Genomic DNA, 144,179 nt, shown 5'->3' with positions numbered 1-144,179 from the left:
GAGATATTCCATCGATGCAATGGTAGCCTTCAAGTATGATGCCCGACAGGCTCTCTGAGAGGCCACCAGATAGAAAAGCCGACGGACCAAATGAAGATGCTCAAGCTGTGGAGTTTCTGGAACGCATCTAAAGCATACAGTGAGACGCAAGGGCTGGTTAATGCACTTAGGATATGCTGCTGTGGGTGCAAGGACCACACTGCCCCATTCCTGTGTCACGCAGTGTTCCTATGTCCTGTCTCTCTCGCTGCTATGTCAGTTCCCATAAACTTTCCCTGTTGATGGGCCTCTATTTCCATATAGCCAGCAGGCCCTTCAATGAGTTATACGCAACAGGGACCCATTCTCTTCCTGTTCCCGTGGTTACATCTACTTCCTCATTCCCACCTGTTGCCTGGATGATTTTTGTGAAAAGGACAGAAGTGGAAGGTCATTCATCACATTGCAGAACTGTCTTTGGCACCTTTCCATCGTATGACTTCTGGGGAAAAAGATAATCTTTGGCACCTTTCCATCGTATGGCATCTGGGGAAAAAAATAAATCTCCAATATGGAGCCTGGTGTGGTGGTTGATGCCTGTAATCTCAGCTACTCAGGAGGCTGAGGCAGGAGGATTGAGTGAGCTCAGGAGTTGGAGGCTGCAGTGAGCTATGATTGCATTATTGCACTCCAGCCTGGGCAGTAGAGCAAGACCCTGTCTATAAGTAAAAAACAAATCTCAAATGTGTGTCCTAGCCTTTTGTTTTCTTTTTTTTTTTTCCATGTAAAAAGGACAAAGTGAATTAAATGTTGAGTTCCTAAATTGTCATTGGTTGAATAGTTTTAAGCAACATCAGGAATGAGACACATCATCTGGCCTTGAGAGCCAGACTTAAGTTGGGATCACTGAGAGGGCGGGGAGGTAACATCCCCTGCCTCACCCGAGCAGCACACATGCCTTTTCTTGTTAGGAAGGCTCTTCCTTGGCAGGCTCCCTCAGCCCTGCTGCTGCCTCTGCAGGTGCCACTATCCTGGTGGACATTGCCATTCATTGAGTCAGGCCAGCTGCCTTCTGCATTTATGGGACTCCCCAGCTGATTCCAATAGAAGGGGACTCCCCACACTGGGGTCGAGATTCTGTGCCTCTGCAGCTGCAATTCCAACAGCTTATGGGGTCAACACCTCCGTCACTCTGTCCTCCTGAGAATTATCTCTACTGTGTCCTCACTCAGGCCTGGTTATCTCGATATCCCCGCACCGCCCCCCCCGCGCCCCCCGGCCCAGTTTCCTCTTTCTCTCCATCAGGGCAAAAATGAGGTCAGTATGTCAGGATCAGATCATTCAGGGTTTGGACCTTATGCACAAATCAAAGGTATGTGCCTCATGTCTGATATTTCTAGCCTGACATCACCTTCTTGTGAGGATAAGAGGAAACAAAACTACGTACAAGAAAGTTCACCATGAAGCATCTGGCACACAGTAGATGCGTGGCCAGTGGTAGCTATTGTTAATTTAAGCCTTGGATTTAACACATCCTGTCATAGACTCCTTGCTAGGTTTATGACGATATTCTACAAAATTAGGACTGGAGGAGTAAGATGGGAAGGGTCATTTGCAAATGATTTTGAAAGTTCAGGAAAGGCATTTGCAACTAGGCCTTTCCACCATGCTCAGCATTAGGCCAGCCACCAGGTGTTGTGTGACATTTGGAGTCCCTGGGGCTCGTACCCCTCTTTGCAATACATTCTCTATAGCTCAAGGATAACATTCAACAACCTGGAGCTAAGATAGTGGAACTATAGCCCACAGTAACGTGAAAAGGAGCGTTTAGGGTCTTTCCCTGAGTCCTGAGATCTATTCACTCAGTAGCCACTTATTCCCAGGAAACACTGGCCTGTGAACTCTGATCTAATAGAAACACAGCCTGTTGGCCGCTGTCATCCCTGATGCCCTTGTGACTATAGTATTACTCAGACAGGTTCACAGCACATAGGATGCATTCAGAAAATCTTCAATGAATAAATGAATAAATGCTCTCAAATGGCATAAAAATAAGTGAGCTTGGCTTATGGAGCAGATAGGGCAGGCATCTAAGTGTAGGCTCCTACCAGCAACCACATAATGTCTATAAAATGTCTACCTCTAAAATTGTAGCACATCCCTCATGCCAGATGCTATGCCAAGCGCTGTGTGTGTGTCACACTTAGGAAGAGAAATTTCCCAGCCACACCTGCCAGGGTGAAGCACTTTCACCCATTCCCTCTACCCCTTTACTCCTGGCCAAGCACCTCCTGCACCCTCCTCCTTCCTACCACTGCAGGGTGGAAGTTGGCCAAGGACGGCAAGGATGTAGACAAAGGCTTCAGGGTGTCTTTGCAGCACACCCAGCTGTTAGGGGAGGCTGGCTGGGAAATGGCTGCCCAGCCTGCCAAGAGGCGAGACGGAGGCATACTGGAATGGAAGGAAAGCCAATGCAAATCCTGCCCGTCTGAGGCTGCTTGAAGGTGATTTGCGAGGCCAACTGCGCTGGAGCTGAAGACTACGTGTGTGTGTGTGTGTGTGTGTGTGTGTGTGTGTGCAAGAATCCTGCCTATACAAACACAGCAACCAGCCAGAGGCAGGCGGATGTGCTGTTGATACAGTAAAGAACGTGGGAATCCACGGCTGTCATGCTGGGTTCACAGCCCAGCTCTGCTCATCCTGTGGCCTTGGGAAACCTACTGTTTCTCTCAGAGCTCAGTCTTGTCATCTGTATACTACGGTTCAAATGTATAACTTGAGATACTGCAGTAATGGTTGTATTTTAGACACTGGCCTCTGGGCAACCTTCCTGAGTCTGAAGTTGCAACTTCCTTTAATTTTTTTTTTTTTTTTTTTTTTTTTGAGATGGAATCTCACTCTGTCGCCCAGGCTGGAGTGCAGTGGCACGATCTTGGCTCACTGCAACCTCCACCTCCTGGGTTCAAGCGATTCTCCTGCCTGAGCTTCCTGAGTAGCTAGGACTACAGGCACATACCACCACGCCTGGCTAATTTTTGTATTTTTAGTAGAGACGGGGTTTCACCATATTGACCAGGCTGGTCTCGAACTCCTGACCTTGTGATCCGCCCGCCTCTGCCTCCCAAAGTGTTGGGATTGCAGGCATGAGCCACAGCCCCCAGACTAATTTTTTAATACTTTTAAAAAACAACAATAACAAAAAATTAGAATAGATTGAGATTTACAGGACAATTACAAAGACAGTACAGAGCATTCCCACGGACTCCACAGCCGGTTTCTCCTATTAGTAGTATATTACCTTACTTAGTATGGCACAATTTTCACAACCAAGGGGCTGACATTGATACTTTATTAGTAATTAATGCTTCTACTTTATTCAAATTTCTTTAGTTTTTATCTAATGTCCTTTTTCTCTTCCAGGATCTCATTTAGAGACACCACATTACATTGAATCATCCGTCTCCTTAGGCTTTTCTCGGCCATGGTAGTTTCTCCGACTTTCCTCATTTGTGGTGATCTTGACAGCTTTCAGGAGTACTGGTCAGGTATTTTGCAGAATGTCACTTGATTGGGATTTAGCTGATGTTTTCTCATTGTTAAAGTTACATTGTGAGTTTTGGGGAAGTCCATGGAAGTGAAGTGCCATTTTCATCACATCATATCAGGGGCATACACTAGCAACATGATTTATCACTGTGGATGTTGACCTTGATCATCTGGCCGAGGTGCTATTTGTCAAGTTTCTCAATGGTGGAGTCGCCTCCCGTCCTTCCTCCCCTTCTGTACCACAGTCTTTGGAAGGAAGTCGCTGTGGCGCTGACGCTGAAGGAGTGAGAGTTATACCCCACTTCCTTGAGAGTAGATTATCGGTCTTCTCATCTATAACCTCCCACTCAATAGTGAGAAACCTACCATCATTCACCATCCCTTTACTTAATTGTCCAATTTAGGTATACGTGTAAAGTGGCTTCAGAACTGTCAACCTGTACCTCCATGGGAAACAATTTATTAACTAGAGTACAGCACTTATGTGCAGTTCCTTTTGCCATTCGTTTTACAGATTCCACTCATTTCTGAAGTTACATAAATCAGCGCCTTTATTTCTCCACCCTCTTCAGTGAGATTGTTTCATACATTTAAAATGCAGTTAGATTCTGTTGTCACAATCTGCATTCCATCCTGGGATTGTCAAACCTCCTAAATGATTTTTTTTTAAACTTACATGCATTAAGGTTCATTGTTTCTGTTACAAAGTTTCCTTCCTTCCTTCCTTCTTTTCTTTCTTTCTTTCCTCCTTTCTTTCTTTCTTTGCTTTTCTTTTCTTTCTCTCTTTCTTTCTTTCTTTTTTGAGATGGAGCTTCGCTCTTGTTGCCCAGGCTAGAGTGCAATGGAAACAGTCTCGGCTCACTGCAACCTCTGCCTCCCGGGTTCAAGCGATTCTCCTGCCTCAGCCTCCCGAGTAGCTGGGATTACAGGCATACACCACCACACCTGGCTAATTTTGTATTTTTAGTAGAGATGGGGTTTCTCCATGTTGGTCAGGCTGGTCTCGAACTCCTGATCTTATTGATCCACTGGACTCGGCTTCCCAAAGTGCTGAGATGATAGGCGTGAGCCACCGCACCCGGCTGAAGGTTTTGACAAATGCACAGTATGATGTGTCCATCCTTGAAGTGCTATATAGAACAGTTTCACCACTCTAAAAAGTCTCCCATGCTTCATCTATTCAATCCTCTCCCAAACGCCCGAACAACTGATCTGCTTATCATTTCTATAGTTTCTCTTTTCTACAATGTTTATAAATGGAATCATATAGTATGTAGCCTTTTTAGTTTTTTTTAACTAAACAATATATCTTTAAGAGTCATCCATGTCTTTGCATAACTTAATAGTTAATTCCTGTTCATTGCTGAATAGTATCCCATTGCATGGGTGTACCACAGTTTGCTTATCCATTCACCTATTGATGGACACCTTGATTGCTGCCAGAATTTGGTAATGATTACAGAAGTTGCTTTAAACATATGTGTTCAGGTTTTGGTTAAGTTTTCAAATCAGTTGGGTAAACAGCTGGAAGGAGGATTGCTGGATCTTATGTGCTGTAGTTACTTTTAATCTCTTTTCCCTGACATAACATTTAAATGAATGAAACATTTCTTTTTCCCCATCTCTAATTTAATGGAATCTGCACAGAAGCCCTTGTGAGGTAGGTGAATCCAGTACAGTTCTTGGCTCAGATACCAGAAACTGATACTTATGAATTCAATGAATTCAAGCAGACAAGGAAATGGAGTGATATTCAGAGCTCACAACATCAATGGTAAGACTGGACAGCCTGGCATGGAAAAGGAGGGACTATAGGAAACTAGCAGTGGCAGGACCTCACAAAGTTTTTATATGAACAGCCTGGTTAAGACGCTGCTGCCACAGGCCACTAAATGGCACTGATGATGTTGCCAGAATTGGTCTTAATTAGTCCAGTATCTTCAGGTCACACTCCCTTAAAAGTCAAAATCCTAGGCAGGGACATCTGATTGACCAAACCTGGACTCCAAGAACTGACATTAAATATGAGAAGAGCAATTACACACTATTCATGCTTCTACTCACCCTGGTAGAAGGATATGGAGCCACAAAGTGAAAGTAGTTTAATTCCCCAAAGATCATGTAGAGGAGAGTCAGTTGCTCCACCCCATACATATCAGCAAGGAAATTTCTACAGTGATGAACCATTATGTGTTAAAGTCTATTTGTTACAGCAGCTCTGCCTACCCTTACTATTCAAGAAGCCAGATTGCAGAGGGCACAGAAGACTTGAAACCAGGATTAGGGGCATGCACTCCATGCAGGATCCAGAGGAGTGTCTTAAGATGGGAAGTTCAAACTGCAGGCTTGAAATGAAGCTGAGGTGGGTGGATTGCCTGAGATCAGGAGTTCGAGACCAGCCTGGCCAACATGACAAAATCCCGTCTCTACTAAATATACAAAAATTAGCTGGGTGTGGTGGAGGGCACCTATAATCCCAGCTACTCAGGAGGCTGAGGCAGGAGAATCACTTGAGCCCAGGAGGCTGAGGTTGCAGTAAACCAAGATCGTGCCACTGCACTCCAGCCTGGGCCACAAGAGCAAAACTCCATCTCAGAAAGAAAAAAAAAAAGAAAAAGAAAAGAGAAGAAAGAAAAAGAAAAAAAGAAAAGAAATGTGAGCAGAAATACCTGACTGGGACTTGGTCTTGAGAGAAAAGGCTAAAGCTCAGGTACTAAGTCTGGGGTCTAAAATCTGAGAAAGAGCAAGAGTCAGACTGACCCACTATTTCAGAATTTCTTATAATTTACCTTTCTAAGATGAGACATAACCTTTCAGTGGCTATTGAGTTGCTCAGCTAAAAAGTTTTTTCGGAATAGGGATATAAAGCCTAGTGTGGAAGGCTGAAAAGTAGCCCCCTAAACACATCAGGTCCTAATCCCTGGAACCTATAAATGTTACCTTATAGGGAAATAGAGGATCTTTGAGGATATGATTAACTTAAAGATTTTGAGATGGTGAGATTATCCAGATGGGCTCTAAAAGCAATCTCAAGTGTCCTTCTAAGAGAGAGGAAGAGGTGGATGACACACACAGAGGAAGCCATGTGACAATAGAGGCAAAGATGGGAGTGCTGCAGCCACAAGCCAAGGAATGCTGGCAGCTACAGAAGCTGGAAGAGGTGAGGAATGGATTCACCCCTAGGGCCTTTGGAAGCTCTTGACTTCAGCCTAGTGATACTGATTTTGGACTTCAGGGCTCCATAACTACAAGAGAATACATTTCTATTGTTTTAAGCCATCTTGTTTGTAGTAATATGTTACAGAAACCATAAGAAATTAAAACAACCAGGAAATTACAGTAGGGAAGGCTAAAATGGATATAGTAGAAAGAGTGGGTGCTTTGGATAAAAGTAGAACTCAAATCAAATCCCTCCTGGTATGACCTTGGGCAATAATAGTAAACCAGCATGGGAAATACATATGCAGCCACTCGCCCTCTCATGCCAAAGCAAATGTGGCTCATCAATACCAGCATTTTTTCCCAGATATGAGCTCAGAATATATTTCAGCACAGGTCTCTTGACAACCATAAGAAATGACATGTGATATTAAACTCAGTGACTATTCCTGTAATTACACTAACCATGATTCATTGGTACCTACTATATGCCAGGTATTTTAAATAAAAATATACTTAATTGTCCCAACAAATTGAGGAGACAGTTTTCTTCTTTACCTTGGTTTACAGACAAGATAATCATATATCAGAGTTGAAGTGGCATTTCCTGAGGCACAAAGCTATAAAGAAACAGGATGGGCATTCAAAGCCAGGTCTCCCTGACTCCAAATCCCATTCCACTACCAGACACAACCAGACACTTGGATTTTCTGAGCCACAGTTTCCTCGTCTGTAAAATGGGGCTGCTGATCTCCACCTGGAAAAGCACATTTGAGGGTTGAGTGAGATCATTAAAAAAGACAGCGACCCCAGCAGACTGTTGTCTGGCACAATGCTGCACGGGCTAATGTTAGCAATCCAGGCCTCTTTACTGCAGTGCAACGGAGACAGGTCGGGCCTCAGTCGGTGTAGCATAAAGCCCTGACCTGGCGGCTGTTGGAAACTCAGCCCATTCCTTGACACACCTCAATCCCACAGCTTGGTCTTTTTTCTCTGGAGGGACCACACCTAGAGCCAGGGAGCAACAGGGTCACAGTGACCTGGGCCAGAATACTCTATAAGGTCAACATGAGCCAGGACAAGGAATTAGAATTACAAAACCAACAGTCTTTTAACCAGGATCTAACTAAGGACCAGTCACAGGGAGGACGTCAACAGTGTGGAAGTGAACAGCATTTTGATCTGTTCTCCCTGGACTCTCTGGGGGCTCTTCTCCCATTGTGGGGAGGCAGATTGAATCAGAGGAAACAGCAGGGTGGCAGCACCAAAGATCCCTGGGTTCAAATCCTGGCCTTCCTTACCTACTGGCTGAGTTGTCTTGGATGCACTTTTTTACCTCCCCAAGCTTCGGTTTCCTTACCTGTAAGATGGGGGTACGAATCCCATCATGCCATGTGGATCAAATGGATTAGTGCAGGCAACGGAGTAGATGCTCAATCAGTGTCAATTCCCCTTATTTTACCCGTTCCCCCAAGTCCATGCCTGAGCCTGCCTGCAGAGCACCCTCCTTCCTGGAAACTCTCCAGCTAGATTCCAGCAGCAAGTCTAGGGTCCACTGGGAAGGGCAGTAACATCCTGGGCAGGCAGGTGCTGTCCTGGGAGGAAGGAACCATGGAGATGGCAGGGCCTCCTAACAAGTTCTAGTCCCGAGAGGCTCACTCACAGCTCTCTCTCTGTAGAACGGGGGTGGGAGGGAAAGGAGTTAGGCACAGCCCTGCAAACCTAGTCTCAAGCAGATAAAATATAAATTGCATCTTCTAAGGAAAAAGAGTGCAGTCACCTTTGTATTTTGGTATCAACAATGTATGAACAGCAGGCTCTGGGCACAACAGGAAACCTACACCCACGCTACTCCTTTATCGCAGTTCTTCTCTTGGCAAATAATTACTCTCCCTGCAGGCACCCGCGTGCGAGCCTTCTAATTATACCATTGTTCACTTTCATGTCAGCTGAACAATAAATCAAATGTGGACCAAGATGTCTGATCAAAATGTGCTGGGGAGTAAACGGTGGGAAGCACATGACATTAGTGACGGTACTGGGAATGGGGGCATCATCTTTCTTCCTAAGCTTTGTCTTGAGACAGGCTTCCTTTTTCTCTGTTAATCCTGTTAACGTTGAGACTGTAACCTGGACCCCGAGTGACCCAGATCACCCTACGTCTGAAATGGACAGAACTGCGTTCACTATCATTTCCCATCAAGGGACTGTGAGAGGGTTTGATTAATGAATGACTATAAAATGCTAGCAAATATATAGCAAAAAGAAATACTAGCAAATATATATATTTATAGCAAATATATATAGTAAAATACTAGCAAATATAGCAAATCTATAATGAATAATTTCTCAACAACTTTTTCCTTAGTGGCATTTGGCTTTCTTCTCTGAATTTTTGCTCCCATCAAAAGCCAAGTTCCTCATCAGGGAAAGAAAGAGGGCAGTGTTTATTTTAATATTTTATTTTAATATTTTGATTTATTTTATATTTAACAGTTTTTAAGGTTTAATTAACAAAAGTTATATATGTTTAATGTGTACAAACTGATGTTTATATATATATATATACACACACACACACACAGGGAAATAATCACCACAATCACCACAATTAACACACCCATCACCTCACTAATTCCCTTTTTCTTTTTTCCTTTCTTCCTCCCTTCCTCCCTTCCCTCCCTTCCCTCTCTTCCCTTCCTTCCCTTCCTTCTTTCCTTCCTTCCTTCTTTCCCTCCTTCCTTCCTTCCTTCTTTCCCTGCTTTAAGGTGAGGATACGTAAGATTGACCCTCTTAGCAAATTTCAAGTATACAGTATGGTATTGCTAACTATAGTCACCACACTGTACATTAGATCTCCAGAACTTATTTATCCTGCAGAACTGAAACTACACTTTGACCAACATCTCCCCGGCCTTTCAGCCCCTGGCAAGCACCATTTGACTCTCTGTTCCTATGAGTTTCACTTTTTTGGATTCCACATTTAAGTGGGATCATGTCATATTTGTCTTTCTGTGTCTGGCTTACTTCATTTCGCATAATGTTCTCTAAGTTCATCCATGTTGTCACAAGTGGCAAAATTTCCTTCTTTTTAAAGGCTAAATAATATCCCATAGTAGAAATATACCACAATATTTTTTATCCATTCATCCATCCAGGGGCATTTGGGTGTTTCCATATCTTGGTGATCGTGAACAATGCTGCAATGAGCACAGAAGTGCATGCTTCTCTGAGATCCTGATTTTATTTTTTTTGGATGTATACCCAGAAGTGGGATCATATGGTAGTTTTACTGCTAACTTTTGGTGAAAACTCCATACTGTTTTTTATAATGGTTGTACCACTTTAAATCCCTATAAAAAATGTACAAGGGTTCTCTTTTCTCCACATCCTCACCAACACTTTTGTCTTTTTTGATAGTAGAACCATCCTTGCAGGTGTGAGGTGATATGTCATTGTGTTTTGATTTGCATTTTCCTGATGTTGAGCACATTTTCATTTCCATGCTGACCATTTGTATGCCTTCTTTTGAGACATACAAATACACCACATCATACACAAAAATAAACTCAAAATGAAGTTTTGACCTGAAACTATAAAACTACTGAAGAAAGTATAGAAAAAAGCCTTCTTGACATTGCTGATGGCAATGATTTTTTGGATATGACACCAACAGAACAGGAAACAAAAGCAAAAATAAACAAATGGGAAATATCTATTCAGATCTTTTGCTCATTTTCAAATTGGGTTATTTGTTTTCTTGCACTGAGTTGTATGAGTTCCCTATGTATTTTGCATATTAACTCCTTATCAGATATATGATTTGCAAATATTTTCTCCCATTTCATAGGTTGCCTTTCCACTTTGTTGATTCTTTTCTTTCTTTCTTTTTTTTTTTTTTTTTTTGAGGTTTGAACAAATTTATTGAAACCTACAGGGTATAAGCAGAGAAATCATTCATGGTATGTTACATTTTGCCACTACCTTGAATGTATAATTACAAAATTATAAATACATTTTCCACAACTAAGCCTTTGTCCAAAAAAAGTCACTTAGCACATTTTTAAAGGTCAGTAAGAAATGGATTTTGGACATTAAAGAGATCAAGTCACTGAATTTAACAGCAGCAGCCCTCACTAATCTAGAATCCCATAGTGCCGAAGGTGTAGGTGTCTGTGCAGAGCTAGTCATTTATTACAGCAATCAGAAGAGACAGGGGCAGGCACATCTATCGGAGGTGGTGGCAGAGCTGGCAGGAGAGGATGGCTGGGCTGGTCAGGTGAGCATGTCCCAGAGACAGCAGCAACAGAAAGCAGTCCAGCAGGCTGTGAGGCAGGTGGATGGTTCCAACTCATGTCTTCTTTGGTCTTCTACCACATACACTGTGGTTTTAGGAGGCTCCCGAGGTCTGTCCTGCCAGCTGTACTGTGGGTATCTTTGTATCCTTGATAGGTGTATCCTTGAAGAGGTGGGTAGGGCCCCCTCCCATAGGTCCTGGGCCCATGTGTTTTTGTGGATAAGGTGGGTATGGGGCTGATGGACCAGGGCCTGGATGTGGTGGAGGGTTCTCTTGTTCATCAGGGACCTGTAAAGTGCACCTCTCCTCTCCATGAACTGGCCGGGTAGTGGTTGGGTCGGAACCTGAGGAGCCCAGACCAGCCCAGAGTAGACTCACTGCACCTGCCTCGAAGCAAGTAATGAGCCACCATGTGACAGAAGCTTTTTAGTTTGATACAATCCCATTTGTTTATTTTTGGGTTTGTTTCCTCTTCTGTTGGTGTTATGTCCAAAAAATTGTTGCCATCACCAATGTCAAGAAGCATTTTTTCTGTTCTTTCTTCTAGTAGTTTTACAGTTTCATGTCTTCATGTCAAAGTCTTTAATCTATTTTGAGTTTATTTTTGTATGTGATGTGAGATAAGGGTCTAATTTTATTCTGTGTATGACTATCCAGTTTTTCTAACGACATTTATTGAAGATACTATCCTTTCCCCATTGTGTCCTCTTGGCATCCTTGTCAAAGATCAGTTAGCTGTAAATATATGGATTTATTTCTGGTCTCTTTGTTTTGTTACATTGGTCTACATGTCTGTTTTTATGCCAGTACCATATTGTTTTGATTGCTATAGCTTTGTAATGTATTTTGAAATGAGGAAGTGTGATGCCTCTGGCGTTTTTTTTTTGTTGTTGTTGTTGTGTTTTTTTGTCCCTCAAGATTGCTTTGGATATGGGTAGTCTTTTGTGGTTCCATTTGAATTTTATGATAGCTTTTTTTTATTAATGTAAAAATGCCATTGGGGTTTTGATAGAGATTGAATTAAATCTGTATGTTTCTTTGGGCACTATGGGCATTTTAAAGATTTTAATTCTTCCAATCCATGAACATGGGATGTCTATCCATCTCTATGTCTCCCTTAGTTTCTTTCATCAATGGTTTACAACTTTCAGTGTACAAGTCTTTCACCTCTTTAGTTAACTTTATCCTAAGTATTTTATTCTTTTTGTTGCTATTGCAAATAGAATTGTTTTCCTAATTTCATTTTTGCATAGTTTGTTATTAGCATATAGAAATGCCACTGATTTTTGCAATTTGACTTTTTATACTGCAGAGTTACTGAATTTGTTTATTAGTTTTAATAATTTTTCTGTATAGAGTCTTTAGGATTCTCTACATATATGATCATGTCACCTTTAAGAGGAGACAATTTTACTTATTTCTTTTCAATTTGGATAGCTTTTATTTCTTTTTCTTGTCTGATTGTTCTGGCTAGAACTTCCAGTATTATGTTGAATAGAAGTGGTAAGGTTGATCATCCTTGCTTTGCTTCATATCTGAGAGAAAATGCTTTCAAATTTTCCCCATCCATTATTATGTTAGCTGTGGGGTTTTCATATATGGTCTTTATTGTGTTGAGGTAAGTTTCTTCTATACCTATTTTTTTGAGAGTTTTAAATAATAAATGGATGTTAAATTTTCTAAAAAAAATCTGAATATTTTGGGATAATCATGTGGTTTTACCTTTCATTGTGTTAATGTGGTATATTACACTGATTGATTTGATATGTTGAACCATCCTTCCATCTCAGGGATAAATCCTACTTGGTCATGGTGTATGAGCCTTTCAACATGCTTTTGAATTTCGTTTGTTAGTATTTTATTAGGGATTTTTTTGTTTATGTTAATTAGAGATATTGCCCTGTAGTTTTTTTTTTTCTTGTGGTATTTTTGCTAAGCTTTGACATCAGGGTGATCCTGGCCTCATAACATGAGTTTAGAAGTGCTTTCTCTTATTCAATTATTTGAAAAAGTTTTAAGAATTGGTATTAATTCTTTTTTTTTTTTTTTTTTTTTTTTTTTGGGGATGCCCTCTCTCACCACTCCTATTCAACATAGTGTTGGAAGTTCTGGCCAGGGCAATTAGGCAGGAGAAGGAAATAAAGGGTATTCAATTAGGAAAAGAGGAAGTCAAATTGTCCCTGTTTGCAGACGACATGATTGTATATCTAGAAAACCCCATTGTCTCAGCCCAAAATCTCCTTAAGCTGATAAGCAACTTCAGCAAAGTCTCAGGATACAAAATCAATGTACAAAAATCACAAGCATTCTTATACACCAACAACAGACAAACAGAGAGCCAAATCATGAGTGAACTCCCATTCACAATTGCTTCAAAGAGAATAAAATACCTAGGAATCCAACTTACAAGGGATGTGAAGGACCTCTTCAAGGAGAACTACAAACCACTGCTCAAGGAAATAAAAGAGGATACAAACAAATGGAAGAACATTCCATGCTCATGGGTAGGAAAAATCAATATCCTGAAAATGGCCATACTGCCCAAGGTAATTTACAGATTCAATGCCATCCCCATCAAGCTACCAATGACTTTCTTCACAGAATTGGAAAAAACTACTTTAAAGTTCATATGGAACCAAAAAAGAGCCCACATCACCAAGTCAATCCTAAGCCAAAAGAACAAAGCTGGAGGCATCACACTACCTGACTTCAAACTATACTACAAGGCTACAGTAACCAAAACAGCATGGTACTGGTACCAAAACAGAGATATAGATCAATGGAACAGAACAGAGCCCTCAGAAATAACGCCGCATATCTACAACTATCTGATCTTTGACAAACCTGAGAAAAACAAGCAATGGGGAAAGGATTCCCTATTTAACAAATGGTGCTGGGAAAACTGGCTAGCCATATGTAGAAAGCTGGAACTGGATCCCTTCCTTACACCTTATACAAAAATCAATTCGAGATGGATTAAAGACTTAAATGTTAGACCTAAAACCATAAAAACCCTAGAAGAAAACCTAGGCTTTACCATTCAGGACATAGGCATGGGCAAGGACTTCATGTCTAAAACACCAAAAGCAATGGCAACAAAAGCCAAAATTGACAAATGGGATCTAATTAAACTAAAGAGCTTCTGCACAGCAAAAGAAACTACCATCAGAGTGAACAGACAACCTACAAAATGGGAGAAAATTTTCACAACCTACTCATCTGACAAAGGGCTAATATCCAGAATCTACAATGAACTCAAACAAATTTACAAGAAAAAAACAAACAACCCCATCAAAAAGTGGGCAAAGGACATGAACAGACACTTGTCAAAAGAAGACATTTATGCAGCCAAAAAACACATGAAAAAATGCTCACTATCACTGGCCATCAGAGAAATGCAAATCAAAACCACAATGAGATACTATCTCACACCAGTTAGAATGGCAATCATTAAAAAGTCAGGAAACAACAGGTGCTGGAGAGGATGTGGAGAAATAGGAACACTTTGACACTGTTGGTGGGACTGTAAACTAGTTCAACCATTGTGGAAGTCAGTGTGGCGATTCCTCAGGGATCTAGAACTAGAAATACCATTTGACTCAGCCATCCCATTACTGGGTATATACCCAAAGGACTATAAATCACGCTGCTATAAAGACACATGCACACGTATGTTTATTGCGGCATTATTCACAATAGCAAAGACTTGGAACCAACCCAAATGTCCAACAATGATAGACTGGATTAAGAAAATGTGGCACATATACACCATGGAATACTATGCAGCCATAAAAAATGATGAGTTCATGTCCTTTGTAGGGACATGGATGAAATTGGAAATCATCATTCTCAGTAAACTATCACAAGAACAAAAAACACCAAACACCGTGTATTCTCACTCATAGGTGGGAACTGAACAATGAGAACACATGGACACAGGAAGGGGAACATCACACTCTGGGTACTGTTGTGGGGTAGGGGGAGGGGAGAGGGATAGCATTGGGAGATATGCCTAATGCTAAATGACGAGTTAGTGGGTGCAGCGCACCAGCATGGCACATGTATACATATGTAACTAACCTGCACATTGTGCACATGTACCCTAAAACTTAAAGTATAATAATAAAATAAAATAAAATAAAAAATTAATTAATTAATAAAAAAAGAATTGGTATTAATTCTTCTTTAAATATTTGGTAGAATTCACCCTTTAAGCCATCTAATCCTGGGCTTTTCTTTGTTGGGAAGGTTTTAATTACTGATTCAATTTCATTGTTAAAATTTGTTCTTCTTAATTCAGTCTTGGTAGGTTGCATATGTCTAGGAATTTATCTATTTCTTCCAAGTTATCCAATTTGTTGATGAATAATTGTTCATAATGATCATTTATGATCCTTTTTATTTCTGACTCATCTGCTGTAGTGTCTCTCATTTCTGATTTTATTTACTTGAGACTTCTTTCTTTTTTTCCAAGTTAGTTTAGTGATGGAGTTTGCCAAATTTGTTTGTCTTTTCAAGAAACCAAGTCTTGTTTCCTCAATTTCTTTTCTACTGTTTTTTATTCTCTCTTTTATTTATTTCTACTCTTATTGTTATCATTTCCTTCCTTCTGCAAATATGGGGGTTGGTTTGTTCTTTTTCTGGTTCCTGGAGGTGTAAAATTAGGTTATTTGCAATCTTTCTTCTTTTTTTAATGTAGGCATTTGTCACTATGAATGTCCCTTTACTACTGCTTTTACTGTATCCCATAAGTTTTGGTATGCTATTCCTTCAGTTTTGTTTGTCTCTGCGTATTTTAATGTTCCTTTTGTATTTTTTTGACCCAATTGTTGTTCAAGTGGTTTGTTCAGTTTCAATGTATTTGCAAATTTTCCCAGTTTCTTATTGTTATTGATTTTTAGTTTTATTTCATTGTGATCAGAAAAGATACTTGGTATAATTTTCATCTTCTTATATTTGTTAAGAGTTATTTTGTGACCTAAGATATGATCTATCCTAGAGAACATTTGTGTGCACTTGAGAAGAAGATGCATTCTTTGCTTTTTGATGGAAAGCTTTGTATATGTCTGTTATATCCATTTGATCTATAAAGTTGTTCAAGTCAGTTTCTTTATTGATTTTATATCTGGTTGTTCTAGCTGTTATTGCAAGTTATGTAGGGAAGTCTCCTACTATTATTGTATTGCTGTCAATTTCTTCCTTCAGATATATCAATATTTCCATTACATATTTTAGCGCTCTGGTGTTGGGTGCACATCTATTTATAATTGTTATTTCTTCCTGGTTGATTGACCCTTTTATTATTATATAGTGTCCCCTTTTGTCTCTTGTGACAGTTTTTGACTTGAAGTCTATTTTTTCTCACGGAAATATGGTCACCCTTGCTTTCTTTTTGGCTACCATTTGCATGGATACATTTTTTCATCCCTTCACTTTCAGGCTGTGGGTGACCTTAAATCTAAACTGAGTCTCTTATATACAGCATATTGCTAGATCTCATGTGTGTGTGTGAGTGTGTCTATATGTGTTAAATCCACTCAGCAACTCTGTGTCTTTCCAATGGGGAGTTTAATCCATTTACATTTAATGTTATTAATAAAGACTTACCGTTGCCAATTTGCGAATTGTTTTTTGTCTTTTTAAAATTGTTTTATTCCTCTTTTCTGCCTTACTGTCTTCCTTTGTTATTTTTTGCAGTGATTTGCTTTTTCTTTACCTTTTGTGTATCTATATAGTTGTTTCTTTGTGATAGCACAAGGCTTGTATTAACTAAATTGTAGTTATAGCCATCTACTTTAAGTTGATAATATTTTAATTTCAATCATATACAAAAACTTTACACTTTTACTCCTCCCCACAAATATTTTGTATTCTTAAAGCCAGCATTTACTTCTTTTTTTTTTTTCTTTTTTTTTTTTGAGACGGAGTTTTGCTGTGTCACCCAGGCTGGAGTGCAGTGGCATGACCCCGGCTCACTGCAACCTTCGGCTCCCAGGTTCAAGCGATTCTCCTGCCTCAGCCTCCCGAGTAGCTGGGATTACAGGCACCCGCTACCATGCCCGGCTAAGTTTTGTATTTTTTTTTTTAGTAGAGACGGGGTTTCACCATGTTGGCCAGGCTGGTCTTGAACTCCTGACCTCAGGTGATCCGCCCGCCTCGGCCTCCCAAAGTGCTGGGATTACAGGCATGAGCCACTGCGCCCAGCCAGCATTTATTTCTTTTAATGTTATGAATCCACTAACAAATTTTTGCAGTTATGCTTATTCTAAATATTTTTTACTTTTATATTAGCCGACTATAATTTATGCACCACCATTAAAGTGTTATATTATTATGCATTCCTCTGTATATTTACTTTTTTTTTTTTTTTTTTTTGAGACGGCGTCTTGCTCTGTCTCCCAGGCTGGAGTGCAGTGGCATGATCTCGGCTCACTGCAAGCTCCTCCTCCCAGGTTCATGCCATTCTCCTGCCTCAGCCTCCCGAGTAGCTGGGACTACAGGCGCCCACCACCACGCCTGGCTAATTTTTTGTATTTTTTAGTAGAGACGGGGTTTCACCGTGTTAGCCAGGATGGTCTCCATTTCCTGACCTCGTGATCTGCCCGTCTTGGCCTCCCAAAGTGCTGGGATTACAGGCGTGAGCGCCCGGCCAGTATATTTACTTTTACTGGTTAGATTTATGCTTTCGAATGCTTTGGGGCCGGGTGCAGTGGCTTACGCCTGTAATCCCAGCACTTTGACAGGCTGAGGCAGGAGGATCACCTGAGGTCAGGAGTTCGAGATCAGCCTGGCTAACATGGTGAAACCCTGTCTCTACTAAAAATGCAAAAATTAGCGGGGTGTGGTGTTGGGCGCCTGTAATCCCAGCTACTCGGGAAGTTGAGGCAGGAGAATTACTTGAACCCAGGAGGCGAAGGTTGCAGTGAGCCAAGATCATGCCACTGCACTCCAGCCTGGGCAACAGAGTGAGACTCCATCTTAAAAATAAAAAAATTAGTTAAATGATTTGGTATTGTTGTTTGGTGTGTTTTCCTTCCAATTTGAAGAATCCCCTTAAGCAGGTCTTTTTGTAAGACAGATCTAGCAGTGACCAACTTCCTTAGTTTTTGTTTTCCTAGGAAAGACTTTATCTCTCCTTCATTTTTAAAGAGTAGTTTTTCTGGGTATAGTACTCTTGGTTGTTAGTTTTTTTCTTTTTCTTTTAATACTTTAAGTATATCATCTCGCTGTCTCGAACTGCAAGGTTTCCAGTGAGAAATTTACTGACAATCATTTAGGGGTTCCCTTATATGTGATGAGTCACTTTTCTCTTGAGGCTTTAAAAGTTCTGACTGTCTTTGATTTTTGAAAATTTAATTATAATGTGTCTTGGTATAAAATATTTATGTTCAATCTATTTATGGTCCTCTAGGCTTCTTGAATGTATATGTCTATTTCTTTCCTCAGATTTAGAAATTTTTTAGTCATCTTTTTTCCTTTGTTAAATAAATTAACTTTTAATTTCAAAGACACACTGATGCAAAACCAACATTTGGGCCCTTGTGTCAGATTAACAAGGTTTTCTTGGAGCATTAACCCACTCCTTAATAAATAATGATAACGATTATAAAAAGATTTATGAAAATTATCTTATGACCAAGATGATTAAAATTTAATAGATTTTGTTTATAAAATTTTGAGAGACAGATTTAATTGGCCTTATGCTATCTTTATTATTAGGGCTTATTGTTTGGGAAATTAAGTCTCCTCTCTCAAAGAATGAAAATTTTTGCCTTTTTTTGAAATCTTTGAGTTATCACTTTGACTAAATGAATGACTTATTTTACAATAACCTGTGATTCTATTTTGTGATATCAAGTGTTTTAAGCTTTTTATATTTGACTAACTTTCCAAAATCAAACTCTAACTTCGGTCCTCATTAATTTTTGATATTAGGTAAACTTGAAGTCCAAAAAAGACACATTTGGCTTGTTTGATATAATAAAATCGTTGTCAAATAAAATCATTTTATTATAACAAAGGTGAATATGTCTCTTTTGGACTTCAGGCTAATAGTATTGTCAAATATGAATGGGGTTTAACCTTATTTGGATTATATTCATACAAATGTGTTATTAGTGTGTATTCCAGGATTGCATGAGATTCCTGTGATTCTAATATGTCTTAGCATACACTTTTAGTAGTAATTATGATCATTATGTAAAATTGTTGTATGCCACAGAAGTAAGCAAATTTCCTTGTGAATTGTGTTTTTAACCATTACTGTTCTAAGACTCTTGTAATCCACAGTTGTTTTACTTTTATCTTTTTCAATAATTTTTAAAAATTATTATACTTTAAGTTCTAGGGTACATGTGCACAATGTGCAGGTTTGTTACATAGGTATAGATGTGCCATGTTGGTTTGCTGCACCCATCAACTTGTCATTAACTTTAGGTATTTCTCCTAAGGCTATCCCTGCCCCAGCACCCCATCCCCCAACAGGCCTCGGTGTGTAATGCTCCCCTCCCTGTGTCCAGGTGTTCTTGTTGAATTCCCACTTATGAGTGAGAACATGCAGTGTTTGGTTTTCTGTCCTTGTGATATTTTGCTGAGAACGATGGTTTCCAGCTTCATCCATGTCCTTGCAAAGGACATGAACTCATCCTTTTTTATGGCTGCATAGTATTCCATGGTGTATATGTGCCACATTTTCTTTATCCAGTCTATTATTGATGGACATTTGGGTTGGTTCCAAGTCTTTGCTATTGTGAATAGTGCCACAACAAACATACGTGTGCATGTGTCTTTATAGTGGCATGATTTATAATCCTTTGGGTATATACTCACTAATGGGATTGCTGGGTCCAGTGATATTTCTAGTTCTAGATCCTTGAGGAATTGCCACATTGTCTTCCACAATGGTTGAACTAATTTAAACCCCCACCAACAGTGTAAAAGCGTTCCTGTTTCTCCACATTCTCTCCAGCATTTGTTGTTTCCTGACTTTTTAATGATCATCATTCTAACTGGTGTGAGATGGTATCTCATTGTGCTTTTGATTTGCATTTCTCTGATGACCAGTGATGATGAGCATTTTTTCATATGTTTGCTGGCTGCATAAATGTCTTCTTTTGAGAAGTGTCTGTTCATATCCTTTGCCCACTTTTTGATGGGGCTGTTTGTTTTTTTCTTGTAAATTTGTTTAAGTTATTTGTAGATTCTGAATATTAGCCCTTTGTCAGATGGATAGATTGCAAAAATTTTCTCCCATTCTGTAGGTTGCCTGTTCACGCTGATGATAATTTCTTTTGCTGTGCAGAAGCTCTTTAGTTTAATTAGATCCCATTTGTCAATTTTGGCTTTTGTTGCCATTGCTTTTGGTGTTTCAATCATGAAGTCTTTGCTCATGCCTATGTCCTGAATGGTATTGCCTAGGTTTTCTTCTAGGGTTTTTATGTTTTTATGTCTTACATTTGTCTTTAATACATCTTAAGTTAATTTTTGTATAAGGTATAAGGAAAGGATCCAGTTTCAGCTTTCTGCATATGGCTGGCCAGTTTTCCTGGCACCATTTATTGAATAGGGAGTCCTTTCCCCATTGTTTGTTTTTGCCAGGTTTGTCAAAGATCAGATGGTTGTAGATGTGTGGTTTTATTTCTGAGGCCTCTGTTCTGTTCCATTGGTCTATGTATCTGTTTTGGTACCAGTACCATGCTGTTTTGGTTACTGTAACCTTGTAGTATAGTTTGAAGTCAGGCAGCGTGATGCCTCCAGCTTTATGCTTTTTGCTTAGGATTGTCTTGGCTATGCGGGCTCTTTTTTGGTTCCATATAAAATTTAAAGTAGTTTTTTCCAATTCTGTGAAGAAAGTCAGTGGTAGCTTGATGGGGATAGCATTGAATCTATAAATTACCTTGGGCAGTATGGCCATTTTCACAATATTGATTCTTCCTATCCATGAGCATGGAATGTTCTTTCATTTGTTTGTGTCCTCTTTTATTTCATTGAGCAGTGGTTTGAAGTTCTCCTTGAAGAGGTCCTTCACATCCCTTGTAAGTTGGATTCCTAGGTATTTTATTCTCTTTGTAGTAATTGTGAATGGGAATTCACTCATGACTTGGCTCTCTGTCTGTTCTTGGTGTATAGGAATGCTTGTGATTTTTGTACATTGATTTTGTATCCTGAGACTGTGCTGAAGTTGCTTATCAGCTTAAGGAGATTTTGGGTTGAGACAATGGGGATTTCTAAATATACAATCATGTCATCTGCAAACAGAGACAATTTGACTTCCTCTTTTCCTAATTGAATACCCTTTATTTCTTTCTCTTGACTGATTGCCCTGGCCAGAACTTCCAACACTATGTTGAATAGGAGTGGTGAGACAGGGCATCCCTGTCTTGTGCCAGTTTTCAAAGGGAATGCTTCCAGTTTTTGCCCATGCAGTATGATATTGGCTGTGGGTTTGTCCTAAATAGCTCTTATTATTTTGAGATATGTTCCATCAATACCTAGCTTATTGAGAGTTTTTAGCATGAAAAGCTGTTGAATTTTGCTGAAAGCCTTTTCTGCATTTATTGAGATAATTACGTGGTTTTTGCCATTGGTTCTGTTTATGTGATGGATTATGTTTATTGATTTGCATATGTTGAACCAGCCTTGCATCCCAGGGATGAAGCCAACTTAGTCATGGTGGATAAGCTTTTTGATGTGCTGCTGGATTGGTTTGCCAGTATTTTACTGAGGATTTTCACATCAATGTTCATGAGTGATATTGGCCTAAAATTCTCTTTTTTTGTTGTGTCTTTGCCAGGCTTTGGTATCAGGATGATGCTGGCCTCATAAAATGAGTTAGGGAGGATTCTCTCTTTCTCTATTGATTGGAGTAGTTTCAGAAGGAATGGTACCAGCTCCTCTTTGTACCTCTGGGAGAATTCGGCTGTGAATCCGTCTGGTCCTGGACTTTTTTGGTTCGTAGGCTATTAATTATTGCCTCAATTTCAGAACCTGTTATTGGTCTATTCAGAGATTCAACTTCTTCCTGGTTTAGTCTTGGGAGAGTGTATGTGTCCAGGAATTTTTCCATTTCTTTTAGATTTTCTAATTTATTTGCGTGGAGATGTTTACAGTATTCTCTGATGGTAGTTTGCATTTCTGTGGGATCAGTGATGCTATTCCATTTATCATTTTTTTATTGCATCTATTTGATTCTTCTGTCTTTCTTCCTTATTAGTCTGGCTAGTGGTCTATTTTGTTGATCTTTTCAAAAAACCAGCTCCTGGATTCATTGATTTTTTTGAAGGGTTTTTTTGTGTCTCTATCTCCTTCAGTTCTGCTTTGATCTTAGTTATTTATTGTCTTCTGTTAGCTTTTGAATTTGCTTCTCTAGTACTTTTAATTGTGACGTTAGGGTGTCAATTTTAGATCTTTCTTGCTTTCTCTTGTGGGCATTTAGTGCTATAAATTTCTCTCTATACACTGCTTTAAATGTGTCCCAGAGATTCTGGTACATTATGTCTTTGTTCTCATTGGTTTCAAAGAACATCTTTATTTCTGCCTTAATTTTGTTATTTACCCAGTAGTCATTCAGGAGCAGGTTGTTCAGTTTCCATGTAGTTCTGCGGTTTCGAGTGAGTTTCTTAATCCTGGGTTCTAATTTGATTGCACTGCGGTCTGAGAAACAGTTTGTTGTGATTTCTGTTCTTTTACGTTTGCTGAGGAGTGTTTTACTTCCAATTATGTGGTCAATTTTAGAATAAGTGCCATGTGGTGTTGAGAAGAATGTATATTCTGTTGATTTGGGGTGGAGAATTCTGTAGATGTTTACTAGGTCTGCTTGGTCCAGAGCTGAGTTCAAGTCCTGGATATCCTTGTTAATTTTCTGTCTCATTGATCTGTCTAATATTGACAGTGGGGGTTAAAGTGTCCCATTATTATTGTGTGGGAATCTAAGTCTCTTTGTACGTCTCTAAGAGCTTGCTTTATGACTCTGGGTGCTCCTCTATTGGGGCATATATATTTAGGATAGTTAGTACTTCTTGTTGAATTGATCCCTTTACCACTATATAATGGCCTTCTTTGTCTCTTTTGATCTTTGTTGGTTTAAAGTCTGTTTTATCAGAGACTAGGATTGCAACCCCTGCTTTTTTTTGCTTTCCATTTGCTTGGTAGATCTTCCTCCATCCCTTTATTTTGAGCCTATGTGTGTCTTTGCACGAGATGTGTCTCCTGAATACAGCACACCAATAGGTCTTGACTCTGTTCAATTTGCCAGTCTATGTCTTTTAATTGGGGCATTCAGCCCATTTACATTTAAGGTTAATATTGTTATGTATTAATTTGGTCCTGTCATTATGATGTTAGCTGGTTATTTCACCTGTTAATTAATGCAGTTTCTTCATAGCATTGATGGTCTTTACAATTTGGCATGTGTTTGCAGTGGCTGGAACCAGTTGTTCCTTTCCACGTTTAGTGCTTCCTTCAGGAGCTCTTGTAAGGCAGGCCTGGTGGTGACAAAATATCTCAGCATTTGCTTCTTTGTAAAGGATGTTATTTCTCCTTCACTTATGAAGCTTAGTTTGGCTGGATATGAAATTCTGGGTTGAAAATTCTTTTCTTTAATAATGTTGAATATTGGCCCTCACTCTCTTCTGGCTTGCAGGGTTTCTTCTGAGAGATCCACTGTTAGTCTAATGGGTTTCCCTTTGTAGGTGACCTGGCCTTTCTCTCTGGCTGCCTTTAACATTTTTTCCTTCAATTCAACCTTTGTGAATCTGACAGTTATGTGTCTTGGGGTTGCTCTTCTTGAGGAGTATCTTTGTGGTATTCTGTGTGTTTCCTGAATTCAAATGTTGGCCTGCCTTGCTAGGTTGGGGAAGTTCTCCTGGATAATATCCTGAAGAGTGTTTTCTAACTTGGTTCCATTCTCCCTGTCACTTTCAGGTACACCAATCAAATGCAGATTTGGTCTTTTCACATAGTCCCATATTTCTTGGAGGCTTTGCTCATTTTTTTCACTCTTTTTTCTCTAATCTTGTCTTCTCACTTTATTTCATTAATTTGATCTTCAATCACTGATATCCTTTCTTTTGCTTGATTGAATTGGCTATTGAATCTTGTGTATGCTTCACACAATTCTCATACTGTGGTTTTCAGCTCCATTGGGTCATTTAAGCTCTTCTCTACACTGTTTATTCTAGTTAGCCATTCTTCTAACCTTTTTTCAAGGTTTTTAGCTTCCTTGTGATGGGTTAGAACATGGTCTTTTAGCTCAGAGATGTTTGTTATTACTGACCTTCTGAAGTCTACTTCTGTCAACTCATCAAACTCATTCTCCATCCAGTTTTGTTCCCTTGCTGGTGAGGAGTTATGTTCCTTTGGAGGAGAAGAGGAGTTCTGATTTTTGGAATTTTCAGCCTTTCTGCTCTGGTTTCTCCCCATCTTTGTGGTTTTATCTACCTTTGGTCTTTGATGTTGGTGACCTATAGATGGGGTTTTGGTGTGGATGTCCTTTTTGTTGATGTTGAAGCTACTCCTTTCTGTTTGTTAGTTTTCCTTCTAACAGACAGGCCCCTCAGCTGCAGGTCTGTTGGAGTTTGCTGGAGGTCCACTCCAGACACTGTTTGCTTGGGTATCACCAGTGGAGGCTGCAGAACAAAGAGCAAATATTGCTGTCTGATCCTTCCTCTGGAAGCTTCATCCCAGAGGGGCACTTGCCTGTATGAGGTTTCTGTTGGCCCCTACTGGGAGGTGTCCCCTAGTCAGGCTACGTGGGGGTCAGGGACCCACTTGAAGAGGCAGTCTGTCTGTCATTGGAGCTTGAACACTGTGCTGGGAGAACCACCGCTCTCTTCAGAGCTGTCAGGCAGTGATGTTTAAGTCTGCAGAAGCTGTCTGCTGCCTTTTATTTAGCTATGCCCTGCTCCCAGAATCTAGAGTGGAATCTAGAGAGGCAGTAGGCCTTGCTGAGCTGCAGTAGACTCTGCCCAGTTCAAGCTTCCCTGCCACTTTGTTTATCCTGTGAGCATAGAACCACCTACTGAAGCCTCAGCAATGGTGGATGCCCCTCCCCCCAACAAGCTCCAGTGTCCCAAGTCCATCTCGGATTGCTGCACTAGCAGTCAGCAAGGCTCCGTGGGCATGGGACCCGCCGAGCCAGGGACAGGAGGGAATCTCCTGGTCTGCCGGTTGTGAGGACCGTGGGAAAAGCTCAGTATTTGGGCAGCAGTGTACCACTCCTCCAGGTATAGTCACTCACAGCTTTCCTTGGCAAGGAAAGGGAAGTCCCCTGACTCCTTGCACTTCCTGGGCGAGGTGACACCCCACCCTGCTTCGACTCACCCTCCATGGGCTGCACCCATTGTCTAACCCGTCCCAGTGAGATGAACCAGGTTCCTCATTTGGAAATGGAGAAATCACCCATCTTCTGCTTCGATCTTGCTGGAAGCTGCAGACCGGAGCTGTTCCTATTCGGCCATCTTGGAAGTGACCTCGGTCATTATTTCTTTAAATAAACTTTTTGTTCTTTTCTTTTTCTTTTAACTTTCTGTAACTTCCAAAATGCACATATTCATTTCTTTGTTGGTGTCCCATAAGTCTAAGTTTTCTTCACTCTTTTTTATTCCTTTTTCCCCTTTTTGCTTCTCTGACTAAATAACTTCCAAATCATCTGTCTTTGAGATCACTAATTCTTTCTTGTGCCCAAACAAATCTGTAGTTGAAGCTCCATATTGCATTTTTCATGTCAATCATTGTATTCTTCAGATCCAGAATTTGTTTGGTTCTTTTTTATGATTTTTATCTTTTTGTCAAACTGCTAGTTTTGTTCATATATGTTCTCCTGATTTCAATGAGTTTTCTATCAACTTCTTTTGCAGCTCTCTGAACTTCCTTAAAACAATTTTTTTGATTTGTATTGTCAGACAATTAATAGACCATTTATTGGAGTTTGTTCCTGGGAATTAATTTTGTTCTTTTGAAGGTTTCACGTTTCCCTGACTTTTTGTGTTCCATATAGCCTTGCGTTGGTGTTTGCTCATTTGAAGAAGCAGTTACTTCTTCCAGGCTTTATAGACTGGCTTCGGGATGAAAGACCTTCACCTGAATACAAGGGCATCAACTGGGCAGAGTATGCATAGGTATTAGCTTCAGGAGAATGTCAGGGTGTCAGGTCTTGGGATGCATAGGTGTGCTGGGTCCAGTGGAAGCTCTGGATCAGTGGGTGTAGAGCAGAGCCAGGTCTAGTGAGTGCATGGCAGCACTGGGTCCCATGGATGTGCAGGAACACTGAGTTGGATGGGGTTGCAGTAGTGCTGGGTCTGGTGTGTGCACAGTGGTGCTAGCTGTGAGGAGGTTGTAGCAGCACCAGCTCTGGTGGATACTAGGCAGTCTCAGCTGGGGGTCATGGTATCTCTGGCTTGGGAGGCTCAGGAATGTGAGCTCTAGGCAACTCTGGCAAGTGGAGCCCATGTTGGTAAAGATTGCAAGGGTCCTTGCTGACAAAGGCTGCAGTAGTCTGCAGCCATCTGGGCTGCTGCGGTCCTCAGTGGCCAGAGCTTCTAGGGTCTTCTGGCTTTCTAAATAGTTTTTCTACAATGCAACTGTTTTTCCTACCCTTTTCTGTTTACTAATCCTCAGGATTTTTTTTGTTTGTTTCATTTTTCTTTTTTTGCCTCCACTAGGTGGCTACAGCTTCTTAACTGGGCTTCAGAGCTCTCCCATAACTACTTTTATTTGTGGATAGTTATTGAATCATTGTCTTTGTAGGGTACAAGGCCTGGTACATTCTAGTTCACCATCCTGCTGACATCACTTCTCCCCACATTGCCATCCCATTTTATTATATTTCACTGAAGGAGGAGTAGTGAGTGGTTCTGGAAGGAGGAAGGAGGCTCTGGACCTGGATTTTCAGGGCATATAGGAAAAACTCTTATTTTAGTATCCTCTAGTATTCATTTCCATACCTAGTCATCATGGCCGCAGATGAGAAAGGAGGTCAAAAGAGGCATCCTTGACGTCGGCCATCAACCATAAACCTCCTGGCATTGTCACCACTGCAGAGCTAGAATGAATCCTATCCAGACTCAGGAGTGGTGTTGGAGTTAATGTTCTATTACATTTAATTTCTCATAGAAAGGGAGTCTGAGCTTGCTTCAGGGGCTGGCCATCTCCAGCCAGGCCTAGATTTTCTGGGTCTTTAGCTAAGCAGAGCTGTAGACTCAGGCTCAGGGCCAGCACATAGACCAGTCAGGGCCTTGCTCATTCACTTAATGTTGCAGGTGTCCGTCAGCCCTGCTCTGCACAGGGACACAGGGATAATTCTCAACCTCTCAGGTGCTCACATTTTAATGGGGAAGACAGGAGCTCACTCTAATTTGTCATCAAATGACAAGCAGTGACAGAGGCCATGGAAGATACAGATGATATGCAGGGGGAGCATGACCAGTTCTGCAGGCCGTATGATAATTTCTGTGGCTCACTTTTTCTGAACTCAAGTCCATACACTGGGCCAAAGTCCAGCACAGAAGAGTTCATTCAAGATTGTCAGTTTGGCTTAAAAAATATACCTGGCAGCTGCCGGATACCCTACCCTGGGCCAGTTGCCAGGAGTGGACACACGAGGAAGATATAGCTCTGTCCTCAAGGAGCTCCTCTGAAGTAGAGGAGACAGATCTAAAAACAGATAATCATTATGAATTAGTAAGTGCGATGATTGGGGTATGTAAAGGGTATTTAGCAAGAGTAGTAACTGAGGCCAGGCACGGTGGCTCACTACTGTAATCCCAGCACTTTGGGAGGCCAAAGTGGGTGCATTGCTTGAGGTCAGGAATTCAAGATCAGCCTGGCCAACATTTAATAGAGAAACCCCATCTCTATTAAAAATTAGCTGGGCATGGTCATGGGTGCCTGTAATTCCAGGTACTTGGGAGACTGAGGCAGGAGAATTGCTTGAACCCAGGAGACAGAGGTCGCTGTGAGAGGAGATCACGCCACTGCACTCCAGCCTGGGCAACAGAGTGAGACTCCATCTCAAAAAAAAAAAAAAAAAGAGTAGTAATTGAGTAGGAGGTAATCATGGGCACCAAATTGACCCTACATCCATCAAACTGAGAAAAAAGATGCCCCAATATTCCAGGTCAATAATGATGCTTTCTATTTTAAACCTCCAGTTGACTGAACAATTATTTTGTTCAGAGATTAGCACTGTGCTAATCTCTTTTCTATCAGCTCATCTCATTCTTACAGAAACCTTATAGGATAATAAGAAAACAATAAAAAATGACTCAACATTATATGTCATTAAGGAATTGCTAATTAAAACAAAAATGAGATACCACTACACACCTATTAGAATGGCCACAATCCAAAACACTGGCAATACCAAATGCTGGCAAGAATGTGGAACAATGGCAGCTCTCATTCATGGCTGATGGGAATGCAAGAAGGTGCAGCCACTTTGGAAGAAAATGGGACCATTTCTTATTAAATTAAACACACCCTTACCATGTGATTTGGCAATTACAATCCTTGGTATTTACCCAAATGAGCTGAAAACTTATGTCCACAGAGGAACCCACATAAGGATGTTTATAGCAGCTTTATCCATAATTGCCAAATCTTGGAATCAACCAAGATGTTCTTCAGTAGGTTAATGAATAAATAATCTGTGGTACATCCAGACAACAGAATGTTATTCAATACTAAAAAGAAATGAGCTATCAAGTCATGAAAAGGTATGGAGGAATCTTAAATGCCTCTTACTAAGTGAGAGAAGCCAGTCTGAAAAGGCTGCATGCTATATGATTCCAACTTAATGAATTTCTGGAAAAGGAAAAAATATGGGGACAGTAAAAGGACCAGAGGTTTCCAGAGATGGGGTAGGAGAGGAATAAGTTGGAAGAACATGGAGAATTTTTAGGGCAGTTAAACTATTCTGTATGATACTGCAGTCGTGAATACAAGTCATCATTCGTCAAACCCCACAGAATGTACAACGCTAAGAGTGAATCTTAATGTAAACCGTGGACTCTGGGGGATAATGATGTGACAATGTAGGCTCATCAGTTACAACAGATGTCCTCTCTGGTGTGGGATGTTCATCATGGGAAAGGCTGTACATGTGTTGTGACAGGGAGTATAGGGAATCTCTGTACTTTCCCCTTAATTTTGGTCTGAACCTAAATCTGCTGTAAAAAAATGAGGGCTACTAAAAAATAGGAAAATAATTGTTCATATTTACTGAGGCTCACTATCAGCTGGGCAGTGGGTTACGGACTTTGGAATCACTTTAGTTCTTGAAATAAACCTTGGAGGCAGGTACTGTGATCATCGTCTTCTTATACCAATGGAGCAATCGAGGCTTTCAAGGATTGAGGAAGGAGCTTCCCTCAAGTTCTTCCAAGAGGAGCCAGATCCAATCTTCCAACTCTGGTTGTCCTGACCCCAGAATCCAGGCCATTTAACCACTGTGCTAGACTCCTACTCTGAAGTCCAGGCCATCACTCCATCTTGGTACAGGTGCATATAAGATTGGCAGCTCTCTTTTCCTCCCTCCCTCCCTCCCTCCTTCTCTCTCTCTCTTTCTCTTTCTCTTTCCCTTTCTTTCTTCTTTCTTTCTTTCTTTTTCTTTTCTTTTCTTTCTTTCTTTCTTTCTTTCTTTCTTTCTTTCTTTCTTTCTTTCTACTTTCTTTCTTTCTTTCTTCTTCTCTTGCTTGCTTGCTCTCTTGCTTTGGTCAGCAGTTGTTTGGCTCCCCCTCTGCAACAGGCTCTGTTCATTATATGTTCATTTTCACTGTCCTGGGAGATAAGAACCTTGAAATACCTGTTCTGCTTCTCCTGACCCTGGCTGCATGGAGAGGATCAGATGTGAACACTGGAATTCCAACCAGTCAGCACAATGACCTGCCCTTTATTGAACTATTTGAAAGTGTGGCAGAGTCCCCTTAGTGAAATGACACAGTGCCAAAGAATACCAGGAAATTAAAATACATATAAAGTACGAAGAACCTGGCACAGTTTCAAACCAGCGAGCCATCAATTCTAAGCAAAGCTGCACATTTGCCTTGGAACCAAGCAGAGTTCTGGGCTTGGAAATGAGATAGAGAAAATTCTTCCCCTCTGCCCCCCAGAAGCCAGGCTTTTGGTCTGCATTAGCCAGATTAAGGCTCTAATTGTCCCTTTATTGTTAGTGAGATGTAGCCAGCTGGCATTATACTTGTAATTATACCTGTAAAATCACTGTAGTTGTAGTTGTCTGTGCAGACAATTGAATACACATATATGAATATCACAGTCAAGAAATGGACTTTGAAGCTTATATTGAGCTCCAGTATGCCTTGTTTAATTTACAGTTACTTTGAGTGTTCTTTCTTCCTTTTTCCGTATCATATAGAGTTTGTTTGCCAACACCAACCAGTATGTCCAGACTGTGCAAGTGCAAATAAACTCCATTGCTTCCTAGCTGTGTGACCTGGGGAAAATTACTAAAGCTCTCTGAGCCTCCATTTACCATCTGTAATGAGGAAAGTAATGACCTCCTTTGAGGATAATAATAGATGCTTCACAGGGTCTATTTAAGGATTAAATAAGACCCTTCTGTTAGTAACACATACAAGCATTTTTACTTTTCAAGTGCATTTACTGAGAAGCCCAGGGTTCCCACCCTGGGCTGCTACTGAGACACAAAGGTGACCAAACATGGGCCCCTGCCTGAAAGCTCACCACGGGGGGAGGGAGACAGATGCATGAAGGACTAATTTTCACACCAGCCAGGCGTCTTCACTACTATGACCCATCAACTGTGAGAAATGCAATTGACTCAAGAGCATCATTTTAGGGAACGTACGTTAGTATGTTACACACTCATATTCTGATATCAGAAAGGATAAAATATGGAAAAAATTATCTTAGCATTAAAAAAAGTAGTGTATCTCATAATTGATATACAAAGGGCTGAGGGAGTAGAAAACCCTCGCAGCTTTGAGACTGGGGAGTGGTCAGAGAACAGGATCTTAGCCCTGGACTTTGAGGGGTAGCCTAGAAATCCACACGTAGAGAAGGAGCAATGGGTGGGGCAGAGCGCAGCATGGGTCCAGGCTTGACAACTGGCAAGACATCGAAAGAGGGGAGGGTGAGTGTGGCGAGAGGGCCTTTGTGCACCTAGGGTTAAACAGGCCCTGGACCCTCTGGAGAGGCCCAGATGTGTCTGGGTTCAGACCCCAGCTCTGCTGCTCACGGGCAAAGCAGAGCTAGCCTTTTCGTGTTCTGTGAGCATCTGTGTTTCTGTGCAAAACAGCAATAGAAATCACCACTTCCGGTTCTGGTAAGAATGACACAAGGAAAAAATATGTGACCGTGTGGGGACAGGTCTGGCACAGAGGAGGGGGAAGGAACTAGTGTTGGACTCCTTTGCCCATTTTTGCCTCCCACAACCCCCACCCACCCCCACAAGCAGTAATCTTCAAAATCCCAGTTCAGGAGGTGGATGGGCTACCCTACTAGCAAGAAGGGAGGGGCAATTTATAGTTTTCCATAGGCAAAGCACGAAGACTGGGGTCCGGGAATGAGGGGAATGGGCGAGCACTGAAGCAGCCTCATCCTGCACCAGGCAGCCCAGAGCAAGGCACGAGGCAGAAGGGCCCCCAGTTCATGGAATTGGAACAGGGATCAATATTCCCATGCCCCTCTTATTCTTCATTTTCCAGGCTTTTATTGTCCCCTTCCTTGCCCCATTCTCTGCCTCCTGGGTCCTGGCCCCTCACCACCCCATTTCGCCTTGCCAAAATTATCAGATATGGCTGTCACGTGGCCCAGGCAGGCCGCCAGGTCAGCTCTTACACAATTTGTGGCGCCGACTTAAAGTGTCTGAGAGACTCACCACTCCGTCAGGACCTGGGGGCAGAGAGTAATTATGGCTCCCTCTTTCTTCTTTTTTGCCTTTGTAAAGGTACAGTATGAATTGGTATTTTCCTCAGCGTTCCCCTCTCCTCATCCCTTAAAGCGACAGAAGAATCAAAGGGTATGCTCTTATTAGACCACACAGGAATGTGGGCAGGGAAGGAAGCCAACGGCAGGATTCCTCCCTCACCAGAGGGTTGGTGGAAAGATCCATCCAGGAGAGCTCGGAGGAGGCCCAGCCGTTGGGTTGTAGTCCCTGAACGAGCTCTGGGTAATGCATTCCTCATACACTTCTAAGCAAAAGTGTGTCAGCCCAGGTCACAAACAGACTGTTTTTCAGACTCGCATTTATTCCATCCCATATTATTCACCTTCGCAAAGTTGTACAACATACTACTTTCCCTTTGAAAGCTTACATTCCAGTAACTTCTAAGAATATAGTTTCTGGGCCAGGTGCAAGGGCTTACACTTGTAATCTCAGCACTTTGGGAGGCCAAGGTAGGAGGATTGCTTGAGCCCAGGAGTTTGAGACCAGCCTGAGCAATATAGAGAAAGCTCATCTCTACTAAAAATAATTTTAAAAAATTAGCAGGTGTGGTGGTGAACACCTGTAGTCCCAGCAACTCAAGAGGCTGAGGTGGGAGGATTGCTTGAGCTCAGAAGGATGAGGCTGCATTGAGCTATGATCAAATCACTGCACTCCAAATTGAATGACAGAATGAGGCCCTGTCTCTAAAACAAAAATAAAATAATATGGTTTTCTGAATTTCACAAATATTTATGTGTGTGGGGAGGTAGGGAGGTGGGGAAGGAGATGGGGAAGGAGGTGGGGAAGGAGATGGGGAAGGAGGTGGGGAAGGAGATGGGGAAGGAGGTGGGGAAGGAGGTGGGGAAGGAGGTGGGGAAGGAGATGGGGAAGGAGATGGGGAAGGAGATGGGGAAGGATGTGGGGAAGGAGGTGGGGAAGGAGGTGGGGAAGGATGTGGGGAAGGATATGTGGAAGGAGATGGGGAAGGAGGTGGGGAAGGAGGTAGGGAAGGAGATGGGGAAGGAGATGGGGAAGGAGGTGGGGAAGGATGTGGGGAAGGAGGTGGGGAAGGAGATGGGGAAGGAGATGGGGAAGGATGTGGGGAAGGAGGTGGGGAAGGATGTGGGGAAGGAGATGGGGAAAGAGGTGGGGAAGGATGTGGGGAAGGGAGGGATTGTTTGGGAAGCTCAGTGCACTCAGGTTTTTCAGGATTATGAAAATGGATTGATGTGAGAAGGTAAAAGAACCAGTCACCATGTAGAATTTAGAAGGTTAGAACATCATTCTCATTTCTCCATTTTTTAAAAATGACCATGACATGCCCTAGGGAAGGCAATGTCACATCACTTTTTTTTAAGGGATCACTCACCATACTTGATCGTATAACTTATTGTGAAACTGGGACACATTTGAGAGTGAAAGTGGGTAATATTAATAATTATGTTGGGACAATAGGTGTAAACCTGGGTGATGACAGGCAAACGAGGAGAGAAGATCACCCTCCCTATCTGGCACCCTCACCCAGCTGGCAGAAGGAATAGAGTCTTGTAGGAGCTGGACTAGCTGTCCCCAAGCTCATGCACTAATGTCCATGCATCATCCTCAGAGGTGAGCCGTCAGTTCCTCCTCACTCAGAACCTGTTTGATCTTTGTTTTCTCAAGCAGCAAATCAGAAAGGTGATAATAGGTGTTGGGTACAGGTAGCCAGATTAATGAATGGCGGTCTAAGAATGCATTGCCCCCCAAAACAAAGTCTAAAGAGAATTTTTAGCGCTTAGAAGAGTTCCATTCAGTCCTATAGCTCCTTCTATTTAAAACAATGATTGAATTATCGAGAAAATATAAAGTTCTTTGACAGCCATTTGTGGATTCACTTCATGGAGCTAGAGATTGGGGACTAAAGATGTATGAGGCGTAGTAGCTGACTTCAAGGAGCTTATAGCCTGGAGCAGGAAACAGATGAGAAAACAAACAATAATGCATGAAATGTGTGTAGTAATAGAGGGGTAGACATATCATGCAGTGACACAGATGGGCACATTGATTCTGTCGGAATGACTGAGGGCTTCCTGGAGGAGGTCACATCAGAGCTGGGTTTTGAGGTGTGGTCAGGCATTCAGGAGGCAGAGAATGGCCAGAAAGTCTTCCTGGGCAGAATAAATATCAAGAGCAAGAGCAACAGGCTGCTTGGGAAGCAGCTGGGTCCTCGGGGAGGACCCATTATCAGAGCAGCAGGAGGCTCCTCCGTCTGCAGGACCGAGAACATGAGCCAGATAGAGGGCAGCTTATCCTGTGTCTAAACGTTTAAAAGTTGAGAATCAGCTTAACTGTTAAGTAAACTATTTCTACTTAAAGTATTTAAAATGTGGATCTATTTTATCAAAAACATAAACTAACTGAAAAAAGCTAAACAATAAAAAGGATTTTTCCATTATATATTTTCTAAAAAGAAATTTAAACTATTCAAAATTATTTACTAAAATTAAAGGGCAAAATATAAATTATAATTAATGAATATAAAAAGTAGAATTACTTGTAAGAGCAGTATGTTAAGATATAATTTATTTAATTTTGTGTATATATATATTTTAAAATTGCGGCAATATATATAACAAAATTTATCATTTTAACCGTATTTTATTTTATTTTATTTTTCTTTTCTTTTTTTTTCTTTCCTTTTTTTTTTTTTTGAGACAGAGTCTCGTTCTGTACCCAGGCTGGAGTACAGTTGCAAGATCTTGGTTCACTGCAACCTCTGCTTCCCGGGCTCAAGTGATTCTCCTGCCTCCCTCCTGAGTAGCTGGGATTACAGGCGCCCGCCACTGCACCTGGCTAATTTTTGTATTTTTAGTAGAGGTGAGGTTTCGCCATGTTGGCCAGACTGCTCTTGAACTCCTGACCTCAGGTGATCTGCCTGCCTCAGCCTCTCAGAGTGCTGGGATTACAGGTGTGAGCCACCACACTTGGCCCATTTTAACCATTTTTAAATATAGTTCAGTGGGATTAAATGTGTTCACATTGTTGTGCCACCATCACCACCATTTATCTCCAGAACTCTTCATCTCACAAAACTGAAACTCTGTACTTACTAAATAATAACGCCTCATTCCCCTTTAGCCCCAGCCCCTGGCAACCACCATTCTAATTTCTGTCCCTATGGATTTGACTACGGTAATTGCCTCATGAAAGTAGAATCACGCAGTGCTTGTGTTTTTGCAGCTGGCTTATTTCACTTAAGACTGTGTCCCAGGATCATCCATATCAGAGCATGTACCAGAATTTCCTTCTTTAAAAAGCTGAATTTTTTTTTTTTTTTTCTTTTTTTGAGACGGAGTCTCGCTGTCTCGCCCAGGCTGGAGTGCAGTGGTGCGATCTCGGCTCACTGCAAGCTCCGCCTCCCGAGTTCATGCCATTCTCCTGCCTCAGCCTCCCGAGTAGCTGGGACTACAGGCGCCCGCCACCACGCCTGCCTAATTTTTTTGTATTTTTAGTAGAGACGGAGTTTCACCGTGTTAGCCAGGATGGTCTCGATCCCCTGACCTCGTGATCCGCCCGTCTCAGCCTCCCAAAGTGCTGGGATTACAGGCGTGAGCCACAGCGCCCGGCCTGAATTTTTAAACATTTTAAATATTTTCACATTTAAACATTTTAAGAAATTGTTTCAACATCCACCTAGCTGCTAAAATGGAGTCAGTATCATGCTTCGTGCATGTTATATGTAGACCTACGTAGGTGCAAATTTGAGTGTAAAGCCAGATGCTTAAGATTGCAGAGTGTCCCTCAGCCTCCACGTGCAACTGTTGCAAAACCTATGCCAGTTCATAAATTCATCTCAAACCCCTGATTTGGAAAGCAAAGCAAAGTAATAAAATAGAAAACCTGGCGTTTTTGTGTGGAATCATACACTCATACTATCCAAGAAGAAAGACTGGGCAAGTTAATTAATTTATCTTTTCTCTTACCCAAGCCCTCTTGCAGCTGTCATACTCTCTACTCTTTGAAGCTGCGGCAACTTCAGTGTTGATAAGGGTGGAATGCACAAAGGCTCCCAGCATTTGAACCTGTCTACCTTTTGTTTCAAGGACAGAAGGCAAAAGACATGGAAAAGCCTTCCAGGAGCCTGAACGGTGTTCGTAATGAAGTGGATGTTGAGGGGTTTGGATCATCCCCTGCACCCGGAATTTTTTGCATCCTTTCGACATGGAAGGTTCTATAAAGGGAAGTTCAGGGCACAGAGCAGGGCACCCCTTGCCTGGGTCTGAGGGAATTACTGACCAGAAGCATCAACTTTTAGCTTGAGGGGTTGGTGCCGTGATCCTCCTCTTTAGCTCCATCAGCCACTCTCGGCTGCACCAAATAAACTTACAGTCTAAGGAAAAGTAATGTGGCCTCAAGAGAAGTCCTCCAGTGTCCCCTGTACCATGTCACTGCAGTTCATTTCTATGCCAGGTGGGGATAATGAAATGTTTTGAGGACAGGCATCCTAGAAGTCAGCTAGTTCTTCGTGCTCCCTGAAAATTAGGTAACTTTTGTCCCAAGTTTCTTTCTTCAGAGCCTGTAGAAGTCCAAAGCTTTATCACCAAGGGCTTAATTCTCATCTCCTCCTCATCTTCCTCCATTTCCTTGAGTTTTTATCTCCTTGGATGTTGTCTCTGTTCTGCACTCTGTCCTTCTAAGATGAAATTTTGAGTTTAAAGAAAAAGCACATACAAATAAAAAGTCTGTGCAAAAATGATACAACAGTAAAATTTATTTAAAACATCCTGCGTGTGTTTATGGAGCAGGGAGAGAATGCAGAGCCAGGGCTTATCTCACAGAAGGGCAAACCACATCAAATACAGCAGCAGGCTTCCTTGCTCTTAAAAGGTGCTTTGACCACTTTATTTCCTGAGGGCGTTTCTGTGACTTATCACACCAATAAGTCACTGTTGTTCTCAATATTATTGGCTTGTACCGTTCCACCGTTCCTCCCCAGTTTTTTTTTTTTTTTTCTTTTTTGAGACAGAGTCTTGTCCTGTCACCCAGGCTGGAGTGCAATGGCGTGATCTCGGCTCACTGTAACCTCCGCCTCCCAGGTTCAAGCGATTCTCCTTCCTCAGCCTCCCAAGTAGCTGGGATTACAGGTGTGCACCACCATGCTCGGGTAATTTTTTGTATCTTTAGTAGAGACGGGGTTTCACCATATTGGCCTGGCTGGTCTCAAACTCCTGACCTTGTGATCCACCTGCCTCGGCCTCTTAAGGTGCTGGGATTATAGGCGTGAGCCACAGCACCCAGTCCTCCCCACTTCTTTCTTCTTTCTTCTCTCATCCCTCCAGCTTCCCACTTTGGAGCAACAAATTCACTCCTTGTCATATACAGAACAACTTCCTATACCTACACATACACAAGCCTCTGGAACTTTGAGCCAGCCAATATTTTGACTTTCAACACCTCAACATCTTCTCACAAACACTTACAAAGATACTTTTCTCAAACAAAGGTTATTCCCTCCCTTAGAAGAATTCTGGTGTCAGTGTTAAGAGGATAACCTTTTTTGTCTATTCCATTACAGAAAAATGGATGGGCATGTTTTACTGCCTGAACGCTGGTGCCAGTTAGGGCAACAGTCATGGGGCAATGGCTATGAATTGCAAGCATTGCTGATTGTTATCTGCTGCTACTGCCTTTGGGCTGGAGCGGAACAGATCAACATGGGCCAAACAGGAGCCTCTTTGGAGATTTCTCTACTGCTTCAAGCACACAGATTCCAAGTTTAGAAGCTCAAGAGAAGGTTGAAAATAAAATACATTTAGTTTTTGTCATCTACCTGGGATTACTTGACTATTGGAAAAGAATATCACAAGATAATATAAATAACAAATTACCATAAACCTATCCTCGGTGGATCCTTAACCTGTGCAAATGAGACCAGGTGTTAATTTGATGACTGTCAGAGCTGGAAGGGCGCTAAGGCATTATCTAGTCCAATGAATGATGGTCAAACTTAATATGGCACAGCAGAACTCTTTTTTCAGAAAGACTCGTATTCAGATGCCTGATAAAAACAGAAATTCTCTAGCTGAAGCAGGGGTTAGGGACTTGAGGTTTTATGTATGTGAAATGTGTGTGTGTATGTATAAATGTATATGTGGGGGGGTGTATGTGTATATATGTATGTGAGTATGTATATATGTATGGCATTCTGTGTGCCAGGCTCTGTGGTAAGCCCCGGACTTAGAGCAACAAATAAAGGAAGACATGGCCTCAGACTTCATGGAGCGATTAGTCTAGTGATAAAGACCATTTTGCACTTCCCCTACAAGATCTGTGAGGGTTTTAAAAATTTTTTGTTTTTATTTTTATTTTTTATTTTTTTGAGATGGAGTTTCGCTCTTGTCGCCCAGGCTGGAGTGCAATGGTATGATCTCAGCTCACTGCAACGTCTGCCTCCCGGGTTCAAGCAATTCTCCTGTCTCAGCTTCCTGAATAGCTGGGATTACAGGCACCTGCCACTAAGCCTGGCTAATTTTTGGTATTTTTAGTGGTGACGAGGTTTCACCATGTTGGCCAGCACTCCTGACCTCAGGTGATCTGCCTTCCTCGGCCTCCCAAAGTGCTGGGATTACAGGTGTGAGCCACTGCACCTGGCCAAATTTTTTTTTTTATTTTTAATTGACATGTAATGATTGTACGTATTTATGGGGTACAGAGTGATATTTTAATATATGTATACAATATGTAGTGATTAAACCAGGGTAATTCGCATACCCATTATTTCAAACATTTTTCATTTCTTTGCGATAGGAACATTCAAAATCCTCTCTCCTAGCTGTTTGAAAATCTACAACAAATTCTTGTTAATTGCAGTCATCCTTCAGTGCTGTAGAACGCTGGAACTTATTTTTTCTATCTAGTTGTAATTCTCTATTCAATAACCTATACAAATGAGACCAGGTGTTAATTTGATGACTGTCAGAGCTGGAAGGGCACTAAGGCATTATCTAGTCCAATGAATGATGGTCAAACTTATCCCTATCCCTACACTACCCTTTCCAGCCTCAATTCTACTCTACTTCTACTCTACTTCTAAGAGATCGACCACAATTCTACTCTACTTCTATGAGATCAATGTTCTTAGCTCCCACATATGAATGAGAACACGTGATGCTAGTCTTTCTGTACCTTGCTTATTTCACTAATGTAATGCACTCCGGGTTCATCCATGTTGTCGTGAATGACAAGATTGCATTGTTTTTTTATGGATGAATAATATTCCATTGTGAATACATATCGCATTTTCTCTATCCATTCATCAGTTGATAGACACAACAGGTTGATTTTTATATCTTGGCTATTGTAAATAGTGCTGCAATAAACACGGGAGTGCAGATGTCTTTTTAATGTACTGATTTTCCTTCCTCTAGATAAATACCCAGTAGTGGAACTGCTGTATCGTATGGAAGTTCTATTTGTAGTTTTTTGAGGAACCTCCATATTGTTTTCCATAATAGCTGTACTACTTTACATTCCAACCAATAATACATAAGTTCCCTGTTATTTTTTGTCTTTTTGATAACAGCCATTCTAGCTAGGGAAATATAATATTTTGCTGTGGTTTTGATTTACAGTTCCCTGATGATTAGTCATGTTGAGCATTTTTTCATATACTTCTTGGCCCTTTGTATGTCTTTTTTTGAGAAATGTCCTTTCAGATCATTTGCCCATTTTTTTAAATGGGATTTTTTTCTTTCTGTTGAATCATTTGAATTCCTTATATATTTTAGATCCCTTGTTGGAGGAATAGTTTACAAATATTTTTCCCCATTCTTCAGGTTATCTCTTCACTCTGTTGATTGCTTCCTTAGGTATTCAGAAACTTTTGACTTGATATGAACCCATTAGTTGAAATAGACTTTTGTTGCCTGTGCTTTGGAAGTCTTATTCATAAAATATTTTCCCAGACTAATGTCCTGAAGCATTTCCCCTATGTTTTCCTCTAGTAATTTTATAGTTTCAGGGATCACATTTAAATCTTTAGTCCATTTTTAGTCCATTTTTATGCATGGAAAAAGGTATCATTCTGGTTTTATTTTTCTGTTCTGGATATGGATATTCAGTTTTCCCAGCACCATTTTTTGAAAAGAGTATCCTTTTCTCAATATATGTTCTTGGCACCATTTTACAAAATCAATTTTCTGTAAGTTTGTGGATTTATTTTTGGGTTCTCTATTTTTCCATTGGTCTATGTGACTCTTTCTATACCAGTACATATGGTTTTGATATAGTTTTGTAGTATATTTTGAAGCCAGTAAGTGTGATGTCACTAGCTTTGTTCTTTTTGTTTAGAATTTCTTTGGATATTCTTTTGTCATTCCATACAAACTTTAGGATTTTTTTCTCTATTTTTGTGAACATAGAAATTGCACTGAATCCGTAAATTGCTTAGGTAGTATGGCCATTTTGATAATATTAATTCTTTGAATCCGTGAACATCGAATATTTTTCCACTTGTTTGTGTCCTCTTCAATTTATTTCATCAGTATTTTATAGTTTTTATTGTAGAGATTTTTCACACTCTTGGTTAAATTTATTCTTAAGTTTTTTTTAAACTATTGTAAATAAAATTGCTTTTTTGATTTCATTTTTATCTAGTTTGTTATTGGTGTATAAAAACACTACTAATTTTTATATGTTGATTTTCTATCCTGCAACCTTACTGAATTTGTTTATTAGTTCTAAGAGGGTTTTTTTGGTGAAGTCTTTAGGTTTTTCTATCTATAAGATCAAGTTATCTGCAAACAGGAGCAATTTGACCTCCATTTTTCCAATTTGTATGGCCTTTGTTTCTTTTTCTTGTCTAACTATTGTGTTAAATAAGAGTTTGTGAAAGTGGGCATTCTTGTCTTGTTCCAAAAAGCATAGAGAAAAAACTTTCAACTTTTCCTCATTCAGTATGATATTAGCTGTGAGTTTGTCATATATGGCCTTTATTATGCTGAGGTATGTTCCTTTTGTACATAATTTGTTGGGAGATTTTTCATGAAGGAATGTAGAATTTTACCAAATCCTTTTTCTGCATCTATTGAGATAATCATATAATTTTTGTACTTCATTCTGTTGATGTGAGGTATCACATTTATTGAGTTGCATATATTGAACCACCCTTGCATTCCTGGGGCTAAATCCCACTTGATTATGGTGTATTTTTTTTTAATGTGCTGTTGGATTTAGTTTGCAAATATTTTGTTGAGGATTTCTGCATCTATGTTTATCAGGAATAGTAGCCTGCAGTTTTCTTTTTTTGTTGTTGTTGTGCCCTTGCTTGGCTTTGATATCAAATAATGCTGACTTCATAAGAATGAGCTTGGGAAAATTACCTCCTCTTCAATTTTTTGAAATAGTTTGAGAAGAACTGGTGTTAGTTCTTTTTTAAAGGCTTGGTAGAATTCAGCAGTGAAACCATTCAGTCCTGGGCTTTTCTTTGTTAGGAGACTTTTATTACTGACCCACTCTCATTACTTGTTATTGGTCTGTTCAGATTTTCTATTTAGTTCTGGTCCAATCTTAGTAGGTTATTTGTGTCCAGGAATTTACCAGTTTCCTTTTATTGCTATAAACTTCCCTCTTAATACCACTTTTGCTATATCCATAGGTTTTGATCTGTTTGTGTTTCCTCCTCCTCCTCCCCCTCCTTCAACTTCCTCCTCCTCCTTCTTCTCCTTCTCCTTCTCCTTCTTCTTCTTCTTCAGGGTCCTGCTCTGCCACCCAGGCTGAACTGCAGTGGCATAATCATAGCTTACTGCAGTCTCAAATTCCTGGGCTTAATCAATCCTTCCACCTCAGCTTCCCAAGTAGCTGGGACTACAGGCACACGCCACCATGCCTGGCTAATTTTTTTTTTTTTTTTTTTTTGAGATGGAGTCTCACTCTGTAGCCCAGGCTGGAGTATAGTGGCATGATCTCAGCTCACTGCAACCTCTGCCTCCCAGGCTCAAGCGATTCCCCTTCCTCAGCCTCTCGAGTAGCTGAGATTACAGGTGTGTGCCACCATGCCCAGCTAATTTTTGTATTTTTAGTAGAGATGGGATTTTGCCATGTTGGCCAGGCTGATCTCGAATTCCTGACCTCAAGTGATCCACCCTCCTCAGCCTCCCAAAGTGCTGGGATTACAGGCATGAGCCACTGTGCCTGCTGCCTGGCTAATTTTCATTTTTTTTGTAGAGACAGAGATCTCACTTTGTTGCCCGGGCTGATCTGAAACTCCTGGGCCCAAGAAATTTTCTGCTTTGGCCTCCCAGAGTCCTGGGATTACAGGCGTGAGCCAGCACACCTGACTCCCAACCAATTTTTATGTATTTGTACCATTTCCAAAATTCCTCTTGTTACTGATTACTAGTTTTATTTCATTAGATATGAAAAGATACTTTATATGATTTAGGCTTTTTAAGAGTTGTTGAGACTTGTTTTGTGGCCTAACACATGGTCTTTCCTCCATAATGTCCCATTTGCTGATGAGAGGAATGTGTAATCTGCAGCTGTTCTATGAAATGTTCTGTAAATGTCTGTTAGGTCCTGTGAGGTCTTTTGTAACAAATCTAGAATAGCCTTTGATGAAGCTCATGGAAAGTCAAAAGCTCCAGGAGAGATTTTGCTTACCTTGTGAAGAAAGTTGATAGACTCTGAATGACAGAGGCATTCTCTGAGTATGAGTAACACATTTCAGAGTTTGGTCTGGCTACATGCATATGAGGGATTTGTTTAGTAGGCGGGTGTCTTAAGAAAATTGACACTGTGTCATTTAAGCACAAGGCAAAGGGGGAAAAGAAGAAATAGGTCTATTTTTCCATTCATTCATTCATTCGTTCATTCACTTCTTTAGTCACTATTTCTTCTGAGCCTGCCTCATCCCCTGAGCTAGAAGCTTAGTCTGGCAGGGACAGAAAAATAAAACAATTATAATATGATATGTAATTAGTCATTTTTTAGAAAGACAAACATGGTACCATGGGAACACTTTAGAGAGGAAGACAAATGATTCAGGGAGGAGGGGATGAGGGATACCAAAGAAAGTAATAATTGCATCCAGGTGCACAGGTGCCACAAGCTTCTGCCACTCATCTGGCTCCTTCCAGGAGTGAGCAAGCCTGGGGATGGAGTCTGCCTCAGCCTCTGGACTTAGCCCAGGCCCTCCATCCTCTGTAGTGTTTTAAAGAATTCATGCGCTCTATGCTGTACGTTTTGCTTAATTAGGCAAATGCTTGAAGTTAATTACCTGGCAATGCCTTATGGGTTAGTCATGCTACTCCCAGGGCTGGCCATTTAGAAGGTTCCTGGAGAGTGACTTGGGTCAGCGTGTGCTGACTCTGCACTGAACAGGAGATGGGAGGAGGAGGTGGGGGAAGGGAGGGCATCAGAGGGTCTGGAACATGACCCCTACTAGAGGAAGGGGTTTAGCCCACATCAAGGTGTTGGGGCTTTATGCATGGATCTGAAGTCAGACTGACTAGCCCCAATGCCCCACCTCACCCGTCAGCTGACTTCTTAGCAAACCTTTCCACCTCTCTGAGTCTCAGATTTGTACTGCTCCCACCCTCCTCTTCCCATGCCTGTCTCTCTCCTCGTGTCCACGTGTCTTAAAAGAGGTTTTCAGTTTTTTAAAAATTGCATTTATTATGGAATAATTAATTTCTTCCAAATTTTATGAAGCACAGATTTGAATAACTGATGATAAGAATAAAATAGCCACAGTGACCACCTTGGGGTAAGTCCAGGCTGTAATAAAGACGCTTGTTGATTTCATGACCATGGGGACATGTACAGCTTCTTTTACAATATGAAAGTGAGGCTTCCATCAATACCCTTGGAGACCTTGAGAGACCTGAGAGATTTTCAGTTAAAAAAGAAAAAGTTTATCTCAACCTCCATTTTATAGAGGAGGAAACTAGGACCTAGACAAATAACAGCAAATCCAGAACTTGACACAAATCCCGTAAGCCTAGCCCAGCGATTTTTGCTTTACAACTCAAGCCTTCCTCTGTCCTCCTCTCTTCAGTGTGTGTGTGTTGGAAACACAAGTTTGCTGGAGAAGGATCTGCTGAAAGGAAGCCACAGTAGGCTGGGTTACCCAATCGGATGCTATATTTTAACAGCGCCAAATGGTGTAAAAGCTTTAACATCTCTGTCTCTGAATATTTCCACCAAATAATTTAATCAAACTGGAAAGGATGATGCTTGCTGAAAGCAATATTTGTATTCTGCATTCCTAAACTGTGCCCGATGCAAGGAAGTGGACAGCTATGACTTCATCTGCTCAGACCTCTCCTCTCTTCTGGGTTAAGCACAGCCTGACCAATCAGAATCCCTCCTGGGAGGCTTTCCACAAACGCTGAGGGAAGATCGGTAGTGTCACTTTTGTAAAAACGTGAGCCAGAAGCTGTAGGAAATGCTGAACTCTCGCTGGGTCGTGAAAGTCCATCATGGTGAGTGATAATGCCATCTGCCCTAACAGAGGCCGAGAGAGAATTCTGGGGATATTGCCCTCTTTGGTTTTTATTTTCCTTGGGGCTTAATTGTACATCTGCTTTTCTGCGGGTACAGGGACCTCCCAATAAATTCTCAACCACACCTAACCTAGTTCATTGTGTAGCTCTGTCCCTTGCAACTCCAGCATCCTGACTGGATCACATTCCAGTAAATGCTAATGCTGCTTTTTTTCTCCTTTTAACTACCCGTGCTGAGCACCTCTGATACACAAGGCATGATGCTGGGCATTTTTTTAATGTGGAATTTCCTCTTAGCAACTGCATGGTGAGGTCAGAGTTATTCATTTGACATTTGCAAGGAGGAGACAGACTCAGAGCAATTTTCAGTACTTTTCACGCTCACCGCAGCCACTGTAATGAATTACCACAACTTGGTGGCTGTGAAACAGCAGAAATTTGTTCTCTGTCAGTTCCGGAGGCCAGAAGTCAAAAATCAATGTGTCAGCAGGGGGTGTTCCCTCCTGAGGCTCTAGGGGAAACTATGCTCCTTGTTTTTTCCACCTTCTGATGGTAGCCTGCATTCCTTGGCTTGAGGCTACATCACTCCCATCTCTGCCTCTATGGTCACCTTGCCTCCTTCTCTTCTGTCTATGTCAAATCTCCCTCTGCCTCTCTCTTACAAGGATATGTGCCATTGGATTTAGGGTTCACTCAGATAATCCAGGATGATTTCCCCATCTCAAAACTCTTAACTTCATTACATCTGCAAACATTCTTTTTCCAAATAAGATCACATTCACAGATTCCAGGATTAGTATGTGGACACGTCTCTGGTGGGGGAGGATCACTGTTCAACCCCTACACTCACATCACTAGGAGCTGCAGAGCAGGCACCAAACCCAGGCTACCCAAACCTCTGACCAGGGCCCTTTCCAGCCAATGACATAGATCCCAACAGGAAGAGGGACTTAGAGTCACAGAATTAAGGGTTACCCAGACCTCCTTCTATAATCTCCTCTCTTTAATGTATAGATGGTAAAACTACAAGACACAGTAAGTGATTTGCGCCAAATCTCATGTCCATCCTTTGCCAGAATCATCCACAATCTTCACATGCCATAAGACAAACCCAGCCTCACTTCCAGAAGATCCAGAGCTCCCATTTTTTAAGGGTGTGACCTGGAACTAGCTCATTAGTTCATCCTAGAAGACCCTAGGATTTATTGTTATTATTTGCCTTTTTTGGTAGAGGGAGAAGCATCCCTTTGCAGACAATCATCGTGGTCCACGTTATAAAGGGGTTAGCCCTGTGCTTGACGGATTGCCTACTACACTTTATTAAAGCCCATTACAATTTCCAACATTTGTCATATGAAAATGCCTTCTAACAAATACCAGCTTGTTAGAGAATGGCTGTTAGCAGGATAAATTGGTCTTGCTTTGCTCCTACCTCGTCAACTCCAACCCTAGCACCTAATCAAACTTTGACAATCAAAACCCTATATAGGTTTCCTAATGGATGCAAAACAGGTGGGGAAAGCACGGTCCACTGCAGTAGCATCCAGAGAACACAAAATATATCAACTTCCACTCCCACAGTACAGGCTTGCTTCCCCACAAAACTGGACAAGAAGCAGAGCTAAATGAACCACCTCTTTCTGTGCAAGCTATTACCAGCTAAATGACTTAAAAAAAAAAAAAAATCCAGAGCAGCCCGGGTTGAGCTTCCATCCTAATGAAATGCAGTCTGGTTGAAGTGTTGCTGGTTATACAAGGCCCAGTGCAGAAATCCTGATCAAAGCCTCTTGGCATCTGAAGTCATGAGTAATTCGACAGCCTATTTGGGTGAAAAGAGCTCCTTTCTGTCTGTTTCACTTCAGGCCCACCCCAGAGAGGGGCACAACTCAAGCAAATAAGACTGCTGGCAACTCAAGACGCCTCTTCCCAAGATGTGACATGAAACACAAGTCAGCAGCAGCAGCCGGATGCAGCGATCAGGTTTCGCGGGGGGAGCAGCTGTGTACATCACACATGCTATTTGCATGTATGTCATCTGTTCTGGTGAGGCTGAGACATGTTTCACAGAGACATGAGCAGTGGCCTTTTGACCTGTATGAGGCTGAAAGCAGCTCTCCCCAGGAGCCACTGCTCTTCCAGAGAAGGAGCAGTGACAGTGTAAGCAACGATGAGAACGAGGTGCTCCTGGTCCCTCTTGGATTTCATTAAATATTTCCTGATACCTGCTTGTGCTGGACAGGATGCTGGTTCCTGGCTATAAATATTCACAACCTCTGCCCTTTATGAGTTCACAATCTAGCGGAAAAGATGAAATATCGGAATACAATTACAATTCACTTAGTCAGTGCTATGACAGTGCAGTCCTAAGACTATGAGGACACAGAGGGCCCTAACTTGGTGCTGGGAAGATAAAGAACAGTGCTCAGCTGAAGGGACAGTAGCCAAGCAGAAACATAGTGGAGAGACCAGGGAGGGGGGAAACTGAAGTGCATACTCTTCCCAAGCAAACTCCTCTCCAAAGTGGTTTGTTTCTAGCCTTTAAAGGTAATATTTATTGACAAATTGTTATTAAGACTATACTAAAATATATTAGCAGAGTTTGGGAGCATTGGCTCCTGCCTATAATCCCAGCACTTTGGGAGGCCGAAGTGGGTATATCACTTCAGGTCAGGAGTTTGAGACCAGCCTGGACAACACGGTGAAACCCTGTCTCTACTAAAAATACAAAAATTGGCTGGGTGTAGTGGCGGGCACCTGTAATGCCAGCTACTTGGGGGGCTGAGGCAGGAAAATCAATGGAACCCGGGAGGCGGAGGTTGCAATAAGCCAAGATCGTGCCATTGCACTCCAGCCTGAGTAACAAGATTGAAACTTCGTCTCAAAAAAAAGAAAAAAAAAAAAAGAAAAAAAACTAGCAGAAAAAGTGTATAGTATATGACTGACATATCAGTGATCAGACTGTGTTATGTGCAGAAAAGGTGGTAGAAGGGTAAAACATTATTTTTATGTTTGCTTTTTAAATACTCAATTGCACAGCCATACACCCTGTAGCCCTATTCCTAGAAGTACACCCTCTGGCAGCAGAATCTGGTTATGCCTTTTTCTCCCAAATGAGGTAGTAGGTGAAGAGGAGTGGAGGCACGGAGTAAGGGAGGGGAGGATGGACCAAGCTGAGGCAAAAGTATATGCAAAGGCACTGGGGTAGGAAGGCACATAGCAGAGTTGGGAAACCCTGAACACATCCATTTGGCTGAAATGAAGATTTTGTTCAGGGGAATCCTGAGAGAAAATATTTGAAGAAGAGATTAGGGCCAGTTGTAAGGGTTTTTGATATCAAGCCAAAGATTTGGGTTGGGTTTTCTTTGGTAATGAATGGGAAACACAGCTTCTGAGAAAGGAGCTGGCAGACTCCAAGTTTTGCTTTATGTACTTGACAGTGAAGCTAACCCTGTTCTAGGTTGTGGGAGAGGCACAAAATTTAACCACGTTATATCCCTAAAGGACTTAATAATTCTGAGAGGGAGAGAAAAGGCATACATCCAGCACCAACTAGAAAATGATTACAAGTTCATATTAGCAAGCATGTCCTGGTCCAGTCTTGCACTAGCAGTTGGTCCCCAGGACCCCAAATCACTTTCCCTTCTAGAGTTTCAGTTTTCTGATCTTTGAAATGGGCGTTATTTTCCCTACTGCATGAAGACATGGTAAGCAGGTGCTCTGTGTAAAGCTAAGACCTGCCAAGTTGCAGATTCAGAACAAATGGAGTTTTTGTATTGAAAGGTAAGTTTATAATCTTTGATGGGTCAAATAATAATTTTCTTTCTTTTTTTCTTAAAAAAAAAACCAGGATACATGTGCAGAACATGCAGGTTTGTTACATAGATATACATGTGCCATGGTGGTTTGCTGCACCTGTTAACCCGTCCTCTATGTTCCCTCCCCTCACCCCCCACCTCCCAACAGGCCCTGGTGTGAGTTGTTCCCCTCCTTGTGTCCATGTGTTCTCAATGTTCAACTCCCACTTATGAGGGAGAACATGCAGTGTTTGGTTTTCTGTTCCTCTGTTAGTTTGCCAAGGATGATGGCTTCCAGCTTCATCCACGTCCCTGCAAAGGACAAGATCTCATTCCTTTTTATGGCTGCACAGTATTCCATGGTGTATATGTACTACATTTTGTTTATCCACTCTATCATTGCTGGACATTTGAGTTGTTTTCATGTCTTCGCTATTGTAAATAGTGCTGCAGTAAACATATGTGTGCATGTGTCTTTATAGTAGAATGATTTATATTTCTTTGGGTATATACCCAGTAATGAGATTGCTGGGTCAAATGGTATTTCTGGTTCTGTATTACTGAGGAATCACCATACTGTCTTCCACAATGGTTGCACTAATTTACATTCCCACCAACAGCCTCACCAGCAACTATTGTTTCCTGACTTTTTAGTAATCGCCATTCTGACTGGCAATGAGGTGGTATCTCATTGTGCATTTCTCTGATGATCAGTGATGTTGAGCTTTTTTTTCATGTTTGTTGGCCACATAAATGTCTTCTTCTGAGAAGTGTCTGTTCATATCCTTTGCCCATTTTTTGATGTTTTTTTTTTTTGTCTTTGTCTTGGAAATGTGTTTAAGTTCCTTGTAGATTCTGGATATTAAACCTTTGTCAGATGGGTAGATCACAAAAATTTTCTCCCAGTCCGTAGGTTACCTCTTCACTCTGATGGTAGTTTATTTTGTAGTGCAGCAGCTCTTTAGTTTAATTAGACCCTGTGTGTCAATTTTGGCTTTTGTTGAAATTGGTTTTGGTGTTTTTGTCATGAAGTCTTTGCCTATGCCTATGTCCTGAATGGTACTGCCTGGGTTTTCTTCTAGGGTTTTTATGGTTTGGGGTTTTACATTTAAGCCTTCAATCCATCTTGAGTTAATTTTTGTATAAGATGTAAGGAAGGGGTCTAGTTTAAGTTTTCTGCATTTTCTGCATATGCATAGTTTTCCTAGTACCATTTACTGAATAGGAGATCCTTTCCCCATTGCTTGTTTTTGTCAGGTTTGTCAAAGATCAAATGGTTGTAGATGTGCGGTGTTATTTCTGAGGTCTCTGTTCTGCTCCATTGGTCTATGTGTCTGTTTTGGTACCATTAGCATGTTGTTTTGGTTACTGTAGCCTTGTAGTATAGTTTGAAGCTAGGTAGCATGATCCAGCTTTGTTCTTTTTGCTTAGGATTGTCTTGGCTATATGGAGTCTTCTTTGATTCCATATGAAATTTAAAATAGTTTTTCTAATTTTGTGAAGAATATCAGTGGTAGTCTGATGGGAATAGCATTGAATCTATAAATTACTTTGGGCAGTATGGCCTTTTTCATGATATTGATTCTTCCTATCCATGAGGATGGAATGTTTTTCAATTTGTTTGTGTCCTCTCTTGTTTCCTTGAGCATTCGTTTGCAGTTCTCCTTGAAGAGGTCCTTCATATCCCTTGTTAACTGTGTTCCTAGGTATTTTATTCTCTTTGTAGCAATTATGAATGGGAGTTCATTCATGATTTGGCTCTCTGCTTGCCTATTGTTGGTGTAAAGGAATGCTTGTGATTTTTGCACATTGATTTTGTATCCTGAGACTTTGCTGAAGTTGCTTATCAGTTCAAGAAGTTTTTGGGCTGAGATGATGGGGTTTTCTAAATATGAAATCATGTCATCTGCAAACAGAGACGGCTTCCTCTCTTCTTATTTGAATACCCTTTATTTCTTTCTCTTGCCTGATTGCCCTGGCCAGAATTCCAGTATCATGTTGAATAGGAGTGGTGAGAGAGGGCATCCTTGTCTTGAACAGGTGTTCAAAGGGAATGCTTCCAGCTTTTGCCCATTCAGTATGATACTGGCTGTGGGTTTGTCCTAAATAGCTCTTATTATTTTGAGATATGTTCCAACAATACCTAGTTTACTGAGAGTTTTTAACATGAAGGGATGCTGAATTTTATCAAAGGCCTTTTCTGCATCTATTGAGATAATCATGTGGTTTTTGTCTTTGGTTCTGTTTATGTGATGGATTACGTTTATTGATTTGCATGTGTTGAACCAGCCTTGCATCCTAGACATGAAGCCAACTTGATCGTGGTGGATAAGTTTTTTGATGTGCTGCTGGATTTGGTTTGCCAGTATTTTATTGAGGATTTTCTCATCGATGTTCATCAGGGATATTGGCCTGAAGTTTTCTTTTTTTGTTGTGTCTCTGCCAGGCTTTGGTATCAGGTTGATGCTGGCCTCATAAAAATGAGGTAGGGAAAATTCTCTCCTTTTCAATTGTTTGGAATAGTTTTAGAAGGAATTGTGCCAGCTCCTGTTTGTATTTCTGGTGGAAATCAGCTATGAATCCATCTGGTCCTGGGCTTTTTTTTGATGGGTAGGCTATTAATTACTGTCTCAATTTCAGAGCTTGTTATTTGTCTATTCAGGGATTCAACTTCTTCCTGGTTTAGCCTTGGTAGGGTGTATACATCCTGGAATTTATCCATTTCTTCTAGATGTTCTAGTTCATTTGCGTGGAGGTGTTTATAGTATTCTCTGATGGTAGTTTGTATTTCTGTGGGGTCAGTGGTTATATCTCCTTTATCATTTTTTATTGTGTCGATTTGATTCTTCTCTCTCTTCTTTATTAGTCTAGCTAGGGGCCTATCTATTTTGTTAATTTTTTTTAAAAAACCAGCTCCTGGGTTCGTTGATTTTTTTGGAGGGTTTTTCGTGTCTCTATCTCCTTCAATTCTTCTCTGATGTTAGTTATTTCTTGTCTTCTGCTAGCTTTTGGATTAGCTTGCTCTTGCCTCTCTAGCTCTTTCAATTGTGATGTTAGGGTGTCAATTTCAGATCTTTCCAGCTTTCTGATGTGGGCATTTAGTGCTATAAATTTCCCTCTTAACACTGCGTTAGCTGTGTCCCAAAGATTCTGGTATGTTATCTCTTTGTTCTTATTGGTTTCAAAGAACTTCTTGATTTCTGCCTTAATTTCAGTATTTACCCAGGAGCTGTTCAGGAGCAGGTTGTTCAATTTCCATGTAATTGTGTGGTTTTGAGTAATTTTCTTCTTCTTTTTTTTTTTTAATTTTTATTTTTTGTTGAGACAGAGTCTCACTCTGTCGCCCAGGCTGGAGTGCAGTGGCATGGTCTTGGCTCACTGCAAGCTCTGCCTTCTGGGTTCATGCCATTCTCTTGCCTCAGCCTCCTGAGTAGCTGGGACTACAGGTGCCTGCCACCACGCCTGGCTAATTGTTTGTATTTTTTTTAGTAGAGACAGGGTTTCACCGTGATGGCCAGGATGGTCTCGATCTCCTGACCTCATGATCCGCTGGCCTCGGCCTCCCAAAGTGCTGGGATTACAGGCGTGAGCCACCTTGCCCAGATTTGAGTACTTTTCTTAATCCTGAGTTTTGATTAATTTGATTGCATTGTGTTCTAAGAGACCGTTTATTATGATTTCAGTTCTTTTGCATTTGCTGAGGAGTGTTTTACTTCCAATTATGTTGTTGATTTTAGAATAAGTGCCATGTGGCACTGAGAAGAATGTATATTCTGTTGATTGGGGGTAGAGGGTTCTACAGACGTCTACTAGGTCCACTTGATCCACAGCTGAGTTAACGTCCTGAATAAGCTTGTTAATTTTTTGTCTCATTGAATGGTCTAATACTGACAGAGGGATGTTAAAGTCTCCCACTATTATTGTGTGGGAGTCTAAGTCTCCTTGTAGGTCTCTAAGAACTTGTTTTATGAATCTGGGTGCTCCCGTATTGGGTGCATATATATTTAGAATAGTTAACTCTTCTTGTTGAATTGTTCCCTTTACCATTATGTAATGCTCTTCATTGTCTTTTTGATCTTTGTTGGTTTAAAGTCTGTTTTGTCAGAGACTAGGATTGCCACCCCTGCTTTTTTTTTTTTTTCTTTCCATTTGCTTGGTAAATTTTCCTCCATCCCTTTATTTCGAGCCTGTGTGTGTCTTTGCATGTAAGATGGGTCTCCTGAGTACACAGTACACTGATGGGTCTTGACCCCTTATCCAATTTGCCAGTCTGTGTCTTTTAATCGGGCATTTAGCCCATTTACATTTAAGGTTAATATTGTTATGTGTGAATTTGATCCTGTCATCATGATGCTATTTTGCATACTAGTTGATGCAGTTTCTTCATAGTGTCATTGGTCTTTATATTTTGGTGCATTTTTGCAGTGGCTGGTACCAGTTTTTCCTTTCCATATTTAGTGCTTCTTTCAGGATCTCTTGTAGGGTAGGCCTGGTGTAACAAAATCCCTCAGCATTTGCTTGTCTGTAAAGGGTTTTATATCTCCTTGGCTTATGAAGCTTAGTTTGGCTGGATATGAAATTCTGGGTTGAAAATTCTTTCTTTTAAGAATGTTGAATATTGTCCCCCAATCTCTTTTGGCTTGTAGAGTTTCTTCTGAGAGGTCCGCTGGTAGTCTGATGGGCTTCCCTTTGTAGGTGACCTGGCCTTTCTCTCTGGCTGTCCTTAACAGTTTTTCCTTCATTTCGAAGTTGGGGAATCTGATGATTATGTATCTTGGGGTTGATCTTCTCATGGAGTATCTTAATGGTGTTCTCTGTATTTCCTGAATTTGTATGTTGGCCTGTCTTGCTAGTTGGGGAAGTTCTCCCGGATACGATTCTGAAGTGTGTTTTCCAGCTTGTTTCGATTGTCCCCATCTCCTTCTTGGATTTCAATCAATCGTAGGTTCGGTCTTTTTATGAAGTCCCATATTTCTTAAAGGCTTTCTTCATTTCTTTTCGTTCTTTTTTCTCTATTCTTGTCTGCCTGTCTTATTTCAGTAAGGTGGTCTTCAATCTCTGATATCCTTTCTTCTGCTTGGTCAATTTCGCTGTTGATACTTGTGTATGCTTCACGAAGTTCTCGTGCTGTGTTTTTCAGTTCCATCAGGTCATTTATGTTCCTCTCTAAACTGGTTATTCTAGTTAGCAATTCCTCTAACATTTTGTCAAGGTTCTTAGTTTCTTTGCATTGGGTTAGAACATGCTCCTTTAGCTCAGCATAGTTTTTTATCACTCGTCTTCTGAAGCCTTCTTCTGTCAATTTGTCCATCTGATCTTCCATCCAGTTCTGCGTCCTTGATGGAGAGAGGTTGCAATTATTTGGAGGAGAAGAGGCACTCTGACTTTTTGGGTTTTCAGCATTTTTTTCATTTATTCTTTCTCATCTTTGTGAGTTTGTCTAGTTTCAGTCTTTGAGGCTGCTGACTCTTGGATGGGGTTTTTGTGGGGGACTTTTTGTTGTTGCTGTTGATACTGTAGTTGTTGCTTCCTGCTTGTTTGTTATTCTTTCAATAGTCAGGTCTCTCTTCTGTAGGGCTGCTGCAGTTTGCTGGGGGTTCACTTCAGGCCCTACTCATCTGATTCACTCTTGTGCTTGGATATGTCACTTAAGGAGGCTGGAGAACAGCAAAGATGGGTGCCTGCTCCTTCTTCTGGGACCTCTGACCTCGAGGAGCACCAACCTGATGCCAGTAGGATCGCTCCTATATAGGGTGTCTGACAACCCCGGTTGGAGGGTCTCACCCAGTTGGGTGGCACAGGGAGCAGGACCCATTTAATGAAGTATTTTGTCCCTTGATGGAGGGGGTGTGCTTTGCTAGAGGGAAACCTACTCATCTGGGCTGCCTGGATTCCTCACAACTACCAGGAGAAGAGGCTAAGTCGGCTGGTCTGCAGAGACTGTGGCCACCCCTCCCACCAGGGGCTCAGGCCCAGGGAGATCTGAATATTGTCCCTGAGCCTCTGGTGGGAGTTACTGGAGTTTCTGCAGAGAATCCCCTCCCAATGAGGAAGGATGGGTCAGGGTTAGGCCTGAAGAGGCGCTCTGGCCACAGACTGCCAGAGCCGGTGTGTTGTGCTGTGGGGACAAATCTTGGGACCAAGCTGTCCAGACTCCCTGGCTCCAGCAGGGGAAAAGCAGAGCCTGAAGCTATAGAAATGGGTGCTGCCCTTCCCCACCCCCAGGGAATTTAGTGTGTTAGGCAGTTGTGAGTCCCAGTGCTGGCTGCTGCCTCTCCCCGAAGGAGCTTAAACAACTTAGACAGTAGGCAGCCACAGCTGGTGCTGGTTGCCCCTCCCACTGGGAGTTTGGCAGGCTTGAGCAGATTCCAGCTGAGAGGCTGTAAAAATTTGCACGCTCTGGGGTTGGGATGCTAGGCCCCAGTGGCATGGTTTCGCAAGTGGGATCTTCTGATCCGTGGGTTGCACAGTTCCGTGGAAAAAGCACAGTTTCCCCAGCTGGGTAGTGTGCTCACTCACTGCCTTCCTTGGCTGGGGTGGGGGGGTTCCCCTGCCCTGTGTGGCTCTCAGGTAGGCCGTCCCATCATACTGTTCTTCCTTCTCTCCATGGGTCATGCCATGGAGAGAAATCTAGTCAATTTTGATGAAAGAACCTGGATACCTTGGTTGCCGGTGAAGGATTCACAAACTTATTATGTTTTTTTTTTTTTTTGATGGGAGCCTCCAAACGCCACTGCTCCTAGTCGGCCATCTTGGACCCGCCCCCAAATAATAATTTTCTAATCAAAGATAGATCTCATCTTGTAGGAAGCTTTATGCAGGGTTAAAGATAGGGTTTGTTTTCCTCCAAATTTTATGTTTTTTTTGGGGGGGGGGGGAAGTGAGAGGAAATACTATGTAAAATGAAATAATTTTGAGGAAAGGGTAGAAGAGTGTAGCCCTCTTTGAGCCCCAGCCCCCCCCCAAAAAAAACTCTCAAAATAAGCTTGTAATTCTTGCCTTCGAGAAAGTCTTGGATTCTGTAGCTAGGAAACATCCCTCAGCTGTGAGTTTAAATCAAATTCTGATTCAATTCAGGAAACCAGATGAGAGACAGAAACTGAAGAAGACCCTTCAACTTCAAGGGTCAATCCCACTGCGAATCACCTGGGAGAAAAGCCTTGCCTGGACTATCCAAACCCATGGACCTTCAGAGTCAGATATCTGTTTACAGCCTGAGAGTATAAGAGACGAACCAACTCCTAAAATGGAAAATACCCCAAACATTTGCAAAGCTCATTATTGACACTGCCTATTTAACTTTGTATATGTCGGTGATAGTATTATTGTTCACATGAACTCACCTGAGAAGTTTTATGAACACCCCAAGGATCAAAGGCCATCACAACAATTCAAATTAGTTGGCATATTTTGCAGTCCAACTTTGTCTTAGGCACCATGCTGGGCTGGGGCTAATTTTGTCTTTGCCTCAAAGAAATGAACAACCCAGTGGGGGATGAAGGTGAATATGTAACTAGAAACAAGTAATCATAATGCAGATAGAATGTTGAAATAAGAGCTGAAATTGTATAAATTTTATTTCCTTTTGTTTGTGTATATGTGTTCTAAGTGTAATTTCAGAACCCAAATCAGGGCACACAAATGCAATTATTTGGAGGAGAAGAGGTACTCTTCTGTATACTATCTGTATACCCACTTCGGTTGGAAGAGGCAAGTTAAACGATAAAATATTATTGGTATTTCTAAGGACATAGCTTAGGTTTATGGGCACTACTGAACAAATTATTTGAAACTGAGACCAGCTGATAGATTTATTATAAATAAAACAGAGATGCACAAAGCAGCTGTAGGAAAATTTAGTCAACGAAATTCTTTCATAGAGCATTGCATTAATTTGGAAGAAATGTCTTGATATCTCGTTTGGGGTGGAGTTTGAGACTCTAAGGGAATGTTTAAGTCACAGATTTTAAGTTTCTAGGGAGAAACCTAAAGAGGAAAGAGAGGAGACAGTAAGTTACATGGCGTGCATAGTTATGAAGGAGAGAAAGAGACTCCTCATTGGCAGCAGAACCGAAGAAGAGAGAATCTGGAACTTTGGAGATGACTAATGGGTGTACATGATTCCTCCTTAGAATCCTCCAGAAAATACAGTAGGGACTTAGGAAATGCTTGATGCTTTGCTGTGGGAATCGGCTACAATACGCCCAGGGTGACCTGGGGGAAGGACAGTGGTGTGCAGTAGGACCAGGAGGTGAAACGTGACAGTAAGCCCTTGGAATCTAGAAAGATCGGAAGGACATGATGATGGGGTTTTGATGAAATACCACTTGATTCTCAAGAGCTGAGGCAAGCCTGGCTGACCTCTGAGCTAGGGGTGAAAACATGCATGCTATGCTTGGGAGGGAAAAGGAAGAGTTTGAGTCCACCTGAGCTGGAGCATTCCCTCTTCATGGGGGGAAATACATGCTAAGTATTCAAATTTATCCTCTAGAGTTCTCACTGTGGACAGGACACAGTTGGCTGATGGATTCCATGACACATGAGCTTTTCCTTGTTCTTGAAAATCTTCACATAGCGGTGTCCCAGGAGCAGGGTTCTTAATTTAAGTACATAAACTTTTTTTTTTTTGAAGCAGAGTCTTGCTTTCTCTCCCAGACTGGTGTGCAGTGGACATGGGCATGAACATGGCTCACTGCAGCCTCAACCTCCTGGACTCAAGTGATTCTCCTCCTGCCTCAGCCTCTCAAGTAGCTGGGACTATAGGTGCATGCCACCACACCCAGCTAACATTTTTATTTTTTGAGGAGACAAGGTTTTGCCATGTTGCCCAGGCTGGTCTTGAACTCTGGGGCTCAAGTGATCCTCCTGCCTTGGCCTCCTAAAGTGCTAGGATTATAGGCATAAGCCACTGCACACAGCCAAGTATATAGCTTTTTAAAGCAGGCATGCCTTTAAATGCAGCCATTCTACCCCTTAGAATTTATTTTCAGAAAACAACTGAGAATGCTCAAAATCTCAGCCATATGGTTATTCATCACTGTACTGTTTGTAAAATGAAAATGTTAGAAATAATCTAAATGACTAACAATGACAGAATGGTTAAACAAATTATGACACCTGCATAAAATATAATATTGCATGGTCATTGAAAACCGTAATGTAGGGCTGTATTTATTGACACGGGGAAATGCCCACAATATAATATTACAGAAAAAATAACCACTCAAAATGCTAGAGGTATGGTCCCATTTGGAGTAAAAATGTAGTGTATATAAATTGTTCTCCATAGAGAAAGGCTGAGAAAGAGACACACAGCAAGGTAAACGGTGATTACTTCAGGCTGGTGAGATTGGGGTGATATTTTACTTTATTCTTCATCATTTCCTGCATCATCTAAATGGTTTGTGCAATATGTATCTATTAATATAATCACATGAATTCATAAAGCTATTTCCACATCAGGACCAAACATCAAAACAAAAGCTTATGTATCACATAATACTGTTTTTTGTTAGATGTAAAAAAGTATGTATTTATATACATGGAAAGATGTGGGAAATAACACTCATCAGGTGTTAAGAGTTGTTACCTTTGAGTGGGTGGGATTATGGATGGTTTATAATTTATTATTTTGGCTTACTTGTATTTTGAAAATGTTCTACCATGGAAAAGTTGTGCTTATTTAACGGGCTGGGGGCAGGAAACCGACAGTGGAGGATTCCTCTCCGGGCTTCTCGTGTGGATTGGCCAGTCCTCTCTCGGATCTCCCACCTCCAAGATTCTCAAAGGAAGAAGGATGACATTGGAAAGTTCTAGGTTGAGCCCAGTTATCAAACCCAGATTCAGCCATAGGAACAGAAGGGGAAGGAAATGAGTATTTGAGCCCGAGGGCCTGGGTTTGAATCCTGACTCTGTCACTTTTTAGTTGCATGACTTAGGGCAAGTTATTTAACCCCTCTGTGCCTCAGTTTTCTCATCTATAAAATGGGCATGATAATAGTTTCCCCTTCAGAGAGGCTAAGAGAAGATTTAACCAGCTCTGTCTATATTCTCCCAGGTTAAGTTACTTGCCCAAGGTCAGATAGCAGAGCCGAATGGATTCCAAAGGCTCCAAGTTCAATTCCCCTCTCTTCTCAGAAATGAGCCTTTTGTTTTTGTTTTAGTTTTAGTAGAGATAACTGAACCATTTATATGAAATCTTTGGGATATACAACACCATTCTTAATCCCTGTGTCATACCTTGGATATAATTTTTGTATTGTGTAAGGCTTTTATTTTCTTTTTTATATTTTTTAAATTATTATTTTATTTTTTATTTTTATATTTTAATAGTTTTGGGGAAACAGGTGGTGTTTGGTTACATAAATAAGTTCTTTAGTGGTTATTTCAGAAATGAGCCTTTTGAACTGGAGTCCAGCAGTCATTTGTGGCCATATTTCCATTGCAAAAACCAGATTCCATAGAGGCATGAAGAAAATAATGGGGAAAACTGTCTCCCAGTGGCATTTAGCCGACCGTACGCATTTGGTCTTGAATGCTTCCATGCACCTCCAACCCTCTGATCCCTCTCACTCTTCTTATGCTTTGTGGCTTTGGGAAGTCCGGATGAGTTCTCTTACATTGGTGTGAATTTGGCCAAAAATAAAAAAAAAAAAGAAGAGAAATTTAAAAAGCAAAGAAAAGCACAAAAGATGCTGTTTGGGAGGAGGTGTATGTTCTGAAGGGCCTGGTCCAGTCATGGCACCGAGGCTGCAGTGAGAAATAGTAAAGCTGGCACTTCTGCAAGAAGCTGGCCGCTGTCAGCCCGGCTGGTAGCATGGAGATAGAACCATGACATCTGCCACAGTGTGTTCAAAGCACTTTCTCTCCAGCCCTCCCTGGACACCCAGCAATTCCTCACTCATCCCTAGGGTTGCATCTCCTCAGGAGGACAATGGAAGGAGCTTGAGGGATGACAAAGGATGGGTTTTATTTCCACTCTAATATTCTAGATTAAAATCTAGAAATGAATGAGAACTGGCTCAAGTGGACCTAGAATCAGTGGATGACCCTGAATCCACACAGTGCTTTGCGTGGCCGTTCAAACCTTAGCTGTGAGTCGTGTCATTCCACCTTCCAAGGGTGACAAATCTCCATGCTACCTGCAAGAAGATGGCGGGGTGAGAGTTAATAGGGAGAAGAACAGGCTCCCTAGGGACAAACCTGACTGCACTTCCTGCCGCTGGGACCTGTGCTAGTTGTGGTTAAAAGCTTGGAGTCTGGGGTGATCCCAGGGTTGGAACCCTTGCTCCACCGCTCATCCCCGAAGATCCGTCTAAGCTTCAGAGTCCTCATCCGTAAAACGAGGGTGATAGTAACAGCACAGTACTTCACGCAGCTGCAGCAAAGTGGGAATGGGCTATTGCAGGTAAGGCCACTTCATGGTCCCAAGCACTCAAAAAACAAGCACTGTTATTATTCAGTTAACTTCCCTGTGCCTCATTTGCCTTATCTTTAAAATGGCTGTAATAACGCTGCCTTCATGAAGGTGTCCTAAGGGCTCAATGAGACAATAACCGTTGCAGATGCCTCATCAACACTAAATTTCTCTTCTATTAGCCAGGCTTATCTCAAGAAATTGCTCCCAACTGTGGGCGGTAGTCTGGAACTAACCTTGTGAAAGCCTCTGGCACACAGTAGGTATTTAATTTAAAAAGTAACAGCAAGTTCTTGGCTGCGCAGGCCAGATAAATGATAGAGCTTTCTGGAAACAGGCAAACTAGTTATTTCATGCAAAACAAAGAAGCAAATGTCCATGATTCTTTCCTCAACAACAGCGTGCAGGACCCTAAATTATCCAAAGAATCCTGCTGAATCTCTGGTTTCTGTCTTCTTAAGTTAAACCCAAGTCAACCCAGCACAGGAAGAAACAGCCACCCCAAGGGTGAGTCTTTGGGTAGCTGCGATAAAGTGGTTCAGGGTCAGACACGCCCCAGAACCAGCTGGGGGTTGTGTGTGACATATATAGCAGCTCAATCATGGAACTCAAAGATAATTCCCCAAGGCACCCCCAGACCTAGATCTGGAGAAAGCCACCTTGGCTGCACCTGTGCTATAGCAGGTGGATGTGGGCTGGCTGCAGCTCAGCTTCCTTCCTGGGGCCCTCCCAGCTCTACCAGGGAGCTGCATGCCAAGGCCAGGGGCAGTAACTTTGCTTCAGTGTGAGGCAGCCCGACATGCTTGTTACAAGCATTTACTGATCTCCTGTTGTTCCCAGGCACTGAGCAGGGCCCTAGAAAGAATACAAATGATGATAACTAACTTTATCGTATTCTGTGTACCAGGCTCTGTGCTAAATACTTTCTTTTTTAAAAAATAATTTTTAAAAAATAGACACGGGGTCTTGCCGTGTTGCCAGGCTGGTCTCAAACTCCTGGGATCAAGTCACCTGCCTGGCTTAGCCTCCCAAAGTGCTGGGACTACAGGCATGAGCCACCATACCCGACCACTAGACACTTTTCAAAGGGTAGCCTCTTTCATTACCACCATCATCCTTGGTGATGGTCTGGACTGAGCAAGCTCTAGTTCACAGATGGAGAACTAAGCCAAACAAATGCCCCCATCTCCACACCTCCCCTAGAGCCTGGGGACCAGCCTCCATGATCAAGGTGAAGTTTGTGAGCATGACATTCAAGGCCTTCTCTTCCAGCTTCATTTGCATGTTCATGGGTGCTGTGTCTATGGGAACACTTGGCAGTTTCCACAAGCCCTTGACTGTCTCCCACTCTGCCTTTGTGCATTAGCTCTCCCTGTCTGGAATGTTCTTCCCCTGAATTCCTACTTGTCTTACATTAAGAGTTAGTATGTGAGGGCATCTTGTACAGCCCAGGCACTTTATCCACAAAACAACCCTGTGATTTAAGCATTTTGATACCCATTTTACGGAATAGGAAAGTGAGGTACTGAAAAGGGAAGCAACTAACAACAGGGTCACAGAGCCAGGAAGAGGCAGAGCTGGGATTTGAACTCACAGAAGTTGGACTTTGGAGGTCATAGTCTTTTCTACACCACAACGTACTTCTCCTTGGCTCAGGAATCTCCTTCTCTGAGAAGCCCTCCCCGACCTCTCCTGCTAGGTTAAATACAGGAATGTGCCAGAGCCTGCCCTTACTGGCCTACAAGAGCCAATTATTAAATTGTCAGGAATTTTGCAAGCTGGTTGTTAAATACAGCAATTATTAAAGATTAAATTATAAAAACTTATAATTAAGTAAATTGTATTAAAAACACAGCTCGTAAATACTCAAAACTCATCACTTCCTAATTATTTTATTAGATTTTACTATTATCTAATGCTCTTAAGATTATTTACCTCCATCACAGCTGTACAATGGAAATTGTATATAATAGTATGCTACTGTGCCTCTCTCAATGACATCTCATTGGTAACTTTGAAATTGGCCACGATTGGAGTATTTATACCATGGAAATTGGCAAATGCTGGAAATCAGAGCTTAGTTTATTGTTGTGTTGATTATCTAGACTTTAAAAAATGATGAAAAATAGTATTTGCAATGCAGATTAAACTCCAAGTGTGTCCTGACTGTAGTTATTACATTGTGAAAATCTCCCCAAAATTGAAGAACTAGTCTTCCAGTACAGTCATGCATTGCTTAATGATGGGAAATGATGGGAATACATTCTGAGAAATGCATTCATTGGGTGAGTCTGTCGTTGTGAGAGCATTGTAGAGTGTACTTACACAAGCCTAGAGGGGACAGCCGACTATACGTCTAGACTATATGGCCTATTGCTCCTAGGCTATAACCCTGTACAGCGTGTTACTGTCCGGAATACTGCAGGCAATCATAATACAATGGTGAGTATTTGTGCATCGAACATAGTTAAACATAGAAAAGATGGAGTAATAACATGGCATTATCATCTTATGGGACCTCTGCCATATATGCAGTCCAGCTGAAACATTGTTAGGCAACACATGACTGTCTTTGAAAACTGTTACCCAATTTAGCGAAGAAATTCCTCGCGTCATTGATGAACAAGTGGGGTTCCAACAGAGCCTTTGTTCTTTTACTTTTATCTTGTGAATGCAAATGAAAATATCGTGTCAGAACTACACTCAGAGAGCTAGTGGTTAAGCACTCAACCACAGACCACTGGCCAGGTGCTCCCCGCCGTGGCTACCAGACCCGCTGTTTCTCTCCAACTCCTCAGTCTCCTCTGGAGAACAGGGTTGAATCTCTTTCTTTTTTGTATCCCCAGTTCTTGGAGTAGGCACTCAATCATGGTTGAATAAACAAACAAATGCATGAGTGCCTGGATAGATAAAGAACTAACCCTATCTCCAGCCATCCTTCCCAGGAAAGACTTTCTTAAAATATTCATTTATGCGAGTTTTAGTCCTTTATTGCATGCTGCTGACTGTCTGCCATGCACCAGTTGAGTTAATAAGAACTCCCATGGCTTGGGCCCATCACTTAAAGAACACTAGAAGGGATAGCTTAAAAACATTCTAGACACAAGGGTTCATTCTCATGTCCATGTTCAAAACAGCACCCAAATCCATCTATTACTGAAGGAAACACAAAGTCATTAACCCCACAATCCTCCCTCAACCCCAAAGGCAACAGAGGACTCTCAGGAGGAGCTGGTGGAGCTCCGTAGAGTGATGTGGTCATGTCCAGGGCTGAGGAGCTATAGTCCATGGAGAAACGTGGTGGTGTTTTTGATTTTCCACAAACGCCTTTAAACATAATCTCATTCCTGATGACAAGACGCAGGCAGTTTTCCTGTAAGAATAGCTAATTTCTAGTGTCCAAACTGTGACCGAGTACTTGGGAGTGCCACCCTAGATCTGCTAAGGCAGAAAGGAGAAAGAATGGCTCATAATAATTTACAGCAGGCTGGGTGCGGTGGCTCATGTCTGTAATCCGAGCACTCTGGGAGACGGAGGCGGGCAGATCATTTGAGGTCAGGAGTTTGAGACCAGCCTGGCCAACATGGTGAAACCTCGTCTCTACTAAAAATAGAAAAATTAGCCAGGCGTGGTGGTGGGTGCCTGTAATCCCAGCTACTCGGGAGGCTGAGGGAGGACAATCGATTGAACCTGGGAGGAGGAGGTTGCAGTGAGCCAAGATCGCACCACTGCACTCCAGCCCTCCAGCCCTCCAGCCTGGGTAACGGAACTAGACTCTATCTCAAAAAAAAAAAAAAAAAAAACCCACCAAAAACCAAACAAACAAAAGACTTACAACACAGGCTTAGAGGATCAGAAACAGCCACCAACATTCCTGATGTCTTTTTCGACAGAGTCCCCCTGTAAACCCTCACTTTCCTCTTGCCCTTCCTGGATTCACACAACTGGAACTTCAAGGCCATCTTAGCAGATAAACAACGTAACATGTATCCCACTATATGATTAATACAAAGATAGGTGGTCTTAAACTTACTAACAAATAATTAGTCACCAAATGAATTAGAGCAAAGAGCAACCATGAGCACGTTAAGTCACCTGTCAAAGCTGGTTGTGTTTATGTATTGGAGGTGGGCCCTTTCCCAGGGCCAACCAGGTATGATATCGGGTGCAGCAGCCCCAGAACCTCTTCGAACATATGTTTCTTTCCCTTAAAAAGAAGAGAAGAACAGGGGAAATTCAATTGCTTCAACTTGAAAGTCAGTGCTAAGGGAGGCATTAGGAAAATCTTTCTTGTGGCTCAGCGCCCTGATTACCACAATTAAAGTCCAAGGTGTGGTGCCATTTGCTCAGCATGCTCTGGCACATGAAAGAAAATGATTCAGGCAAGGAAAATAATTACACATTAATTTGTGTTTGGCAACTGTGTTTTATTCCCTTGGCCCACAAAGCAAAGATAAAAGGTGATATTGTTGAAAGTGTTTTATCTGCCTTCAATGGGTTGCCATGGGCTGCACTGAGATGAGCTTTTTGGTTGGGCATTTTCCTGACATGGTGGGCCTGCCTTTTATGCTCCGTTGCTGTGGCCAGCCAGGAAAGGTGCAGTGACAGCTAATAAGCTGTTTACTGCCCTGGCCCCTTTGTGTTTGCGGGGTTCCCATGGATCTGGCCAAGTGGAGAGGAACAGTGACCCTCTAGGGTAAAAGTTCCAGTCTCCATCCAAGGAGCACTCATCCTGCATCATGGTACCGCAAAGAGGCCACCTAGCAAGGGACACGAACCCAACCACCTCTGGAGACAAGCAGATGTCCAGGAGCCAAGCTGCACAGGCAGGCAGGGTTGTGAACAGCTGGCTGTGCCAGGAAGGAATACAGGCCCCACGTGGCCAAACCACCTGGCATCTTGGAAAGAAAAATAAGGAAATCTGTATTTGGAAAAGTGCAGTCTCAAATTTTGAATGTGGGCTTCATTAAAAATATAAGAAAGCATGTCTGTGGGCCACAGCTGGCTTATTGCCACCAGTTTGAACCTCTGCAGAGCAGCACGGAGGTTAAGCACTAGCTTCTAAAGTCAGACAGACCAAGGTTCTAAGCTCAGTTCCATCCCTCCCAGCTGGGTGACTTTGGACAAGTTATTTAATCTCTCTAAGCCTGGGTTTCCTGTTTGTAGAATAGAGACAATAACAATTATACCTCCCTCCAAGAGTTATTGTAGGGATTAAATGAGATAATGCAGGCAAGTTCTTTGCACAATCCCTGGCAAATAGTGAGCTGCATAAATGTCAGTGATTATAGCTATTTATAATTGAAGCCCTGGGTGAAGCATCATGGGAGGATAAAAGAATCATCATTGCCCCAGGCTTTTTGTTGAATATGCAGTTTGTGACACAAAAGCTGCTCTATAGATAATGACATAGCCACTAAATACGTGAGTGAGTGAGTGAGTGAGTGAGCGAGTGAGTGAGTGAATTAATGTTCCATCTTCTCTTTCTGGCATCCGTTGTTGTGTTTGTGCCAATGACTTAGTCTCCTTGGACCTCCATGTATTCATTTTTAAAATGGATAGGATGTGTCTACCTCGGCAGCTCAGAGGGATGCTTTACTGCCTCCTGACACTATCTGTCAAGGGCTCTTAGCAAAGATTAGAACCGTCCCCTGGGGACGTTATCCCTGGCTCTGGGAGGGGGCAGACTTAGCACTGGGATTGTTCTTCATTGGAGCAGGATTGTTCCTTCCATTGCCCCCACCCCGCCTCCACTCTCTTCCCTTCCCCAGTCTGATTTTTGCCCCAGGAGGCTGACCTGGATGGAAAACAGGCTCCCCAGGCAGTGGGATTTGGTCCTCGAGAAGCCCAGCTGGAGGCTGAGGGAGAGAGGGCAGGGATTGAGTGACGGACACTTCTCCAGCCTCCTGCCTCACCCTGCAGGCAGTGTCCTTCTACTGAAGGTCACAGCTCTTCTCCTGGGAGCCCTCTCTACAGACCTCCCTCCTTGCAGGTTCCAGGAGCTGCAGCCTCTCCTAATCCCCTAAGGTCTAGGGGTAGTAGCTACACAAGGTCCTGACCCACACATTTGCTTTTCCTCCTCTTGCCCACACCTTTGATTCTCACGGATCTTCAGGGGCTCAGCTGTTTCCTGCCGTGACCCTGATGGATACAACAGGATATGCTCTTCACCACCCAAAGTGTGAAAATGAGTTCTCTAATCAAGAAGGCTCCAAGTGCCCTCGTAGAGAACAGAAGCTCGGGGATCAGACAGGCTGGAGCTCAAATCCCTGTTAGCCATTTACTGGCTCTGTGAACCTGGACAAGTCCTGTCATGACTCCAGGCCCACTTCCTGATCTGCAGAGCGAGATCCTGCCGTGTCACCCAGTGAGGCTGTGGGGCTGACATGGGCCATCGATGGCCCTGGCTTGGTGCCAGCTGGTCAGGCTGCTCAGGCCACTCCTTCACTTCTTGTTCTACCTCTCTTTTCTTTTTTAAACTCCTTTCTTCCTTCTTAGAGGCAAGACTGTTTTTTCGGCCTTTTTACTTTTGTTAGACTGTGCCTAATACAAATTGCTCCCACTGGCAGGATGCCTACCAGATATCCAGTGCTCAGGGGATCAGGAGGACATTGTTTCCGACCTCCCAACAATCACCAAGTGTTATTATGGTGGAAGCACTGTATAGCACCAAATCAGGGTGTAAGGAAGAAAAGGACGGTTAAAATTATCCTTGTAAACCTTTTTTAAAAGATTAATCTGTAGATTTTGATATATCCGATTTTGGACGTATACACTGCACCACGGGTCTACACAGATACGACGTATGCAGCAATGCACAGTGTATTAAGAACTATATATACAAAGCACAACTTTACAGTGAATTCAATTAAAGAGGAGTGGAAGCACATGTAGCTCTCATTGTAGGCATCAAAGGCATCTAAGGTACAAGCTACACTGATGTTACAGATAAAGACATTGAGGCTCAGAGAGGTAAAGCAATTTGTCTAAGGACACACAGCTAATAAGCGACAGAGTGAATATTCAAAGCCAGGTGTGTCTGACTCCAAAATTTATGTTCTTTCCCCTATGGCATAACGTCTGAATTTCAGTTAGAACAAACAGAGAAACAGAAACTCAAAGACAGCATCCCTAAGATGACTTCCAGATTATTATATGGGAAATGGCTCCAAGTACTGGCCCTGTTGTCTTGTTCACTCCCGGTTTCTTGGCTGTGTGGGGCTCCAGCCTCTGGCATGGTGAGACCCAGGACCCTGTGCCAGGCCGGGGAGCAGGGGGGGTACTCTCTGCCGACACCCCCTGACGACCCAGTGGAGGCAGCAAAGGACAGAGGCCTTCACTGCTTGGCAAGCCAGGTTGAGATTTTTTTTTTTGTTGGCCACCGATGAATGGTGGTAATTGTTGGGAGATTAATTTAAGATTCTCAGATGAAAGATATTACAAAAGTGCCAGGCCCAGAAAGAGGAGGAGGGAGCTGAAGCCCTGGCTGAGCCTGTCGCTCTCCCTCTGGCTCCAGTGCTGACTCAGGCCCTGACCTTGGGCAAGTCATTTAACCTCTTTATGCTGATTTTCCTCATCTGTATAATCAGCTAATGATGGTTCCTCTTCCAGACCACTTTGAGTCTCAGATGAAAGCATCCATAAAAGTGCGCAGGATTGCTATTAATTGGGCCATTATTATTTTTATTATTAAATAGATTAAGTCCACTAAATTTTAACTATGTTTTGACTTCCCCTGACAGGCAGGATGAGCAGTTAACTATCAGATGACGGGCCTCTCTGAAGTCACCGTGTGTAGAGAAGCCCAGCAGACAGGCGCTTCCTTCAGGGAGGCCACGTCGCTTGGGCAGAAGAAGTCTGTGCTGGGCCTGCTCAGCGACTTCTGTTTCCAGCCTTAAATATCAATGTATCTCATTAACTGTAAGCGATGCTTGCAGCAATTAGAAAGAATGGAGATGGAAGTGCCTATGCTGTACGCCTCGGTTGTGTGATTTTATAGGCAAACCCTGGCAACCCTTTGCAAGTCGGCTTCTGCAGTCGAATAATGGGACCGGCATTTTCCCATCCCCTCCCAGGCAAGGCTCAGAGGAGACAGGGCTGAGCAGGTGTCCATACTATATCAGACTGAGTGTGACAGCTGTCGGTCTCCAAAATAGCCCGCTGTTCCGAGACAAGAAATCAGTGTTGGAGTGTGACCCTGGAGCTCAGATCCCGTTTCTACACCTTCCAGGTACTGCTGGAAGACACAGGTAATATCTAGCTTAGAAGGATTTGGAGAAATCCTTGAGCCGGTGCTCAACACACTGCATGTACTCAGCACACTGTGACCACTGTTAGTGTCAGAAAGCAAGCCCTGGGGAAACAGCAAACAAAATGAGGTTCCCCCTTTATTTAGGAGGCGATAGACATCTTTCTGGATTTGTGAGACATATGTATTATAAGCATATACAAGTAGCTTGATCTTTCTTTTTACATAGCTACCAAAATGACATCAGTAATGCACAGTTAGTGAGAAAAGACCAATAAGCTCAAAGGAGAAACTGCATCACCCATAGCCCTGCCATCCAGGGTGCCTACCGGGAGGCCTTTGGCAGGGGTTGCATCTCCCACTTTCTGACACTTTTGTCCCACACAGCTCTAGGTAGCTAATGTTGCAGATCTTAAGGTCAAAAAGAAGACACCTGATGGCAAAGAGCCCTAGATTCTAAGGAAAGCGACTTGAGTTCAACTCTCCCTGTGGTACTAAATAGCAGTGCAATGCTTTCTGCTTTGGTGCTAAATGTTCTCCTTTACATTGTGAATTCATTTGAGTGGATTAATTGAGTTTCCAGAAGTATGGAATATGGACATATTTTAATTTTTTTCACATACTATGCCTTTATTAGGAACAGCCGAATTGAAGCACAGGCATATATTTTTACAAAATCTGTACCCAGCAAATCAGACCTTTGATTTCATGAATGTGTACTGAAATACATTCATCCAAATAAAAAAGCGAGTTGACTCAAAGCAAATTGTAAGTAACAGTGAGACGGCATTCAGACAAGGCAAACCAGCTCGGCGTGGCTGGGGATGCCTGAGAGTTGGGAAATGTGGGACCAAATGGTCTCTAAATTATTTCCAGCTCTAAGATTCTTTGGAGGGACTAGTGGAGTCAGTCACGGGGCCTCTCCCAGGCCTGTGCTCCCCCATCTCTGACAACGCTCCGTCGCAACCCCAAGTTTTTCACCGGATGGCATTTTGTCTAAACGTTCTCTCTGCGCCATTGCTGAGAACTGTCCTCATACCACACAGTGGCAGAGCTCACACTTGGAGGAAGAATGAATGAATATGGTCTGGGAAGACTTTTTCAACTCATTCAGATCCCGTGTGCATTTATTGAGCACCCATTGTGTGCCAGTTGCCATGGTGAGTACTCTTGCATGAACTGTCACTTTTAATTCTTATGGCAACTTTGCAAAATTTTACCCACAGGTTTGTCTTCAAGGGGGCCTTTGGTTGGTCACTTAGCCAGTGGGACTCTTTGTCTTTGGTAAAATGGGATTAAAGAAGTCTTTCCTGTGCACTTCATGGGACTAGCATGAGGATCAAAGGAGACTGTGTGTGTGAAGTTTCCTGAAAAATATGAAGTTCTGGCCAGGTGCGGTAGCTCACGCCTGTAATCCCAGCACTTTGGGAGACCTCGGATGGATCACAAGGTCAGGAGTTCAAGACCAGCCTGGCCAAGATGGTGAAACTCCGTCTCTACTAAAAATACAAAAATTAGCCCGGTGCGGTGGCAGCCGCCTGTAATCCCAGCTACTCTGGAGGCTGAGGCAGGAGAATCACTTGAACCTGGGGGGGGCAGAGGTTGCAGTGAGCCAAGACCATGCCACTGCACTCCAGCGCGGGTGACAGAGTGAGACTCCAGCTCAAAAAAAGAAAAAAGAAGTTCTACCCAAAGGGACAGGAAAAAAGACACCAGAAAACCTCTCCTGTTCTGTCCTTTTTCTTTGCTTGATGCTCACACTCTGCGGTTAGATTATTGTGAGGACTGAAGATGTCATTTCAGTTGTCAGAGCTCTCCTTGCTCCCTGTGCAAACTCCAATTTGTCACAACCCCTCTCAGATTTCATTGGTGATCCCTGGCTTCTTCTACGATCAGTAAGTGGTTACATTCTAAGCTCTTGGGCCTGATAAACCTGACCTTGAGTTCCACCTCTGCAACTTAGGTGTGTCTGTGGGCTGGTCGTTCGACCCCTCTGCATCCCACACTCCTCACCTCCTGTGGGAATGGCTGCCCTGTGGTCTGTTGGGAAGATGCAATGTGCCGAAATTTATAAAGCGGTGAGCACAGTGCATGGCTCATAGCATGTGATAAATGCATGAAGTTATTATTAATAACTACTCTGTAAAATATGAGGATTATTATACCACTTAAGAGATAAAGAAACTGAGGCTCAGAGAGGTAAAACTGCTTGTTCAAAGCTGTACAACTAGTAAATAGCAGAGTGGAGATCTGAGCCCATTTCTCCCTCAGTTCATGCTGCTTGTTTTCACCCTCTCCCTGGGAAGGGATAAGGTGTTTCTATGAGAGAGAGAGAGAGGTGCCTTTGATCTGGATCACATATAATCATCTCTTTCTTCTGTTTGTATGGTGCGTTCCACTTTCAATAGCCTTTTCATTCATTATCTCATAAAATGTGGATGATGTGGTCACCACCAAGCCTGGATTATACTTTGGACTCCGTCTCTGGCATCTTAATTCTGCTTAAAATGTCCTTAAGTTCCATAATTTGCAGATAAAAAATGAGGATGCCTCATTTGACCCATCACTTATGCCCCACCTGACAACAGCTATTACAAAATATCTGGAATTAGATTGTCCCAGAAAACTTGTTTATTTGGTTTCTGCACAGAAATATTTCATCTGCTTATAAATCATGCTGTCCCCACCCAACTCACTGCTGTCAGTGCACAGCTGGGTGCAGGAATAGAAAGGACAGGAAGTGAGGGCTGAGCTCTGTTGAGTTCCATATGCATGGTGGTTAAGAGCATGTGCCTTGGCTGCCTTCAGGAAGACCTGTGTTCAAATCCTGCATCCCCTCTTCTCAGCTGATGTGATCCACTCAGCCCTTGTGAGCCCAAGTTTCTTTCTTTCTTTCTTTCTTTCTTTTTTTTTTTTTTTTTTTTTTTTGGCAGAATCTCTATCTGTGGCCCAGGCTGGAGTGCAGTGGTGCAATCTCGGCTCAGGGCAACCTCTGCCATCCAGGATCAAGCAATTCTCCTGCCTCAGCCTCTCGAGTAGCTGGGATTACAAGCACGCACCACCACACCCAGCTAATTTTTGTATTTTTTAGTAGAGACAGAGTTTCACCATGTTGGCCAGGCTGGTCTCGAACTCCTGACCTCAGGTAATCCGCCTGCCTCGGCCTCCCAAAGCGTTGGTATTACAGGTGTGAGCCACCGCACCAGGCCCCGAGTTTCTTTATTTGTAAAATCATCTCTGTCTTTGAGGGCTCTGATGAAATGAGAAAACCCATAGACTGTAAATCATTGAGCTCAGCACAATTCCTGGCCCATTTAAGTGCTCAATAAATAGTAACAATGATCATTTGAGCTTCACTTCCAGTGGGAAGACCAGGCTCCTTTGATGATACCCATCCTGAGATCAAGTAAAATCATGTCTGCCGCTATTTCCTGGGCGCTCGGAATTTTCTTGATCAGTACACGAGTCCCAGCTGTGGGGATGGCCTGCAATCAGGCCTCGGCATAGATGCCTGCAGAATTTGTAACCAGCAATTATTACCGTATTTTCTTCTTTTCGAGGTCCACTTTCTCTTTTTTCCATTTTTTTAACTTGAGTGAAATCAGAGCAGGTTGTAAAATCCATGGGTACACTTAGCATAGTGGTAAATCTCTTGATTTCCTTTTTTTCCAGAAAAGCTATCGAACCATCAGTGGCAACGCAGAGTGAGAGAAAATGCGAAACTTCCGTTTCTTGCATTGCTTCCAACCCTGGGTCTGTTCTGTGTGATTGTGATTGCAGGAGCTCAACTCAGGCTTGCTCTGCGAAGCCGGAACCCTTGGTGATGGAGCCTCCGGGGAATGAGCTGGTGCTGTGGCGCCCTCTGGTGTCCACGTGGCTTCCGCCAGGACTTGCAAGAGGCTGCGCAGAAGGCGCAAAGGAAGATCTGAAAAAACATCTGTCCAACTTTCCTTCCTCCTACAAAGAGAATGCTGCAGGTCGTGTGAGAGGTCTCATGCCTGTCTCATGCGCAATAGTATGAGTGATAAGATCGGCCTTTCATGAGAAGATAACGCAGCAAGCATAACCCAAATGGTGGGTCCCGGCCAGGGGGATCTCTTTTCAGAACAGGTCTACGAAAGCCCAGGTTTGCTTTAGCTGTTTCTTTGCTAAAGCCAAACCCAGCTCTGCTTTCTCGAACGACCTGAGCCCGAAGGTCTTTACTCTACTCTGCTCTGTGTCTGCCAAGGACAAGAAAAAAGGAGAAAGGATGCTGGGTCCGGAGAACGACTCCTTAGGAACGAGAAAAGAGAGGGACTAACATAAACTTCCAGGACCCTGGTCCTGCCTCTGTGACCCTTCCTGCACTTTGATCTCCTGGCACTCCTCAGACTGGGCGGCTCCAGCTGTTTGACTCTGCAGCTGACATCGGTCATACGCGCTCTGCTTTCACTCGGAGGCCGGGATCTAGTCCCCAACACTGGTCGGACCCCACTTCCCTTTTCTTTCTTTCTTTCTTTTTCTTTTCTTTCTTTCTTTTTCTTTCTTTCTTCTCTTTCTTTCTTTCTTTCCTTCTTTCCTTCTTTCTTTCTTTTCTCTTTCTCTCTCTTTCTTCCTTCCTTCCCTTCTTCCCTTCCTTCCCTTCCTTCCCTTCTTCACTTCCTTCCCTTCCTTTCCTTCCCTTCCTTCCCTTCTTCACTTCCTTCCCTTCCTTTCCTTCCCTCTCCTTCCCTTCCTTTCCCTTTCTTTCCCTCCCCTCCCCCTTCCCTCTCCCCCTCCCCTCTCCCCCTGCCCTCCCTCCCTCTCTCCCTCCCTCCTTTCTTTCTTTCTCTCTCTCTTTCTTTCTTTTTCTTTCTTTCTTTATTCTCCTTCCTTCCTTCCTCTTTCTTTCTCTCTTTCTCTCTTTCTTTCTTACGGAGTTTTGCTCTTGTTGCCCAGGCTGGAGTGCAATGGCACAATCTCAGCTCACCACATCCTCTGCCTCCTGGGTTCAAGTGATTCTCCTGCCTCAGCCTCCTTAGTAGCTGGGATTACAGGCATGCGCCACCACGCCCAGCTGATTTTGTATTTTTAGTAGAGACAGGGTTTCTCCTTGTTGGTCGGGCTGGTCTCAAACTCCCGACCCCAGGGGATCCACCCACCTCGGCCTCCCAAAGTGCTGGGATTATGGGCATGAGCCACTGTGCCCGGCCGGACTCCCATTTCTGAATTTGCTTGTCAGGTCTCATAACAGATCACTGGAAGGAAGAAGCATAGCCTGATCACCCAGCCTGATTGAGGACGAAATGGAAATCTAGGGGTCAGAAGAAAATGGGAAAGGAACCATCAGCCTCAGTCATTTAAACAGAGCCAACCCACAGACCATGACCAAGCAAATCTTGCCATCGTGATCATGACCAGTTAGCATTTAGAATGTATCGCTGTATGCTTTGATGATTTTGATGCTGCCTTTTTGGATTTACCCTATAAGAAAGACTCCCTGAACTCCAACACTATCTCCAGCATTATTCACATTTTCAGGCAGTGTGGTCCCCCAGCTAACAGCATTAGCATCAGCTCAGAGCTTGCTAGAAATGCAAATGCTTAGACCTACTGAGTCAGGAATTTGGGGCACGGGCCCAGCAATCTGTGTTTTACAAAACCTCCCAGGTAAGCGATATATGCTAGGACCCTTACAAGGGAAAACAGAGGGGATCCAGTATGTGCTGTGTACCTTCCTTGGCGTTTTCGTGTATATGATTATATAGGTGGGGTCAGTTTGAGTGGTTGGTGATCTGAGATGATGCTGAGCTTCAAAGAGGAAGACCTATTGGGCAGCTTTCCATGTATTTGCAGATGAAGTGCCACCATTTTGCTTGAAATGAGTTTATGTATAATACATATACATTATATTTAAACAAGAATACGTGTTACTAAGTAAAGTATAAAAACCAAACATACTCCTACCATGTGATCCAGCAATTGTATTCCTTAGTATCTATCCCCAAAGAATTGACGACATCGCTGGATGTGATGGCTCACGCCTGTAATCTCAGCACTTTGGGTGGCTGACGGGGGTGGATCACGAGGTCAGGAGATTGAGACCATCCTGGCTAACACGGTGAAACCCCTCTCTACTAAAAATACAAAAAATTAGCCAGGCGTGGTGGCGGGTGCCTGTAGTCCCAGCTACTTGAGAGGCTGAGGCAGAAGAATTGCTTGTACCTGGGAGGCGGAGCTTGCAGTGAGCTGAGATCGCACCACTGCACTCCAGCCTGGGCGACAGAGCGATATGCCATCTCAAAAAAAAAAAAAAAAAATAGAATTGAAGACATATCCACACCAACATCTGCACATGGATATTTATAGTAGCTTTATTCATAATTGCCAAAATTGGGAAGCAACCATGACGCCCTTTAGTAGACAAGTGAACAAACTGTGGTACATCCAGATAATGGAATAGTATTCAGCACTAAAAATAAATGAGCTATTAAAGCCATGAAAGACAGGGAGGAAACTCAAATGTATATTCTAAGTGAAAGAAGTCAGTCTAAAATGGCTACCTATTGTCTGATTCCAAGTATATGATATTCTGGAAAAGGCAAAATTACGGGGATAGTAAAAAGATCAGAAGTTGTCATGGCTTGGGTGGGGGAAAGGATAAATGGGAGCTCAGAGGATTTGGGGGCCATAAAATTCCTCTCTATGACAGTGTAATGGTGAATACATGCATACATTTGTCCATACCCATAGAATGTACAACACCAAGAGTGAACTCTAGCGGAAACTATAGAGTTTGGATGACAACGATATTTCAATGTAGGTTTATCCATTTTCACTAATATACCTCTCTGGTGCAGGATGTAGTTAATGGGGGAAGCTGTGCATGTGTGGGGTAAGGGGTATATGAGAAATCTCTGTGTCTTCCTCTTAATTTTGTTGTGAACATTAAACTACTCTAAAAAAATTAAGTAGGCCAGGTACTTAAAAAACTAAATACATGCCTGTAATTTCAGCACTTTAGGAGGCCAAGGTGGGTGGATCGCTTGAGCTCAGAAGTTCGAGATCAGCCTGGGCAACAGGACGCGCAGCATTTTCTCCCCAATTCCTCCTTTTTCACCAGGTTTGCTGTCTTCAGAGGATTGCCTTTGTGTAATTTCGGCACGGTGGGAAGTGACAGAGTATCAACAGTCATACTTCTAGAATGAGAGCCAACCTTGGCGCTACTTTCCTGCTGGGAACATCAGTGGCTCCTCTCTGCCTGGAGGAGAGGTCTGTGCTCCTTTGTCTGGCTTTCAAAGTCTGCATAATTTGCAGACCTTCACCCTTAACCTTCCTGTCCATCTTGATTACTGCATTCTCCTTCACAGGTTTCTCTGCTCAAGTCCAGCCCAGCTACTCACCATCTCCTAAAAGCTTTGCCTCTGTTCTGTGCCTCTCCACTCTGCCTCAATTTATGGTTCCCTTCCCGACTTAGTGAGCTCTTCTATGTCCGCCTAGGGCCCAGCTGAAAAGCCAATACCTCTATGAGATCTTCCTAATTCCCAGGGCAGAGTTAAGCCTGTCTTCCTCCCCATTCAAGTCATCAGACTTGCATACACCAACATTTCAGTAAGAACATGTTGGAGTGTAATTATTTATCTGTATCTCTGCCTCTTCTACTAGACTGTGTTTTGCTCCTCAATGACTCAGTTCTACTATTCCCCGTGATCAGTACCTGGCATATAATGAGCGCTCAATAAGTTTTCTGAATGGATGAATGAGTGGATGAGCCAAAAGTAAGAAGATAACTCAGGCTAGGTTTTATGGCAGGGTTTACCAATAGAGCAAATCATCTGCCACCGCCATCACCAGTCCCAAAGTTAGTTGCACATCAGAGGTCCCAGCGGGAGACAGGCCATCCCAATGGTGCTCACATCACCACTGCCATCTGATGCAACCCTCAAAGAGGGGGCCTGCCTATTTCCCCACTTTGAGAATCATTGTGAGTTATGAGAGATGTCACTGATGGGACTGTGTTGGCCTATGAATGATGTGAGAACAGAAAAAATAGTTGAAGGTCATTGTTTTCAGGGTTTTCTTTAGAGAAAAAAAGGCATTACACTACAAAAGATACATAGGTACCTAATATTCGTCAGAAACTTACTCTCAACAAGATCCTGATGCCAGTTAGTACATTTCTAGTACTAGAACCCCTCCTGTGCTCTTTTCTCACTCAGCAGTTTATCAGTGGAGCAAGTTGTCCGCCGCCACCACCACCACCAGCAGCCCCAAAGTTAGCTGCACATTCAAGGAGATCTACTCTCAAGAACGCAGAATTAGCCAAAATGTGAAGGGTACATCAATCCAACAAAAATAAAACTTTTGTCTTGAGGGCGTTGTATCTCTTTGGGGCTTGTTGAATTTTCCATTTTTTTTTCTAAAAGCAATATGAATAGTTTCTTTTTTAGTGTTCATCTTGTTTACATAGGTGGTTGATGGCAAACCCAGAAGATTGACTTAATTTATGGAAATGATTCACATTTGTAGTTAGGTTTTCCATAAAGTGAAAAGCTGATCAGTTTTCATCTGTAAAAGAGAGCAGAAGTCTTCACCAGTCTGTAAAAGCTCAAGTGCCAGCCACCTTTTTATATTTTCCAGGAGTCAATGAAAATCCACAGAGGATTCAGAGACAATTCAAATCAGTGACGCATAAACAGGCACCCTTTACTATGTACTGACTTTGTGCCAAGAACTTTAAAATCATGATCTTATTTAATTCTCATGGCAACCCTGTGGGCTAGGTATTTCAGTCCTTGCTTTATAGACATGGAAACTAAAGCTCAAAGAGGGTAAGTCACTTCCCTAAGGCCACAGAGTTATGCCCCAGCTCCAGCCAGGCCGTGTCACATCTTCCAATTCTCCCGCAGAAACTGAGTATCCTGATTTTTATGGAAGGATACTAAAATGTTGGTAATCAATTAACAAACAATTTAAAACTCTGAGCAGGCATACAGGACCCATCTGGTCTGTGGGCCCTGGTGGGACCAGCTGTGGTCCTTGCTGTGACTATTTCTCTGTTCAGCCTCTCCCTCTCCCCAGTCCTGCTTCCTTCCCTCCTTGACAGTGCTGATGTTGAGAGCATGTCCCAGTAACTTCCTGCACTGCATTCCCCATCCCCGAGTCTATTTCTGTCCAAGAACCTAGTAGACATGGAAAGGAGGAACAGTCTGATTAAGTGAGCATTTTATCCCCCCAAAATTATCCAAAGTTCTAAATTATTGAGTCTGAAGGAGTTTTCAGAATTAAACTAAATTTACTGCTCACTTCTTTGACCTCTTGTCCCCATTGTTATCCAGCAAAGTGGCAGCTCATGGGAAGGATTCAACCCATCATAGATAAAGAAGCTACGTATAGATGTGTGTATAGATTAGCAGCTCTGCCATCTCTGCTTATGAAACGGAATGAACCTAAAATGGCAGTGAATCATGGTGTGCTGGCAAATGTTTAACAACTGGCAATCTAAGAAAGGAAAAAAAAAAAGTCCTAATTGATAGTGCTGCTTATTTCTGCGGAGTAAATACTCCCACCATGGCTGATTTCAAGCTACCTACATGAGCTCACTGAATGCTGGTTGGGAAGAGACATACCCGTCAGCTCTTGCAGGCAGGTATGAGCAGCTTCAGCACACTGGCCGTGAACTTCTTTTCTCCTTAGCAGGACATTAATCTTACTTATTTTACAAACTCCGATCAAGTCAAAGATAGTAGTGTCATAATTCCAAAGGTCAAGCTTGTTTGTGTTTTGTTTGGCTTTTTAACATTTATTTTAGTTTTAGGAGTACATGTGCTTACCAGTCAGCAGTGATGTAAGCACTTGGCTGAGTGGTGCAATTCAATTCAGCAGACATTTCTTCAGCACCAGCTGCATTCAGGGTGGTGCGTTAGTTCCTGTGAGATGCTCAAAGAACAAAGGATGAGGCTCTGACATGATGCTGCATGAGAACTACACAGAGATTCTGGAGAGTAAGCTCTTGCCCTAGGGAACAGTTGGATAAGACCATGGGTTTTTATGTCCTTTTCTCCTGGGACCCACATTCCAGAGGCAATAACATCTATAATTCCTGGGTTCTGATCCTCAATCTATTGCTTTGTCATCTTTCACTGGTGATAACCCAGTCTGGGTGTAGATAGATAGATAGATAAATAGATAGGTAGATAATGTCCAGCTTTTCTATTTACTCTTAGTGGGACGGTTGCTCTAAGACAAGCTATTCCATCATAGCTAGAACAGAAGATGCAAACCCTGATTTTTCAATGCTGGCAAAGAATCTAATTTTTAAAATATGTTGTGTGATCCAACACTTAAAAGCCAAATAAAACATATCTTTAGGCCACAGCCAGTTTTGGCCCACAGGCTGCCAACCTGTGACCTCTGGTGTATTGGAATGCAAGCGAGTAAGAGTTCTGCTTCAATCGGGAGGCCTTGACTCTTATGATTTAGGTTTGTAGTGTTAGAGTCCAGCTTTGAAGAGGACTGGACTCTCTTTGGTCAGCAACCAGAGTATAGACATCTGAATCCACCTTCCCCCCGGCTTTCCCCCAAATTGGTTTCTTATTCCTGGGGACCCAAAAGAGAAAAGTGATTGCATGAGATCAATGAAATAAGTACTGGGCCTGGAGTCAGATTGGACCTAGGTTCTAATCCTGATTCTGCCACTTATTAGTTATGTGACTTTGCATAAGCCACTTAACTTGCTTTGGGTGTAAGTTTCTTGAAATGTTGTTAAAATTCCCTTCATAGGATTCAAATTGTTGACATAATTTAATAATAATGAGACTGTCCTGGGTATGTGGCAGATACCTAACACATATCATGCTAGAGCCAGGTCCCACTTCCCAGGGAATCCTCTTTTCTTTGGCCTCTCTTTCTCTTGCCCCTGTTCAGACCTGCAGGTCCTTTGATCCATTGTGTCTCCAACCCCAGATCCTTTGGTCTTTGAAACAGGAGACGAAGAGGCAGCTCCTGTCTGCTCCCCACACTTAGTCACTGTAATATATCCACCAGAGGAGTCAGGAGCTCCAGCCCATAGGCCATCAGAGCAGCATAACTCCACCCTGGGCTGGTGTGATTTATTTCTGGGAAGGCTGGGGCTTGAAGAGAGGGGAAGTTTAAGAATTAACTCCTCATAAAACTTAAACAAGTAAAGAAGAGAAAGCAATAGAGTCATCTGGTGTCACTTTAGGCTCATCAGCTTTCCAACTTCCCCCAACTTTGGAGAAGAGAAGACATACTGGATTGTTAATTAATGGGGCCTTCTAGATGTTACGCGTGCAAGATAATATGGGTATCACACTGCCTCCAATCACACAATGCTGGCCATATATTTTGCTGTTGTAGTTGTTTTAAACAAACAGAAAACTGTAAGGTCAGTGATAAAGCATTGAGAAACGCCCCATGCCGTTTCTTTTGGGGTTCAGCCGTTTCTGAAATCAAAGAACTGCAAGATGATTTAGAAACATCTTCAGCCAAACCCAAACTGTTGACTGATTTTGGGAAAAACCCTGAAAGCAAATATTCTACATGCCATAAGACTAAGAAGAGCTGAAGAAGCCAGCCAGAATCTGTAGGCCTTAAGAATAAATATTGGGCAGAGATGGAGAAAGGAGAAACTATGGTTAAGAACAATTAATGTGGATAATTCAAAGACATTGGACAATCCAGAGGTCCTCATTTGACCTGTGTTGCTATAGTCTAATGTTCTAGATTTAATTTATATGGTGTTTAAAGGCAAGAATAAAAGACCAAAGAAAGGATAGACCTTTTTGAAGTGTCTCTGTTAATTTTATTAACCTGAAGAAGAAATTATTAATTTGGTAGAAGGTGAACCTATGTTCACCAGCCAGGTAAGGTTAAAAACTCATTGAATGCTCACAAAAGCCCCGGGAGGTCATTGTTTCTTATCTGATCTGGTGCCAGCAATGCCAGAATTCAAACCCGCCTCTCTCCTGTGCTCCAACCCCAGTCCCTGCCTGGCTGGAAGAAAACGCTTGTTCAAAAAGGCACTCAATGTGACCGTGTCTATATCCAAAAGCTCACTTGTAGCTGTGTGTGCAAATTCTCTTTGAGCTTTCATCGGGGAGAATTATATAATAATATCATATGATTTTGCAAGAAGTTCACCAGGGCTATTTCAGAGGCTGTCAGCCAAGACACTGTTCAGACAGTGAGGCGTCAGAGCTGCCACTACAAAGTGGATGTTAATTACCTAAAACAATGGGTGTAATAGGCAAAGAAAAAAAAAAACACAAGACCTGCTCTCTCAGCCCAAACCACTCATCTATTACGTGCCAACTGCACAGTTATTTAGCCTGGAGGAGTTGTAATCAGCTGGTTTGCAAATTAATAAGATCTTAAAACAAAAACAAAAACAAACAAAAAAAAACAGAGGCTACAAGAGGAAAAGAATGGTGGGAAACTTTTTATCTCTGATTCTTGAGGAATATATTTATTCTGCAATTACCTCATGACCTGCCCCGAATTCATTTACTATATGTCATGCACATTCTGCCTGAATGGCGAAGTGGGGGCACAGCACAGATCCAGCAAGCGAGATGGGCAGTGAGAGATGACCAACGAGAGCAGCAGATTGGCCTGTTTCTATCTCGAATGTGAATCGCTCGTCTGGTTTGAGTTTGCAAATGTTAATTCCCATACTTCATTCTGCCAGAGTCATTAAAACACACCCAGGTGAATCAAATGCGAAATCACGCTGGTTCTTAAAAAGCCAGAAACCAGGCATGACTCAGTCCTAGTAACAATGGATAATGCCTAACCTAGGACACTGTAATTAGCTCTTTAATCCTGTTGACCTTTAATAACAAGACAGACATAATGAATGGTTAGCTGGTTTTGTTTCATGGAGGATGTTTTCTCTCCCAATAAAGTAACACTTTTTTGCTTCTTTTTTTTCTGTTTTTCCTATTGGCAAAGGAAGTTTCAAGATGAAAGAGGATTCAGCCAGCTAGAGGACTGGTGTTATAGCATACTTAGCCAATCGATGGAGTCACTCCAAATCCTCTTAATTCCAACTTAAGGGCTTCCCACACACAGGTTACAACTATGAAAACTACTATAATATATAAACTGTAGTAACAGCCATTAATTTCGCACTTACTATGCTTTAGCTAAGCAAATTATTTTAATCACCATGTCAACTTTCCAAAAGGGCTATTATCAGTCCCGTATTACAGATGAGGAATTTGGTGCCCACATAGGTTAGAAAGTTTGCTCAGGACACAAGCAAGGGGGATTTGAATCTAGACAATTTGTCTCCAAAGTCTTTTGCATGACGTCTCCTGACCACAGGAGTCTCTTGTAAAAGATTTAAGGCCAGGTCTATGCAAGGGGCCAAGGAGTCACTATCAAGTTATCTAAGCTTATTTTGCTGTAATCAGCCTACCCAGTGAGGGTCAGACAGGCAGAAAGAGTAAACATCAGCCTAGAGAGTACAGCTTTAGGTGCCCTAACTACAAAGTCTCCAGTTTTCCAAAGAATATGACCCCTATTTACTGGCTAACCCCTGACAATCCATCAGTAGAACTTCATTAACTTAGCTTACAGCTTTGAACTTTGGCAAAATTAAAATGCCAATGCATGGACCATCTACAATATATGTCACAGGTATGAATGAAATATGGATGGGAAGAGGCAAAGTGAACTTTAGGAAGGAAGCACCAGAAATAAGGAAAGGGCTGGAAACAGGAAGGTGGGGGACACTTCACTGGCCGCTTGATCATTTGACCAAGGGTCAGGCGTGTGCAGAGAGGGAGAACCCCCTGACGCCAAGTCAAAGGTCAGCATGTTGGACTGGACCGGCGGATGGGAAAGATGCTGGTAACGTTTATGTGTAAGCTTCATGAGGGCAGGCTTCTGTCTGTTTTGCTTAATGCTCTAACTCCAGCAACTAAAACAGTACCTGGCACATGGTGGATACTCAAAAATGTGTCGAATGAATGAATAAGTGAGGAAATGAATGAATGTGTTCTCCTCCCTTGTCTCAAGGAGACCACGCCACTTCATAAAAAATAGCAAGGGTCATTGACTGTCAGGTTGAAGACATCTCATGGCTCTCTCTTAGAATAAAAGAGTCTTCCCAGAACGGCTTTGGCAGGCTTTCTGCTGCATCTCATGAGCCTCAGCTCATCTCATGGGTCACACCACCTTTCCTTATTCCATCTCTGGTAGGGGAAGTAGAATTATTCTTGGATCTACAGCATCACCCTCAATGTTCGGGGAAGAATCAGCCCTCCCTGATTTATGTGGCCACATGGGGCAGCAGAGCTACTTGGACAGAATTGAGATTTTGTTAGGAAGAAAGAAAGGAGAACTGGGGGAACCGGATGCTGAGAGGTCAACCAACAGCAAAAGATTGTTAGTGTCTGGCATAGGGAGAGTATGCAATGACTATTTAAGGAAATAAAGGAAGGGTCAGTAAAAGTTTAGAGCCCATCCCAGCACTTTGGGAGGCCAAGGCGGATGGATTACTTGAAGTTAGGAGTTCGAGACCAGCCTGGCCAGCATGGTGAAACCCCGTCTCCAGTAAAAACACAAAAATTAGCCAAGTGTGGTATCGGGTGCCTGTAATCCCAGCTACTCTGGAGGCTGAGACAGGAGAATCTCTTGAACCCAGGGACCAGAAGTTGCAGTGAACTGAGATCACACCACTGCACTCCAGCCTGGGTGACAAGAGTGAAACTATGTAAAAAAAAAAAAGTTTAGAGCTCAGTGTAGACAAAATTCTGACACATCAGTTAAAGGTGATCTTGTCCCTATGTCTCAAGCAATGCCGGAATAGTGTAGGTTTTCAAGTCAATGACTGATTAGGTGGCTAACTGCGGAGGTAGGTACTGTTTCAATAATGTGACAAGGTCACAGGACTTGTACATTATTTTTTGTTTTGTTTTGTTTGCTTGTTTTCGAGATGGAGTCTCGCCCTGTTTCCCAGGCTGGAGTGCAGTGGCACGATCTCGGCTCACTGCCACCTCCACATCCCAGGTTCAAGCAATTCTCCTGCCTCAGCCTCCTGAGTAGCTGGGACTACAGGTGTGCGCCACCATGCCCAGCTAGTTTTTGTATTTTTAATAGAAACAGGGTTCCATCATATTGGCCAGGCTGGTCTCGAATTCCTGACCTCAGGCAATCCACCTACCTCACCCCCACCAAATACCTCTGGATTGGGCCTATCAGGTTTAGAGATGCAAATTCAAAAAGATCAAATGACATACCCAAGACCCCACTCTCATGTGGCTACTCTCAGCATTGTATTTCCTATATCCTTTAGTATGAGAAATAGTTTAAAAAATTTTAATATAATCATAAGCATGCTTATAATATTACTTTTATAAGTGTTGTGGGATAAAAAAATTTATATTAACAGTTGACATCAGAGTTCCTCCTAAAAAGTAACCTGCATTCAAAAGGAAAATACATTTAATTACAAGCAAAAGACAAAGCATCACACAAAAATTACTGATTGTTTTGCATTAGACATAAACAGAAATTTGGGAGATATGGGAAAAGAGGAGAGAGGGGATTATTAGAAATGGAGGTGAAATATTTAAGAACAGATGTGTCGAGCATTCATTTTTAGGATATGGTGTGTGCTTAGATGAGACCGCTGTTCTCTGTCCTCCAAACCTTCAGCAAAATTGTATATACATACAGAGGTCTTATGTAATTTTTTTAAATAAAAAAGAGGATGAATTTGAAGACCTGGGACAAAGAGATTCTGAACAGGAAAAGCATGTACCTTTTTAGCTGCACACTGATCAAGCATGTCAGATGTTGTCCTTAATTAATTATGTTTTTAGGTCTTTGGCTCTACATGGTAAAGAGAGGAAGAAAGGGTTGCCTGTGGAACATCCTGAAGGATCAGAAGAAGAGGGAGGTGACATGAGATCATAGCTCACAAGTGGGGACCGGGTGAAGAGGTAGTTAATCAAACAGCCATAGAAATTCAAGGCTAAGCAAGGAGAGGGGACCAAGATATTTGCCCTTCACTAAATTTTCTCATCACACTATTTCGAGAATACAAATGAAAACATAATCTTTACTACTAAAGGTTTAACATATCTGGCCGGGCATGGTGGCTCGCGCCCGCAATACCAGCACTTTAGGAGGCCAAGGTGGGCAGATCACGAGGTCAGGAGATCGAGATCATCCTGCCTAACATGGTGAAACCGTGTCTCTACTAAAAATACAAAATATTAGCTGGGCGTGGTGGTGGGCACCTGTAATCCCAGCTACTTGGGAGGCTGAGGCAGGAGAATGGCGTGAACCCAGGAGGCAGAGCTTGCAGTGAGCTGAGATTGAGCCACTGCACTCCAGCCTAGGTGACAAAGCGAGAATCTGTCTCCAAAAAAAAAAAGATTTAAAGTATCTGCATATTGTATATACTATTAACAGGATTTTTAAAAATGAGAAGTTGGGGTAAATACTTGTAACATACGTAGCAGAGAGTTAATATGTTTAACATATAAAAAGCTTTTTTAGGTCAATAAGAAAGTGAATGCCCTATCAGAGAAACTGGCAAAAGACATGAATGGGAACTCACCAACGAAGATCTATTTATACAGATTAAGGGTATCATTAGATACTATTCCCCAAAGCACACTCAAAATACATAAAGAAAGAAAGTTGGACAGGCAAGAAGAAATCAACAAAAATACCAGGGTAGAGGAGACCGTTAATCAAACTTCCTTCTCTTTGAGAGTCAAGCAAGCATCAAATACACAATGGAAAAACTGGATGAAGCAATTGTTTAGCTCAGTTTAATGGGTATGTATCAAACTTAGTACCTACAAAGAATCCACATTCTTTCCAAGTTTCTCTGGGACAGTTTAAGAAAATGACCATTCTCTAGACAGAAAATCTCAAAGAAATCTCTTTCAAAATGAGAAAATTTGTAGAACACATCCGTTGACCACAATAATGGATATTTAAAACAAAATAATACCCAAATAACAATAATAATACATTTATGGGAAATTAAAAACATTAATCTAAGCAACTCTTGAAAATAGAGGAAATTAAAAGTGTAACTATGGACCATTAAGACAATAACAATGAAAATACATCTTAAGAGATGTGGTCAAAATTGAACTCAAAGGAAGCAAATAGCCTTGAATTCTTCAATGAATGAACATAAATGAGCAGAACATCCCACCAAAAAACAACTTGAAAAGAAAATAATAAATTAAACCTTAAAAAAGAAGGCATTACTAAAAACATAAGTATCAATTAATCAATTAGATACAAAAGAAATAAATACCCAGGAGAATTGATAAAACTGAGAACTGGATGTTTCAAAGACCAAACAAAGAGACAAAGTTCTAGAAATTCTAATTCATTTTAAAAATAAATGTATGCCTTTAATATAATTAAAATACTTTGTGGTATAGTAGTAAATAATCAGATCAATGGAATATAATACAAGGTCCAGAAACAGAGCTAATTATAATACATTTAATGATTTTAAAAAAGCTTAAATAAGCATAGAAATAAGATACTGTAAAATAATTAATTTAAAAGCCCCATGTTTTGCTACCTCAGACCTTACAATGAATAAATTTCAAGTAGATTAAAGTTCTAAATATATAAAATATACCCATAATCTGGAAGGATGTATGAATGAATTATCAATACTCATTAGAGTAGGGCTTTCTGGACATGACCACAAAACAGAAACCTAAAGAAAAAGATTGCAGAAATTGGCTATATATTTAAGTATATTTATTTATTCAATAAACAAATAATGTCTCCTATGTCCAAACACTGTAAGAGGCACTTAGCGAATGGCTATGAACAAAACCCACAAAGATTGCAGCTCTCAGGTGAAGGAGACAGAAGAAAAGCAGTAGTAATAGTTAATTCGTAAGTAAGCACTACCATTTGTTAGATGATGAAGTGTACAGCTCATAGAAAGCGATAAGAATAAATAGACACAGAGCATGGTGAGAAGTTTGAGGATGCAGAGAATGAGTTGCAATTTTAAATAATCTAGTCAGTGTAGGTCTCACAGAGAAGGTGACAGCGGTGACAGCCTTGAAGAGATGGAGGGAGCCACATGGCTGTCTCAGAGAAGCGTGTTCTGGGCAGGAGGAGCAGCCCATGCAAGGCCCCTGAAGTGGGGACATGCCTGGGCCACACCAGGAATAGCAAAGGGGACCTGTGACTGGAGATCGGCTGGCCAAGGATAGACACCAGGCGATAAGGCCAGAGAGGTGATGGGGCAGAAAAAAACATGGCAGGATCATTGACTTTAGTCCCAGAGAGATGGGAGCCACCGAACCGACAAGGGGCAAGGATCTGTTTTGTCTGAATTGGGTCACTCTGTGGCTACGTCCAGAATAGACTGCAGGAGGTCAAGGGCAGAGTCAGGGAGATCAAGCAGGGGCTATTGCAGCCACCCAGGCAAGACCCAATGGCAGCGTGTATCAGGGGGAGCAGTGCATGTGGTTGGAGACACAGTCTCCAACACAGTCTGAAGGCAGAGCCAGCTGGATTTCCTGTGAGGTTGGATGGGGAGTGAGAGGGAAAGCTCACTCCCTCACACTGTGCTCAGGGTATGTTTGCCTGAGCAGCTCGTGGGAAGATGGGCAAGGCTGTGGGCGGAGCAGGTGTATAGGCAGAAGACCAGGATTCAGTTTTGGACACATTGAGCTTGAAGTGTCCCTTAGACACCAGGCCGAGGAGTCAAGGAGTGGCTAAGTGAAGGAGTGTGGAGTTCAAGAGGAGGGTCTGGGCAGCAGGTAGAGATCTGGGCAGGTTCAGAGCATGTCTTAGTCAAGCTGCCATAACGAAATACCACAGACTAGGGGGCTGAAACTACAGAAATTCATTTTTTCACAGTTCTGGAGGCTGGAAGACAGATCCGGTACCAGTGTCACTGGGTCCTTGGGAGAACTCTCTTCCTGGCTTGCAGATGGCCACCACCTTGCTGTGTCCTCTCATGGTGGAGACACACAGAGAGACAGATTTTTCTCTCATCCTTTTTTTTTTTTTTTTTTTTTAATAAGGATACCAGGCTTTAGAGTCTGGCCTCACCCCTATGAAGTCATTTCACCTTAATTACCTTATAAAGACCTTATCTCCTAACGTAGCCATATTAGAGGTTAGGGCTGGAACATATGGATTTGAGGGGGCACCATTCAGTTCATAGCAGTGTACAAATGGCATTTAAACCTATAAGACTGGATGAGATGACCAAGGGAGGATGTGAGAGTCGATGAGAAGGGAAAAGGGGCCAGACACGGTGGTTCACGCCTGTAATCCCAGCACTTTGGGAGGCCGAGGCGGGGGGATCACAAGGTCAGCAGATCGAGACTATCCTGGATAACATGGTGAAACCCTGCCTCTACTAAAAATACAAAAAAAATTGTCGGGTGTGGTGGCATGCACCTGTAGTCCCAGCTACTTGGGAGACTGAGGCAGGAGAATCACCTGAACCCAGGAGGTGGAGGTTGCAGTGAGCTGAGATCGCGCCATTGCACTCTAGTCTGGCCGACGACACAGCAAGACTCCGTCTCAAAAAAAAAGGGAAGAGGAACCACAAAAGCATCATACAAAGCTAACTGATTACAAAGCAAATGACGCTGGGAAATATTTGCCACGTGGAAGGAACAAAGGATTAATACGCTTATGGCACACAGGATGCCTTGAAATGAATGACACTCCCAAGGAAAACTAGACAAAGGACATGAGCAGGTAACTCACAGGAAACTCAAATGGCCATTAGACATACTAGGCACTACTTTACCTCCTAAATCATCAGACACATGCAAACCAAAAGAATCATGAAATATTATTTTTATCAATCAGATCCTTTAGAATTAAAGAAGGATGACTGGTTTGTGGCTTTTAGAAAAAGAGGCACTTCATGAATAGGTAATGAGAAGATAAATAAGTAGATCTCTACCAGAAGGCAGTGGGCCTAAGACATAAAGCTTTAAAAATATGTCAATTGCAAGACACATTTATGGGATCAGAAGTCAAAGGTAGGCCAGGCGCAGTGGCTCACACCTGTAATAGGATTACACTTTGGGAGGCCAAGCCAGGTGGATCACCTGAAATCAGGAGTTCCAGACCAGCCTGGCCAATATGGTGAAACCCCATCTCTATTAAAAATACAAAAATTAGCCAGGCATGGTAACAGGTGCCTGTAATCCCAGCTACTCGGGAGGCTGAGGCAGGAGAATCATTTGAATCGGGAGGTGGAGGTTGCAGTGAGTCAAGATCGTACCACTGCACTTAAGCCTGGGCAGCAGAGCAAGACTCTGTCTCAAAAAAGGAAAAAAAAAAAAAAGAAAAGAAAAGAAAAAAAGAAAAAGAAGTCAAGGGTAATTTGGGGAAGAGGAAGGTGTTAGTGGTGGGGGAGACATTGGGGTGGTATCTATGGGAGACTTGGCGGGGTATCTCGGGTGGGCATGGGAGCATGGGACGTGTCGAGGGTGAGCTTGAGGAGGTTTCTAGGATGGGCATAGATGTCTATGGTGGACTTGGATAGGTTTCTAGGGTGGACTTAGGGAGTTTTCTAGGGTGGGCATGGGGAGATGTCTAAGGTGGGCTTCAGGAGGCATCTAGGGTGCTAGCAATCTTCCACTTGCCGGACTAGGTAATGGTACCTGAGGGTGTTCACTTTGTGAAAATTTATTGAGATACGTTTCTCCTCCATGCAATTTACACCTCAATATAAAATTTAAAAAATAAAAACACCTTCCATTTGACGCAGAAATCCTCCTCCTTCAGTGGGCAGAGGAAGCGGCAATTGAGCTGGCACCGAGCACAGCATTGAGAGCTACGCTTCAGCCCCAAGCAGGTGTGTCCGCATTCCTATGCTCCAGGGATACAAAGACAACCTGGGCTGCCTTTTTGTCACCACTATCAGCTCCCAAATGCCAGGTACCAGCAACAGCCAGAGCAGCCGCAGGCTCTTTCTCTTTGGACTATTGGAATTCAACTCCATGTGAGCACTTTTTATTCAAAGAGCTTAAGGTGAAGGGGGAACCAGATTTCCAATTACATGAGAAGCATGTGTGTTGCTGTTGCTGGTGGTTTTCAACAGTGCTGTTGCACAAATAGAACTACCCAGAGGAGACACCTAATGGTGGTGGTTGAAATTTTCCTCTTTGTATACAGAGATTTTTTCAAGGACAGGGGAACAGCTGCAAAGCTAATATTGTCAGATAATATTTAATTCATCCGGACATCCTCCTCAAGGTGATGATGCTAAGGTTATCATCCCCATTTTACAGATGATGTTGTTGAGTCTTAGGCCAAGTCACTTGTCCTGAGCTTTCATACCTGGTGGTCTTGGTGCTGAGGCAGGGCAAGGGGTATTGACTTTAGAGCTTGCTTTCCTCTGTCAGCCCCAGCCATCTCTAACTGAATCGTCTTATAAATTCAGACTCAGGTTTCACCAGGGAAGCCTATGAAACATGAGCCACATTTTTACAAGCAATGGGCTTAACAAGTAGAAAATCAGTTTTATTGTTAAGGCAAAAAAAAAAAAAAAAAAAAAAAAAAAGGTGCTGATAAAGTGAAGACAGATTCCCTAGCCGGCTCTTTCTACTCCTTCAGATCTTGGGTTAAATGTCACTTCCCCAGAGAATTTTCACTAATCTCCTCCCCATTCATCTCTCAGCGCACCTTGTTTTCTTTCACACCCTCATCATGAAGGATAGGTGACTCTGTTCTGTGTTGTCATACTCCACGGGTATAAGGATAATTTTATCACTGCTGTCTCCCAGGGCTTGGAGCAGCATCTGACAAATAGTAGGTGCTCAGTAATACTAACAGGACAACTCGGTGGTCATTTGATTCCCAGTCTCCACCATTTACCTATGGTTAAGAGAAAGGAGAGAGAAATTCTAGTTTTAAATTCTCTAAGAAAAATCCAATAATTCTGTTTGCCCTGGAAAATGGATTTCTGAATCTGGTCCCTAGGCAGGCAGCTACATCGTCACTGGGCCAAGAGAGCAAGGACTTTGGGAATCAAAAAACCCAAGTCGAGTCTCAGTTTTACCTCTTAATAGCTGCATAGGCTAGGGTACATTTCCAAATCTCTCTCAGGGTTTGCTTCCTCATAGGCAGGTGCTCATATAGTCTCTCGTCTATATTGAAACACTTCTGAGAGGGAAAGGAGATCGATTGATAATGCTACTGTACATCAGAGCTGTCCCAGGCTGGGGAGGCCAGGATGCACCCTACCCCTACTATGAAGCCTGCTGCTGGTTCACAGAAATAATGTGAGGAACTGAGCACACAGCAGGGGCCCAGGAAGTGGCGGCTTTCTTCTCACAATTCTCTGATGGCTGGACTTTGGGGAGCAAGGATCTAGAGCAGTGGTTATTCACCTTCACTGCTGAAACGGTTTGGATCTGTGTCCCCACCCAAATCTCATGTCAAATTGTAATCCTCAGTGTTGGAGGTGGGGCCTGGTGGGAGGTGATTGGATCATGGAGGCAGAGTTCTCATGAATGGTTTATCACAATCCCCCCACTTGGCACTGTATAGTGAGTGAGTTCTTATGAGATCTGTTTGTTTAAAGTGTGGTGTGGCACCTCCCCAGCCCTTCCACCTGCCCCGGCCATGTAAGGTGTGCCTGCTTCCCCTTTGCCTTCCTCCATGACTGTAAGTTTCCTGAGACCTCCCCAGAGGCAGGGGCCACTATGCTTCCTGCACAGCCTGCAGAAATATGAGCCAAGTAAACTTCTTTTCTTATAAATTACCCAGTCTCAGGTATTTCTTTATAGCAGTGTGGACTATTACAGCTGCCCACTGGAATCACCCAGAAGCTTATGAATCACAGATGCTGATGGAATTGGTCTGGGGTGCCGCCTGGGCATTAAGAGTTTTCAAACTTCCCATGTGATTGCAATGAGCAGCCAAGCATGAACTCCACCCCAGTGCAAGCAATTCCAATTCCCTGCTCTCCTCAACCACTCCACTGTCTCTCTTTCTATTATAGTAAAACATAAATAACACAGACATAATGTAGAACTTACCATCTTAACCTTTTTAAGTTTACAGCTTGGGGTCATTAAGTATCTTTACGTTGTTCTGCAGCCATCACCACCATCCAGCTCCAGAATTTTTTCATCTTCCCCATCTGAAACTCTGTACCCATTAAACACTAACTCCCCTTTTTCTTCACTCTCCAGACCCTGTCAACCACCATTCTGCTTTCTGTCTACATGAACTTGCCTACACTAGGACCTCTTATAGGAAGAATCATACAATATTTGTCGTTTTGTGTCTGGCTTATTTCACTAAGCATATGTCCTTGAGCTTTCTCCATGTCGTAGTGTAGGTCAGGACTTTCTTCTGTTTTAATGCTGGAGAATATTCCACTGGATGTGTATACCACATTTTGTGAATCCATTCATCTGATCATGGACATTTGGTTGTTCCCACCTTTTGGCTATTGTGAATACTGCTGCTATAAACATGGGTGTGCAAATATCTCTTTGAGATTCTACTTTCATCCTTTTGGATACATACTACCCAGGAGTGGAATTTCCAGGTCATCGCCCTTCTCTTTTTAATCACTCTCTTCCCCACCACCCAACATTTTTATTTAAGACAAGTCATTTACTCTAACTGAAATCATCCTGAATCCTCATGAAGACTGGGCTGAAGAGAACTTGCACAAAAGAAAGGAATAATATGTAAGTTAATGGCTTCTCAGCAGAGCAAAAATCAGTCACAGATTTGCAAAGTCCCTGAACCTGGTATATTCTGTGCCTGTAGTGAAGATTTTTGCTGATAAAGCACAGGTGTGTCAATGCCGAACAGCCCAGGCTCATTTTAGATGGATTCTGACATGAGATGATGGTTTCCTGTCTGAGCTCATGGCTTGGATGTCTCCAAGCCGTTGCTCCTGCTGAGCCCAGCCCTCCTGATGCTTGGGGGTTGTGACAGATCAGGGAGGAAATGACTTTGACTTTGTCTTCTTCATGACATAAACAATAAACTGCGGACTTCTCAGGAAGCCTCCTGGGACCCTCTCTGCCTCTTGACCATACATGGCTCTCCCAGATGTCAGGAGGATCTTCCTTCTCTGTTTACAGGAACAGTCCATCCCATCAGAGACTGAAAGGCTGTGGCAATGACAGCAAAAATGACACCACATTCTTCTAGTTCAATGCCAGTGTTTGCACCCAAGAGGGATATAATTCACTGAACACAGAAATTGAGCTCATTCCTGCACTAGGCAATGATGATAATCAAATATGGTAAAAATTAGTCAACTTGTACGATGGAAGCCGTGATTAAGCTGATTTCAAATTTTCTGTAACAGAGATGGTCAGTCTTGAAATGCAAGAGGAGAGCACCAGGAAGTGAGAGTAGGTCCAGGCGACAGCTGCTCCTAAATGGAGATTTTCTTGTATTATTGTTTTACAGATTTCCACCTGCATCTCTTAAACAGTCATGTCCTCATTACAATTTTTCCTGGGCACCAGCCATGGGACAGGCTCTGTACTAGGAGGCTGGTTAGTTCCATTGTTCAGTGCATGGGCTTGGTTTGGGTCATCATGCCTGTGAGTTCTCAGCAGGCACCTCCTTCTTCAAAGCCTTGACAGGGATGACAGTAGGCAGAGAATAAGAGTCCGTGCAATGTTAGCTACAACCATGGCAATACTAATGCCAAATCAATGTGAGCTCTGACTCCCAGCAGCCTGTAAAGTCAATAAACCATCTCCACTTGGAAGATGGACAAATGGGGGCTCAGGAACATTAAGTAATGTGCTGTATTAGATTCCTACTGCTGCTATAACAAATGATCACAAACAGTGGCATAAAAGCAACACACATTTATTCATTTGAAGTTCTATAGTTCTGAAATGGGGTTCACTTGGCCAAAATCAAGGTGTCAGCTGGGCTCTAAGGCTCTATGTGAGAACCTGTTTCCTTGCCTTTTCAAGCTTCTGGGGCAACCTCATTCCTTGGCTCTTTCTCCCTGCCCCCTCATTTTGTCTTTTTTCCCCTGCTTTCCTCATCATGTTCCCTTCTTCCTTTTCTGTAATTGAGTCTCCCTCCTGCTCACTTTATAAGGGCAATTGTGATTACATTTAGGGCCCACCCTGATAATCCAAGGCAGTCTCTTCATCTCAAGATCTTCAACTTAATCACATCTGCAAAGTCCCTTTTGCCATTTAAGGTAACATTCACAAGTTCCAGGGATTGGGATGTGGTCATCTTGGGGGTCATTATTCAGCCTATAACAGTAGCTGAAGCTACACAGCCAGTGAGTGACAGAAGTAGGACTCACCTTCAATTGTCTGATTACAAAATTCGTGCTTTTCGTCTTTCAAAAAAGTTGTAATTACATAAGAGATAGAAATATTTCCCTTTTAAAATGCACAACGTTATACGTAAAGCCAAAGCCTTCTTTGACACCCGCCCCTCAGTGCAATCTTGGCTTCTTCCCATCTGCAAAGATGTGTTTTCTCCACTGGTTATCACTTTGAAAGATTGCTTGTCAGAACTTTTTTTACTCATTTATATACGAAGTTATCTACTTGTAATATATTTACAGCATTTTTATTGTGTGTGTCTAGCGTGTGTTATTCTGCTATTCACTCTTTCTACAGCTTGTTTTGTCTTCTAACGATATATCTTGGACACCTATCCATATGGATGCTAGAGAAGTCCCTCATCCTTTTTAATAGCTGTGTATTATTCCATTTTACAACTGTACTCGTTTTTTACACCCCATCTCCCATTGTTCTCAGTTTTCCACTGTACATTCTTACGTATGCCTCTGGGGCCACACATGGGGATGCATCTCTAGGGTGGATATGGAGAAGCGGAATTAGTGGATGGTAGATTTTAAATTGTGTTAGATGCTGTAAAATTGCCTTCGAAATGAAACACAGGCTTTTCCTGCTACATTAGCTTTCCTAACAAGAGAAGAAAAGTGTCCTGGGAAAACTTTATCATGCTCAGACCTAGATGCCTGAGCTCCCTCAACAGATAAACTTCAGAAGGAGCTCCCTCACTTACTGGTGAAGTCCTGCCCTTGTCATTCATTCCAGGACTGTCTGGTCTGGTGCAACTCAGTGGGAATGGGTGCTCAAGGCGTTTGCTTCAATTAATCATCAAACCCTTTTGTTGGTAAATCGTACTACTGGAAATGGTGTTGGCATGAAGCCAGGAGCCTGGAGTTCTAGGATCCCCTCCAGTTAGGGTGATCAGGTATCTTGTATGGATGGGGCATGTCCTGTATTTAGTGAATTTATCCTGTATTGACTTTGTCAGGGTCCCCTAAATGCTCTATACTCGGCTTCCTACAATAAGTTAGAAAAATTCAGTAGTTAGAGCTACCTTTCAAATGTAACTGAGTGTCCTGTATTTTTATTTGCTCAATCTGGCTACTAGACATTCCATCAGATTTTTTTTTTTAAATCTGGGAGGCCGATTAACCTGGAGGTGTCAAATAAGCCTGGGTTCAGATCCCAGCTGGATTAGTTTGCTAAAGTTGTTGTAACAAATATCTCAGACCGGGTGGCTTAAACAGCAGAAATTATCTCACAGTTTTTAGCGGGAGGTTTTAATCCTAATCCTACCCTCTGCTCTCACCCCCTGCCACCACCAAGAGTGGATGTTGGCTCCTCCTGAAAATCCCTCTTAAAGATTTGGCACCTGGACCTGTATCCTTCAAGGCCCTGGTCAGTTACAGTCACATTTAGGTGGAGTCTACACATGCCAGGCCCCTCCTTCACCTCCATGGCTGGTTGTGTTTTTCCATCCTGTTACTTGCCTGGCTCCTGACCCACTAGATACTCAGACTCAGGGATTCAGCTTTGCAGGGACACCAATCCCCACTGTGCTATGGGGGTGGGTGGAGGGGCCACCACGGCGGAAGAAGCAGCCCATTAGTTCCTCCTCATCCTGTCTGCATCCCCTGCACCAGGACCTGGGCTCCTCAAAGACTGGGATGCTATCTCATTCATCTCTATAATATCCTAGAGTGACTTAATTGGAGTCTCCTAATTTTAAAATTATATTCTACTTTATTCTAGAATAGAATAGAAAGTCTATTCTACTTTTCCTGCCATATGTAGCCTAAGATGTTTTATAACCACATTTTAAAAACAAGTGAATAGGCTGGACATTGTGGCTCACACCTGTAATCCTAGCACTTTAGGAGGCTGAGGTGGGAGGATTGCTTGAGGCTAGGAGTTCAAGGCCAGCCTGATCAAAAAAAGAGACCCCATCTCCACAAAAAATAAAAATAGAGCAAACTAGTAAATATATTATGTAATACAATTGCATTGTTCTGTTTTTGCTTACATTCTTACTGTAAAATCAAATGACAGAGATTAAAGAAAGAGAAGATGAAAGCTCCCTGGCTTATAAAACATTTAAAAAATTACTTACTTTTTTATTTAATTGACAAATAAAATAGTATGTAGATATGATGTATGACATGTTTTAAAATTTGTTCACCTTGTGAAATGGCTAAATTGAGCTAATTAACATTTGCCTTATCTCACAAATTTATCTTTTTTTTTCTTTGAGACAGAGTCTTGCTGTCACCCAGGTTGGAGAGTGCAGTGGCATGATCTTGGCTCGCTGCAACCTCTGCTTCCCGGGTTCAAGCAATTCTCCTGCTTCAGACTCCAGAGTAGCTGGGATTACAGGCAACTGCCACCATGCCTGGCTAAATTTGTAACAAATTTATCATTTTTTGTGATGAGTACACTTACAATCTATTCTCTTAGTGATTTTTAAGAACACAATGCCTTGTTATGAACTGCAGTCACCATGGTGTACCGTGAATCTCTTAAGCTTATTCCCTCCTGTCTAACTGAAATGTTGTGTCTTTTAACCCAAATGCCCCCAACCCCCAAATCCTAGAAACCACCATTCTACTCTCTGCTTCTATGAGTTTAACTTTTTAAGATTCCACATATAAGCAAGAAAGGACAATAAGGAGAAACAAACTAAACCCAAAGTCTTTTGATTTAAAGAAATTCATCTTTCCCCCCATGGTCAGTCTCAGAGAAGATCAAAACATCCAGGGTACAAGAATTATATCAGCATATTAAGAACACATGCAAAAACAGGGTCAAGGTTGGAAAAGACGATGCCCTCCCCAAGTGTCATCTTCTGCCCAGCCCTCCCCACCCTCCCAGTATACTGGGATCTCCACGCACAGTGGCCAGAGCTCTTTATCTAAATAATCACTGCCATTTCTAAGCAGCACGATTGTTACCGGGGAGACAATAAGACACTATACTTGACTTAGTCCTAGAAAATCCAGAGGTACAGATCCTGTTAATATCTATTTTTTCTTAAAAAAAGAAATGACACCCATCAGATGGGCACAAATAACAAAGCCAGGCAAAATCTATTGTTGGCGTGAAGCAATAAAACTCATTTACAGCACATGCTTGCCAGGCGATATGGGGGGAACATGGTCATCTTGGCAATTCTTCTGCTAGTGATAACTGAGCAAAAGCCTGAAAGCTAGTCATTAGGCGAATTGGTAAATCAACTGCGTCATGTTTACGCAGCAGATTATTGCTCAGGAATGACCACTAATGTACTAGAGCTACCTGTATCTCAAAAACCATGTTGACTGTGAAAAGTAAGCTGCAGAAAGATGTAAATATTAGGATGCTGTTATATCAAGTTTAAACACATGCACAATTCAAAGCTGTACAGTTTTGGAGACCTATCTGTTCATGGTAAGCATGCAACAGTGTCACCACCTTCAGAGAAGGTGGAAATCCAATCAAGTAGGGGTAGCCAGGGAGAGCCAACCATATGTGTAGTGGTTGATGTCTCTAAAAGTACATCAGAAGGAATCAAGCAAAATTCCGGGTTTCACAGTGGTAGGTGGTGACTAATGAATGCTTCGTATATTATTGGCTACACTATAATGTCTGCTTCAAATACTTCAAAACAATAAAACAAGAAACGCTAATTCATCACCTACTGGATGTCAGGCTATGTTATATGTGTCACTTACCTTTAATTAAAGTATCCCGTGAAGGAATTATCTGTATCTCTGTTTTACAGGTGAGCAAACAGGTTTCCAGGCATTCGCATTCCACGATTTGCCAAGGCCAACAACACACTGGTAAGGATGGAGCCAGGTCTCCAGGCTGAGTTTGTTCAATTTAAAAATGCATGTTCTTTCTACTACAGCCACAGCCTCTAAAGACAAACTGTTTTCATGAGTCTGTCTCCCATGACTAAGCTGTCCTCCTACTCCCTCTTCATATCTCTCCTCCCATCTATCCCTGCCTCCTGGCACCAGGCCCTGTCTTCTGCTCTCACCCTCATCCCTTGCCTGGCGTCAGTGGCCTCAGCCTAGCCTCAGAGCAGTTAGGAGTCTCTGGTTTAAGGTAAAAAGTCTACTGTATCTGGGTTGTTTCTAGATCCCATCTGGGCAGGTTCTCCACCCTATGACACTGGGTGCTTGTGGGCTTTGGCTGAAGCACATGGGCTAGTGGGAAGGCCATTGATCCTGCTCTGCCCTGATCACTGATTCTCACTTTTTTTCCCTAAAATCCTCTTGAGAGTCAGACAACAAGATCCTCTGTCCTTGTCTGTCTCTCTGTCTGTCTGTTGGCCACAGTCCTTGTTCAGACCACAGCCTCGCTCACTGGGCTACAGCCTCATCAATCTTGCCTCCAGTTCCACCATCTTCAGCCTAAACCCCACACTGGTACTGATAGCCAGAATGATCATTCAGCCATTCAACAAACATCGCTGAAGAACTGTTGGGCACCAGAGTTTCAGAGGTTGAGAAAATATATGCCTTTGAAAAACTTAAAGTGTAAGAAATCTCAAATATAGGAAAAAAATGGACACTTCTTTGCTTAGAAATGCTCAGTGACTCCATAAGCCCATTCACCAGACAATCAGAGGGATGTCCTTGGAAATAGGCATTAGATAAGCTCTCCAGAGGAATCAAACACTAATGTTTGAGAACCCTGGCCTAAGAGGGTAAAGCCCAAGGCTCTTAGATTGGATTTGATGGTGTTAATAATCTGCCTTCTATCAACCCTTCCATTTTCCTCTTCATCCTCTTCCCTCCCAGGAGTCCTTGGTTTTGACTACATTTACCTGTAGATCACTTGTTTGGATCACCCCAGATCTAATCTGTAGTAATATTTCATAATAAATATGTCATCACTCAAAGGGCACAATGATTTAAAGAAGATGTGCAAAGATACATATATATGTATACACACATATTTAACATATATTATTCTTCTCATCTGCAGTTCAACCCAACAGTTGTTTTCCACTGAAATATACAAACGATTGAGGACATTGACAACATAGTGCCTTTCCAGAAAGATGGCCATGACATCGCTGTGATCACTGCTTACATTCCATGCTACCTGATTTGCATCATGTAGATGTCGCTGCTGTGACATTGATAGCCTGTGACTCCCCAGCCTTGTGAATCATGTCAGCGCACATAATGTGCATGAATGAAATGGAGTGTTTTTAGGATGGAATGCCACTAAAATCATCCTGGGTTAATCCTGTCATCTGGCGGTTTCCAGTGTCTGGACATCTGGATGAATGATCTGCTTGAGAGCCCCCCAAATAGAGTGGAGGCAGGGATCAGCTCTCTCACACCTCTGAGCTGCCGTACGTGCTCATCCTTCTCCCTAAAATGCTTGCCCTCTGTGTTCTCCTGGCTGCCTTCTGTGCTTTATTGAAGCTGTCTCCTCCGCATGGCAGTCTTTGCTCTCCCTTCCCTCCTTTTTCCTCCCAAAGCACATTAGAGCTTCCTTTTTTGTCATCTGAATTACAGCCTGTGGGGGGACACTGCATTCATTCTTACCCTGGACTCCGCTAGCTCCAGTGCCGTGTGCTCACATAGGAATTCTAGTCCCTGCACAGGATCCTGAAACATTTTGGGGTGTTCTATTTCCCTAGACCCTTGGTGAGTTCTCCTTTATAGTTTCACAGGTCCCTCTAACACTCTCCATACATGCAACTATTTTTCCCTCCTCCTTTGAGAAAAAGATGGCAACAAACACAGATAGAATGATTAATGATTATTCTAAAGTAAGCCATAGCACAGTATGTGTGCATATTTTCCAGAAAGCTAAATTCACTTGTCTGCAATAACATAAGATATGATGCTTGTAAAGTTGAAATAAACATTACGTATAATACTTGTAAAGCATGAACAGTGCGTGTTTAAAATCATGCAGCTAACCCAAATGTTCATCAGCTGATGAGTGGAAAAATGTAGCGGATCCATGCAATAGAATATTATTCAACCGTAAAAAGGAATGAAGTACTGATTCATTCTACAACTTGGATGAAATTTGAACATTATGCTGAGTGAAAGAAGCCAGACACAAAGGACACATATCATATGATTCCATTTATATGGAATGTCTAGAATAGGCAAATCTATAGAGACAGAAAGAAGATTAGTGGTTGCCAGGGGTTGGGGGAAGTGGCTGTTTAATAGGTATAGGGTTTCTTTTGGAGTAATGAAAATATTTTCAAATTAGATGGTGAAGTTGGTTGTACAGCTTTATGAATATACTAAAAAACACTGAATTGTACATTTTAAAAGGGTGAATTTTATGGTATGTGAATTATATCTCAATTTTTAAAATTATGCAGTTCCTAAATTGCTGCTAAAGAATAGAGAGGCAGTTGCTCACTGAGCCTGCCTAAAACGTGGTAATGGCCCAAAGATTGGGTGTCATTGATGCCAATCATGTCTGTCGCAGGAGAGGTTACAAGAAGGTACACAACACCCCCCTTCTTTGAAGCAACCTCCTGGTTGTGGGGAATACCTTCGGGTCTCAGGTTCAACACCCCCACCCCACCCTACCAAGTAGAAACATTTCATATAAGCCCAGAAATATGAAAAAGAAGAAATCTCAAAAGCAAAGCAATAACATTAGACTTGCCATGTATGTTTCATTTGCCCAGGATAGTCTCATTTTACACCTATAATTCCAGGGAAGTTGTTAATGTTGCCCTCTTCCATTCTTTAAATTATAGGCTTGGGTGGGAAATTATTTGGTCACCCTAATAGAACCTGTAGGGGAAATAGCTCTGTGTTATGCTGTGCCATATTGAACACAAAATAAAAGGCAGCAGAGCAAGTCGTTGACCATCTTCCATGTCTCGTTGTGTTCTGGAGCGTCCATCTCAGCGGTTGTACTATAAGAACCAAAGCCTCAAAAGGGAGCTCCCTTCACTCTGGCAAAATGCTCGAGTCTAGTCTCCAAGGAGGACTTACCTGCGCCGGCAAGTCCATGCGGCTTCTCCTTGCACTGAATGCTGCCTCTGGGATGAAGGCTACTTCACTTGGTCCTCAAAGATCTGCGCTGGGGTCAAAACTCTGTCCTGTTGCAGTGACAACTCCCATCACCTCCACCAGCCACTGTTGCTCCTGGCCATCATGGCATCACAGTGGTGCAGTTACCTTCTGCCACAGAGGCCTTCTGGAGCTCTGAAGTGCTGTGGGGTGTAGGGTGAGGATTCTCTCCATTCCTATGCTCTTCCACGGTTACTGGCTTGGGGCTTGGGGCTGGCTCAGTTAGTCGCTGCCACTCACTTGCCAGAACAAGGAAGACCCTCTTCCCCTCAAGCCCTGTGCTGGGATCTGGTTTCTTGCTCCAGGCTTCTTCCTTCCAGCCTATAGAGAATCCTCCCTTGGGGGTCCACTGACCCCCTCTGAAATGTGGCATCCATTGCTCCCCTGGGACACCACCTTCTTCAGAGACATCTGTGTAGGTCTGAATGCATTGTGGACATATCGTTCAGGCTTTAGGTTTTATCCTAGGAGAAGTGGGGTGGACGATGGGAGAGAAGAGGAAAGACGCAGAGAGAACCATTTCCAAACTGGTGCTTCATGGAGAAGATCATTGGTTAATTCTTTAGCAGATGTGCTTGCTTCTTATCTCTGGCTCCACCAGGAGCCCTGGAATATATTTGTATTTTGCATAGTATTATGTGTTTATGCATCTGTTTTCTCCCCTTAACCACGAGCCCCTTGAGATCAGGGACCATTCCTCACTGTATCTACCTCCTGGCAGAGGGTCTGGCATATAGAGATGCTAATGAATACTTGTCAAATGGATGCATTAATTGAAATACAGTTACTTATCACAACCTTCCCTGCCAAACATGTACAGCTCTGGATTTACTAATGAATAAGAAAACCGACTTCATTATCAGTGGAAGTTCTGCTAAACTGTCAAAAGAGAGAAGAGTTGTGTTTTATAATTAATTTTGGTTCACAGAAATCAGCAAATGTCTTCTACAAACTTTGATTAAATCAGAGAAGAACCCAGAATGTGGTCTGCCTGCTTTAAAGGAGTGAGCTCTAAATCTTACTCATGGGTTGAAATAATGAGATACAGAGTTTAGTTCAATTTATTGCTGAACACCAAAATTTGACCAAAGACCATGACTGGCATGTGATATATTTCTTTTCTTTTGCTTGACCTGAAGATGCCTAGAGAGAATGCTAAAGGGTAGTAAAGAGTGTCAGCTGACCACTGACAGCCAACTAGAAAAAACCGCAGCATGCACATTTTCCCTCTTCCGGAAGAAAACATTATTTGTTTAGTTTTGCTTTATTTTGATTTTTTTTGGGTGGGAAGCTGGCTAGTATGCATATAAAGAGGGGGTACAATGCATGTATTAGACTCCTATTATTTTTGCCTCCCAGTGTTCCCGCTGCCTGTGAATAGTGCTTTTCTTTTTTTAGGAATCATTTTTCCCTCTTCTCCAAAGATGGGGCTCCATCAGTAAAGCCATATTCTCCCAGGAGCCTGCTCTTTGACTGTCTAGGGGTGAGCCCTCAGACATGAGCTATATCAATTAGAGCCCTCTCCCAGGGTTAGAAACAGTCAAGGAAATTGTGAGTGTGAGGCTTGAGGGAGATTGAAAGTCATATTTATTGCCACATGAGGGAAAACCAATTAAGTCAAATTGATTAAGGTTTGCACAGTATATCTGTTTCAATCCTTTTGTTTTTAATCTACCTGTTTCAAATTTAAAGTGAGTCTCCTATAATTTTTTATCGGGTTATAATTTTTTATCCACTCTTTCAATCTCTGTCCATTGACTGGATATTTACACCATTTACATTGAAGGTAATTATTGATATGCCAGCATTCAACTCTGTCATTTTATTATTTGTTTTCTATTAGTTTCTTCTGTTTTTCATTCCTCCATTTCTCTTTTCTTGCCTTCCTGCAGGTTACTTAAATATATTTTAGGATTCCATCTTGATTTATTTTTAGTGTTTTGGGGTATTTTTGTATGATTTTCATAGTTGTTTCTCTAGGTGTAACAACATACATATATGACAACAGTCTAATGTTGTCAATATTCTGCCACTGTAGGTGAAGTGTGAGAATTTTGCTTTCATTCTGATTTTGGAGAGGGAAGGATTGGATAGTGACCATATACAGACCTTTACCTTCCCTAGTTTTAAATATTATTTTCTTGGATATCAGATAGTATTATAATTTTTGTTTTAATCTTCAAACATAATTTATAAACTGCATGAGGAAAGGATAACTTATCATATACGCCCATTTCTCAAACTCTTTCCATTGTTTCTTCCTCCATCCTGTTGTCCTTAGTCCTGATGCTCTGAGAGTCCTCCTTTAATCTTCTCTTTTCTGTTTGAACAATTTCTTTTAGCAATCTTTGAGTTAGAGAAAATTCTTTTAGCATTCTCTCCTCCCAGAATATTTTATTTCTCCTTTATTCCTTGAGAGTTGTTTCAGGATATAGAATTTGTGGTTAATAATTTTTTTCTTTCAGTACTTGAAAAATATTGTGCTGCTTCCTTCTGGCCTCTAGTTTTAGATGAGAAATCCATTATCATTCAAACTGGTATGTCCCTATCAAAGATGTCATTTCTCTCTGGTGACTTTCCAAGTCTTTTCATTTTTCTTTTTAATTTTCAGAAGTCTAATTAAGATGTGTCCTGGTGTGGATTTATTTTGGTTTAAGAATCTTTATTTTGGAATTTACTCAGCTTCTTGGATCTGGAGGTTTGTATCTTTCCATGGGTCTGGGGAGTTTTCAGCCATAATTTATTTGAAGGCTTTTTAACTCCACTATTTTTTCCTTTTGGACTGTGACAATATAAATGTTGGCTATTTCATTATTGTCCGACAAGTCCTGAGGCTTTGTTCATTTTTTTAAATGTATTTTCTTCCTGTTGCTTGAATTGGGTGAATTCTATTGTTCTGTTCTCAAGTTTACCGATTCTGTCCTCTGTCATCTCTGCTCTAATATTGAGCCTATCCAGCATGTTTTTATTTCTGCTATTATATTTTCCCATTCTATAATTTCCATTTGGTTCTTTTGTTCTTTTTCTTTTCTTTTTTCTTTTTCCTTTTTTTTTTTTTTTTTTTTTTTGTGGTGGAATTTTGCTCTTGTCACCCAGGCTGGAGTGCAGTGGCGCGATCTCTGCTCACTGCAACCTCCATCTCCCGGGTTCGAGTGATTATCCTGCCTCAGCCTCCCGAGTAGCTGGGACTACAGGTGCATGCCACCATGCCCAGCTAATTTTTGTATTTTTAGTAGAGACAGGATTTTGCCATGTTGGCCAGGCTGGTCTCGAACTCCTGACCTAAAGTGATCCGCCCACCTCAGCCTCCCAAAGTGCTAGGATTACAGGCATGAGACACAGCACTCAGCCCATTTGATTCTTTTTTATAGTTTCTATTTCATTGCTGAGGTTTTCTGTTTTGTTTTGTTTTTTACATGTTTCAAGATTTTGTGATTGTTAAAGCATTTTTATGACAACTAGTTTAAAATTCATATCAGATTTATCAGATATTTTCAACATCTTGGTATTGGCCGCAGTCTTTCCTCATTCAACTTGTTATTTTGTGTGGTTCTTAGTATGACAGCTGATTTTTTATTTTTTACTGTAGCCTGGACATTTTGTGTATTATGCTAAGAGGCTCCAGGTTAGACTTAAATATTTTATTTTAGCATGTAGGTCTTAGCCTACTTTTATGGGCTGTGGTTCAAATGGCAATTTAATTCTTAGAGCATTTGCAGTATTATTTTTATCTTCTTTGTTTATCCGGTGCCAGGAAAGCTCTCACTGGTTCCTGCCAGGGCTGCCCGAGGGGACACAAAGAGTTTCCCCAGGCTGGGCCACTTGTGTGCTTCTTGGTGGGTAAGGCGTGTGGTGGGATCACCCTATGGCTGCCTCCTCGCTGCCCTGGTGCTTCTTGGCAGGGAAGGAAAATCTTGGACCTACCATGTCAAAGAGGCTTCCTGGGCCAGGATAACTGCTATAGTGGGGTCTCTGCTGTCAGCTCTTCCCACCTTCCTCAGTATCTGTCAGTGGAAAAGGGGTGTCCCAGGCCTGGTGGGGAAGGGGAGTGCCTCCTTTGGCCACTGTGTCTGGCAGAACTCCCAGTCAGTGTCCCTGCTGGAGGTGTCAAGCTCTCCTGAGGTCTTCAAAGGGAGACTCTATTAAATCCAGGGTGGGAATGAACCTAGCTGACTGCTTTCTACTGCTGGGTTAGAGGTTGGGAAACGTTGGGTCTGGGTGGTCTCTTTCTCTGTTAAGTGGAGGGACACAAAATACCCTGTTGCTGTGCTATTCTTGGGGTTCCCAACTAGCTTGTCTTTTTTTTTTTTTTAACAGCATTTCAGAGTTCTCTTTTGATTGTTATATTATTCAGAGTTCTCCAGAGAAACACAACCAACAGGGTGTGTGTGTGTGTGTGTGTGTGTCTGTGTGTGTGTATACAGAGAGAGAGAGGCTTATTTTAAGGAATTTACTCATGCAGTTGTGTAGGCTTTGTGAGTCTAAAATCTAATGGGGTAGGCTGGTAGGCTGGAGATTCAGAGAAGTGTTGCAGTTCAAACCAAAAACAATTTGCTGGCAGAATTACTTCTTGCTCAGATATCTTAGTCTTTGTCCTCTTAAGGCCTTAAACCAAGTGGAGGAGGCCCATCCATCCCAAGGAGGGTAATCAGCTTTACTCATAGTTCAAACATTTAAATGTTAATCTCATCCAAAAACCAACCTCACAGGAATATCTAGAATAATGTTTGACCAAATATCTGGGGACCATGGTCAGCCAAGTTGACACAAAAAATTAACCGAGTCATCTCGTGTTCCATTTCCAGGATTCATCCTTGTGCTTAGCAGGAAGGAGCATGGGAAAACATGTCTACACTCTGTTGACGGGACTGGAAGATCAAAAAATAGGAAGGCCGATTTGTAGTAAGAGAATGAAGCTGACCCACAGAGAAAAACAGGAATGAGACCCCAAGAGAAAATGGGTTTGTGTCCTGAGTCCATCTGTCCCCTTCCCTTACTGAAACTTGGTCTTCCAAGCCCTTTGTTGTTTCATTAGTTTGACTGGAGTCTTTTTTTTTTTTTAGATGGAGTTTTGCTCTTGTTGCCCAGGCTGGAGAGAAATGGTGCGATCTTGGCTCACCGCAACCTCTGCCTCCTGGGTTTAAGCAATTCTCCTGCCTCAGCCTCCCGAGTAGCTGAGATTACAGGTGCCCGCCACCATGCCCAGCTAATTTTTTTTTGTATTAGATGGGGTTTCACCATGTTGGCCAGGCTGCTCTCGAACTCCTGACCTCAGGCGATCCGCCCACCTCGGCCTCCCATAGTGCTGGGATTACAGGCATGAGCCACCACGCCTGGCCTGACTGGAGTTTTCGTCTCTCACAACAACTCAAGAGCCTGGGAAGTTTGATTAACAAGACATCGATGGCTGGACTAAAAGCTCAGCTATCTCAGCAGCAGTTAGTCTCCTCTGACATGACATCTTCTTCTCTGTCCTGGGATGAGGATAGATCTGGAGAACAAGCCCTTGGCTGGGCCAGTAGGAGTGGATTCCTAGCAACCAGATTGGATTAGGGTCTCTCTCAAAGGAAGAGCAGGAATTATGTCTGAGGAGTGGGGAAGACCCGTCATGGAGAGAAGTTATTAGGATCCTGTCTGATGGCTAAATTGGGGACAGGGTCAGGAGACAAGGATCAAGAACACGCCGAGGTGTCTCCTCATAACGGCAATGCAGAGAGTTTCAAATTCCTTAGGCATGGCGGCTTATGGATAAAAAAACATCTATCCAGACTATTACTATTCCAAGTTTATTGACGGATTCATAATATCCTCATTGCCCCAATCTGCAGCTTCTATTTCTATGAGGCCTCCCTGAATGCACCATAAGAATTTTAAAATATCTTCAACTTTGAACCCAGGGCTATTGAATTTCCCGTGACTCCAAAGCCGAGTGCTCTGCCCAGGAGAAAACATCCATGAGAAAATATTCCCAGACCAGTTGGGTCCTTATAACCAGACTAGCCTTCTCGATGAGGTGAAAAACCAGTCAGAATTGGAGCCCTTCAGACTGTGCCTGACAATTTAACCTTTACGTTTCAGCATAAAACACCAAAGGGAAAAGGGGAAAGTGGGAGAAACAGATGTCTTTCTCAAAAAAAAAAAAAAAAAAAAAAATGAAAAAAGAGAAAGAAAAAACACACCACTCTAACCTCAACTTTATTTGCATTTTATCCATTTTATATATTTCATTTAATAAAAACAGTCAAGCCCCAACCACAAGATTTCATAGATAAGAGGAAAAAGCCGGACTGTGCTTAATTCAATATTTTAGAGAAATGCTCTTATGGGCAGTCAGCAAGCGGCGTCCCAGCCAGACCAAGTCTGCTGACGACTCTGAAAAATGTGACTGATTCACACTGGGACACCACATCTCATAACACACCGTGTGTGCAAGAGGCTGTAATTACGAAATGTTTGCATTAAGGAACGTGGGTGCCTAAATACAGATGTTCCTCGTTGACATTAATTGGACGTGACGTGGCTTTGGCCTGCTTTATAACAGTTGCCGGAACAGGCAGCCCGCTTCGGCGTGCGTTCTCTGAAGGCCCCTGTTTCATATCGCCTTGATTAGAAGGGGGAGTGGGAGCGTGAGAGGACTGTGCATTAACAGTGGGCCCTCTTCTGTCCCAGGACTTGGTGAAAAATGCCTCTCAATTGAAGGGGCACTGTTCTCAGGGGCTAACTGTGCATTTTCATTCAGTTCTTTCTCTTTCTATTTAAAAGGGAAAGTTCTTCCTTGGTATACCCACCTCTGCAATGAAGATGGAGTGAAGGTGCCATTTGTTCTCCTGCTACTTCTTAATGTGTCCAAGATGTGCTGTCTGCCTACAAACATCCACAAAGAAAGCCCTTCTCTTGCCTTCTCTGAAGCTCCAGGCTCTCTACCCACTGACCTCCCTTCCACCACACACACTCAGAGCCTTCAAATGCAAAAGGCCATTTCTCTACAAGAGTCAGTAATTGACACACACACATGAATTGGGTACCTACTTTGCCTGAATTCAACTACAAATAGAAATGTAAACAAACACGTGCAGACTTTCTGTGGCTGATGTGTACATTTCTGTTGCCTTATGGATCTATTTTCCAAAACAGAGCAGTAATTGATGGTGTTATTGCTGTCGTTTTATGATTGCTGTTGTTGTTTTAAGATTGCTAAATTTCTGTAAAGACATGAATCAGGTGACCAGTTGCATCAGGGTTTTATAAACCACTGGGTGAATAGCAGACAAAACTCATGCTCATCGGTGAGCTGTAACCATCTTTGATGAGATAAGCACAGAAATTGAGAGTAGAATTTGTTTTTTTCTATAAATGTTTGTAGTTATTTGACATTTCTACACCATTTAAGCTCATGACCAGTGGACTTATCTGGCTGAATAGGGTATAATAATATAGGAGCTTGTAGGAGCTTGTTTCATGTAATTTAGAATGAAAGCAATGAGGCATTGGTTGAAAATCTGTGCCCCAGGCAATGTTCAGAGAGCTTTGCAGATGGAGGTAGTGAGGGCAGGGGTTAACAGGGTGGGCCCTGAAGTCACGCAGCCTGGGGTCACCCAGTTTACCTATGGGACATGTGATCCAGGCAATCTGACCCTCAATTTCCTCATCTGTAAAAAGGACTCTAATAGTTTGGAGGAGGATGTAAATGAGGTGATGCATATACAGCCTTCACTGCAGTGCTTGCTGTAAAGAAAATTAGTACTTAATAAAGCTGTCATTGACATGCAAACTTCATTCCACAGAATATTGTGAAATAGCCTTAGAGGTGTGAATCTATCTGTCATCCTCTGTATGACTGTAGGTATGAATGCATCTATCTCTCAAGCCTCAAGGCTATTCTGTCAAAATAAAAAATCATCACCTATTTATTTATTTAAAACCAATGGGCCATTAGATTAAAATGAGATTATATTCAACATAACATGAAGACACATTTTTACAAAGCAAACGAATCAAGACTTTAATGACATAAAAGAGAGACACAAAGGTCACAGTGACGGCAGTAACAACACAAACTAGGCTATGAGGAGAGATGTGCTCAGGCCTTCCTGGGTTTGGTGACTTTTTTTCTGAGCCTAGAGATCTGCCTTTTGAATCCTCCAGCATTTCTGCCTCCCTTACAGGTTTGCCCTTTGACCCTTCTCTTCCACTTATCTACCCTTGGGTAACAAACCACCCCAAACTTAATGATATACAACACCAACAATCATTTCTTTTGCTCATCATATGCAAATTTGGGCAGGGCTCAGTGGAGCCAGCTCTTTTCTGCTCCCCACGATGTCAGCCAGGATGAGTCAGAGACTGGGGGCTGAGGTCACACGCAGACTCACGCACTCACTTCCTGGTCTGGTGGTGGCGACCGGTCTGCCTCTGTGGCTGCTTAACTTTCTCACACCATGGGTTCCAACAGCAAGCACTGCAAGAGAACAAGACAGGGCCGGGCACGGTGGCTCGCGCCTGTAATCCCAGCATTTTGGGAGGCCGAGGCTGGCGGATCACGAGGTCAGGAGGTTGACACCATCCTGGCTAACACCGTGAAACCCCGTCTCTGCTAAAAATGCAAAAAAATTAGCCGGGCGTGGCGGGGCGCGGTGGCTCACGCCTGTAATCCCACCACTTTGGGAGGCCGAGGCGGGTGGATCACGAGGTCAGGAGATGGAGACCATCCTGGCTAACAGAGTGAAACCCCGTCTCTACTAAAAAAAATACAAAAAATTAGCCTGGCCTGGTGGCGGGCGCCTGTAGTCCCAGCTACTCAGGAGGCTGAGGCAGGAGAATGGTGTGAACACGGAAGGCGGAGCTTGCAGTGAGCCGAGATAGTGCCACTGCACTCCAGCCTGGGCGACAGAGCAAGACTCCGTCTTAAAGAAAAAAAAAAAAAAAAGAGAACAAGACAGAAGTGTATCACATTTTTATACCTAGCCTTGAAAGCTACATAGTGTTCCACCCACATGTTCTGTTGGTTGAGAAAGTGACAAGCCCACCTAAGCTCAAGAGGAAGGAACATAGACCCCACCTATCAATGACAGGACTGACAACGACACTTGCCAAAACAGCCTGTGGGATGGGCTTGTTTGGGAAGGAATTCTTCTTTTTAAATTTTAAATCCCAAAGCTTTGGACCTGGAGTTGCTTATTTTTGCATTTATATCCTTCCCCAAATGCATTTTTTTCAATATGAATTTATTGGAAATCCTTACCGTCAAGATGGTTATAGTCTAGCAGGAGAAACTCACGAGTAAACAGATGACAAAAGAAAAAAAAAGCTGAATATCAAGTATTTTGTTAGAGGAAATTAGAGAAGGCCCCACCTAAGCCCAGCTGGGAAGTCAGAAAGTCTCCAGGAAGAGGGGTCTCTGAGTTGAGTAATCAAGCATAAGGAGAGGGAAACTGTAATGATGAATTTTATGTATCAATTTGGCAAGGCCATGGTATTCAGATATTTGATCAAACACCAATCTAGATGCTCCTGAGGGCGTTTTTTAGATGAGATTAACATTTAAATCAGTACACTTTGAGTAAAGCAGATTATCCTCCGTAATGTTCGTAGACTTCATCCAATCTTGAAGACCTTAAGAAAAAAAAAATGAGGTCCCCAAGAAAGAAGGAATTTTTCAGCCTGCCTTCAGACTCAAGATACAGCATCAACTCTTCCCTGAGTCTACAGCCTGTCAAACTGCCCTGCAAATTTGGGAATTACCAGTGCCAACAATCATGAGTCAAATCCTTAAAATGAATTTCTCCTCTCCCCCTCTTTCTTCTTTCTGTCTTTGTCTCTTTCTCTGCACATGTGCACATGAACACATGTGCATACACACACACACACACACACCCCTACTGAAGAACCCTGGCTAACACCGGAGCTAGACATAGAGGAGAAAGGAAAGCCAGGGTCATTCTAGAATGAAAAACCCCCACAAAACCAGCATGAGCAAAAGCACAGGAGGGAGACATACATGAGAACTGTGGGAGTGTGCACTGCAGTTTCTGTAAAGGTTCTTAATGAGTGCCTAACTGTCAGATTCAGATATGACAGAAGAATCACTAAGCTAGGCTACTTTGGAATCAACTTATTATCACAGCTCCTTGTAGAAAGTAGGGACAGGTATTCAGAAACATCAATCCTATCCCAGTGAGTTCTAGTTTTCTCTGTTTCAGGGATTTCCAATACTACTATCTTAAGTGCTCCTTCTGATGCCATTAGGCTAATTCAAAGGAGTCAGTAACTTTTCTTGATCATTTTTCAACCCCCATACCCCCGGCCAAAAACTAAATTAGTAAATAACATCTATGGACCTATCATGCAGACGACATTGTGCTAGTCTTTATTTAGGAAGAAAAAGAAAGATAAAGCAAATCCCTGCCCCTAAATTGGTCACAGCCCAGAAAATTCAAAACAAAACAAAACAAAACAAAACAAACCAACAACTGGTAAGTTTTGGCACTCTATTGTTAATGATCATTTATCTCATACTAAACACATTTTTTCTTACTCTGTTTCATTATCATCACCATCACCAAACAATTACTGAATGTCAGATGGATGGAGGCATGGATGGATGGAAGAATGGATGGATAGATGGGTGACTGTATAGAAGAGTGAGTGGATGGATACATGGATGGATGGATGGATGGATGGATGGATGGATGGATGGATGGATAAATGAGTGGATAGACAGATGGATGGATGGATGAGTGGATGGATGGAAATACCTCTAAAGGAAGAAGATGCTGGAAGCTCTGTTTTTTAAGGACAAGACAAGCCCAGAACACCTTCAGTGCCACAGAGAAACAGTCAATGTAGTGTCTCCAGTATTGTTTCTAACACCCTCAGGAGTAGATATTATCATTCTTATTTTACAAATGGAGGTACATCTGTTGAAGCAGTTAGAATCCCCTAGTCAATACTCTAGTTAGTTGCAATGCAGTTAGGAAAGTGCGGCAGTGTGGGTATATGCAAAATTTTATAGAATATGGTAAGGTGAAATTACCTGCTTTTGAGAACAAAAAATTTTAAACCATTTTCTACCAAATTGGAGGCATAATTGGGCACTGAAGAAGCTGGTGTGTTAGAGATGGTATTTAAAATGTGCCTGGAAGAGGGAATGGGATTTCTCCTGAGAGTGAGTAAGGGAAGGGCATTGTAGGCAGAGGGTGTCCCAGGGTGTGCACAGGCTTTGGGTGTGAAAGTGCATGGCATGTTCAAACAATGACAAGTTTGCTTACAGTACTGGTAAACCCACGTAAGAGAGGAGGAAAACGAGTTAGGAAAAGAGGTTGAGACTATGTGATGCTGAGTCACGAATGGTAAGACCTACCTGAGGGTAATGAGAAGGCAGTGAAAAGTTAAAAAAATAAAATGAGGACGTAAGTGAGATTGGCTCTATGTCTCAGTAAGATAACAATAGCACCCAAGGTAGCATAGATTATAGTAGGAAGAAACTGGAGACAAGAAGCTGAAGTCACTGAGAGTTATTTAAAGAAATTGAATTATCTTAATTCAGCATTTACTTTTGCCAGTATATATATCTACAAGACAGAAAATGATTTACAATTCGGTTAAATTCAGGAGTGGGTGGAAATGGTCGATTCGATATTTTTAATCAACCAAAAAAAGTTTGGCATAAAGTTAACCAGGCTTTTTGATTTGTGGGTGGTTAAACTTAACCCTCTTTGAGTCAGTATTTTATTGACTCTTTGGCAAAGCACTATTTTATATTTTTGAGAAAAATCCACTTCACAACTTTCACATGAAATTGGAGGACTTGCTGTCTATCAAATAGTTCTTAGTAACTTGAATTTCAATACTTTTATGTAAAGGAATCAAAAACATTTAAATCAAATTTTCTTTCAAGCAGACATCAACTTCAAAGTGATGGGAAAAGTAGATTGACAAAATGTGTTAAGGGGTTTGGTGGGATAACATTATTTTGGAGAAAAGTTATTTTAAAAGGTACATAGTGAAAGCAAAATAAAAGAATTCACCTAAGTTCCAATCCAAATGCCAAGAAATCCAATCCTGAATCCACCACCTCTCCTCAAGTTTCAATATCATTTGAATCCCAAATGTAATTCTAATGATTTTGACCAGGTGGAACCAATTTTTCTCACCTATTCTCTGCTGTGGGTTAGCAACCAAGTGAAAGCCCACGTTTTGAGACTCACTCTGTGGCAGGCATCCTCCCACACAGCCCCCAGTGATCTCTTTCTCTTGGTATTCCCACCCTTGAATGCCCCAAAGTGCTATGGTTAGTCTGTGTGACCACTGCAAGTGGCAAAGGTGATGGCATGTCACTTCAGAGACTAGGTCATAAAAGACTGTGGCTTCTGTCTTGGGGACTGGCTTTCTGTCTCTGAGACTGCTTACTCTGGGGGAAGCATGCATGCCTATGGAGAGGCCTGGGGGGCAAGGCACCCAGCAGCGAGTGAGGAAGACCCAGTGAAGAACAGTATTGCCTGAAATAAATCATGTGAGTGAACTTGAAAGCAAATTCCACGTCTCAGTTGAGTCTTCAGATGACTGCAGCCCAGACTGACAGCTTCACTGCAACCTCATGAGAGACCCTGAGCCACTCCAGGTTTCTGACCCTTGAACACTGGGAGATAATAACTGTTTGTTATTTTAAGCTGCTAAATTTTGAGGTAACATGTTATACAGCAATTGCTAACTGTTATACCCTCTGCTATGAGAATTTTTTTTTTATCATTATAGTATGGTTTGATTTTCTTTAGAGCTATTTTAATTTGCCTTCAGACCTAACCCTCCTTTGTGTAAGTTGAATGGAATGTGAGACTGCCTACCAGTGACTCAGTTTAGATATATATATATATATATATATGTATCCCAGGTGTGTTCCAGCCCTAAACCAATGGGCTTTGTTTCTCCTCTTTCTGAACTGAAAGATTATCTCATTAACTCTTCTTCCTGCCTTCGAATAGATGTGTATTTAAGGCTGTAAATTTCCCTCTAGGTGTTTCAGTAATAATGTTTTCATTATCTGCTATAAATATTTGGTAGTTTTCATTATAATTTCTTCTTCGACTAATTAATTATATACAAGTGGGTTTTTTTTTAGTTTCTAAATGTGTGTTGTTTGTGTATATGTGTAAATCTATATATATATTATATGCACATACCACACATATAATTTTTTCTGCTTTTTGCTTTGAATTTTATCACACTGCAGTTAGAGAGCATTATCTCTATGATATCGATTCTTCAGTATTTGTTAAGCCTTCTAATAGGCTTGATATCTACTAAATAAATATTTGCAAATATTCCATGTGAGTGTGAAATACATACATATTATATTTCTTGAATATAAGGCCCTAAATGTGTCAAATATATGTCAAATCCCATCAAGCTTGTGAATGTGCATATTAGTCAAATTTTTTATATCATTTATATATTCTTAATTTTTTCTGTCTTGATCTCTCCACTTATGAGAGGTACATTAAAATATCCTAAAGGAGATTGTAAAGTAGTCAATTCCTAGTTGAATTTCTAATGTTTTTTTCCCATTGTGCAACTATATATTCATTTATTTAAATTTGACCACGTAAACAATAATTACTGAAAGACACATAGGTAAACATATTCAGCACAAGCCTAGACAAGATTGAGATTTATTATAGGGAAAAAACAAACTAAACACACACACAAACCCTTCCAAAATCTTCTCGAGTGTGTACGTGGCATTCCAATTTCCTAGGTCTCCTTGTTCATACAAGTCAGTTTCTTTACCTGCTTCTCATCCCAGCCCCGACCTCATAGAAGTAAATGTTAATTAACTTGAATTGAATAATCATTAAATATTTGGAACAACAATCCAGGAGCCTAGAAAGATAATGGGTAATCACTTATTATTAGCATTATTAATAGTGAATTTTACACAAAACGAGGGGAAAAGTGAGTCAATGAAACACCTCATTTCCCAGGTACTCCAACTTCCTGTGACTGTATCAAATGCCAATGATCTGTTTAACAAAATAATTCCAGGTCCTAGACATGGATCACTCACTTTTAGCAAGTTTCTATATGCAAATTCTAGTCTAATAATAAATCATTTCATTTTTACTTAAAATATGACTATTGTTATTATCATAATGATTTTGTTATTATGGCTACTCTTACTATCGTACGTGGGAGTAAGAAGTTTCACTTTCTGAACACACTTCTTTATTTCTAAAATTTCTTCTAGCTCTAGGTTAGTCAAGCTCCTCATGTCCTTTATTTGTCTTCACAACTATGAAGTAAGCTCCACGAGGCAGGGCCTTGGTCTTCATTTTCTATTGTGATATTCCTAGCACCTAGAGTTGTGTGTGTTAAAGATGCTGAACCCATGTCTAGTAAAGATGTTGAATGAATGAAGATTTAAACTTGTATCTTACCTGGGCCACTTGTGCCAAATTTTAAAGGCTGTACCCATGGCAGTTGTTCTGACAGTTCTTGGTAAGGGATTGTGGCCCAGCACAAATTTACAGATGTTCCCTGTCTGACTGCCAGCTGCCATGAGAGTCAGCTCCAGAGCTGGTAGGGCAAGGACAAGGGAAAACAGAAAGAGTTGATCCCAGTAAAGAAAGTGAAGCTCTAATTATCTTGAAATAAGTTGTCAAACAGAGAAGGGATGGTGATTATCCTCAAATAAGAGACCTCCTCTCCAGGCCTCTAATTTGCAGGGTCTATAGCATAATCTGATTTCTTCAGGGTCCTTGAAAAGATGCTTTGTTCACCTGGAGTGACACAACGCCAAGGGAAGAATGCAAAGGAATGAACTAAGAGGCCATTACACATCAAAGAACTGAAGCGGGGGAGGAAAACTGGGTGAGACTGGAATGAACCACAGAGCGTCATTCCCCCTGGAGCGCTAGAGTCCTGAGAACCTGGTTGTCGGTGTAGGGATGGCTCTGTCTGCCCTGGAACCCCCCTGGGTGGCTTCCTTATTCATTTAGTACACGTACTATACACCTGGCCTGGTGCTGGCTTCTGTAGGCTGGTTCACAAAGTCCAGTGACATAGGAACATAGAAAGACTGATTTGAAAAACTTAATTTCAACCCCTCAGTCAACAGGAATTTCTTAAGCACACAAAGTAATTATAAAGAGCCTGAAATCTAGACTCAGACAAAGTGAGGATCCTCCAATCCTGCCTCTCCTAGCCTGTGACCCTGGAAATGGAATTACCTCTCTATGCCTCCGTTTTCTCAATTTCAATACAGGGAGAATGACAGAAGCCATCTCACAGTGGTGTTGTGAGGATTTAAGAGTTGGTGCATGGAAACCCCTTAGCACAGTGTCTGGCACAGAGTAGTAAATGGTAGGCATCAGGCTGATGTTATTCAGCCAACTGTCCTGGTGCAGATACCAGCTCTGTCTTTTCCTGACTCTAAGGGGTCCACACGGAAGGGAAGTAGAGGAAAAGGGGTTCCCAACTCCTCCTGCAGAAATAATTTTCATGGGACCTGGGGACTCCTTGTTCCTATTCAGTGAAGAGTTTTGGGGCTTCCACCACCTGGAGGCCAAGTAATATGCAAAATTCAGAGGGTTTAGCTTAATGATATGAAGATCTGCTGGCCAGCGACACAGGATTAGGATGAAGAATCAAGGGTTTGAAGACAGGCTGACATAAGTTCTAATCCCAGCTCAGCACTTCACCATCTCTGCTACCTTGGGCAAGACAATGTGGCTCTCTGAGCTCAATCTCCCCATCTGTAGAACGTGGATGATAAATATATATCTCTTTGTTTGACAAAAATTGAACAAGGTAATGGTTGCAAAATACCAAACATAGTTTCTGAAACAGAATGAGGCATTGATTAGCATAGGTTTCTTACCATAAAATATAAATGGATAACAACTTAAATCCAAACCAAGGCTCGTTTAACAAGAAATGGGAGTGTATGAGCTGTCTGGTCAACAAGAAGACCAGTATTTTACTTGCCGCTTAAATCCCAAGTGCCCCAGCACGTGGTAGGAGCTTAGTAAATATTTTCCCAGTTAACGATTGGCCGTCCCAGTGACTCATGCCTATCCATCTCTTTCCCGGGCCTCAGTTTCCCTATCTTGCAGTGAGATGGTGACCTCTGTGAGGACTCTTCAGTTCTGAGTGATTAGCAGCAATTTGGCTGGTCTGTAAGTGGGTGGGTGCCACATCACTAGGGTGGGCCGGTGATAGCATTCCACAGTAAAGAGCTCCCTCTTACAGCTCTGAGCTACTAAACAGAGAGCAATTCATGTTCTCCTGGAACCCAGATCTTAATGCTGATAATAACTGGATTCTACATGAAGCCTTCTAGACCTAAATTCTTTATGGAGGACTCTAGGGGAAATGGATGTGATAAACCCCAGCAGAGAATGAGGTGGGTATGTGAGGATCTGTCAGAATTTTGCAAAATGCAAATCGGACTGTCAGTGTCTTAGCTCCCAAATCAAGTTACAACAGCTTTGACACCCCCTTTCTAGTTTTCATTTCCCCAGTTCCCTCACTACAGTTGTGACATTTGAATCCTGCAGCAACTGCCATGAAGCTTATTTTAAAAACTCAGCAGCAGAGAGCCTTTCCCAAAGACAAATGACGATGGCCTTTCGTTTCTACTTCTCAGTGCATGCTTAGTGCCACACATCCAAAATGCATGCAGGGCCTATGCAGGGCCTGCGCTCTGTCACTCCAAGTCCTCTGGGAAGTTCAACGCTAAGTCAGACCGAGGCTGGCCCATGGGATTCATGAAGCACCTGGCGAGGACTTAGCATTCTTGAGTATTAGTGACACGATAGGTGGGGAAACAAGTCTAACCCCTGACATTCTAGAAAGCATTGTGTATGGTAGAAAGCAGACGAGGAGTGTTGGAGATAAACACAGATTCCATCCTGGCTCCTAATACAAACTCTTCCCACCTTCGCTCCTCCTTCAATCCATTCTCCTTGTGGCACCCAAAGCAAGGCTTCTAATTCATTCTTTAGTGTAAAACTCTCCGGTGGCCCTACTTGCCTTCAGGATCAAGTATGTATTCCTTAGCCTGGCCCATAGGGCACTGCGTCATCTCCCGCACCCACACCCCTCCCTCCACCCCACTCTCCAACCTTTTCTCTGGACACCCCTGACTCTCTTTCGGCTTCCCAGCCTCTCATATCAGTGTGACCACTTTATGTTGCCTGTCCTCTGCACGCCTGCCTCTCATCACATGTTACTATGCTTACATTAGTTTGAGGGGGATGAAGTCTCACTCTGTCACCAGGCTGGAGTGCAGTGGTGCGATCTCAGCTCACTGCAACCTCTGCCTCCCAGGTTCAAGCAATTCTCTGGCCTCAGCCTCCCAAGTGGCTGGGACTACAGGTGCACACCACCACACCCAGCTAATTTTTGTATTTTTAGTAGAGACGGGATTTCACCATGTTGGCCAAGATGGTCTTGACCTCTTGACCTCATGATCCACCCACCTCGGCCTCCCGAAGTGCTGGGATTACAGGCATGAGCCACCATGCCCGGCCTACTATGCTTACTTTTTAAATCACCTGCCTTCTCCACCGGACAAGAAGCTCCTTAAAGGCCAAGGAATTGGTCTTACTCATTGTCCAAGCCTCAGCACTAAGTATATTCACACTGTTGTGCAACCATTGCCACTATGTATCTCTAGAACTTTCATCTTCCCCAATTGAAACTCTATATTCATTAAACAACAACCCTTCATTCTCTGCCCCTGGAAACCACTATTCTACTTTCTCTATGAATTTCAATGCTCTAGGCGTCTCATGTACATGAAGTCATAAAGTGTGTTTATCCTTTGGCGCCTGGCTCATTTCACTTAGTGTAATGTCCTCAAGGTTTGCCCATCTTGTAGTGTGTGTAAAAACTGAGTTCAAGGCTGAATAATATTCCATTGTATATTTAGACCCCATTTTGTGGACTGTTTATACATTAAAGGACACTCAGGTAGTCTCCATGTTTTGGCTATTGCAAATAATGTTGCTATGGACATCGGTATACAAATATCTGTTCAAGACCCTGCTTTCAGTGCTTTTGGGTATGTACCCGGAAATTGAATTACCAGATCGTTGTTAAGTCTAGGTTTTAATTTTCTGAGGAACTGTCATTCATACTATTTCTACAGTGGCTGCTCCATGTTACCTTCCCACCAACAATACACAAGAGTTCCAATTGCTCCACAGCTTGGCCAACCCCTTTGTTGTTTTCTGTTTTTTTAACTAACCATCTTAATGATGTTTCCCAAGTTTTAAAGCATTCAAGCTGTCCTCAAAACCACTGTCTGCATTCATCCAGTGAGTATTCATTTAGTGAACAGGCACCGTTCTAGCTGCAGTGATGGAGTGGTGAGCGAAATCAATTTCTTCTGCCCAGGGAGCTGACATTCTCATTGGGAGAGAGAAAATAAACAAATCTAAACAACAAATAACACATCAGATGATGATAGGCTTTATGAACAACTAAAGCCAAGTGAGGCGACAGGCAAGGGGGTAGCATTTCGGATTTGTTTGTAGCGAAGGCCTGATTAGGAGAGACGGATTTTTAATTACACTTGAGAACTGAAGAAACTGAGGCTCAGGCGGGGCACGTGACTTGTGAAGTTTGGGTAGCTGAAGTGGGAATGCAGCACCAGGTGTGCCTTTGAGACTACTGAGTGAGCTGCACACTTGTGATTGTGTGCTTACCTGTATGTGTGTTATTCTCCAATAAAAAGCAAAAAAACTACAGTGTGCTCAACTCCAGAACTTGCCATCCTTAAAGGACACCACACCATCCGTCTTCTATAAGTTTGGGAGAGTCAAGGACATGTTGGGTCCAGTAGACAGATCTGAATGATGATGGTTAGGGATCACAAGATGACCCAGTGGGTGGATTTCTGAAAGGGAGTAGTGGGAGAGCTGTGGTGAGCTTGGATATTCCCTTCAATCCTCTGCTGGGCTGGGCCCGGGGTCCAGCTGCTCACCTTTTCGTTCTGGTGTGCAGTTGCTGAATCCCACAGCAAAGGAAATATTTTTCTCACAGGCCGCTCAAGAGACTGCAAATGGCAAAGAGGCTTTTCCCTCTCACCAATCCCACTCCCAGCCACTATTCCTGCACCAATATCACGGGACAGACCCAGGGGAGACACAGTTTCCTGAAGAGATGAATCACTGTAAGTGCTGTGAGGTTACCAGTGGGGTCAAGGCAGTCACTCAGAAGTTGCAATAAAGTTTGGAATCTGAAATAAAGGCCTCCTCAGGCTCAGGAAATCGAACGGCTGCCCACAAAGGTGTCTGTAGACAAACTCTCTGCGGGTCACCAGCCTGTGTGTGCAACAACCAAATGACTCATTCTCTAAAGAGCACTTTTGGCTGCTGCAAATGATTACCAGCAGGTCCCCAAGGTTCACGTCATGCTGGAAGATTGACACCGCAACAGAGGCAGACTTCCCGATAAGATCTCGTGGTTGGGTCTGGCGCAGGCATAGGGACAAAATATTTAGGAGCCTTTCCTCATTGTAGAGCCAGCTAGAGTGTCAGACCCATTCATTCATTCATGAGGGCTTTGCAGTGTTGCAGAAGGCACGGTTCCCTTCCTCAGAGGGCTCACACCCTCCAGATTGGGAGGCCAACCTCTTCACAGCCCCCATAACAAGTGTTAACAGTGGAGGGAAGCATTTGGGCTGGGGACACTGAAGAGGGGCTTGAGCATATCTAGGGAGTGCATCACAGCTGAGGTCTGGGGTAAGTTTGGAGGGAACATGATGTGCAAAGATACCATGACATGAAACCTTGGTGCATTTCATAAGGAGGGTGGGGGAAGAATAGAGATAACAAGGCCCAGAACATGGAAAGCTGTAATGCCAAGCTACCAATGAGACATGAAAGCCTTCTGAGACTGGAAGTGACATGCTGAGATTTGTGGTGTAGATGATTGGTGTAAAGGGACACAGGGAGAAACTTGAGCAGGAAGACCAGTGAGGAAGCCCATCCAGGAGAAGGTAAAAGTATCATGGGAATAGAGGTGGAGCAAAGAGATCATGGCTTTGCAGAATTTTAATTGGCATGCCTTGAAAATGCCTGAGATGTGATCCTGAAGGGAGAGAGGAGTAAGGATACCCGAGAGCTGGCCATGCCACCATTGGAGCCAGCAAGAGGTGTGGGTTTGGAGGAAGGAGATGGAGGAGAGGATAAAGCACCTAAGTGTGGGCACCTGGATGGCTGGTAGGGCCTGTTACCAACAGCAGGATGATACCATGTGTCATGGAGCCAGCCTTCAGGGTCCTGTGACACTGTGTGGGCACAAGAGGGAGCATATGCAGAAACCCAGCACATGTGCTGGAGATGACCAGATCATCACTGTACTGCAGTAAATGAGAAATTACAAGACCAAGTACAATTAATGAGGAATCTGATTTGGGTATGTGTGTTTCTTCTCTCGTGATCTGGAATGTATTTTCACAGCCCAGAGAGAAGAGAACAATCTTAGTAAAACAGACTTGCTCATTTCCTTCCGCATGGAGGGGGCATAGGTGGCTGTGACTGCCTGTTTACATGTCTGGCTCCCCTACTGCACTTTTTGCCAAGCAAGAAGAGTGTCTTGTTCACCCCCAAATCCTGAGCACATGACACTGTCTGCCTATGGTAGGCACACTGTTGAATGAATAGCTGAATGAGGGTGAAGCTGTCCAGTAGGGAGGTTGGGTGGATACGTGGGCCTACTCCAGACCTCGAGAGAAAAATCTGCAGACAGTTATGAATGTGGAGTTGTCTACCTATAGGAGTCAGCACCCAGTAAATGCTGGTTAAATCGAATGTACCCAAGTTTCTTCCTGCAGATGCCAGGCCGTGAGGGCTGGTGTTTCTCATGGCATCTGCCTTTTCCCCAGCATCTCCTCCTCTCCCTATAAAGCCATGCCTTCTCCTTATAATCTGCCAGCACTGGACATGATCTAAAGGCAAAATCTGCCTTGGGACAACAAATGATTTGTTATGTCTCTTGCTCCTCCCTAGAGAGGCAACACTGGGTGATAAAAAGGGCGTAGATTTTAAAGTTGGGCAGATTTGGGCTGGAATCTGGCTCTGCTCCCACCAGCTAAGTCTTCGGGTCAGTGTATATACAACTCTGAGCCTCAGGTGAGCCTCCCCCTCCTTAAGAATGGGGATATGAATGGCCATCTGTAGGCTTAATGGCAAAGCCATTAAGCATGCTGGGTCTGGAGTAGGTGGTCTTAGCTTGACTCTTAGAAGCTGGAGACCTCAGACAAATGATTCACATCTTTGGTGCCTTCATTAGTGGGAATGTTAATGGCACCGGCCCCATCATGCAGTGCCCAGTTCCTAGTCGACATCACCATATGTCAGCTATTATTGTTGTTAATTAAAATTATATATTCAGTGGCCGGATGCAGTGGCTCACGCCTGTAATCCCAGCACTTTGGGAGGCCGAGATGGGCTGATCACCTGAGGTCAGAAGCCTGGCCAACATGGTGAAACCCCGTCTCTACTAAAAATACAAAAATCAGCTGGGCATTGTGGTGGGAGCTGTAATCCAAGCTACTCAGGAGGTTGAGGCAGGAGATCCCTTGAACCTGGGAGTCGGAGGTTGCAGTGAGCCGAGATCATGCTACTGTACTCCAGCCTGGGTGACAGAGCGAAAATCTGTCTCAAAAAAAGAGGAAAAAAACATTTATATATGCAAGTTCCATGGCACTTAGTAAGTGCTCAATAAATTGCAGAATTTCCCATTATTAATAATGTTGAATATTCTCTTTTCATACAATATAGTGCCCACTCCCTGTTCACCAGCACACCTAATCCTACATGAATGTATCTGTGCATGCCAAGGCTGTGGAAAATTCAGAAGCAAAATCACTGAGGAATGTGGAAGGCTGCTCAGGAGAGTGGAATATGCAGGAAACAGACCCAAAGAAAGCTAAGTTCCAATCCCAGTTCCACAATGTCCTACCTCCAAGATGCTTAACCTCTGACTTAAGGCATTTTGCCACTCTGAGCCTCAGTTTCTTCATCTATTAGATGGGGATAATAATTCTTATTTCATAAAGCAGTCATGAAGGTTATGAACTAACAGGTTGGTGTCCATCCATTTCTCCAGTGACAAAGACTGAGACAGAGTCTTGGAGTGCAAGATGTAGATTGAGGATCAGTGCCAGGGAAAGGAAGGAGTGGCAGCAAGCTAGGCAGAGAGAGAAGACACCCTGTGCTCCAGGCCTGATAAAGCCTTGGCCAACAGAGCAGGGGGCTTCGGGTTGAGGATTGCCCATTAGGGGTGTCTTTATGCACCTGCCTTGCTCAGTCACCACACTGGAGCGTGGGCTGACCCAAAATGCTGTGGCTACTGATGATGAGGCTCTCTGCAGCTGAGGCTGACTCTAATGGAGCTGACAGAGGGAAAACATCTACAGATAGCAGACCTGCCTTGAAAGGCAATCTAGGTGGCTCCTCTCCTTGTCTACAACTGTAGGGAAGCCTTTTGCACAGGATAAATATCAGTTACAATCAGTGACTCTTTTTATTTTTATTTTTTAGACAGAGTTCTGCTCTTGTTGCCCAGTCTGGAGTGCAATGGCACGATCTCAACTCACTGCAACCTCTGCCTCCCAGATTCAAGCAATTCTCCTGCCTCAGCCTCCTGAGTAGCTGGGATTACAGGCACCCACCACCATGCCCAGCTAATTTTTCTATTTTTTTAGTAGAGACGAGGTTTCATCATGTTGTCTAGGCTGGTCTCGAACTCCTGACCTCAGCTGATCCACCTGCCTCAGCCTCCCAAAGTGCTGGAATTACAGCTGTGAGCCACTGCATCCGGCCACAATCAGTGACTCTTACTCTGCCTCTGATTGTATTATTGGAGTATTAGCACCTGCTGGCACCAGATCACTACCTCAATGATCTGTTAGAGCCAAAAGAGCTATTAAAACTCTTGCCTGGGTTGGGCGCAGTGGCTCATGCCTGTAATCCCAATGCTTTTGGAGGCCAAGTTGAGCAGACCATTTGAGGCCAGGAGTTTGAGACCAACCTGGCCAACATGGTAAAACCCCCTCTTTACTAAAAATATAAAAAAATTAGCTGGGCGTGGTGGTGCACGCCTGTAATTGCAGCTACTCAGGAGGCTCAGGCAGGAGAATCACTTGAACCTGGGAGACGGAGGTTGCCTTGAGCTAAGATCGTGCCACCACACTCCAGCCTGGGCGACAGAGTGAAACTCCATTAAAAAAAAAAAAGGCAACAAAAAGCCATCTTGCCTCTTTTTCTCCTACTGAGCTGCAACAGAAGGACTATTAGTGGTCTCAATACCCACGGCCAGGCCCTCTATGCAGCTGCTCACCTTCGAAGATGTGGTTTCACAGCCTGGCTGACATGGTGGAGAGACAGTGGTCCACCTCCTCCAAGTCTCTGTAGTTCTCTGATGGTTTCCATGGGCAAACTCCTCTTGGTAACAAGCAACCAAGAGTAAACTGTGGAATGGGGAGATGTGGAGTATTCCTTTCACCCTAATGTACACCAGCACAACCACTATCCACCCACCATGCCACAAATCTAACAACATCAACCCCAAATGAACCAGTGCCCCCAACTGGAAAACACACTATGTTGAAATACCACAAACAGGCTCACCCAACCTATAATCTGCCAAACAGACCCTCTTTAGGGTTCATCAAAAATACCAACATTTTCTTTTTTTCAAATGATTTGGGTTTGAGAAAACCCCAAGCAAATTTTACCAAACTGTTTATATTATTTGGTTTATGCCCAATTTAAGGGAAATTTAATCCACATGTTTCTGATTTGCTTACCATTAGATCCTCAAAATATTACTGTTCAAGAAGCATTTCCTATTTCTAATGTTTTTTTTTTCAAAGTCTATGCTTTTCAAATAACATAGAATCGCAATACTTAAATTTTGGAGGGGGGTAGTAGAACTGGGGTTATCCTATTAGAAAAATGAACATGCATGCAAAGCTCTGGATCTAAATCGAAGAGGTTTACAGACCGCCCCCAAGATAGGTGAAGATCTCATACTCTAGAAGCCAGCATTTGGAAAGCAACATCTGCCTTAGAAAACCGTGGGGGAATATCACAGACAGAAGAGCCCCGTCATGAATATCCCATTGCTGATGAGGTGTGTTACCTAATGGCTAATAAGACCTCATATAGCTGTTACAAGGATTAAAAACAATAAGAGCTGTGAGGTGGTCTATGATAATCAGCAACTATTGGGAACTTCCATCTTATAGCACAACATGGAGGACTCTTCAGTCTTGGGGATACCATCTCGTCACCTTTTATGGATCTGAGCCTTTTTCAGCCTCCTCAGTCTGGAAGCCAGTTCTCTGACTCACTACTGAAAATGCCTGATATTGTCAATCATGTATTTTTAAAATAATAGAATTTGGATTTTCTTGTTATCAAGGTAGTATCTGTTCATTTTAGAAAAAAAATTACAAAGTGCAGAAACTATCCAACAGAAAATGAAAATCTTCCACCATTCTACCACCTAGGGAAACTGTTGTTATTTTGATATATTTACAATCAGTGATATAAATGCAAATAATATCCCCAAGTTTCCACATCAACATATATGTACAAATGAGGTCCCTGAACTCATATAAAGCTGGTTTTTGCCTCCATCTGCCAAGCTCCCTTTTCAATGTTTCCCCAAGTGATCTCAGGGAGCCCAGGGTGGGGGAGTCTCATGGGCACTCACAAGAGGGCCCTCCTGTTCTATGCCCACCACGCTGTCTCCTACTTAGAAAACATCTCTCGGCCTTGGTCGATGCTGTCTATGTCAGTGCTCACTACAACAATGGTGACATCTGAAGCTTGCTTTCTGATACCACTGAGGGAATGACAGTGATCCTGTGTCCTCAGAACCCCCACTTGACTCCGTACTACAAGAAGATGTGGAAAATGCTCCTAATCTCTACTCAACATCCCGGCGTGCTCTCTGAGCCTGCAGCTATGCTGCTTGGGCCCTGGTCACACTGAGTCCTTGAGCACAGCTCCTTCAGTTTCTGCCCGAGGCCCCTTGTTATTGTTCAGGTAAGTGCCCACCGAGCTGGCTGGGGGGCCACAGGTACTTTGCTGTCCTCTCCACATCCCTTTCCCATATCTCTGTCAAATGTCCTCTTTGATGTTTTCTTACCCCCATTAAGAAAAACTCATGCAATTAAGCACTTGCTTAAAGAGTTTCTCTAACATGCAAAGATGGGTCTAAATCCTAGAGGTTCAGGCTTAGCTGGGACACAGGCTATTTTTATAAAATTGGAATCCTATTTTATCTGTGCTCTAGCATTATGTGCAAGTCAGCCTGTAATCAAAGATTCTTCTAAAATATAATTTTTAAATTTGCCTGTAAGTATTATTACATATAATTTTTCTACCCTGATTTATTTAAGCAATACCACATTCTTGGACTTTTAGAGCCTTTTTTGGTGTTATAAAAAGGGTTGCAATAAATGTTTTTGCATATTCATGCTTCCATGCAGGTATTTAACAGAGTTCCAATGGTTCTTCCAGTTTTCTCTGTGACTGGAAAGACACAACCCCTCCCCAAGGGTTGACTTTCTCATTCTTAATGGATTTTCTCCAAGCTCCCTTCCACTTCTCCAACTCTTAAACTGAAAAGCAGGTGTTTTTCAAACCCTTGGAACAGAAAGTCTTATTTAAGGAGGAAAGCCATGTCCTCAATGGAGTATCAAGGTCAAGCCTTTAGAATAAGGATTACAAACTGGCAGCCCCTGGGCTGAATCTGGCTCACAAATTGGTTTTGTTGGGTCTATACCACCCTTTCAGTATTGAACTTGAATCCTTTAGCCACATACTCTCCACTCATTTGCCCTGCCACCTCCACACCTCCATGTTTCACATTCAGCCTTTCCATTACAGGACCTGGCTGGCTCCCAGAGTCATGAGTTGACTTCCCTGCTTCATAGTTCAGTCAATTACTCTTGTCTTGCCCGCATAGGTTTCCAATTAATTAATCAATTAATCAAATGAATCAAATACTTATTGAGCCCCTTCTGTGTTGGCTTCTGTGCTTGGTGCTGAGGACATGACTATAAACAGCAGGTCTGTGCTTTCAGAGAATTTACTGACAGGTAGAAAAGACTGACAGTTAACACAGAGACAGATATACACCTCAACAAGCAGGAAAATGTTGGGTAATGGTAAGAGCCATGATGAAAATAAAGCTGGGTGACATGCTAGAGAGTCATGGGGAGGATAAGGTTAGGGAGGGGCTCTGAAGATGTGATGAGTAACCTGGAACATGAATGACAAGGAGCAGCCTGCTCGTGAAAACCTAGAGCAGCCATTCTCAAACTCTGGTGAATCACACACACTTGGAGTGCTAAGTAAAACCCAGATCTCAGGGTCCCACCTTCAGGGTTTCAGATTCAGTAGATTTGGGGTGAGACCTGAAAATTGCATTTCTAACAAGGTCCCAGGTGATGCTGATGCTGCTGGCCCAGGGACCATGCTTTGGGAGCAACCGGACTAGAGGAAGAGTGCTTTCAGTAGAGAAAACAACTGGTGCACAAGATCTGATAGAATTAAGTTTGGTGAGTTGAAGGAATAGATGGAAGAAACATGACGAGCAGAAGGAGGAGTAGGGGACTCAGAGAAGTGTGCAGGGGACAGATCTAAGAGGCCACTGGAGGTCAGGGTAAAGGGCCAGGTTTTGGACTAGTCTAAGTGATATGAAAAGCCTTCAGGGAGGTTTAAACAGTGAGTGCTGTGATCTGTAATATGAGGATAATAATAGTATCAACCTAATAGTTTGCTGTGAGGATTAAGAGAGTCAATATACATAAGGTGTTTACAACAATGCTTAAGAAATAGAGAGTACTCAGTAAATGTCAGATATCATCACTATCACTATCACTGTCAGCATCACCATCATCACCATTACCACCACCATCACCATCACCACCAACATCATCATCACCATCACCACCACCACCACCATCACCATCACCATCATCATCACCATCACCACCACCATCATCACCATCATCATCATCATCACCATCACCACCATCACCACCACCATCATCCTCATCATTACTGCCACCATCATCATTACCACCACTACCTCTTCTCTCTTACTAGTAATGCCTCAGGAACATCTTTGTACCTGTTTAATTGAGCATGTGGGCTGGTGTTTCTCTAAGGTACATGCCTGAAAGTGTAATTGGCAAACTTCAAAATGTGCCCAAATTTTATTTTCTACCTCTGACTGTTTTCCACAATCCCTGGCTGTTCTTACTTTAACAACACCTCAGACTCCAGTAGCACAAGGAGAATTCTGGAAGACAACAGCCTGGCTGACCTCCTCTCCTGCAAAGGATGGAAAGTCTTATTTCAAAGCTTCCATTGACAAAATGATGGGTATGTTGTGGGCTCCTGATAATGCCAGGTAGGCATTTTAGGTAAGATTGGGCTTGCTCCCAGGTTCTCCCCTGCTCTAATCCCTAAAAGCTTGGTTCTCTCACTTGTGCTCCCGATTATATTTTCATGAGTGTGTGACTTTAAATGAACTCTGAAGGCCATTTATACAAAATTCTGTCATTGGAGAATAAAATTAATTTGACATATTTGGCATTTTCTATTTCCTAAATATTTTTTTGCTCTCATAATGACAATCCTAAAAATATTTTTTTTTCTGATATAGTTTTTCTTTCTCTACAATCCCTCTGGAACTCAGGGTCATCACTCTTCCAGTCTGTCAATTGGTTGTGATAATAATCGTTCACCTTCATTGAGCATGTACTCTGGGCCAGGCATGGTATTCAGTACTTTTTATGCATTCTCTCATCCACCCCCATTTTATAGAGAAGGAAACTGAAGCCCTAAGAAGTTAAGTAACTGGCCCTGGGTCTCAGGAAACTCCAGCAGGCGCTTTTGAACCTTCACTCTTAGCCATTGTACCCTATCATCTTCTGGATGTAACACAAGATACGTAAGAGTTATTATTTTATTTTATTTTGAAAAGCATTATTTCTTTTTATTTATTATTTTTAAAATGCATGGTATGTGTTATAATTCATATACCATACAATTCACACACTCAAAGTGTAGTATACAATTCAACTTCCTTTATTATATTCACAGAGTTGTGTACCCATTGCCACAATCAATTTAGAAACATTTTCATTACCTCAAAACAGAAACCGTACCCCTTGGCTGTCATACACCTTCATTTGCTCATCATCCTCTGCCCCTGGCAGCCACTAAACTTCTTTCTGTCTCTTTGGATTTGCCTATTGTGAACATTTTACAGAAATGGAATCAAATGCTGTGTGGTTCTTGGTGTCTGGCTTCTTTTACTGAGTATAATATCTTTGAGGTTCATCCATGTTGTAGCATGTATCAGCACTTCATTCCTTTTCATGGCTGAATAATATTCCATTGTATGGATATACCACATTGTGTTTCTCCATGTGTCTTGTTGATGCACTCTTGAGTTGTTCCCACGTGTTGGTTATTATGAATAATGTTGCTGTAAACAGTGTACAAGTTTTTGTGTGCACATATGTTTTCAATTCTCTTGGCTATATAGGACTGGAATTGCGTGTCATATGGTCACTCTATGTTTAACTTTTTGAGACGCTGGCAGACTGTTTTCTAAAGTGGCTGTACCATTTTACATTCTTCCAAGCAGTGTTTGAGGATTCCAATTTCTCCACATTATCACCAACACTTCTTCTTATCTATCCTTTTATGATAGCCATATGAGTAGGTAGAGAGTGGTATTTCATTGCAGCTGTAATTCACATTTCTCTGATGGCTAGTGATGCGGAGCATCATTTCACGTGCTTTTAAGCTATTAGTTTATCGTATTTCTAGAAATGCCCATTCAGATCCTTTGACCATTTTTGGTTATTTGCCTTTTTAAATAATTGAATTATAATAGTTACTTATGCTCCAGATAAAAGTCCCTTATCAGATACATGATTGGCAAAAGTTTTCCCCCATTACATGGATTGTCTTTTCACTTTTTTGATGGTACCTGTGGAAGCACAAAAGTTTTCCATTATGATTCTGTTGTCCAGTTTATGTTTTCTTCTGCTGCTTGTGTGTTTGGTATCATCTCTATCTTCTCTCTCTCTCCCTCTGTCTCTCTCTCTCTCCTCTTTTCTTTTACGCACATTTTCCTCTTCCTGTTTTTATCTCCTGCTCATCCTTAGGAAGTCAGTATAAAATCTCCTCCTTTAGGCAAACTTCTCTGGTTTCCAAGACAGCTGGGATTCTGCTGGTGATCCCACAACCTCCTGGCCTGCCCCTGTTGGATCTGATCGTTTACTCACCCCTCTCTCCTGGCAGACTTTGAGCTCATTTGGAAAAGGACTGGGTCTTCTTTCCTGCTGAGTTAGTTCATCAGGCCGGGGACAGAGTAGCTCTCTATAATGTCGAAAGAAAGAAGGAAGGAAAGAAGACAGAGCACCCTGGGAGAGTGTGAGAGAGGACAGGACAGCATGTGCCTGGGACAAGGAAGGGGCCTCTGTGGCTGGACGGCAGGTTTTACGTAGAAGAAAAAGCCAGCAGGTCTTTATCTTTGTGGGAGATAAAGCTGGAGACATGAGTGGTGATTATGTCGTGAAGGCCTTGAATGCCAGCTTTCATGTCTATGGATTTTAGACCCAAAAGGAAGCAACTCACGTTTTGAGCTAGAATTTCATTTGCTTCTACGAAGTGGATGGGAAATCAAACAGGATGAGAAAAGGATGGAAACCAAGGCTTTTTCTCTACCTTATTCCTAGAACTCCCCATTTAAAAAAAAAAATCTCTAGGTGCTGTGCAAAGAGTTCTGAACTTGGAATTAATTGATTCTGCACCCAGATCCAACAAACTAGCTGTGTGACCTTGTCCGGGTCACTTAATTTCTCTGGCTCCAATTTCTTCACTGCGGTGTTAATTAGTATGCCTTGGCTCTAAGCTAGCAATTAAAATGGAGTTATGTTGGAAGGCTTTCAGGGACCAACAAACTCAAGGGGCAGTTGTACAGCATGCTGGGACCATGGAAGGGATTCAGGGTCCCTCCTTCCAGAGACTGGAAAGCAGACACTCAAGTGGGGCCTAAAAGCAGAACAACCGGCCCAAGAGCCTGTGCCAGCGTGGAGCCCCCCACCTTCCCCCTCCCTGCCATTCTATATCAGCCCTTTCATGTTTCTGTTTGGGATTCCACTTCCAGGAAGGGAAGGCTCACTTCACTGGCTTGGGAGTTGTCCTTGCCCCTTGACTAGGGCAGGATGGGCACCCCAAGTAGCCCCATCAGATTGTACCTAATGAAGAAGATGTAATTCCTCAAAAGGAGATCGAAGTGAAGGGAAATAGGTATTGGTACCACAGAAAAAAATTTGTATTTTTTGTAGAGACAGGGTCTCCCTATGTTGCCCAGGCTGGTCTCAAACTCCCTAGTTCAAGTGATCCTCCTACCTTGGCCTCCCAAAGTGCTGGAATACCCATTATAGCTACAAAAATGAGCAGGGGCTGGCATTACCACCTTCAAAGTCCCTTCCACGTCTAACAATTTGTGATTCTATAATTCCAGGGGGAAAGTAAACATCTTTCCCTTTTTTTTTAAACTGAGAAAAGCCAATATTAGAATGAGTGGTCTCAAATTTTGAGGATTTTGCTAAGCTCAATATCCTCACCCTCAAAGAAGCAAGGTGATAGCAAAGCCCACTCCTGTTATCAAAGGTTAGAAACACCATCAATTTCACTTATCTCAGGTCAACACGTTTTGAACATACAGGCCAACATGTTTTGAGCATACGTTACGTATCAGCCACTGCATTGAGTAGTATTAAGTATTGCTGTACGTATTTTCTCATTGACTCTCCCAAATGACCTTGCATAGTAGGAGTTACGTATTTTACAGAAGAGGAACCTGAGGCTCAAAGCATGAAGAAACTTGCCTAAGGTCACAGAATGAGTGGGCGCTGGGACCAGATTTTGACCTGAGATGCATTTGTCTTCCAGCTGGGACTTGTGTCAAACTTATGAGCTTTCAATAGCCTCACATGAGAGTAGAAATCCTTAACTGATCCACATGGCCCTATTTGACTCGATCATTGCCTCATCTTATATTACAAGAGCCTTTACCCTCTGCCCTCAAATCGTACTGGCCTTCTTTGAGTTTATTAGACATGGCCTACCGGCTCCCATGACGAGCTTCGGCCTGTGTTGTTCTCTCTGCTGCAGACACTGTTCTCAAGTCTCTCCCTCTGGCTTCCTCTTCATATCTTAGCCAGATTACTTCCTTTCCTGATTTGCCAACTAGATCGACAGTTCACTTATAAGTTCTTACCATCATCTTTGCAGTGAGTGAATGTGTGTGTGTGTGTGTGTGTGTGTGTGTGTGTGTATGTGTACAGAGAGAGAGAGAGAGATTATTTCATTAGTATGTTTCCCCAGGAATCTGTAAGCTCAGGAGGGAAGATGCCATGTAGTATTTGCTCTCAAATATGCCTCTAGTGCCTACCAGGTGCCCAGAGCAGAGTAGGTACTCAAGAAACAAACTGAATGCATGGACTAGGCTACTACAGTTGGTTCACATTGCAGTTGGCTGAGCTCTCCCAGAAAAAATAAGAGTAACTAGGAGAAAGCTGCCTTCCATACCATGTATCAATAGTCAGCCCCAACACATTCTGAGATTGTGTCCGAAGAGTAAGTCAGGCATAATTTTTCTTTTAAAATTAGGCTGAAAAGCCACCCTCTGCCCCCGAGAGAGCAAAAGTATGTCATATTGGCCCAGATTCTTGACTGGGTTCATTAAGAATCAAGCACACAAGGGTTATTAATTCCTTTTGTTCTGCTCTGTCTTCCTCTCTCCAGTCCCATAAACATTTTCAAAATCTATAAACAATTAAAGAAGAACAAATAAAGTGAGTAGCTGCATAATCCCAGCCTTTGAACCCCCTCCGGCCCAGCACTGAGATCCTGCTAGCTAATCATTTGCAGGCAGTTTAGAAATTAGAGCCCCAGGAGAAGCTGTCATGTCAGATGTGACATTTTGATCAGGGACAGTTGTTGGCCACCCATTGTTTGTGGTACTATTTCATGTATACTGTAGACTTCTTTGGCATCTGTACTTTTTAAAACATTTTGCTCTGAAGATTTGATTAAACAAAGTGAGCTAAAAACAAATCAGCTACTGTTTGCACATCCAGTGCCTACGATTCCACAAGTGATTGGTGAAAAAAGATTATTGAATAATTTTACGAAAAAGTGAACAATAAAATTAGTGAATTCCTTAAACCAATTAAACTTTCACAACACCGAGGTGCACTCACAGATCAGACCAATAGACTAGGGTGCTAGGCAGACACAGGCTTCTTGAGCCAAACTGCTTTCAAAGAAAACCATCCATGCCTTTGTAAAACTGAAACTGCCTTTAAATTGTCCTCTAGCCTGCGTTTCTTTTATGTATCTTAGCCATTTCAGTTGACAATAAATTTAATTGGCCATTTATTTGGGCCAATTAAATAAATGTCAGCTATTAACTGAAAGCACTATTTGTTTTTAAACAAAAATAGTGTTCTGTGAGAATATACTCAGCAAAATCTATTTGCCCTGGTCAAATTTGCAGAGTGTTAACCCCGAAGTCCCTGACACCATTGTAGAAATCAACATAACTTTTTTCTACAGAGGTGGGGCTGTTGCAATCACGTATGGGGCCCACTTGCGCTTTGCCATAATTGCAACATAATCACCATCAATCCCTCCTTTTCGTAAAGATCTTTCGTTGTTGAAAGTCATTTCCCTTTAGATGACCTCATGTCACAGAATGGTCTTTTAAAACTAAAAATAAGCTCTGAAATTATCCTTTCTAAAACATCCCCTCCCCATCCAAACATTTTGTAGATGTGAAGCTGGGATTCAGGGCAGTTGAGGGGGATGACCGAGGCCTCGCAGGCACAAAGCACATAACTAGAACAATGTCGTAGTTCACGCCCCCCCACAACCTCTCTATATGACCTTGGCACATGTATTACTCTGTTTTGTTTTGTTTTGTTTTGAGGCAAGGCCTCTATATGACCTTGGCACATACATTACTCTGTTTTTTTTTTTCTTTTTTGGGGGGGGGGGCAGGCTCTTGCTCTGTCACCCATGCTGGACTGCAGTAAGTGGCACAATCATGGCTCACTGAAGCCTCAACCTCCTGGGTTCAAGTGATCCTCCCACCTCAGCGTACTGGGTAGCTGGGACAACAGGCGCACGCCACCACACCCGGCTAATTTTTGTATTTTTTTAGAGACAGGGTCTCCTATGTTGCCCAGGCTGGTCTCGAACTCCCGAGTTCAAGTGATTGTCCTACCTTGGCCTCCCAAAGTGCTGGAATTACAGGCATGAGCCACTGCTCCTGGTCTGCTCTCCCTTAAGGCAGTTACCTCATCAACAAAATGAGCACGAAGCCATCTTTCCCAGTGGAAATGAAAGACAGTAACTGTAGGGGTGTCCCTGCAGAACAGAGACTCAAAAATATGTTGATTTTAGGGCCCATGCCTTGGGGAGCAACCCCCAACAACAAACTCTTTGCAACCTGCAAAATATCCTCATTATCTATCAAGAATCATAGCAGATATTTTTTATCAGGCTCCCCCCTGTAATAACAGCACCTGCGTTTATTCAAGACTTACGGTGTGCCAAGTGGTGCCTGGGGTGGAGAATCCCCATGCCCATCAGTGTCTTTGTTGTCTCCTTCTCTTAATGCCCACAGCTAAACCCCATTTTGAGCCACTTTTCTGGGTTAGCTGTGGCCACTGGAAGATGATGTTTATCCCCTTATATCTAGGCCTGGCCATTCCTTCCATGATCCTTGCTCTTTCCCCATCTGCCAGCTCAAGAGAGAGAAATCTCAGGACCTAGAGGAAGCTGAGCACCAAGATGGAAAGAGCCTGGATCCCTGAAAGACTCTGTGGAGAGGATGCACTGAAATGTGACCATGAGCCACTGAGACTAGGAGTTGACTTGTTACAGTAGCTAATGTTGCTCATGCTCTCTAAATTACAGTTGTATTTGTAAGCAACTGTTATGTACTGACTTATTCATCCTCACAAGTATTTTCATTCTCATTTTGCAGGTGAGGAAGTTGAAGTACAGAGAGGTTAAGTAACTTCCCCAAATTCTCACAGCTAGTAACAGAGCAGGGGTTCAGCAGACAGTCTGCTCCCAGCATATATATTATTGGCAACACTCTGGAGACTTTGACAATAAGGGGCTACAGGTGCTTTTTCTATTTCTTTTGGAGAAATCACCCTTCCTACCCCCTCCCTCACATCCTCACTTCCTTCTTCCCTTACTGATTTTCTTTCACATTTACTATATATCTACTACGTGCAGAGTTGAGACATGCAATAGCCTGAGGCTGTTATGAGAATTGCCATGGTCCCTGCCCTTATGATATTCACTGCCTAGTGGAGACAGAGAGACATGAGAACAGATAATCATCACCTAGTGTGACAGGTGCTCTGATAGGATAAACAAAGAGTACCATGAGGTCACTAATAGGCGACATAGTGATGCTGTGTGATTGGGGCCATGTAGAGGTTGTAGGCTAGAGAAAGGTAGATGCTTAAACTGGATCTTGAGGGCAAAGAGAAGTTTTTAAGGCCAAGGAGCTGGGGAAGGTCATTCCAAGTGGAGGGTATAGCTTGAGCAGGGGCATAAATGCAACAAATGCTGTGTCATGCATGTAGACTTGCCAGCCTCGAGAGAAGGCAGAGGAAGAAGAGGAAGGGAGGACAAAAATGATGAAGAGGTTGGAAGGAGCTGATCATGAGGGGCTTGCATGACTAACTTAAGGACTTTCGACTTAATCATGGAAGCAAGTGGTGTTGGGGTCAGATTCACATTTCAGAGAGATTACTCCTAGAATGGCTCAGGATATTCAGGGCTGGACTGGCCTGGTGCTGGTGCAGAGCCAGGAGTGTCTCCAACATCCCTGCCAGCTTCCCCTGCCATCTAGCCCAAGCCGCTAGGCTCCTTCCCATCCATTATCATGAACAAGGATGCCAAGCAGTTTATCTCCTCTCTTCAAGAGGCTTCTAAAAACAGACTGAGGGGATGTAACAACTTCAGACAGCAGCCTCCCATCAAGCTTCAGATGGCCTCTCCAAGGCAGCTCATTTCCCTTGCTAGAATGGGACCAGAAAGCCGGCAGTGCTCAAGTAACTGCTATCAGAAAACATGCAAAAATTTTTAAAAAGCTTCTCCAAGAACAGCGGGATGTCTCCCAAGTCCAAGAGCCTAGTCGTTGAGATCCAAACCACCTCAAGTATCTCCCACTTCAGTTCAGAGCTGACAGCCAAAGTCAAGTGTTTGAGGACTGACTTTTAAGCTCACAGAATAAATAGAGGTTATGCGGTCACCACTGAAGATTCCACTCAAGGACAACACTAGGGGAGCCTGGTGGCTTTAAGAAAGCAGTATTCCCTGATCAGCCCAGAAAGGATTCATTTTCTGTAACCCTTGGAATCCATAAATGTCAGATTTGGAAGGGATGTCCAAAATCAACTGGATTCTACTGGAAGTGATGTCATGATGCTCAGGGCCTGCCCTTCCTGGAATCTTCTGAGGACAGCCACTGGGATTTCTGCCTTGTGCAATAGGGTGTATCCCTGATTAATTTTGGTCTCATAGATGTGGAGCAGAGGTGGGAAGCAATGACCCTGGACCTGAGTCACCAGAGTTTACCTCCCAGCTTACAATCTTATTGTCTTATTGGGCTGTAAAATTTTGAGGGTTACGTAAGATCTCTGAACCTCTCCTTCCTCTGTAACATAGATAAAATAGCATTGCCTCACCATACTGTCATTATGAGGATGATGTGAGATATTATCTATGAAATGACTCAGCTGAATGCCTGCCACATAATTGTTAGTTCCTTTCTCTCATTTGTGAAATGCAAGTGTATCTTACAGGCTTTATTGTGAATTGTGACTAAAATTCTTTTTAATATCCCAACATTTCCATTTGCACGGTACCATGTAGTATTGGGACTGCTTTCCCATCCCACGTGGATCTCATGTGCAGCCTACTTACCTGCAGCTCTACAAAGCTGGCAGGGCAGGTGTGGTCTTTATTTTATGGACCAAGGGACTGAGAGTCTTACAGGGCATTTTACTCGCCAAAGTCCATTGTTTGGGCTGGGCCTGCTGTTGCTATTGTTGTTTATTTCTGTCCCCTTTTGATTTGTGATGGAGAGAAAGAGCTGTGTGTTCGAGAATGCTCCCTCCTAAGGAAATGCTAGGCACTGGCTACCAAGCTCACACACATCATCAGGTGGCCCTCATGTCTGGGCATCTGTGGAAATCTAAACCCACAGCCCCATGATACCACAAATTCGTCATTGCTTCCGTGGCCACTTTGGGCTGAGTCTCAGTTCTCAGCAAGGCTCTCCTATTTCCTCCATGTCTGGAAGAAGAGAATCATCCCATCTGTCTCCACGGACAGAAACTAAGGCCAGCGTGGGCCCTTGTCCAGGAATATAGTCAAGTTCTTCCCAGAATGGCCAGCTCACATCAACTTTAGCATAGGGCAGAAGTCTTTAAGAGGCTATAAAACAAACTTGTTTCTTCTTTCTGGCAGACCCAACAGGGCCCAATCTGAAAGTAGGATGACTTTCAATGCATGAAGAAAGGTAATTAAACACTATTCAAAATAATAACCTAGAGTTCTGACTGTGTCAAGAAAGACGCATCGTACACATTATTTAATGGTTAGGAAAAACTTTATTTTCCTCTTTATAACTTGGGACTCCATTTTCTCTGAGAATTCATGAGTTTGTTCATGAATGACACATGTGTACAAGTGTACGTGTTTGCATGTGTGTATGTGCGCACAGGTGAGTATGCCATGTTTAAGACAACAGTTGCCCCCTGTACAACTGGGCAAAAGAGAAGGCAGGCCTATAGCTCATGGGGAGGAAGAGTACCAGGGCTCTGAGTACTAGGGTTCCAAGTGGTGATCTTGTGCCCAAGCTGACCTGTGTTGTGAGACTTAGAGGACTCAGAGTAGTGCTCTCCCAACCGTACCCCCATATCCACTTCCACACAGGTAGCCATAAAAAGGGAAGTTTCTCCTAAGGAGGAGATGCTATCCAGGAGTACCAACTGGTGACCACTGTCACATGAGCCTGCTGATTTGGGGAAATACACAATGGTGTGCTAAACAGGAGACAAAAAAAAAGGATCCTTCTTAAGAAAAGCTGGAGGCCAGGCACGGTGGCTCATGCCTGTAATCCCAGCACTTTGGGAGGCCGAGGCGGGCGGATCATGAGGTCAGGAGATTGAGACCATCCTGGTTAACACGGTGAAACCCCGTCTCTACTAAAAATACAAAAATTAGCCAGGCGTGGTGGTGGGTGCCTGTAGGTCCAGCTACTCGGCAGGCTGAGGCAGGAGAATGACGTGAACCCGGGAGGCGAGCTTGCAGTGAGCCTAGATAGCGCCACTGCACTCCAGCCTGGGAGACAGAGTGAGACTCTGTCTCAAAAAAAAAAAAAAAAAAAGAAAAAGAAAGAAAGAAAAAAAAAAAGAAAAACTAGAGCAGGCCGGGCGCGGTGGCTCACGCCTGTAATCCCAGCACTTAGGGAGGATGAGGCAGGCGGATCACAAGCTCAGGAGTTCAAGACCAGCCTGTCCAATATGATGAAACCCCCGTCTCTACTGAAAAATACAAAAATTAGCCAGGCATGGTGATGGGCACCTGTAGTCCCAGCTACTTGGGAGGCTGAGGCAGGAGAATAGCTTGAACCCGGGAGGCTGAGGTTGCAGTGAGCCGAGATCACGCCACTGCACCCCAGCCTGGGCGATAGAGTAAGACTCCGTCTCAAAAAAAAAAAAGAAAGAAGAGCAATGTTTTTCAAACTGAAGAAATAACATAGGAGTAGGGACATCCATTCAGTTGTGTATGACCAGCTTTCAATTTAAAACAATACTTAAAGAAAGAAACAGAATAAACTAGAATGTATTGGATGAAGTAATGGTAACTTTTTTTCTTGAAACTTTTGTCTGATGTAGACTATAATTTGAAAGCCCATGGCTAAAAGATACTAACCTTTGAAAGGAAGTAAGGTAGATATATTAGTAATATAAAAACCAATGTGTTCAGTGCTCTTTTTATTTTGGAAAGTTATGGGCCATTTAAGCTTTTACATATTGTTTTTCTTTAAAAGTCGTTGACTCAGTAATTGAGCATCTAGATGTTCTGGAATCTGTGCAGGCTCTGGAACCACCAAGCTAAGTAAAATACAGCCTGTGACATGGAAGAGCTCACCATTTGCTGGGAAAGACTGACTCAAAAACAGATGTAACAGAGACAACAGTAATTAATGAACTAGTATTCATGATCTTCTACCTTCTCCCATGGCTGTTGGGAGAGAGATCTTTGCTTGTTGAGTCAGCATCCAGAAACTAGCTAAGGGAGAAAAAGCCAGAGATACTAAATTGATATAGGCAGAACAGAGCTGAGAGAGGGATGGGAGCAGATCTGCTGTGTTGCAGGGAACACCATTCACATGGTATTCTATGGAAATAGCATCTTTGGAAGCTCCACTCCAAAGACTATAGTGGGAATGGTGTCCGTCATGTGTGTAAGTCAGTGGCCTTGATGAGAAGGCAGAAATAAATAAACATGCGAGGCAGATGTCAGAGGTAGCTTTAGAAAGTTAGGATTTGGGAGAGAGAGAATGAATGAGTTAGTTTAGGGAACAACTGTTGACTGAGAAGGATATTGAAAGAGTCAATCATTGGGATATAATTTTTTTTATTATACTTTAAGTTTTAGAGTACATATGCACAATGTGCAGATTTGATACCTAGGTATACATGTGCCATGTTGGCTTGCTGCATCCATCAACTTATCATTTACATTAGGTATTTCTCCTAATGCTGTCCCTCCCCCTATCCCCCACCCCTGACAGGCCCCGGTGTGTGATGCTCCCCGCCCTGTGTCCAAGTGTTCTCATTATTCAATTCCCACATATAAGTGAGAGTATGTAGTGTTTGGTTTTCTGTCCTTGTGATAGTTTGCTGAGAATGATGGTTTCCAGCTTCATCCATGTCCCTGCAAAGGACATGAACTCATCCTTTTTTACGGCTGCACAGTATTCACTGGGAGATAATTTTAAAGATGTGTAGTATTAATTGGAAATTCATTCCCCTCTTTGCCATTTCCATAGCATGTCTCAGCAAAGATTTTAACTACTTTTTACTACTTGTGGGTTGCATAGTTGTGCTTTTTGGGACTTGAGACTGGGCTGACAGTGGACCACTGTGTTGTCTGAAATTTACTCGAGTTATAGAACCATGGTAAAATTATGGTATAGTGTATTAAAGAGACAATAGTGCCTGAGAACACAGATGAAGAACCAATTATTTTATTCTTCCTGGATGGGAGGAACAGGTTGGGCTAGCTAAAGGAGAAGCTTTTTGAGCTAGGGCTTCAAAGAAAAAAAAAACTAGCCTGGTAGCATAGGTGAATAAAAATTCCAAGCAGAAATAATACGATGGGGCAGGAATGGAAATGTGAAAGTTATGACATGTTGAGAAAATGGGATGGCTTGATAAGGTTGGGTTCTGGGGTGATATGGTTAGGCTTTGTGTCCCCACCCAAATCTCATCTGGAATTGTAATCTCCACACTCCCCATAATCCCCGTGTGTCAAGGGAGAGACCAGGTGGAGGCAATTGAATCATTGGGGGCGGTTTCCCCCATGCTGTTCTCATGATAGTGAGTGAGTTCTCACAAGATCTGATGGTTTTATAAGGGGCTCTTCCCTCTTTGCTGGACATTTCTCCTTCCTGCTGCCTGGTGAAGAAGGTGCCTTGCTTCCCCTTCACCTTCCACCATGATTGTAAGTTTCCTGAGGTCTCCCCAGCCATGCTGAACTGTGAGTCAATTCAGCCTCTTTCCTTTATAAATTGCCCAGTCTCATGCAGTTCTTTATAGCAGTATGAAAACGGACTAATACATGGGGTAAGTGAAGGAGAGTGGAGATTATTCCAGAAAGTTCATTTATTAACAGATCTGCAGATCAGAGATGTCTAAAACTCTTTATCCTGAGGAAAATGAGAATCAGTGAATGACTAGTGCATGGTCGGATTTCCATTTTGGAATGGCCGCCCTGCGGTGTGGGGAAGGTCAGAAGTAGCAACAAAGAATGCGGATGACAAGTCTGGGGCTGGCACAGCTCCCCTGAGAAAGCTGAGGTGGTGCAATTAGGGTGACAGCAGTTGTGATGGGGATGAGAGATTGGACGGGAGGGTCATCAAGGATGGCTTTAAATATGGGATTGAAGGACAGGGAATAATCACCTGGGTGAGGTTGTTGGGCCAGTCTGAGAACACTGGATGGGGAGCAGGCTTTGGAGAGAAGATGGCCAGTTGGATTTTTGACATATTTTAAAATCTGTTTTGGTGGCTAGGAAAGAGTTACTTGGGCTGGTCCATCTGATTTTCCAGCTAATGTTCCTCTCCTCTAACCCTGCACCATCATGCAACACGGCCTCATGAATCTGCCTTTTCATCTGCCACCCCTGACTCCTTTAACTCATAGCTTCCTCTACCTAGAGGGTGCTTCTCTCCTTCCCTCACCTAGCAAACTCCTCATAATCTTGGACATTCCAGGTGTTCACTGCCTTCCCTGGCTTACCACTTCCCATCCTTCCAGTCAAGGTTGGGCTTCACTTCCTCCCTGAAGGAATTCTTGGTTGTCCTCTTTTATGTGTACCATGTTAGCCCAGTGCACATGATTTGCCTGTCTGTCTCATTCATAAGACTGTAAACTATTTGAAAGAAGAAATCAGGCATTTCCTGAATCCAGAAAAAGGCCTGGGGCAGGGTTGATGCTGAATCCTTACAGAATAAATGAATGAGTTACAGTATTTTTAATTACCTTAGCTGAGTCCAGACTAGCTAAATTATTTTCTCTTTCCATAGCTACTCTGTCTCTGTGCCTTTTCCAAGTGACTATTTACACATATTCATAAGGATGAGAGTTTTGGGACACTGAGAAATGAACATTTTTGTTAGAGGACATGCCAGGAGAGCTGGATAGATGAGGAAAAAGCAGTGTTTGCCTTCCCCAGGGTTCTTTGGACTAGCTTGGAGACCCTTGAGTGGAAGAGTAGAAAAGGGATAGAGTTTCCATGACACCATACTATCATTAGAATAGGTATGACCTTTGTAGACAAAGGTTGATAAGGCGTGGGGCATTAAAATTAATTCCACCTATTTCTTTGTACTTTTTTTCTAATGTGGCTACTAGAAAACTGACTAGCATTATATTTCTACTGGACTGCACTTCTATAAACTAGAATATAACCATTAAATGAATGAGGTACCCCTATAGATACCAGGAAGGATGATCTCCAATATAAATTCACTATTAAGGGAAGAAGGACAGTTGTGTTGCTCTAGATGCTAAAGTGACTCCATCTTGGAAGATAATCTGACATGTTGATCTCTGATTAATGCAGGTTCTGGGAATCTCTAAGATTTCCAGTTTCTCTATTGTTCCCTGTAAATCCTGCCTTTAGATCAAATCAACCTTGATAAACTCATACTTAACATAAATTCTGCCCTTAGATTAAACTAAGCAGGTACTCCCTTTCCCTACAGTATATAATTTCTGAGTCTGGAAGCAACGGTGTCCATAAGTTTCCCAGTAAAATCGCCCTATAATGACAAGCTGGACTTGTTTGCCTCCTTCTCTGGTTTCTTGATTCCTTTTGTGTTTGTGGGGAGCTTTGCATATATGGCCCTTTAATGGAACAGTAGCTAAATATATCACCCAATTAAAAAAAGAACAAGTATATACACATTTCAAAGAGAAAGAGGAAAGATGAAGACAGAGTATCTGAAAGGGCCCAGAAGGGACCCGACGGTGTACCCAAAGCTGGGAAGTGAGCAGTAGTTAATAAGAGGACTCTTGACAAGCTTCAGCAGAATTAGGAAAAGTCAGTAGAATGGTGAACCATCCTGGGGAAAGGTACAGTTTTGAGGAAGAGAGATATGTGGGAATTTGATATTTTACTAGATTTTATGATAATGACATGTATGCATTCTGTAACTTCTGAATTAAAAATTGATCATAAGACAGGCAGATCATCATTGTTGACAGCTGACACTGGTCCTGGAGGTTGTATCCGGACTCTTCAGAGGCTGGCCTGTTTCACCTGGCTCCCACGCACCTCCTCCTCTAGTACTAATTCCACGGAGGCAGCTGCATGCCCCATTTGATAAATTCCTTGTCGATAGCTCAAGCCAACTGAAATAATAATGGAAGAAACTTCTGCTTCTGCCAAGAACTGAGAAGTGGAATGACGCTAGTGAGTGTTTCCTGAAGCCAAAGGCAGGTTTCCTATAATTAGAAGCAATTTGCTGGCAAGTTTACTAGGCTCTTCCAAAGCATACAATATGGCAAATTGTTAAAGGTTTCTTTATTTTTCCTTTCCTCTTCATGACACATTGCAGATGGAGAGTGTGAAATACTCCCTTTTCTTGGACTGGGGTTGTTATTTTAGAAGATCACATCTTTGCCGAGTCAGTGGAGTGGGAAGAATGAACCAATTTTGTTTGTATCATTGTGGGAAATGGGAGCAAATTCAGAGTCATATTCTAAATATTTTGAAGCTCAAGCCTTTCCAACTCTCTCCACTGAGAGACCTCAGCTTTAGCCAAGCAGGATCTAGAAAGTGAAATATAAACCAAGACCAAGCCCATCAAATTTCCATTCCAGTGTATAAGAAAATAGGAAACTCGGCATGTATTTACTCAAAGAGATATTCCCATTTTTGTCTTCCGAAGTGAGTCTCAAAGGCCAGAGGTGCAGAAATGGATAGACTGACATCTACTGAGCACCTAGGATTTTTCCAGCTCTGTGCCAGGAAGCTGGCCCATTACTATGTAGTGTAGTCCCCACCACTGTCCCCACCCCCATAGCCCCTCAGCCCTTTTGTAGGTAATAACACTATTCTCAATTTACAGACAAAGAAACCAAGACCCGGCAAAGCTAAGAAATTTTCCCAGGGTCAGAGGCAAAGCTAAGACTCAACCCCAAGTCTGACTGACTCCTAAACCAGCGCTCTTCCCCGTGCACCTGTCTGCCCTGCTCTTGGGGTCAGTCTTAAAAAATGGAGGGTTGGTTCCCAATGTCAGAGCTGACTATAGGATTCGCAGACCCTCCTAGTCTGTAGCATCTAAGAGAGGGAGTCAGAGTAGGAGTCGTAAGACTTAAGAAACCTCCTCCCTGACCCAGGAGCCATGGCTTTACAGGATTTGTGACAGTCACCTTTCTAGGAGTCTTTTGATCTGGATTTAGCTGACCACTTTACTCAACAACAGAAGCAAGTGTTCAGCCAAGCAGTCCTGGAAAACCCATGACTCAGGATGCCATTTTCTCAGCCCCGCATTGTAACCTTGGTCATGCTGATGTTCTTAAACACCAGGAAGATGGTCTCCTCAATCTTGCTTGCCGATTTCTCTATTGAAGAGAGAAAAGCAGTGAGTGCTGGGGGTCATGCAGTGTGTCTGTACAGCATGACTCAGAATGAGAGGGGCATTATTCCAGGAGAAGTCCTCCATGCAAAGGAAAAGAAACTGGTTAATTGATTAGCCTACCCTCCCATCTGCCACCTACACACCCATCCATCCATCCATTGACATTCTTCCATTCATCCACCCACCCATCCATTCACACATTTATCCATCCATCCACTCATTCATCCATCCATCCATCCATCCATCCATGTATCCATCCACCCACTCATCCATCCATACATACACATACATCTACTCACCCACCCATCCATCCACACCCATCAATCCACTCACCCACCCATCTATCCATCTACTCATTCATTCATCTATTCAGCCAGTGCAATGTCTGAAACAGAGCAGACAATAATTGAGATAATAGCCCCAAATGAAAAGAGATTAGGGTGATAAGATAATAGACTCTTGATTTTCATTTAAAATTTTTTTGATGATTTTTAAAAATCTGAAGC

General features: G+C 42.5%; 1 pseudogene; it reads right to left on the bottom strand.

The window, feature by feature from the left end:
- Positions 1 to 10,959: 10,959 nt before the first annotated feature.
- LOC100614840 (cysteine-rich and transmembrane domain-containing protein 1-like) lies at positions 10,960 to 12,710 on the bottom strand (annotated as a pseudogene).
- Positions 12,711 to 144,179: the final 131,469 nt, after the last annotated feature.

Source organism: Pan troglodytes, chromosome 4 (assembly GCF_028858775.2).
Source record: "Pan troglodytes isolate AG18354 chromosome 4, NHGRI_mPanTro3-v2.0_pri, whole genome shotgun sequence".
Lineage (NCBI taxonomy): Eukaryota > Metazoa > Chordata > Mammalia > Primates > Hominidae > Pan > Pan troglodytes.
The sequence above is the reverse complement of the archived record's forward strand: the minus strand, read 5'-3'. Positions and strand labels throughout refer to the sequence as shown.